The sequence below is a fragment of the Halichoeres trimaculatus genome, unplaced genomic scaffold (genome assembly GCF_033239565.1).
Source record: "Halichoeres trimaculatus isolate MK-OKI-2021-1 unplaced genomic scaffold, fHalTri1.1 fHalTri1_scaffold_2, whole genome shotgun sequence".
In the NCBI taxonomy this organism is placed as follows: Eukaryota; Metazoa; Chordata; class Actinopteri; order Labriformes; family Labridae; genus Halichoeres; species Halichoeres trimaculatus.
Window position 1 is genome coordinate 3,484,805 of NW_027437180.1, and position 125,836 is coordinate 3,610,640.

The 125,836-nt window shown below is 44.5% G+C and overlaps 15 protein-coding genes across 17 annotated transcripts; 9 read left to right on the forward strand and 6 right to left on the reverse strand.

The window, feature by feature from the left end:
- Positions 1–9,079: 9,079 nt before the first annotated feature.
- Positions 9,080–9,782, reverse strand: LOC141806174 (histone H3). Its single transcript, XM_074691481.1, has one exon. The coding sequence runs from the start codon at positions 9,780–9,782 to the stop codon at positions 9,372–9,374; it is 411 nt and encodes a 136-aa protein (XP_074547582.1). The 3' UTR covers positions 9,080–9,371.
- A 357-nt stretch (positions 9,783–10,139) lies between these two features.
- On the forward strand, positions 10,140–10,576 carry LOC141806398 (histone H2A). The gene has a single exon (XM_074691907.1). The coding sequence runs from the start codon at positions 10,147–10,149 to the stop codon at positions 10,528–10,530; it is 384 nt and encodes a 127-aa protein (XP_074548008.1). The 5' UTR covers positions 10,140–10,146; the 3' UTR covers positions 10,531–10,576.
- Positions 10,577–30,330: 19,754 nt separating this feature from the next.
- LOC141806746 (histone H2B 1/2-like) lies at positions 30,331–30,699 on the forward strand. The gene has a single exon (XM_074692417.1). The coding sequence runs from the start codon at positions 30,331–30,333 to the stop codon at positions 30,697–30,699; it is 369 nt and encodes a 122-aa protein (XP_074548518.1).
- A 671-nt stretch (positions 30,700–31,370) lies between these two features.
- LOC141806103 (histone H1-like) lies at positions 31,371–32,174 on the reverse strand. Its single transcript, XM_074691342.1, has one exon. The coding sequence runs from the start codon at positions 32,165–32,167 to the stop codon at positions 31,553–31,555; it is 615 nt and encodes a 204-aa protein (XP_074547443.1). The 5' UTR covers positions 32,168–32,174; the 3' UTR covers positions 31,371–31,552.
- An 8,653-nt stretch (positions 32,175–40,827) lies between these two features.
- LOC141809881 (histone H4-like) lies at positions 40,828–45,870 on the forward strand. The gene is made up of 2 exons (XM_074697117.1): positions 40,828–40,850; positions 45,573–45,870. The coding sequence occupies exons 1-2, from the start codon at positions 40,828–40,830 to the stop codon at positions 45,868–45,870; spliced, it is 321 nt and encodes a 106-aa protein (XP_074553218.1).
- An 813-nt stretch (positions 45,871–46,683) lies between these two features.
- On the reverse strand, positions 46,684–47,067 carry LOC141806945 (histone H2B 1/2-like). The gene has a single exon (XM_074692680.1). The coding sequence runs from the start codon at positions 47,050–47,052 to the stop codon at positions 46,684–46,686; it is 369 nt and encodes a 122-aa protein (XP_074548781.1). The 5' UTR covers positions 47,053–47,067.
- Positions 47,068–49,726: 2,659 nt separating this feature from the next.
- Positions 49,727–50,119, reverse strand: LOC141806336 (histone H2A). The gene has a single exon (XM_074691792.1). The coding sequence runs from the start codon at positions 50,108–50,110 to the stop codon at positions 49,727–49,729; it is 384 nt and encodes a 127-aa protein (XP_074547893.1). The 5' UTR covers positions 50,111–50,119.
- Positions 50,120–50,474: 355 nt separating this feature from the next.
- LOC141806253 (histone H3) lies at positions 50,475–50,885 on the forward strand. The gene has a single exon (XM_074691655.1). It carries the CDS (start codon positions 50,475–50,477, stop codon positions 50,883–50,885), a length of 411 nt encoding a protein of 136 aa, XP_074547756.1.
- A 4,181-nt stretch (positions 50,886–55,066) lies between these two features.
- LOC141805768 (protein NLRC3-like) lies at positions 55,067–76,493 on the forward strand. 3 transcript variants are annotated; one of them, XM_074690960.1, is made up of 10 exons: positions 55,067–55,114; positions 55,838–55,941; positions 58,371–58,793; positions 62,763–62,998; positions 63,790–65,662; positions 67,728–67,901; positions 70,166–70,339; positions 72,551–72,724; positions 74,089–74,262; positions 75,337–76,493. In XM_074690960.1, the coding sequence occupies exons 3-10, from the start codon at positions 58,390–58,392 to the stop codon at positions 75,344–75,346; spliced, it is 3,219 nt and encodes a 1,072-aa protein (XP_074547061.1). In that variant the 5' UTR covers positions 55,067–55,114; positions 55,838–55,941; positions 58,371–58,389; the 3' UTR covers positions 75,347–76,493. The 3 variants fall into 3 exon arrangements, with proteins under 3 accessions (XP_074547061.1, XP_074547067.1, XP_074547075.1); XM_074690966.1 differs by having other exon boundaries at positions 72,629–72,724; XM_074690974.1 differs by lacking the exons at positions 72,551–72,724; positions 74,089–74,262; positions 75,337–76,493 and adding an exon at positions 71,117–71,346.
- Positions 76,494–85,608: 9,115 nt separating this feature from the next.
- On the forward strand, positions 85,609–87,177 carry LOC141805898 (microfibril-associated glycoprotein 4-like). The gene is made up of 6 exons (XM_074691127.1): positions 85,609–85,650; positions 85,839–85,988; positions 86,178–86,216; positions 86,289–86,385; positions 86,604–86,771; positions 86,921–87,177. The coding sequence occupies exons 1-6, from the start codon at positions 85,639–85,641 to the stop codon at positions 87,175–87,177; spliced, it is 723 nt and encodes a 240-aa protein (XP_074547228.1). The 5' UTR covers positions 85,609–85,638.
- An 11,576-nt stretch (positions 87,178–98,753) lies between these two features.
- LOC141806094 (histone H1-like) lies at positions 98,754–99,458 on the forward strand. The gene has a single exon (XM_074691329.1). The coding sequence runs from the start codon at positions 98,794–98,796 to the stop codon at positions 99,406–99,408; it is 615 nt and encodes a 204-aa protein (XP_074547430.1). The 5' UTR covers positions 98,754–98,793; the 3' UTR covers positions 99,409–99,458.
- Positions 99,459–100,422: 964 nt separating this feature from the next.
- On the reverse strand, positions 100,423–100,791 carry LOC141806659 (histone H2B 1/2-like). The gene has a single exon (XM_074692288.1). It carries the CDS (start codon positions 100,789–100,791, stop codon positions 100,423–100,425), a length of 369 nt encoding a protein of 122 aa, XP_074548389.1.
- An 11,825-nt stretch (positions 100,792–112,616) lies between these two features.
- Positions 112,617–113,027, forward strand: LOC141806225 (histone H3). The gene has a single exon (XM_074691588.1). It carries the CDS (start codon positions 112,617–112,619, stop codon positions 113,025–113,027), a length of 411 nt encoding a protein of 136 aa, XP_074547689.1.
- A 5,386-nt stretch (positions 113,028–118,413) lies between these two features.
- On the forward strand, positions 118,414–118,782 carry LOC141806667 (histone H2B 1/2-like). Its single transcript, XM_074692299.1, has one exon. The coding sequence runs from the start codon at positions 118,414–118,416 to the stop codon at positions 118,780–118,782; it is 369 nt and encodes a 122-aa protein (XP_074548400.1).
- A 1,218-nt stretch (positions 118,783–120,000) lies between these two features.
- LOC141806811 (histone H4) lies at positions 120,001–120,343 on the reverse strand. Its single transcript, XM_074692494.1, has one exon. The coding sequence runs from the start codon at positions 120,332–120,334 to the stop codon at positions 120,023–120,025; it is 312 nt and encodes a 103-aa protein (XP_074548595.1). The 5' UTR covers positions 120,335–120,343; the 3' UTR covers positions 120,001–120,022.
- Between the last annotated feature and the right edge of the window lie 5,493 nt (positions 120,344–125,836).

Sequence of the window (125,836 nt, forward strand, 5' to 3'; positions counted from 1 at the left end):
GGTCTATGAAGCGGGTTCTGCCAGCAAAGCAGACGAGAATGAAGATTTGGTGTGAGCAGCTGACCCTGTCAGCTCTGATATAACCACAGGTACAAGGGTACAGCCCCGACTGTAAACTGTGCTGTTAAACTGACAAAGTGATGGTCCGTTCAGAGGAGGGGTCACTGCTGCTGTGAGTTAATGCACAGTATGAAGTCAGTGCTGTTGGTTATGAACTGAATCCTGTGATCCAGGTGAGTTTCACGTTGTAGTTTTTGCACACAGCACTGAGTTATGATCAAGCTTCAGCAGAGACCAGCGATCAAATCACATCATCACTCTGCTGTGTCGGTGTGTGACCACCTATAAAACCTCTCAAACTCACACCGCCTGCGTGTTCAGTCTAACACGCAGCCCAGACAGCTGGAGTCATGAGACCGAGGAGTCCCCCTCCCTCCCTCCCTCCCCCACTGATCATCCTTTCTTTGTTCAGGCTGGCTTTGGCTCACTCTGTCCGCTTGTTTTTATCCTACAGTAAAATACAATCTCTGTAGCAGGGTATTTTATTTTGAAAGTTAACTGGATGTTTTAAGGCGGTTTCAGTGCAGTTCAAACATGGAACGACAGAGAGATTTTGAAATGTGGAAAACAAACTGTCACTGATTTCATTGTTTCTTTTGCAGGAGTTCAAGGCCCCGTTTACACGATGCCGAAAACGGTCGATTCAGCAAACATTTCGTTTGCGTTTTGAAGAGACCACGTTGCGTTTTCAGTGAAAACGCAAACTTTTGAAAACGCTCCCCAGAGTGGAAAGATCTGAATCCGCTCCTCCATCCAGCTTCGTGTAAACACAGAGCGGAGCGTCTCAGGGTGAAACGATGACGTCACCGCATGCGCACTCGCAGTTTCAGGTGAAGGCTCCGCGCTCAGCCACATTTCCAGTTGAGCCAGTAGGTGGCGGTAATGCACGTCATGGTTGGATTGCCGACCGTCTCACACAACAAAACGGCAGAAAAAGAAAGAACAGAAGAGGAGACTTCTCCTCCTGGAGTCGTATGAACGCGGATCGTTTTCACGCCGTCCTCATGTAAACGCGGGTGGCTTTTGAAAACGCAAAGGAAGAATCGTTGCGGGAGTCTCCGTGTAAACGGGGCCTAAGTCAGGCTCCTCACACGTTCTGGTCAGATTTGCTTAGGCTGTTCATTTTTAATGTGTAGACTCTGCTTGTTATCCTTTTCCTCTTAGATAACTGTCTCATAAAAACAGGATTCATGTCATAAAAATGCACGCACAACAAAAGTGGTGTTTGGCGAGTAATGTAACGCGTTACTATTACCAAACCAGTAATCAGATTCAAGTTACTTCTTCAACTCACTGTGCGTTACTTTCTTTTCATTTTTCATGTAAAAAAATCTAAATGCTTTTTTCTTGTGTCTCGGGGATTGATGGGAGTCGCATGTTCATCACGTTTTCACCATGAGGACAACTCACAAGTAATAGCAGCCAGCGACACAAAGGTAAACAGAGGGGGAGAGGAGAGATGTTGGTTTTCTAGCTGGAAACACAGTCACTGTTTGGAGTTTGTGTCAGCTAAAGATGATAATATTATGGATCGTTGTTCACTCTGCACTGGCAGTTTGCTTAAAGGCAAAGTTCAGTTTTTTTGGAGTGGGGTTGTATGAGCTCTATGTGACCACTAAGGACATAGATACAGTAGAAAGTTGTCTCCTCTCCCTCAGTAAGACACAAACTGTAATCGATGGTGACGAGGAAATAGACGCTAACAGGGACAGACGGTACCAAATTCAAAGGCTATTTTCTCAGCCTACAAGAACTAAAATCAAAAAGTAATACCACAGTTTAAGAGTACCATACATAAAACATTTTTTAAGTGCATTAAGTCTTCGGAAATATAAACATTTATCTGGACCTAACTAACTGGTCATGTATCCTTTCGCGCAGCACTAGTGCGCTCCGTCCCCCCTCCTCCTTTCAGCTGTAGGGAATGTAAACAAGCTATGCTTCAGGCGCCGGTTGTAGCTTTGTGTAAGTTTGACCAAGTATCGTAATTCTTTTGTTTGTACTCTAAGGATTGTGAGGCAGCGTAGGAAATTCAAAATGAGTGACTATGACAGCGACGATGAAGTTTCATTCACTTTGGAACCAAAAGGATACCTGTATGAACCGGAGTACACAGAAGAAGAGCTGCTACAGATGGCGACTGAAAGGAATACAGAGGAAACATCCGCAGACACTGGACATCAAAATGTTTTTTGTAGTGTACTCTTAAACTGTGGTATTACTTTTTGATTTGAGTTCTTGTAGGCAGAGAAAATAGCCTTTGAATTTGGTACTGTCTGTCCCTGTTAGCGCCTATTTCCTCATCACCAGCGATTACAGTCTGTGTCTTACTGAGGGAGAGGAGACAGCTTTCTACTGTATCTAATGTCCTTAGTGATCACATAGAGCTCATACAACCCCACTTCAAAAAAACTGAATTATCCCTTTGAGATATTTGACTCAAACATTTAGGAATCAGTCAGAGAGAGATTCGAGCACTGTGACCATAAACGCTTGAGAAGTTGTTTGATTTTTACCTGAGGAAAGGTGAGTCCCGTCTTTCATTGTAACTCCTTCTATTCCAAGAGCTGAACCCTCTGTTTAGCACAAATCCATCTGCTGAGGAGCAGAGCAACATAACGTAGGCTACAACGGGGCACCCGGTGGCAAGCAGGGGCGTGCCTAGACTTTTTAGACTGGGGTGCTCCGAGCAGGGTACTGAGGATTATGTGAGCCCACACTCCAGCAACATTTATTTTTGCTTGTTGTATTACAAATACAGGTTCAGTAGACTACAGATTTAAGAAAAATGAAACTGATAAACACCAAACCAGACCAAAACAAAAAAAATTAAAAAGAAAATAATTTAAATAAAAAATGGTGCAGTGCACCAAAAATGGTACTGTAAAAGCATTCGTTAGTTGTATTTCGAAATTAAAAATGTATAAAATGAATATTTTTGTTTTTAATTGTAAAGTACACGTTTTACAACTACCAATGTCTACATGTTACTTTAAAACCAAACATGTGGGCTCATATTAAAATTCATTTTAATTGCATTGTACAACTTTTGCCAAATTATGCAGCTGCTGCCGGCAGCTGCTGAAAGTAACTGACAAAGTAACTTGTAATCTGATTGAGTTACTTTTAAAACCAAGTAGTCAGTAAAGTAACTAAGTTACTTTTTAAAGGAGTAATAAGTAACTAGTAATCAGATTACTTTTTCAAAGTAACTGTGGCAACACTGGGGATCAGAAAGGTTTCCATTCATGTCAATGTGTCTGTGATGGTTCCGTCTTCAGTTTGCTATTTGCTGAATTATTTTTTTTTAAGTTTCCTCATGTTTCAGTCTACCGGTGTTTTTTCTGGTTATGCTTTATATTTCTTGTCTTGCATTTTCTGTGTTAATCTCAGTTATTCTTGTGTCTTCCCTTGCATTTCAATTTCACTTTGTTGCTCCCCGTTTGGTTTAAGGAGGGTACACACTACAGGATAATGGGGATGATTTTTGTCCCTATCTCCCCCTCAAGATCAAAGCAAGCAAAGGTCTGATTGTCTGATGACATCATGTGTGATTTTCCTGTGGTGTGGGGTGTGTTTAGAGTGATTTCTTCTGGTAGGAGCTGCTCAGAAGGCTGCCGATTCAAAACAACTTAACTCAACTCCAACTCATATTGATATTCATACAGCTCGTACCCCTGTCTCCACAACCTTTTCCATAATCCCTTTTCTTTTGTGCGTTTTTTCTGAAACTCTAGAGTCCGAAAACAAACACATTTGCTTTTTCCCGTTCGTCTGTCATTTTTGTTTACACCGAAGTCACAGTTTTACTACGCGAGATTTGGAATGTTGCGCGTGAAGAAGCTGAAGCTCTGCTGAAGAATCTGTTAGCGTGTGGTCAGACCCCACATTGTAAGATCATGAGAGAGAAATCTTGTGCAATCTGTCTTTTGTTATCATCAATTGTGTGCTCTCTAAATATGTGAAGGTTTGGAGAATCCTGTAATGTGTACCAGCCTTTAGTTCTCCTTGTGTTTTCCTCCTGTTCAATCACCCCTCATGTGTTTCACCTGTGTCTTGTTCCACACCTGTTTGCTCCTCTTTCTATGTCTCTTTTTTTTTTAGTTCAGTGTCAGCTTGTTGTAGCCTGTTGCTGTGTGTTTGGTGTGTTTGGTGTCTCAGGTCTCCAGGGGCCTGCACTAAGAAGCTGGATTAGCTCTTAGAGAGATAACTTCCAGGATAAGTTTCGGGTTTTCCGTACTATGAATGTGGATCTCTTTTTAACCAGACACGTTGCCCCGGTAACTGATGCTGAACGCCAAACCTGGTCTGGAGCAGGTTAAGTTCCAGGAAAAGAGCTCACGGGGTGTGACAGACCGCCCGCTGACCAATCGGTTCTCTCGGACGGGCATGAAAGACCGCTCAGTCACCAATTTGCTCAGCTGGAGTGAAGTCCTCCGGCGTGGGACCACCCCCTGTCTTTTTGGACCAACATTTTTTCTTATGGGCTGTGAACCAACAATATCTTACTGATCATCATAACTGAGACACTGTCAGGGAAAAGTAGAAATGTGTGTAAATGGAATCTTTCATACTGACCACATTGAAGGATGTTTTTATATTTATTTTTATTTGCTCGCACGTCCCTTTCCCCCCACTGCTATTGCATCTGCAATACAAACTGCCTATAATGAGCGTTTTCCTTGGGATTTGTAGGAAAGTGGACTCTTTCTAATTATGAGGTGGGATATGATGCTGATCACACACACACACTGACTGACAACATGAATGAATAAGAACCTGACTGGCCGTGTCGTCACATGATGAGATAGGTCTATTAATATCAGCATTTAGGAAATTTATGTATTCACAGAGTTAGTGATTTTTTGCGAGCAATCCCTCCTGCTTCTCGCGGCCGCAGTCGTACTCCTCATATTTTTGCAGGATTATTTGCTGCTCCTCCCTGGGAAAGTAGCCTGCTATCTTCTCTATTGTGGAAAATGCTCCAGGGCCGCTAACTACGCCCATTTTATGTGTGCGCGCACAGATCCCAACCGGATTCACTTATCAAGTTGATAACGAGCTTTGTAGTACAGCAGATCGGGATAGAATAGAATAGAAATAGAATAGAAAATACTTTATTTATCCTCAAGGGGAAATTCAGGAGTCACAGCAGCAATCAAGGAAACAAAAGTAAGAAAGTGTATTCCAAGTGCAAAAAGGTCCATAAGAAAATAGATGACGATATCCCATCCACCACTCGTCCACCACTCGTCCACCACTCTCCAGCCCAGCCAGTCTCCACCTCCACAGGGTCCAGAACTGAGCCTCCCCAGAAGTCTGTTCAGTCTCTGTCTCCTGGATCCTGTCTGCTCACAGCAGATGAAGCTCCTCCAATGGGGCGCCGGCGTCCGATGTCAGCTCCGTCAGCCACGTCCGTGAACAGCACGATGCCGCTGGGCTAGCATGGCTAGCTCGTCCATCCCACCGGAGTTAGATCCCACGCTCCCAACAACGATGGATGGATGGACAGGACATGGACATGGACCTCCTAGATCGCACCCAAGAACCAGCACGTCATCCTCCTCCTCCCCCTCAGCTTGAGGGAAATCATCAAGCCCTATACTAGTTAGCATTGACATGCTACAGGCTGCTAACAGCTAATTTCACATGTAAACAATGCAGCCATGGTTACATGTAGGACCTCCAGACAAACACAGGAGAAAAGTAGTAAAAATATCGCTGAAGCCACAAAAAGTTTGGTGTCCGTGACCGACAATGAACCATACAAAGTGATGATCCACTCCAAATACAAAGATGACAAAAAAGAGACGAAAAAAAATAACAAGAAACGGACAAAGACGAGAGAGCTACTGCAACAGGCAGCTACTTGGGCAGCGCCTAGCGGATGACGGAGATCCGGTGAAGTTCAGCGAGTTGTTGCAGTTATCCTTGATGACTTAATCCAGCTTCGTAGTACAGGCCCCTGGTTCCATCTGTGTTCCTTGTGAGAAGTATGCTAGTGTATTTGGTTTCTGTTTCTTTTGTGAGTTTTTGGATTTTTAGTTTAGTTAAGTAAACATTTTGGTTTAACTCTGCTTTTGGGTCCTCCACCTCTCGTTTCCTGCTCCTGTGGACTCTTGACAGTGACAGCTCACACTGAATCTGTTCTGTTGCGGTCTGTCTGTGTGGCTGCTCCGTCATGTTGCAGGTAATACCCAGCCATCCTGTTTTTGACGGATGTGGAGCTGTGACGCATGAATTCAGCATAGGGAAGATACAAGGGGACAGGAAGCTGTGACCAGGAACTACTTTCAAAATAGCTTGACTACGATGATAAACAGACATAATGAGTGGAGCCAGACCAGGAGTCAACAGGTTTGAGGTTTTACAGCCCAACATGGATGAAGAGAGACTTATCTTACTAGAGACTTACATTCCGTTGCTAGGCGCTACCCAAGTAGCTGCCTGTTGCAGCAGCTCTCTCGTCTTTGTCCGTTTCTTGTAATTTTTTTGTCTCTTTTTCGTCATCTTTGTATTTGGAGTGGATCATTACTTTGTATGGTTCATTGTTGGTTACGGACACCAAACTTTTTGTAGCTTCGGCGATGTTTTTTACTACTTTTCTCCTGTGTTTGTCTGGAGATCCTACATGTAACCATGGCTACATTGTTTACATGCAAAATTAGCAGTTAGCAGCCTGTAGCATGTCAATGCTAACTAGTGTAGGGCTTGATGATTTCCCTCGAGCTGAGGAGGAGGAGGTGAGGACAACGTGCTGGTTCTCGGATGTGAGCTGGGAGGTGACGACGTGGACCTGTCCTTCCATCCATCGTTGTTGGGAGCGTGGGATCTATCTCCGGGGGATGGACGAGCTAGCTGTGCTAACCCAGCGGCATCGTGCTGTTCACGGACGTGGCTGACGGAGCTGACATCGGATGCCGGCGCCACATTGGAGGAGCTTCGCCTGCTGTGGGCAGACAGGATCCAGGAGACAGACTGAACAGACTGCTGGGGAGGCTCAGTCCTGGACCCTGTGGAGGTGGAGACTGGCTGGGCTGGAGAGTGGTGGACGAGTGGTGGACGGGATGTCGTCATCTAATTTCTTATGGACATTTTTGCACTTTCTATACTCATTCTTACTTTTGTTTTCTTAAATGCTGCGGTGACTCCTGAATTTCCCCTCGGGGATAAATAAAGTATTTTCTATTCTATTCTTTTCTATTATCAATGGAGTGGGAAGAGCAGGAACTCCTCGGTCTGTGACTCCAGCTGTCCATCAGTTATACAGCTTGTTGGACTGAACACACAGCCGGTGATTTGACAAACGCAGTCAATACATATGCAGTGTATTTCAGGCGTCACACTTTACATTCACACTTAAAATTCTTCAATAGGTCTCGATTGGCAAACGTGAAAAGTAATGAAATGATTCAGAGATCTTTACATCACTTGTGGTGATCAAAAAATCAGGAAAGGTGAGATGATTTGACACGCTTCTGTGAACTCATGCTCAAACTTCTATTCTCATTCTTTTCAGGCCTGCTGAGAAAGAATGAGAACACACCTCAGCAGACATGACTATTTTTGCTAATTATTTTTATTGTTTGTATTTTGTTATTTTTTATTTCATTAATGTAATTGTTATTTTCATTTTGCTATTTGTAATTTTAAGCAGAAAGTTTGACTATCAATAACATGACTTTTTTTAAAGGTTGAGGGGGAATGTCAATACAGCCTTAAGATAATCAAAAAATAACATTCCTCAAAAATTAGGTAAGGGGAATGTTGAGGGAACCAAAAACGCAACCAACACATGACAGTAAGGAAATGAAACAAAAACTTTCCTCAACCAAAAGTAACAGTCAGGGAACACAGCTGTAACAAAGAGCTAACGCCATCACAATGTTCAGGGGCCCAACCCTGGTTAGTAGGGATGAAGCTGTTATAGCTTTGATTGCGCCAGGCCCTCTTCCAGAAAACACCGAAGCACAGAGTCATTGGTTTTTCTAAGTTCAGGGTTAAAAATACATCAGAGTGTAGTCTTGAGTCAGTGCAGAGAGCTGGAAAGCTGGTATCAAGACATCTGAAGAGGATAGCTGCTATCTGAAAGATTATTTTAAATAAAGATTCTGTCAGATATTATTGTTTCCCTTTTTTTAATTCAGCTTAAACAGCATGGGCTCTGCTGCAGATCTTAACAGTTTAGAGGGACTGCTGCAGGAGCTCCAAGCCACCACTGAGTGGCAGCATTGTGCTGTTTTAGAGCTGCAGAGCTGAAGATGAAAGCACTGATATATCTCAGGCCAAAGCACACAAGTGTTGTGTCATCAATGCTCTTTACTGAACTCCAAACTGTCAGAGGCTGTGAGCTTCTGTCTCATTCACATATATCTTTTTAATTAGTAATTTTTTAACAGAATTTTATTAATTTTTATATTTCTACAAAGAAACAAAGGACCTAAAGCCCATCATCATGCCATTGAATCCCATACATGACTAGTACAGAAACAAAACAGAAGAAATAAATAAATAAATTTAAAAAGAAAGGTTTGTTGACAGTGAAAAATATAGAAAAATTCACATTTTAAACAAAATGGGGAAAAGAGGCACATGAAATAAAATGCCACCACTATGCCATTTTTTTTTACATTGAAAACAAAAAAAATTATTCATCATGCTTATTTTCAGGCACGCACAAATGACTTATTTTTTTAAACCCAAAGCTTTCAAAGTTTGTGACTTGGTAGAGCACAGAAAAGCTTAACTACTCAACAATGTGAGAAAGAATTTGCTGCCAAAAACATTCAGAAAATAGGAGGTATTGTACTTTCTTTTCTTCTCTATTGCTACATTAGAACATGAAAAATAGACATCTTCTTGCACCTGCAGCCAAATAACTTGTTGCATATTGTCACATTAACTTTGTTTTTCCGTTGTCTAGATTCTTGCTCGTGTTGTACGTCGCTCTGAAAAGAAGCGTATGCTAAATGAACCCGTAATATTTTCGGGTTGAGTTGGAAACTGTTGGAAACTCCGAACCACCACTGTGTGGAAGCGTTGAGTTGTGTCTGTAAACGGAGCTGAGGAGCAGAAACAAGCACCGGTGAATCTCCGACAGAAGAGGCTGTGATCTTCAGCGGCATTGATATCTATTACATGATGAAATGTTCACCCATTAGACTTTGTTATTCATAGAACATATGAAATTAGGTATGTTCAACTTTAAATGATTAACATGTTAAACTATAGAGTAGCGGATATCAACTCTTTTGTTGGTGTGGTGGCTCTTAAAAGAGCCTTTGTGTTGTTGTTATTGAGCTGCAGACAGTCTAAGCTCTCTCTCCACGGATGCGGCGGGCCAGCTGGATGTCTTTGGGCATGATGGTGACTCTCTTGGCGTGGATGGCGCACAGGTTGGTGTCCTCGAACAGCCCCACCAGGTAAGCCTCGCTGGCCTCCTGCAGAGCCATGACAGCAGAGCTCTGGAAGCGCAGGTCGGTCTTGAAGTCCTGAGCGATTTCTCGGACCAGGCGCTGGAAGGGCAGCTTGCGGATGAGCAGCTCGGTGGATTTCTGGTAGCGGCGGATCTCCCGGAGAGCCACGGTCCCGGGCCTGTAACGGTGAGGCTTCTTGACGCCGCCGGTGGCCGGGGCGCTCTTCCGGGCAGCCTTGGTGGCCAGCTGCTTCCTGGGAGCTTTGCCTCCAGTGGATTTACGAGCGGTCTGCTTGGTTCTTGCCATGCTGTCTTCTTTCTCTGACTTGGAGTAAAAATGTGGACCAGACAGGAGCCTTGCTGCTCTTAAAGCGGAGGAGCGGCTGTAAAACGGTGACACTGCTTGAGAGCTCCGGCTGCTGATTGGTGAGAGGCCGCTCCTGGAGCTCAGCCCCGCAGAGGAGGGGGACAGAGCCCCCGCTAAGGCTCTGCTGCTCATTGGAGAGCGTGCTGGAGCGGAGCTGAGCCCGGGCCGCCCCCTGCTGCCCTGCTCCAAGCCTCTTTACTGGTTGGTGCGCCGGGGAAATGCGCGCGCTCTCAGCCTATATCAGGGGGGCTTTGGGCCAAAGGGGGCATCATATCTCTGAATCCCGACTCACGAAAGATTAATCATGAGTGGAAGAGGCAAAACCGGCGGCAAAGCCAGAGCTAAGGCCAAGACCCGTTCATCCCGTGCCGGGCTCCAGTTCCCCGTGGGTCGTGTCCACAGGCTGCTGCGTAAAGGAAACTATGCTCAACGAGTTGGAGCCGGTGCCCCCGTCTACCTGGCGGCTGTGCTGGAGTACCTGACCGCTGAGATCCTGGAGTTGGCCGGAAACGCCGCTCGTGACAACAAGAAGACCCGTATCATCCCCCGTCACCTGCAGCTGGCTGTGCGCAACGACGAGGAGCTCAACAAGCTGCTGGGCGGAGTGACCATCGCTCAGGGCGGCGTGCTGCCCAACATCCAGGCTGTCCTGCTGCCCAAGAAGACCGAGAAGGCCGCCAAGAAGTAAAGTCTCATACCTGACTGCTAACAACACAAAGGCTCTTTTAAGAGCCACACACCTCCACCAGAGAGACGATGTCCTACCAGAGGCTCAGGTCTACACTGAAGAATGCAGTCAGAAAATCTCAAATAATCGATTCAAATTAATCCAACAATGCTCCTAAAAACAAACATAAACTTGAAAGATCCCACTAAATTCCATTGTAAATTCATTTGGGTTGTTATTGACCCATGGACAAAATCTATGCAGCTCATAGAAATAAGAAAGGAAAAAGAATATGACCAGTGCCAGGCAAAAAAAGAAAAAGAAAAATAAGAATAAAATAATAAATACATGGCATAGCAAATAATAAAAAAAAATGCATTCACTTTAAAGAAATAGTTCAGAAACACTCGGGTCATTTTGGACCAATGTTGTGCAAGAAAAGGGTAGTGGTTCAAAAAGTGTTTTCTATTCAAGAAGTAATTACAGAAAAACTAAAATAAGTAAGAATTGTGTTTAAAATAAATAAATTAAGACTTCACTGGGAAATTCCTGATCCCTGAATGATAAAAAATAGGTAAATGCAAAGATATTGCACATAAAGAACAGTGCATTCACTTTGAACCCATGAGAAGCATCAAAGGGCTACTTAAAGACTAACTAGTAAACAAATAATCTTATAATGATGCATTTTACTGGTGAAGTCATCCCTGTGCTTCTTCAGGTCACAAAATTAACAGAGAGCAGGTTTTCTTCAGGTGAAAGGTTTTTTTTAAGCAGGTTAAAAACACAGACAAAGCTCTGTTACTGTTGTTAATGTTTGGGTTATTACAGTGCACATGTTCAGACACACAGACAGCTGTTAGAGCTGACTGACAGATGATCCAGAGGTGATCAGCTGACGCCATCATCATTAAAAGATGTTGCTTCATATGACCTTTTTTTAGCACTGGATTTTTTAAGATGATTTTTAATGCTGTATTTTTTGGAGTTTGAAGTTTCATAAAACTTTTAAAAACTGAATATTTTGAGACATGATTTTCTTTTACACTGACTCTAGTAACACAGAACCTAAGGAGAACGTCAGCCTGTGGTTATCTAAAGGTCAGAACCAAATCAGGATCTAACCTTTAGAGACGTTCCTCTTGTTTACACTGAAACCTAACAAAGCCTGATGTTCCCTAAACATTAAGGAACCTTAAAGTTTTTGTTTGATCTGAGAACAATGAGTAACTGTAGTGCCACAGTGTAATAATCCTGAGTGTGGCTTTGGAAACTAGAGGATGGATAAACATTTTCTTCTTCATCATCATTCATCTGAAAATGATTATCTACACATTACCATGGATGCTCAGAGTTTGGTCCAATGTTGCTTTTAGTTTTTATTTTGTTTGTTCGTTTATTTCTATATAGCTTTAACATTAAATTTGAAATGCACTCTGTCATATGAAAATACAATATGAAAAAACTTTTATAATTGTTGTAAGCCCAGTGTCCTTTAACACTGTGTCACACTGTTGCAGAAAGTCCAATGAAGACGGGCTTTAAAATAAAGTTCATACCTGGGGGAAAAAAAAAGAAAAGATATTCAGTTTTATAACAGAACACACTGATTTAGGATTTAAAACAACAATTCTAAGTTTTTCAAGATTGAAACCGAATCAAAGGAAGAAAAAATAATAGGTGCTAGAAATATGAAGTTTTTTTTATACAAAGTCTGATTTTGACGCTGAAAAAAAAAACAGTGTTAGAAATTCACATTCAAACTCTGATGACACAGAAATACTCCCATAATTTGGGATGTTTGAGTGCTTGTGTTTTTGAGAGAACGTGCGCAAAGTTCGTGGATGGCAAACCATGATTATCAGAAATAGTTTGGAGATACGATCAAGAGAGAAATCTTATAAAATAAGATCAGGCATCTGAGAAACGCCATTAAGAATCAGTCAACGACAGAAATATCTCCCTAAGCTTTTGTGTTTATTCTAACAACCCGAAAAAGCTGCTGTGGCGAGGATTTCCTCTTTTTCCAGTCTTTAAACTGCAGATCGTGTCTCTGATCATTCTCTGTCCTGCTTTTACTCATAATCAGGACACCAAGACAAATCACTTTGTCAGGACGCACAAAAACGTTAGTTACGTATTGTAACTCCAGATTCTATGAGTATAGGCGCAGCCCTTTAAGGCTATCACTAGTGGGTTCACCCTCGCGCGTCAGCGCAGCACTGAAAAAAAACTTAGTCCACGCCCACCCACGTGATGGGCCTCCCGCGCTACCTGCCCATAAATAGCCGCGGGTTCATGCAATCTGCTCCCGATAACAGCCTTTTTCTTCAGCTGATAAGGGGAACCAGTGAGGCCCATAGCTTAAAGGGCTGCGCCTATACTCATAGAATCTGGAGTTACAATACGTAACTAACGTTCTATTTCGTATAGGCTTCGCCCTTTAAGGCTATCGCTAGTGGGTTAAAGGCGAAGCAGGATGTAGTCAATGCCTCACTGGGTCCTCATCCAAAAAACCCAGCAACAAAGCTTCCAATAAACTCAGGCACGCACACAATCTCATTCACAGAATCCTGTATCATGTGAACTCCTGTGCCCTGTATGCGCAGAACGTGCGCACACAACTGCCTGATGATGTGATCCCTAACAGCCACCAGATAATGACTATTCATAATCATAAGGGCTGGCACTGCTGGTCTGTTGCTGAGAAGCAGAGAAGACGACCGTTACGCATTGTAACAGTCAAAAAATGAACAGAACAGACCCAGTAACACATCTGTCTCAGCCCCAGATAAGGAATACTCCTGATCCATGAAGCTGACTCCGCTGGTCTGTTGCTGAAAGCAGAGAAGACGATTGTTACGCACTGTAACAATCAACAATGAACAGAACAGACCTAAAACACATCTGTCTGTTGCTGAAAAGCAGAGAAGACGATCGTTACGCATTGTAACAGTCAAACAATGAACAGAACAGACCCAATAACACGCCTGTCTCATCCAGAAGCAGAATGAATCCATTCATGTCACAACCATCACTCTGATAGGATTCCTAACACAGAGTGGGACATAGAGAAGAGAGAGACATCTCTCAGATAAAACCGCACAAACGAGCATGGGGAAGACCAAGATTCTGCAGCGCAGATATCTTCCACTGACATCCCACTGTGCAAAGCCACACAAGAGGAAATTCCTCTTGTAAAATGTGCTCTGATGTGCTCAGAAGGAACACAGCCAGCTGAAACATAAGCCTGTGAAATAGCCTCACACAACCAATGTGACAGGCGCTGAGCAGAGAGAGGGCGCCCCTGCGAGTGCTCTCTATGATGCACAAATAAACGCTGAGAGTGACGCAGCGTGGCCGTGCGCTCCACGTAACAAGACAGAGCGCGCACAGGGCAAAGAAGGTGTGATGCAGCCTCCTCCTCGGAGTCATGCGGAGGAGGGAAAAAACCCTCCAACTTAACAACTCTTGATGTAAAAGAGCTATTAATGTTCTTAGGCATGTAGGAAGGATTCGGGCGTAAAACAGCCGAGCTGCAATCTCCCTGAATGCGCAGGCAAGATGGAGCAATTGAGAGGGCTGACAGATCACTCACTCTCTTAGCTGAAGTAAGAGCTAAAAGCAGAGCTGTTTTGAGTGATAAAAACTTTGGTGAGATTTGAGACAGGGGTTCAAACGGAGCCTTGCTCAACGCCCGTAAAACCAGAGATAAATCCCACTGAGGAGCAAAGGGGCGAGAAATCGGTCTGTCTCTCCTCACGCCTTTGAGGAAGCGTTTCATCAGTGGGTGACTAAACACAGTTCTGTCACCAAAACCTTCATGACAAGCTGAAAACGCAGCTGCATAAGTCTTAACCGTGCTAAAAGCCAAACCTCTGTCCATTAGGAGCCGGAGGAAAGACAGCACGCGAGGCAGGGGACAAGACACTGGATCCAAGCCTGACTCCATGCACCAGCGCTGAAAAACTGCCCATTTCCCCGAGTATGCTGCTCTCGTGGATGCAGCTCTTGCGCTCTGGATTGTGCGCACGACCTCGGGAGAGAGTCCGAGCCTCTCTAAGCGCTCCCTTTCAGCGGCCAGGCCCACAGACGCTGACCTATCACAGGGAAACTCCTGATCGTTCCCCCCTGCTTGGGAGAGAGCATCCCCCGCCACGGAATCATCCATGGCAGGCCCACTAGCAGGCGCTGTAACCATGGAAACCATGACGCTCCCGTGCGCTCCGGAGCTATGAGGACAGCTGACAGCTGCTCCTCCTGAATCCTCCTCAGAACCGAGGAATCAGGGGGACGGGCGGAAGGCATTAAGAAGCTTTTTGGGCCAGGGGTGGTGAGAGAACGCATCCACCCCCAGAGGAGGGTTGTCTCGTGCGCTCAGAGAAAACCACAGGGCACACTGAGTGTTTTCTCACGCCGCGAACACGTCCACCTCTGCCTGCCCGAACATTGACCAAATCTGAGACACCAGCTCGGGATGCAGGCTCCAGTCTCTCGCCTGAGGACCTCCCCTTGACATGATGTCCGCCCCCTGTTTAACACACCGGGGATGTACACCGCTCTGATAGAGAGGAGATGTCTGTGCGCCCAACATAACAGCTTTCTGGCTATGTCCAGCAGCTGCGCCGAGCGCACGCCGCCCTGACGGTTTATATAAGCCGCTGTTACTTGGTTGTCTGTGTGGATCAGAACATGCTGCTTCTGTAGAAAAGGAGTGAAATGCTGAACCACTTCCCACACTGTCAGAAGCTTCAACGCATTTATGTGGAGAGACATGTGAGCTGACCACTGTCCCCCCACAACCTGAGAGAGACACGTGCCCCCCCACCCCGAGAGAGAAGCATCCGTGAACACAGAAACGTGACATGATGCCTTCCCTAACGGTAACCCCGACTTCAGGACTCGGGTCGTTCCAGTGATCCAAAACGGGAGACACTGAGGGGGAAGCTAACACCATGCGTCTCCGCTGACGCACCGGGTCGATGCGCAGACGGATGAACCATCTCTGCAGCCGTCTCATGTGAAGTAATCCCAACGGTACTACCACATGAGCGTTAGTTACGTATTGTAACTCCAGAGTCTATGAGTATAGGCGCAGCCCTTTAAGGCTATCGCTAGTGGGTTCACCCTCGCGCGTCAGCGCAGCACTGAAAAAACTTAGTCCACGCCCACCCACGTGATGGGCCTCCCGCGCTACTTGCCTATAAATGGCCGCGGGTTCATACAATCTGCTCCCGATAACAGCCTTTTTCTTCAGCTGATAAGGGGAACCAGTGAGGCCCATAGCTTAAAGGGCTGCGCCTATACTCATAGAATCTGGAGTTACAATACGTAACTAACGTTCTATTTCGTATAGGCTTCGCCCTTTAAGGCTATCGCTAGTGGGTTAAAGGCGAAGCAGGATGTAGTCAATGCCTCACTGGGTCCTCATCCGAAAAACCCAGCAACAAAGCTTCCAATAAACTCAGGTCTGCACACAAGCTCATTCACAGAATCCTGTATCATGTGAACTCCTGTGCCCTGTATGCGCAAAACGTGCGCACCCAACTGCCTGATGATGTGTTCCTTATCAGCCTCCAGATAATGAATATTCATAATCATAAGGGCTGACTCTGCTGGTCTGTTGCTGAAAAGCAGAGAAGACGACCGTTACGCATTGTAACAGTCAAACAATGAACAGAACAGACCCAGTAACACATCCGTCTCAGCCTCCAGATAAGGAATACTCCTGATCCATGAAGCTGACTCTGCTGGTCTGTTGCTGAAAAGCAGAGAAGACGACCGTTACGCATTGTAACAGTCAAACAATGAACAGAACAGACCTAAAACACATATGTCTGTTGCTGAAAAGCAGAGAAGACGACCGTTACGCATTGTAACAGTCAAACAATGAACAGAACAGACCCAACAACACGCCTGTCTCATCCAGAAAACAGAATGAATCCATTCATGTCACAACCATCACTCTGATAGGATCCCTACCAGAGTGGGACATAGAGAAGAGAGAGACATCTCTCAGATAAAACCGCACACATGAGTATGGGGAAGACCAAGATTCTGCAGCGCAGATATCTTCCACTGACATCCCACTGTGCAAAGCCACACAAGAGGAAATTCCTCTTGTAAAATGTGCCCTGATGTGCTCAGAAGGAACACAGCCAGCTGACACATAAGCCTGTGAAATAGCCTCACACAACTAATGTGACAGGTGCTGAGCAGAGAGAGGGCGCCCCTGCGAGTGCTCTCTATGATGCACAAATAAACGCTGAGAGTGACGCAGCGTGGCCGTGCGCTCCACGTAACAAGACAGAGCGCGCACAGGGCAAAGAAGGTGTGATGCAGCCTCCTCCTCGGAGTCATGCGGAGGAGGGAAAAAACCCTCCAACTTAATAACTCTTGATCTAAAAGAGCTATTAATGTTCTTAGGCATGTAGGAAGGATTCGGGCGTAAAACAGCCGAGCTGCAATCTCCCTGAATGTGCAGGCAAGATGGAGCAACTGAGAGGGCTGAGAAATCACTCACTCTCTTAGCTGAAGTAAGAGCTAAAAGTAGAGCTGTTTTGAGTGATAAAAACTTTGGTAAGATTTGAGACAGGGGTTCAAACGGAGCCTTGCTCAACGCCCGTAAAACCAGAGATAAATCCCACTGAGGAGCAAAGGAGCGAGAATCGGTCTGTCTCTCCTCACGCCTTTGAGGAAGCGTTTCATCAGTGGGTGACTAAACACAGTTCTGTCACCAAACCCTTCATGACAAGCTGAAAACGCAGCTGCATAAGTCTTAACCGTGCTAAAAGCCAAACCTCTGTCCATTAGGAGCTGGAGGAAAGACAGCACGCGAGGCAGAGGACAAGACACTGGATCCAAGCCTGACTCCATGCACCAGCGCTGTAAACCTGCCCATTTCCCCGAGTATGCTGCTCTCGTGGATGCAGCTCTTGCACTCTGGATTGTGCGCACGACCTCGGGAGAGAGTCCGAGCCTCTCTAAGCGCTCCCTTTCAGCGGCCAGGTCCACAGACGCTGACTTATCACAGGGAAACTCCTGATCGTTCCCCCTGCTTGGGAGAGAGCATCCCCCGCCACGGAATCATCCATGGCAGGCCCACTAGCAGGCGCTGTAACCATGGAAACCATGACGCTCCCGTGCGCTCCGGAGCTATGAGGACAGCTGACAGCTGCTCCTCCTGAATCCTCCTCAGAACCGAGGAATCAGAGGGACGGGCGGAAGGCATTAAGAAGCTTTTCGGGCCAGGGGTGGTGTGAGAACGCATCCACCCCCAGAGGAGGGTTGTCTCGTGCGCTCAGAGAAAAGCACACTGAGTGTTTTCTCGCGCCGCGAACACGTCCACCTCTGCCTGCCCGAACATTGACCAAATCTGAGACACCAGCTCGGGATGCAGGCTCCAGTCTCTCGCCTGAGGACCTCCCCTCGACATGATGTCCGCCCCCTGTTTAGCACACCGGGGATGTACACCGCTCTGATAGAGAGGAGATGTCTGTGCGCCCAACATAACAGCTTTCTGGCTATGTCCAGCAGCTGCGCCGAGCGCACGCCGCCCTGACGGTTTATATAAGCCGCTGTTACTTGGTTGTCTGTGTGGATCAGAACATGCTGCTTCTGTAGAAAAGGAGTGAAATGCTGAACCACTTTCCACACTGTCAGAAGCTACAACGCATTTATGTGGAGAGACATGAGAGCTGACCACTGTCCCCCCACAACCTGAGAGAGACACGTGCCCCCCCCACCCCGAGAGAGAAGCATCCGTGAACACAGAAACGTGACATGATGCCTTCCCTAACGGTAACCCCGACTTCAGGACTCGGGTCGTTCCAGTGATCCAAAACGGGAGACACTGAGGGGGAAACTAAAACCATGCGTCTCCGCTGACGCACCGGGTCGATGCGCACACGGATGAACAATGTCTGCAGCCGCCTCATGTGAAGTAATCCCAACGGTACTACCACATGAGCCGCTGACATCATGCCGAGCAGCCGCATAATAAAAATGCTGTCACCACCCTGCTGGGGACAACTCGTCTGAGGAGGGCTGTCAGAGTCTGCGACCTCTCCTGAGATAGCCGCGCGCTCATTGTGGCTGAGTTCAGCTCCACTCCCAGATAAATAATCTGCTGAGACGGAAAAAGCGAGCTCTTTTCCAAATTGATAGCGAAGCAGCTTCAACAGGTGAAAAACCAACACCTGAGTCTGAGCTGCCGCCTCCTCCCTGGATCGAGCCAGTAAAAACAGGTCGTCCAGGTAAAAGGGAACTCTCATCCCACTCCTGTGTAGTGGCTGCAGAGCTGCCTCCACACACTTGGAGAACGTGCGGGGAGCAAGAGAATAACCGAAGGAGAGACGATTGTACTGGTATTGGACCTTTGAAAACGAGAAACACAGGAATTTCCTGTGTTTCAGAATAATAAAGACGTGAAAGTATGCGCCCTTCAGGTCCATTGTTCTCCTGGACGCATTCCAGTACTAGTTTTATCGTCAGCGTGTGAAACGGACGCTGCATTATCACTGTGTTGAACAGTGACAGGTCCAGAATGGGTCTCATCCCTCCCGTTTTCTTGGGGACCAGGAAATAACGGGAGTAAAAACCCTGATTCTCCTCTCCCTGTGGGACTCTGGAGATGACATTTTTTGGCAAACTCCTGCACCTCCTTCTGTAGGAACACACACTGATCCTGTGAGGACAGGTGTGTCTCCAGAATCCCGCTGAACGGTGGGGGAGACGAAGCAAACTGCAGAGTATAACCCCTGGCGATCAGCCTGTCCATCTACCTGTGCAGCGAACATACGCGCCTCCACTCTGAGCAGCGCTCTGAGAGCGGCGAGCATGTTGGTGTGGCGCCTCGTCCGAGAGAGAGGTGAGCCAGCTTAAAACCCTCGCCGCCGCTGCCTGTGTCAGAGAAATCTGAGCTGCAGCACATGGGGGGCTCTGATTGAAAAGGCTGGTAGGGCTCTTTTTCCACTGACTGTAAGAGAGGGAAAAAGGCGAAGCCAACCTGTCCACACAGGAGAGAATCTCTGTCCGTGGGCTCATGAATATTCAAAATGGCATCAGCCAGGATCCCGCTGAACGGTGGAGGAGACGAAGCGAACTGCAGAGTATAACCCCTGGCGATCAGCCTGTCCATCTACCTGTCCAGCGAACATACCCGTCGCTACTCCGAGCAGCGCTCTGAGAGCGGCGAGCATGTTGCTGTGGCGCCTCCTCCGAGAGAGAGGTGAGCCAACTTAAGCCGCCGCTGCCTGCGCCAGAGAAACCTGAGCTGCAGCACATGGGGGGCTCTGATTGAAGGGGCTGATAGGGCTCTTTTTCCACTGACTGAGAAGAGAGGGAAAAAGGCGAAGCCAACCTGTCCACACGGAGCAGAGAATCTCTGTCCGTGGGCTCATGAATATTTCATTTGGCATCAGCCGGAGCAAACAGGGAGCGCTCCGTGTGTGAAGGAGCGGTGTGCTGCTTCGATGACTCGCGGCCGTGCTGCTCGTTAACCGAAGAGTTAACGGCAGCAGGCTCGCTCTGTGTGGGGGCTGTGTGATCACCGTCCGCCGCCATGTCAGCGGGTCGGACTTGGAAGGAGGGAAAAAGGAGAGCTCAACAGATGAGATCTGTGAGTGGCTCTTACAAGAGCTGTTGGTGTTGTTGGTGTCGCCACGCCAACTCCCTTCCCTTTTCCGCTGCACACAAACCCCGGAGGAGGTGGAGGAGGAGCTGGAGCAGGGGGGGGGCGAGAGACAGATGCCGCAGGACGCTGCGGTCGCCTCTGGGGCTGGTCCCGGTGGTCCCACCGGATCAGCCCGTGACCCGCTGGGCGCTGAAAGCCGGCCTCACGCCTCCAGATTCTCTCCTCTCCCTCTGCCGTCTTGTGCATGTGCTCCATGCGAGAGTGCAGCTGCTGGCCGCACAGCGCGTCCGCGGAGATGGGGCCATCCAGCAGCTCTTCTTGACTGGCTCTGGGATGAAAGAGGACAGACAGAGCCACATGTTGCGGTATATCTGATGCTGCCAGGCCATGACGCGAGCTGTAGCCACCGCAGAGCGGGATGATCGTGCTCGCTGCCTTGCTCAGCTCCTCTGCTCTTTCAGCCAGCTTCTCAACTCCAAGACGGCCGCTTGGCCTGGATTCAATGGAGGACGGGCAGGAAGCCTTCATCTGTGAGCTGTATGCTGTCGCCCTCTCGATGATGCCGGGAAGCTACTGGACGAGCGCTCCGATGACCTGCAGAGAGGTGATCGACCACAGGGGGACCCCAGCTATAACTGAGCGAGCCCCCACGTGCTCATCCTCGAAGTTGGTCTCCTCCGGCTGGAGTGATACTGACAGTGCCTCCTCGGGGCCGACTTCATTCGAACCCGGTCCTGCGAGTAGGTTGAGGGCTTCCTCCAGACTGCAAGCGTCGGCGACGGAGAAAAATCCTCAGCAGCGTCGGTGAAAAAAATCCACTCGACGCCGCTTCTTTGCTGGGGATGACAGCTTGCAGTACGGAGACTTCTCCTGCAGAGTTGGCACTTGTCCGGTGTCCTCCGGGTCGGGTCGGGTCAGGGCAGGACTCCGACGGTCTGCGACGGTCTGCGACGGTCTGCGACGGTCTCCGACGGTCTCCGACGGTCTGCGGCGGTCTCCGTTGGTCTCTGACGGTCTCTGACGGTTTCTGACGGTCTCTGACGGTCTCCCACGACGCTATACCTGCTGCTACTGTTGTTCTTCTAGTGCTACTTCATGACTGCTGAAGAAAAAGAGGGAGCAGATTGTATGAACCCGCGGCCATTTATAGGCAAGTAGCGCGGGAGGCCCATCACGTGGGTGGGCGTGGACTAAGTTTTTTCAGTGCTGCGCTGACGCGCGAGGGTGAACCCACTAGCGATAGCCTTAAAGGGCGAAGCCTATACGAAATAGAACCGCTGACATCATGCCGAGCAGCCGCATAATAAAAATGCTGTCACCACCCTGCTGGGGACAACTCGTCTGAGGAGGGCTGTCAGAGTCTGCGACCTCTCCTGAGATAGCCGCGCGCTCATTGTGGCTGAGTTCAGCTCCACTCCCAGATAAATAATCTGCTGAGACGGAAAAAGCGAGCTCTTTTCCAAATTGATAGCGAAGCAGCTTCAACAGGTGAAAAACCAGCACCTGAGTCTGAGCTGCCGCCTCCTCCCTGGATCGAGCCAGTAAAAACAGGTCGTCCAGGTAAAAGGGAACTCTCATCCCTCTCCTGTGTAGTGGCTGCAGAGCTGCCTCAACACACTTGGATAACGTGCGGGGAGCGAGAGAATAACCGAAGGAGAGACGATTGTACTGGTATTGGACCTTTGAAAACGAGAAACGCAGGAATTTCCTGTGTTTCTGAATAATGAAGACGTGAAAGTATGCGCCCTTCAGGTCCATTGTTCTCCTGGACGCATTCCAGTTCTAGTTTTATCGTCAGCGTGTGAAACGGACGCTGCATTATCACTGTGTTGAACAGTGACAGGTCCAGAATGGGTCTCATCCCTCCCGTTTTCTTGGGAACCAGGAAATAACGGGAGTAAAAACCCTGATTCTCCTCTCCCTGTGGGACTCTGGAGATGACATTATTTTGGCAAACTCCTGCACCTCCTTCTGTAGGAACACACACTGATCCTGTGAGGACAGGTGTGTCTCCAGAATCCCGCTGAACGGTGGGGGAGACGAAGCAAACTGCAAAGTATAACCCCTGGCGATCAGCCCGTCCATCCACCTGTCCAGCGAACATACGCGCCTCCACTCTGAGCAGCGCTCTGAGAGCGGCGAGCATGTTGCTGTGGCGCCTCCTCCGAGAGAGAGGTGAGCCAGCTTAAAGCCCTCGCCGCCGCTGCCTGCGTCAGAGAAATCTGAGCTGCAGCCCATGCGGGGCTCTGATTGAAAGGGCTGATCAGGCTCTTTTTCCACTGACTAAGAAGAGAGGGAAAAAGGCGAAGCCAACGTGTCCACACAGGAGAGAATCTCTGTCCGTGGGCTCATGAATATTCAAAATGGCATCAACCAGGATCCCGCTGAACGGTGGAGGAGACGAAGCGAACTGCAGAGTATAACCCCTGGCGATCAGCCTGTCCATCTACCTGTCCAGCGAACATACCCGTCGCTACTCCGAGCAGCGCTCTGAGAGCGGCGAGCATGGTGCTGTGGCGCCTCCTCCGAGAGAGAGGTGAGCCAACTTAAGCCGCCGCTGCCTGCGCCAGAGAAATCTGAGCTGCAGCACATGGGGGGCTCTGATTGAAGGGCTGATAGGGCTCTTTTTCCACTGACTGAGAAGAGAGGGAAAAAGGCGAAGCCAACCTGTCCACATGGAGCAGAGAATCTCTGTCCGTGGGCTCATGAATATTTAATTTGGCATCAGCCGGAGCAAACAGGGAGCGCTCCGTGTGTGAAGGAGCGGTGTGCTGCTTCGATGACTCGCGGCCGTGCTGCTCGTTAACCGAAGAGTTAACGGCAGCAGGCTCGCTCTGTGTGGGGGCTGTGTGATCACCGTCCGCCGCCATGTCAGCGGGCCGGACTTGGAAGGGACAAAGGAGAGCTCAACAGATGAGATCTGTGAGTGGCTCTTACAAGAGCTGTTGGTGTTGTTGGTGTCGCCACGCCAACTCCTTTCCCTTTTCCGCTGCACACAAACCCCGGAGGAGGTGGAAGAGGAGCTGGAGCAGGGGGGGCGAGAGACAGATGCCGCAGGACGCTGCGGTCGCCTCTGGGGCTGGTCCCGGTGGTCCCACCGGATCAGCCCGTGACCCGCTGGGCGCTGAAAGCCGGCCTCACGCCTCCAGATTCTCTCCTCTTCCTCTGCCGTCTTGTGCATGTGCTCCATGAGAGAGTGCAGCTGCTGGCCGCACAGCGCGTCCGCGGAGATGGGGCCATCCAGCAGCTCTTCTTGACTGGCTCTGGGATGAAAGAGAACAGACAGAGCCACATGTTGCGGTATATCTGGTGCTGCCAGGCCATGACGCGAGCTGTAGCCACCGCAGAGCGGGATGATCGTGCTCGCTGCCTTGCTCAGCTCCTCTGCTCTTTCAGCCAGCTTCTCAACTCCAAGACGGCCGCTTGGTCTGGATTCAATGGAGGACGGGCAGGAAGCCTTCTTCTGCGGGCTGTATGTTGTCGCCCTCTCGATGATGCCGGGAAGCTCCTGGACGAGTGCTCCGATGACCTGCAGAGAGGTGATCGACCACAGGGGGACCCCAGCTAAACCTGAGCGAGCCCCCACGTGCTCATCCTCGAAGTCGGTCTCCTCCGTCTGGAGTGATACTGACAGTGCCTCCTCGGGGCCGACTTCATTCGAACCCGGTCCTGCGAGTAGGTTGAGGGCTTCCTCCAGACTGCAAGCGTCGACGACGGAGAAACATCCTCAGCAGCGTCGGTGAAAAAATCCACTCGACGCCGCTTCTCTGCTGGGGATAACAGCTTGCAGTACGGGGACTTCTCCTGCAGAGTTGGCACTTGTCCGGTGTCCTCCGGGTCGGGTCAGGGCAGGACTCCGACGGTCTGCGACGGTCTCCGTTGGTCTCCGTTGGTCTCTGACGGTTTCCCACGACGCTATACCTGCTGCTACTGTTGTTCTTCTAGTGCTACTTCATGACTGCTGAAGAAAAAGAGGGACCAGATTGCATGAACCCGCGGCTATTTATGGGCAGGTAGCGCGGGAGGCCCATCACGTGGGTGGGCGTGGACTAAGTTTTTTTTCAGTGCTGCGCTGACGCGCGAGGGTGAACCCACTAGCGATAGCCTTAAAGGGCGAAGCCTATACGAAATAGAACATTTTGCGCACGGCGCTCGGATGAAGCGGGAACCGCGCAAGAATTTGAGACAAAGCCAAAACCGTTAGTTACGTATTGTAACTCCAGATTCTATGAGTATAGGCGCAGCCCTTTAAGGCTATCGCTAGTGGGTTCACCCTCGCGCGTCAGCGCAGCACTGAAAAAAAACTTAGTCCACGCCCACCCACGTGATGGGCCTCCCGCGCTACCTGCCCATAAATAGCCGCGGGTTCATGCAATCTGCTCCCGATAACAGCCTTTTTCTTCAGCTGATAAGGGGAACCAGTGAGGCCCATAGCTTAAAGGGCTGCGCCTATACTCATAGAATCTGGAGTTACAATACGTAACTAACGTTCTATTTCGTATAGGCTTCGCCCTTTAAGGCTATCGCTAGTGGGTTAAAGGCGAAGCAGGATGTAGTCAATGCCTCACTGGGTCCTCATCCGAAAAACCCCAGCAACAAAGCTTCCAATAAACTCAGGCACGCACACAATCTCATTCACAGAAACCTGTATCATGTGAACTCCTGTGCCCTGTATGCGCAGAACGTGCGCACACAACTGCCTGATGATGTGTTCCTGATCAGCCACCAGATAATGACTATTCATAATCATAAGGGCTGGCACTGCTGGTCTGTTGCTGAGAAGCAGAGAAGACGACCGTTACGCATTGTAACAGTCAAACAATGAACAGAACAGACCCAGTAACACATCCGTCTCAGCCCCAGATAAGGAATACTCCTGATCCATGAAGCTGACTCTGCTGGTCTGTTGCTGAAAAGCAGAGAAGACGATTGTTACGCACTGTAACAATCAACAATGAACAGAACAGACCTAAAACACATCTGTCTGTTGCTGAAAAGCAGAGAAGACGATCGTTACGCATTGTAACAGTCAAACAATGAACAGAACAGACCCAATAACACGCCTGTCTCATCCAGAAAACAGAATGAATCCATTCATGTCACAACCATCACTCTGATAGGATCCCTAACAGAGTGGGACATAGAGAAGAGAGAGACATCTCTCAGATAAAACCGCACACATGAGCATGGGGAAGACCAAGATGCTGCAGCGCAGATATCTTCCACTGACATCCCACTGTGCAAAGCCACAGAAGAGGAAATTCCTCTTGTAAAATGTGCCCTGATGTGCTCAGAAGGCACACAGCCAGCTGAAACATAAGCCTGTGAAATAGCCTCACACAACCAATGTGACAGGCGCTGAGCAGAGAGAGGGCGCCCCTGCGAGTGCTCTCTATGATGCACAAACAAACGCTGAGAGTGACGCAGCGTGGCCGTGCGCTCCATGTAACAAGACAGAGCGCGCACAGGGCAAAGAAGGTGTGATGCAGCCTCCTCCTCGGAGTCATGCGGAGGAGGGAAAAATCCCTCCAACTTAATAACTCTTGATCTAAAAGAGCTATTAATGTTCTTAGGCATGTAGGAAGGATTCGGGCGTAAAACAGCCGAGCTGCAATCTCCCTGAATGTGCAGGCAAGATGGAGCAACTGAGAGGGCTGACAGATCACTCACTCTCTTAGCTGAAGTAAGAGCTAAAAGCAGAGCTGTTTTGAGTGATAAAAACTTTGGTGAGATTTGAGACAGGGGTTCAAACGGAGCCTTGCTCAACGCCCGTAAAACCAGAGATAAATCCCACTGAGGAGCAAAGGAGCGAGAAATCGGTCTGTCTCTCCTCACGCCTTTGAGGAAGCGTTTCATCAGTGAGTGACTAAACACAGTTCTGTCACCAAACCCTTCGTGACAAGCTGAAAACGCAGCTGCATAAGTTTTAACCGTGCGAAAAGCCAAACCTCTGTCCATTAGGAGCTGGAGGAAAGACAGCACGCGAGGCAGAGGACAAGACACTGGATCCAAGCCTGACTCCATGCACCAGCGCTGAAAAGCTGCCCATTTCCCCGAGTATGCTGCTCTCGTGGATGCAGCTCTTGCGCTCTGGATTGTGCGCACGACCTCGGGAGAGAGTCCGAGCCTCTCTAAGCGCTCCCTTTCAGCGGCCAGGCCCACAGACGCTGACTTATCACAGGGAAAACTCCTGATCGTTCCCCCCTGCTTGGGAGAGAGCATCCCCCCGCCACGGAATCATCCATGGCAGTCCCACTAGCAGGCGCTGTAACCATGGAAACCATGACGCTCCCGTGCGCTCCGGAACTATGAGGACAGCTGACAGCTGCTCCTCCTGAATCCTCCTCAGAAACCGAGGAATCAGAGGGACGGGCGGAAAAGCATAAAGAAGCTTTTTGGGCCAGGGGTGGTGTGAGAACGCATCCACCCCCAGAGGGGGGTTGTCTCGTGCGCTCAGAGAAAACCACAGGGCACACTGAGTGTTTTCTCGCGCCGCGAACACGTCCACCTCTGCCTGCCCGAACATTGACCAAATCTGAGACACCAGCTCGGGATGCAGGCTCCAGTCTCTCGCCTGAGGACCTCCCCTCGACATGATGTCCGCCCCCTGTTTAACACACCGGGGATGTACACCGCTCTGATAGAGAGGAGATGTCTGTGCGCCCAACATAACAGCTTTCTGGCTATGTCCAGCAGCTGCGCCGAGCGCACGCCGCCCTGACGGTTTATATAAGCCGCTGTTACTTGGTTGCCTGTGTGGATCAGAACATGCTGCTTCTGTAGAAAAGGAGTGAAATGCTGAACCACTTTCCACACTGTCAGAAGCTTCAACGCATTTATGTGGAGACATGTGAGCTGGCCACTGTCCCCCCACAACCTGAGAGAGACACGTGCCCCCCCACCCCGAGAGAGAAGCATCCGTGAACACAGAAACGTGACATGATGTCTTCCCTAACGGTAACCCCGACTTCAGGACTCGGGTCGTTCCAGTGATCCAAAACGGGAGACACTGAGGGGGAAACTAAAACCATGCGTCTCCGCTGACGCACCGGGTCGATGCGCACACGGATGAACAATGTCTGTAGCCGTCTCATGTGAAGTAATCCCAACGGTACTACCACATGAGCCGCTGACATCATGCCGAGCAGCCGCATAATAAAAATGCTGTCACCACCCTGCTGGGGACAACTCGTCTGAGGAGGGCTGTCAGAGTCTGCGACCTCTCCTGAGATAGCCGCGCGCTCATTGTGGCTGAGTTCAGCTCCACTCCCAGATAAATAATCTGCTGAGACGGAAAAAGCGAGCTCTTTTCCAAATTGATAGCGAAGCAGCTTCAACAGGTGAAAAACCAGCACCTGAGTCTGAGCTGCCGCCTCCTCCCTGGATCGAGCCAGTAAAAACAGGTCATCCAGGTAAAAGGGAACTCTCATCCCTCTCCTGTGTAGTGGCTGCAGAGCTGCCTCCACACACTTGGAGAACGTGCGGGGAGCGAGAGAATAACCGAAGGAGAGACGATTGTACTGGTATTGGACCTTTGAAAACGAGAAACGCAGGAATTTCCTGTGTTTCAGAATAATAAAGACGTGAAAGTATGCGCCCTTCAGGTCCATTGTTCTCCTGGCCGCATTCCAGTACTAGTTTTATCGTCAGCGTGTGAAACGGACGCTGCATTATCACTGTGTTGAACAGTGACAGGTCCAGAATGGGTCTCATCCCTCCCGTTTTCTTGGGAACCAGGAAATAACGGGAGTAAAAACCCTGATTCTCCTCTCCCTGTGGGACTCTGGAGATGACATTTTTTGGCAAACTCCTGCACCTCCTTCTGTAGAAACACACACTGATCCTGTGAGGACAGGTGTGTCTCAAGAATCCCGCTGAACGGTGGGGGAGACGAAGCAAACTGCAGAGTATAACCCCTGACGATCAGCCTGTTCATCCACCTGTCCAGCGAACATACGCGCCTCCACTCTGAGCAGCGCTCTGAGAGCGGGCGAGCATGTTGCTGTGGCGCCTCGTCCGAGAGAGAGGTGAGCCGGCTTAAAGCCCTCGCCGCCGCTGCCTGCGTCAAAGAAATCTGAGCTGCAGCACATGGGGGGCTCTGATTGAAGGGGCTGATAGGGCTCTTTTTCCACTGACTAAGAAGAGAGGGAAAAAGGCGAAGCCAACGTGTCCACACAGGAGAGAATCTCTGTCCGTGGGCTCATGAATATTCAAAATGGCATCAGCCAGGATCCCGCTGAACGGTGGAGGAGACGAAGCGAACTGCAGAGTATAACCCCTGGCGATCAGCCTGTCCATCTACCTGTCCAGCGAACATACCCGTCGCCACTCTGAGCAGCGCTCTGAGAGCGGCGAGCATGGTGCTGTGGCGCCTCCTCCGAGAGAGAGGTGAGCCAACTTAAGCCGCCGCTGCCTGCGCCAGAGAAATCTGAGCTGCAGCACATGGGGGGCTCTGATTGAAGGGCTGATAGGGCTCTTTTTCCACTGACTGAGAAGAGAGGGAAAAAGGCGAAGCCAACCTGTCCACACGGAGCAGAGAATCTCTGTCCGTGGGCTCATGAATATTTAATTTGGCATCAGCCGGAGCAAACAGGGAGCGCTCCGTGTGTGAAGGAGCGGTGTGCTGCTTCGATGACTCGCGGCCGTGCTGCTCGTTAACCGAAGAGTTAACGGCAGCAGGCTCGCTCTGTGTGGGGGCTGTGTGAACACCGTCCGCCGCCATGTCAGCGGGTCGGACTTTGAAGGAGGGAAAAGGGAGAGCTCAACAGATGAGATCTGTGAGTGGCTCTTAAAAGAGCTGTTGGTGTTGTTGGTGTCGCCACGCCAACTCCTTTCCCTTTTCCGCTGCACACAAACCCCGGAGGAGGTGGAGGAGGAGCTGGAGCAGGGGGGGGCGAGAGACAGATGCCGCAGGACGCTGCGGTCGCCTCTGGGGCTGGTCCCGGTGGTCCCACCGGATCAGCCCGTGACCCGCTGGGCGCTGAAAGCCGGCCTCATGCCTCCAGATTCTCTCCTCTCCCTCTGCCGTCTTGTGCATGTGCTCCATGAGAGAGTGCAGCTGCTGGCCGCACAGCGCGTCCGCGGAGATGGGGCCATCCAGCAGCTCTTCTTGACTGGCTCTTGGATGAAAGAGGACAGACAGAGCCACATGTTGCGGTATATCTGATGCTGCCAGGCCATGACGCGAGCTGTAGCCACCGCAGAGCGGGATGATCGTGCTCGCTGCCTTGCTCAGCTCCTCTGCTCTTTCAGCCAGCTTCTCAACTCCAAGACGGCCGCTTGGTCTGGATCCAATGGAGGACCGGCAGGAAGCCTTCTTCTGCGGGCTGTATGCTGCCGCCCTCTCGATGATGCCGGGAAGCTCCTGGACGAGCGCTCCGACGACCGGCAGAGAGGTGGACGACCACAGGGGGACCCCAGCTAAACCTGAGCGAGCCCCTACGTGCTCATCCTCGAAGTTGGTCTCCTCCGGCTGGAGTGAGACTGACAGTGCCTCCTCGGGGCCGACTTCATTCGAACCCAGTCCTGCGAGTAGGTTGATGGCTTCCTCCAGACTGCAAGCGTCGACGACGGAGAAACATCCTCAGCAGCGTCGGTGAAAAAATCCACTCGACGCCACTTCTCTGCTGGGGATAACAGCTTGCAGTACGGGGACTTCTCCTGCAGAGTTGGCACTTGTCCGGTGTCCTCCGGGTCGGGTCAGGGCAGGACTCCGACGGTCTGCGACGGTCTGCGACGGTCTACGGCGGTCTGCGGCGGTCTGCGGCGGTCTGCGGCGGTCTGCGGCGGTTTCCGACGGTCTCTGACGGTCTCCCACGACGCTATACCTGCTGCTACTGTTGTTCTTCTAGTGCTACTTCATGACTGCTGAAGAAAAAGAGGGAGCAGATTGCATGAACCCGCGGCTATTTATGGGCAGGTAGCGCGGGAGGCCCATCACGTGGGTGGGCGTGGACTAAGTTTTTTTTCAGTGCTGCGCTGACGCGCGAGGGTGAACCCACTAGCGATAGCCTTAAAGGGCGAAGCCTATACGAAATAGAACTCCCCCCTCAGTTCGGACCCCAGTCCAAACTCCAGTCCCAGCCAATCCTGCATGAGCTGCAGCACGGCTTTATCTGCATGGAAGAGCCTTTAAATAAGCGCCCCTGGCTACTGCTCCTCATAGTCTGAGTGAACAGCCAGCAACTATGCCTGAGACAGTGAAAGCGCCCAAGAAGGGCTCCAAGAAAGCCGTGTCTAAAGCCACCAAGAGCGGCAAGAAGAGGAGGAGGACCAGGAAGGAGAGCTACGCCATCTACGTCTACAAGGTGCTGAAACAGGTTCACCCCGACACCGGGATCTCGTCCAAAGCTATGGGCATCATGAACTCGTTCGTTAGCGACATCTTCGAGCGCATCGCCGGTGAGGCCTCTCGTCTGGCTCACTACAACAAGCGCTCCACCATCACGTCGCGGGAGATCCAGACCGCCGTCCGCCTGCTGCTGCCCGGTGAGCTGGCCAAGCACGCCGTGTCCGAGGGCACCAAGGCTGTGACCAAGTTCACCAGCTCCAAGTAAACAGCTCTGCTGACAACACCACCCAACGGCTCTTTTAAGAGCCACCCACTCACCTCTAAAGAGATCCTTTCACCATTAGCATTAAGAAGTATGAGTCAAATGTTCGTACATGTACCCATAGTATTGATCGAGTGTAGAAGTAGAGTCATCTCATCGTACTTTCACCTATAACGTTAATCGAGTTACAATGCTTCAAATTTTCCACGACCCCTTGTGGGTAAGCGCTCATTCAGATTTGCGTGGATTTGGTGCCTGCGCCCGGGTTCGTATCAGTACAGATTATAACCACTACCCGATAAAGTGACATCCCGTAAATGAATCCCACGTTAACATAGCACAGTTTGATTCTTGGGACTGAACTGTTCTCTATCACACCTTCAATGGGGACCTAGTCCGCTGAGTTAACTATGTCACACATATCTGCAGTACAGTCTTCACTGCTTACATGTCTTACATATACAAGTCTAAATAAAGGTGTAGAACAGATGTGGTCTCTTCTGCGTATCCAAATGAATCCCTTTAATTTTACTTTGACACAAAAAAACTTAAACACTTATTATTATTATTATTATTATTATTATTATTTACATTTATACTATCGTACCTTATAATGGATTCATCAAGTTGATGGTTTTAAAATAAATAAATAATAAAAGAAAATCGATGTTGACATTATAATAATAATAATAATAATAGAAGAATAAAAAAAAACACATCAAATGAGCTGCATTCAGCGGGAAAAGCGCGGACATTGCAACCTTTGCTGAGTAGGAAATTGTCATTTAGTGTGAGAGGTGTGTGGCTCTTAAAAGAGCCGTTTTGTTTCTTAATTAGATGCTAAGATGATAACAGCTCACTTCTTCTTGGCTGCTGTCTTCTTGGCTTTGGGCTTGGCCACCTTCTTAGCGGGGGCTTTCTTGGCTGCAGGGGCCTTCTTCACGGCCTTCTTGGGGCTCTTAGCGGGCTTGGTCTTCTTGGGACTCTTAGCGGCCTTCTTGGGGCTCTTTGTTGCAGCTTTCTTGGCCGCTGCGGGTTTCTTGGCCTTCTTCGGGGTCGCTGCCTTCTTAGCGGCCTTGGGCTTCTTGGCAGCAGCTGCTTTCTTGGCTGCTGGCTTCTTGGCTTTAGGAGCGGCTTTCTTTGCAGGCTTCTTGACCTTCTTCTCTGCCACCTTCTTGTTCATCTTGAAGGATCCGGAGGCCCCGGTTCCCTTGGTCTGGACCAGAGTTCCCTTTGCCACAAGGCTCTTGACAGCGGTCTTGACGCGGGCCTTGTTCTTGTCCACATCGTATCCTCCGGCAGCCAGAGCCTTCTTGAGAGCAGCCAGCGACACGCCGCTCCGCTCCTTGGAGGCAGCCACGGCTTTGAGGATGAGCTCGCCCACGCTGGGGCCGCTCTTGGCCGGCTTGCTGCTCTTCTTCTTGGCCGCTTTGGCCGGAGCAGCGGCGGGAGCTGGAGCTACTTCTGCCATAGTTTACTCAGTTCAGTGAACGCAACAGGAGACGCGAGGAGGATTCTCTGGGTGTAGAGTTGATAAATCCTGAGCGGGAGGCTGTCCTTAAAGCACACATGAGAACCGTAGAGACTCAAGCAAGCAGCAGCTCGTCCACTCAGTCTGAAAGTCGGACAACTTGTGTTTTCTCTTTCCCTAAAAATGCTCCAAACGAAGTGTTGTTGGAGAGATCGAGGCTGATTGTAAAAGTAGGAGATACTGGAGCTTTTCCTCTTCACACTGAACTCATGTTTGTCTCTCAGGTTGTTGAGCTTTTGTTCAGGGAGACTCCAAACATCACAGATTGATCATGGTGATAGCAGCTGCTCATCGACTTGTCCTTCTCTTTTCTTTCATGAATCCATGTAAAACGCATCAATACACTAAAACACCTTTCCTTTCTGTTGTTTACAAGTTTATGTAGAGACACTAAAGCAGAAAAGTCATGTACAGGTTGAGGTTTATTTAGAATATGGTGTTTTTGAGGAAGCAGCAAACACACTGATGCAGGCTGAGGACTGTACAGTTTCTCACTGTGACAGAAGGTGACTCTTGTGATGTCCAGTGTTAGAAATAATTGATTTTGTTACATAGTTTATACTGATTAATTAAGTCATCAAATATCCATCTGTTTATATTTGTGTTTATTTTATGAATTAGATCTTTTTTTTTAATGCTAAACACCATGGACTTAATAAGAGACATTGTGTGTAATTGCTTTAGTGAAACTCTTTTCTGCTCTATAAATGTTTCCACAATTTAAGTGCAGAAACGGGAAACTGATTTTTAAATATAGCATTTAATAAAAGTATTAAAAAAACAGAGGTGTAAAATCTGGGTAGCAACTCTGTGGGTTGTTGTTATTTTTATTCTTTTTCATTCTTAAAATTTCTCTTCAACTACCGGTTTACAATTTAATTGCAGAAACTTGAAACATTTTTACTTTTATACTATTAAAAAAAATAGAAACAGCAGAGGTGTTAAACTCTTGTATTAATTTGTTGGCCAATAGTTTGTTTCCAGCCTTTAAAATTGTTCCTTTACCACCTCAAAAAAGAAAAAAATCCTTGAGCTCTCTGATAACTGTTGTACAGTTTCTTGAACTTGGAACTGAAGTGAAGAAATTTAATTTTAAACCATGTTTTGTCTCTTTTTTTACTTTTTTTTTCTGAAGAGTTTTGTCACAACCTTTTTCTTAGCTTTTTATTTGTTTCCTCACACTGACCATCTGCTCTGTTATTTCAGGTTATTGGAAACAAAGAGAGTCATGCTTAAACTATTTGTTTATATTTACAACCTCTCATCAACCCATCCATATTGATGGTGATGATTTGATTTATTTCGGTCATGTCAGCACACTTATACAATATCACACATTTTCAATAGATGATCACATTGTACATGTCCGAAAGGGAAGACGGGAGAAGCAGAGCTTAATTAGTCCTGTCCCCATTTCCTCAATATTTAGTCTCCTCTTTTTCACATATCATCAGATTTTTATGAATTTGATTCCATTTACAGATGTATTTGATCGTGAATGTCCATCACTTGTCTTACAACATCACTTCATTCACTATCATTGTTTTGGCATATTTTGTCCTTCCTGCTGTCTTACAGACCAAACAAACCCACATATTTACGTTTCAGCATTCTTCAGTCTTGACAATTTTGGATAATACACACTAAGCTATTATCATTTTCATATCCGTTAAAGGTCATTTTGACTTTTTTTTTTTCTTTTTCTGCTGCACCTGGTTTCTCCTTGTAGCTAGTGTTTATTTGGGTTTAGTAAGTCAATGTTAGTAATACCACAGACTAAACCTTTTTTCTGCCCAATTTCTGAGAAAAGATCTCCAGCATATGTGATGAAGCTGTTCAGGGTCGACCTTGGTGCTCTGTAAATACAAAAAATAATAATATTACAAATTTTCTTTGTATGGATTTCAACCGTAATAATAATAACATGCATTCTAATATGTTGTCAATTACTGCAGATATTTCCGTCAACACTCTGAATTTGATATTTTCAGCTATGAACAGTGCGCCCCCCCCCCCCCCCCCCCCCCCAACCTTGTTTTCTCTGTTCATACAAACAAGGTTATAGCCTATCCTTCTTGAATCAATAATCTGTATAATTTTGTCCCTACAGTCATTAACTGTACTCTGTGCTTGCAATTCTGGTGAGATTCCAAATCTCCTTTTATTACTTTTTACTTTAGATGTGCAATGACAAGTTGAGTCCCATCTCTCAACTCATCACATGGCGCTGATGAATATGGTACTATCGGTGGGCAACAAGACAAAATGCACCCCCTCAAAACAATTTCAACAATAAAAATAAAAAAAATCCACTAGTTATAATAATAATGATAAAATAATAATAATAATAATAATAACTGGCATAGACAACGTTTGCGAAGAAACTTGTATTATTGTTGATAATGAATTACATTGAGATCAGGGGTTCAAATTACTCGAAGTCACTGCAGTTCATGTTCCTTGTTGATCAATTCACCGAAGGTGTTAAGTCGTTAGTAGGACTATTTGGCGTTACAACGGTCGATTATCCTGGTCCACAAGAAGTCTGTCAAGGAAATTGGCTCTTTAAAGGATAAAAATGGGTGGTCCTGAAAAGGACCTTTGGGTACTGAAGCAGTATGATGTCGATGGTTTAACCTCCGAATCCGTACAGAGTGCGTCCCTGTCTCTTCAGAGCGTAAACCACGTCCATGGCGGTCACGGTCTTTCTCTTGGCGTGCTCGGTGTAGGTGACGGCGTCACGGATCACGTTCTCCAGGAAAACCTTGAGCACCCCGCGGGTCTCCTCGTAGATCAGACCGGAGATCCGCTTGACTCCGCCACGGCGAGCCAGACGGCGGATAGCGGGCTTGGTGATGCCCTGGATGTTATCACGGAGGACTTTACGGTGACGCTTAGCGCCTCCTTTACCGAGTCCTTTTCCTCCCTTTCTTTTTTTTTTTTTTTTTTTTTTTTTTTTTTTTTTTTAATAATCTTTATTTAATACTCAAAGGCGAAATACAAAAGAGAAACATCGAAAATTGCATCAGTACAAGGAATAAAAAAAAAAAAAAACAAACAATAAGTGAAGCACAAAGTCAAAGGTTTAGGATGTCCCAGGGTAAGGGACTTCCCCTCTTCAAATCTATAGATTTCCTCTTCCTCAGATCAGTTTTAATGTTCTTAAAAACTGCATCACTTGTGATGACAGATTGGTGAATGACAGTTTTAGCACGGGTTTTCCAGATGTGAGTGTTTGTGATGGACATGATGAGCCAGAACAGTCTTCGGGTGTTGTCTGTAAGTGTTTCCTGAAAGAGTCCGTACATGACTGACTGTTCGTTGATGCAGATGTTGAATCCAATCCCGGTCATTTTTTGTCTGATCTCTTTGGTTCTGAAACAGTCCAGGAGCAGGTGTTGAATAGTTTCATCCTCGTTACATGAGGGCATCGGACACTTTTTTGTTGTTACAAAACAACTCCACTGAACCACTGCTCTAACAGGAAGTCTGTTGACACTGATCAGCCACACTACATCTTTCAGTTTTTCAGTTAACACTTTATCATTGACATTTTTGATTATTTGTGGAAACTCAGTTTCTCTTGTATGTTTGTAGGGCACCAGTCCTCCGTTTTTATGCTCATTAACAGCGTTATAAATTTGTTTAGATGAAGTAGTTGTCCAGTTTAATTGTAAACGGTTGTAAGATGTAGTGAAGTCACCAAACAGGAGTTTGTAGTATGGGACACGTGACCTCGCTCCTCCTTTCAGTTTGGTCCAGAGAGTTTTATTTGTTACTGCCCAGCTGGCTCCCCTGCTGAGAGCGTTAAAAACATTTTTAATGAAGGGGATCATGAGGACCGTGCTGAGGTCAGGAGCCCCCAGGCCTCCGTTTGTTTTGCTTTTGAACAAGATATTTCTTTTGGTGACTTCTCTATTAGTGCCCCAAACGTGTTTCACACATAATTTGTTCAGAGTTATAATAGTTTTTGATGTTGGAGGGAAAACGGTGGATAAAAAGAGAAGCTTTGATATAATGTGAGTTTTTATGATATTAATACGGGAATTATAAAAGGTGTTTTTATTTTCCCATTTCTGAACCTCTTCTTTAATTTCATTTATCTTTTTAGACCAGTTAAGTTGACAGCAGTCCTTACCATTTAACCAAACACCAAGCACTTTAATTTCATCTTTTACCTGTGTATTTATATGTGTTTAGTTCTGAGTCTTACCTATCCACACTGCTTCAGATTTATTTTGATTTAATTTTGCACCTGATGCCTCTTCATAAAGAGCAAGGTGAGAATTTAAAATGTCCATCTCTGTCTGGTTTCTGATGACGACAGTGACATCATCAGCGTAGGCCAAAGCAGCCACTCTGAAAGAGTCTCCAATCTGAGCACCTTTAATGCCATCGTCACTGTTTATTCTTTTAATGAGAGGACTTATGGCGATCACATAGAGCGCAGCGCTGAGAGGACAGCCCTGCTTCACTCCACGAAGTACTTGAAAAGGTTCAGTTAAAACACCGTTTATATTTACCTGTACAGTACATTTTTTATACAACAATTGAATCATTTTAACAAACTCACAGGGAAAACCGTATGCTCTCAAAACAGACCATAAATATTCATGTGATAAATAATCAAAGGCTTTTTTCTGGTCTAACCCCAGCACATAAAAATCAGTTTTACTACCATAAATAATTTCTCTTAGACAGCTGAGGTTGTCCCACATTAGACGGCCTTTGATTGCACATGTTTGTTCTTGTTCTATTATAATATCTAAGACATCATTTAGTCTATTCATTATTATTTTAGCTAATATTTTATAATCACTGTTCATTATTGTAATTGGTCTGTAGTTATCTATATCACAATCATCACCTTTTTTATATAATAAAGACATAACACCATGATAAAAGGTATCACCCAGGAAACCATCCTTAAAACCAAAGTTAAAGACTGAAACTAAGAGGTCAATGACATCATCACCGACCAGTTTATAAAACTCAGGGGGCAGGCCGTCGGGACCCGGACATTTACCCAGATTTAACTGGTTAATTGCTGTGATGACTTCATCTTTCCTAACGTCACCTAATAGTGAGGAAAAGAAGGAGGGGTCATACGGTTTGATGACATCAACAAAGGAGCTGATGACGTCAGCGTCAGAAGCTAAACACCCGTACATAAGAGAGCAGCTTTCTACTACAGCACGTCTTTTCTCCTCTTCATCAAAACATAATCTACCTGTGAGATCTGTAACACATTTGATAAAGTTACTTTTCCTCCTCTTCTGACCGGCAGAGATAGATTAAGACACATTTCCTCTGTGGTCATTGCCGCTCACCTTCTGTATATTAAATAATAATTCGTTATTAATCTCATCAATCTGACTTTTCAGTTCATTCATTTCATTTTCTTCTATTTCACTTCTATGTTTATTACACTTTAATTCAACATACCTTTTCACTTTATCATTATACTCAATGTTTCTTATTCTATTTAATTCACGGCATTTAAATTTAAAGAAGTTCATCACCCTGTTTTTCAACAGCTCCCACAGTTCAACATCAGACTTTACAAACACTTTTAAATCTAAAACTTTTCTTATCTCGTCCTTTAATTCATTAACTAGTTCGACATTTTTTAAACAATTAATATTAAGTTTCCAAAATCCCTTCACATCTTTATCACAGCACATGACAGAAGCTTTCACTATGAGATGATCTGAGTGATTGTTGAGAAGAGTTTCATATTTCAATGCTTTCATCTGTGTAGATAAATAAATCCGGTCAATTCTAGTTTTTGTTTTCCCATCAAAACGGGTAAAGCTGATTTCTTGTGATTTTAAGACTCTATAAATATCATTCAGAGAAGCATCATTACAAATATCAGACAACAATTTGCCTTCCCTTGACATGGTAAAAGGAGTGGAGGCAATTCTATCATTTTTCTCTGTAATAGTGTTGAAATCTCCACATAAGATAATTTTAAACCCAACATGAATGATTTCTCTTAGTTTTTTAAATAACTGCATCTTGCTTGCTCTGTCAGGCGCAGTGTAAACATTAATGATGCGGAATTTTTGATTCCTATAGAAGCAGTCAATCATTAAAAGTCTGCCAGGGATAATATCTCTACGTTTGGTTATATTGATATTATGATCTTTAAAGAAAATACCAACACCATCAGCACTACTTTCTCCTATGGATATTATACTGGTCCCTTTAGACCAACGACTACACACATCAACTACATCGGTGTTACTTTTAAGTCGGAGCTCTTGTAAGCACAGCACATCAAAGTCCGTGTCTAACAGATAGTTCAGCTTTTCATTCCGAAACTGAGAGGATTGTATTCCTCTCAGATTCCAAGAGCCGACATGGATGAGACTCATAGAGAAGAAGAAACAAGGGGAAGTTATTTAGGACTTAACTTTTGATCAGATCGTTTCTCTCTCCCATGATCTGCAGCAGAGGCCGGGCGCTTCTTTCTTCTAACTGGGACAGGATCCGGGGGAGAGGACGAAGCTGAGCTGGAGGACGACGGGAGGCTCAACACCTCCAGTTCTCCCAGGGAGGTCAGGGGGGAGCTGGACTGTGGTCCTCCATGGGCAGGAGAACAACAGGAAGTTTCGCTCTCGCTGGCGCTCTCGTAGTGCTCCGGGGATTCTCCGTCGCTGTCAGAAACCTCTTCACCGCTATCACTGATATCCTCAGCCTCACTGTCTCCATCTCCGATGTTATCGACCACCACACCAGCTCCATCAGCTTCTCCTTCCTCGTGCCTGATGTTTTCCACGGGGGGAGCTGGAGGAGGAGTGGGGACTCCGTGTGGTTCAGAAACCTCATCCTCCGCCAGCAGCTCAGTAGCTGGGAGCTCCTCTGCACCCCGCTGGCTGTCTTGCTGCTGGAGAGGGGGGACCTGGTCTGGAGGCTGATCTGAAACCTGCTCAGGATCCAGATGGGGCTGCAGGTCTTCCGAGGGTTGGACGGACAGGGGAGGAGCAGCTTCTTCCTCTGGAGCAGGCTGGGGGGTTGGAGGAGGCTGGGGATTTGGAGGTGGAGGCTGTGAGGGGACAGGAGTCGTGTTTGGGACTCGTGAACTGTTGGCTCTCCTAGCTTTGTTTGCGTATGACAGGGGACAGGAAAAGAAAGTGTGTCCTCTCTGTCCACAGAGGGAACACTCGCTTTCTCCCCAGCAGGATTTGGCCTTGTGGCCCAGCTGACCACAGCGCCAACACTTCACAGTGGGACAGTCTTTGACTTGATGGTCTGAGGACTGGCAGATGAAACACTTGGCCACTTGGCCGCTGTAGATCACTCGGCCGTTGTAGGGACCCAGTGAAATGGAGTTGGGGATCTGCACAGGATGTCCGCTGCTGTCTTTGTGGAACTTCACTTTGTACTTCCTTACTCCGTACCAAATCCCATATTTATCAACGGGTTTGGACGGGGGCTGAAGGATTTCACAATACCTTTTCAGGTAGATCTCAATGTCAGGGTCGGGGATTTTGCCAGTCCAGAATTTGACCACGATATGTGTGACATCCAACTCTAGAGCTGACTCGATCTCCCACTTCTTCCACAGAGGATCATTCCTTTTGGTGGAAACTATTTCCAGGAAGCGCCGAAGAGGAGCCTCTTCACAGAAAATGAGCTCAAAATCTCTTTTGTTCGGCAGAACGATGAAAGAATAAATATCTTGAGCACTGATCCATGTTGTTTTGAATAAAAGTTCTTCAGCGACATAGTCTCTGGTGGGAACTTCTCCATCACCAACATATTTCAGTCTCACCCATAAACTTCCAAATCTGGAAGCATAAGGAGCAGGACGTGAAGGTGCCATAGAAGAAAATAGTAGAAAGAGGAGAGAGGAATTAATGATATTAAACACTTTTTCCTCCCTTTCCTCTTCCACTCATGGTTGATACAGCTTGTTTCCGAGTCAGATAGTTTCAGTTTCACAAGTCCCAGTGATTTAAATGTTAGCTGAGAACTTGAGAGAAGACAGGGTGCATGTTTTCTTCTTCCTTGGTTTCGATGGCGCCTGAAAACTCCTCCGCGGATCAGCGCCATCTACTGAGCTCTCTGCAGAGCCGGAGATTAGCAGGACTGAGCAGGACTTCATGTCTGGGACCAGAATTAGCTGCATGTTGGTTTCCAGCCTAACCTGCAGTGGACTGATTTCCAATCGACCCGACTGTCCTGTTTAAATCTCAGCTGATGTTTCCTGAAGACTTTTTTTGTTTCCAAACAGAGCAGGTCTGAAGCGTGTGTCATATGAATCATTTCTTGAAACCACCTAATTCATGATCAGAAAATGTTCAGGATTTGACACTTTCAGTCAAGTCTGGAAGAGAGAACTCTAAAGTTGACACAAAGAAATAAGGCAGAGCGGGTTTCTGTGGGATGAACTGACAGTTTACAGGCTTTATGCCATCAAGGATGCTCAAGTGGTGAGAAGGTTTGATAAAATCCTGCATTAAAGGGATAGTTCAGTTTTTTTGAATTGGGGTTGTATGAGCTCTGTGTGACCACTAAGGACATTGGATACAGTTGAAAGTTGTCTCCTCTCCCTCAGTAAGATACAAACTGTAACCGATGGTGGCGAGAAAATGGACGCTAACAGGGACAGACGGTACCAAATTCAAAGGCTATTTTCTCAGCCTACAAGAACTAAAATCAAAAAGTAATACCACAGTTTAAGAGTACGATACATAAAATATTTTTAAGTGCATTAAGTCTTCGGAAATATAAACATTTATGTGGACCTAACCAACTGGTCATGTGTCCTTCCGCGCAGCGCTAGTGCGCTCCGTCCCCCCTCCTCCTTTCAGCTGTAGGGAATGTAAACAAGATATGCTTCAGGCGCTGGTTTTAGCGTCGTGTAAGTTTGATCAAGTATCGTAATTCTTTTGTTTGTACTCTAAGGATTGTGAGGCAGCGTAGGAAATTCAAAATGAGTGACTATGACAGCGATGATGAAGTTCCATTCACTTTGGAACCAAAAGGATACCTGTTTGAACCGGAGTACACAGAAGAAGAGCTGCTACAGATGGCGACTGAAAGAAATACAGAGGAAACATCCACGGACTAAGAGAAATTGATTTAAAAAGCTAAGAGAAATCATTCATGTTGGGTTTAATATAATCTTATGTGGAGATTTCAACACTGTTAGGGGAAAATGATAGAATTGCCTTCACTCCTTTTACCATGTCAAGGGAAGGTAAATTATTGTCTGATATTTGTAATGATGCTTCTCTAAATGATATTTATAGAGTCTTAAATCCACAAGAAATCAGCTTCACCCGTTTTGATGGGAAAACGAAAACTAGAAATGATCGGATTTATTTATCTACACAGATGAAAGCATTGAAATATGAAACTCTTCTCAACAATCACTCAGATCATCTCATAGTTAAAGCTTCTGTCATGTGCTGTGATAAAGATGTGAAGGGATTTTGGAAACTTAATATTAATTGTTTAAAAAATGTCGAACTAGTTAATGAATTAAAGGATGAGATAAGAAAAGTTTTAGATTTAAAAGTGTTTGTAAAGTCTGATGTTGAACTGTGGGGGCTGTTGAAAAACAGGGTGATGAACTTCTTTAAATTTAAATGCCGTGAATTAAATAGAATAAGAAACTTAGAGTATAATGATAAAGTGAAAAGGTATGTTGAATTAAAGTGTAATAAAAAAAAGAAGTGAAATAGAAGAAAATGAAATGAATGATCTGAAAAGTCAGATTGATGAGATTAATAACGTAAGGAAGCGCGTTGCATTCACTGGATAAAAAGTAAATGGACACCTTATCTCGTAATTATGAGATCCTGATCTCGTGATTATGAGAAAAGATCTCGTAATTACAACATCAGGATCTCATAATTACGAGAAAAGATCTCGTAATTACGACATCAGGATCTCATAATTACGAGATCTTTTCTCATAATTACGACATCAGGATCTCATAATTTCAAGAAAAGCAAAGTGGAAGTTTCTTCTTCGTGGAATATAGTGTGGAAGTACAGAAGCGTAAATCCTACTGCAGTGATGGAGCTGTCCCAGTTGCTATGTTTTAACCATCTTCTCGGTTTGAGACACTGGGAAATGTTTCTGAAAAACGTGAACGAAAAACAGAAAAACCACGATTTTCTGTCCTGGTTTTAAAAATGGAAAAACGAAAAACAATTAAAGATTGTGTCAAAATTGTTTGTGTGATATTTTGATATTAAATGTTAACATCTCTATATAAAATTATACAAATAACTCACATTGAAGGTTTATACAGACATGTTTCTGAGCCTTTTTTTTTTTTTATATAAGTAACAGATCGCTGACGATTCATTCCATCTTATCCGCACACATCTGCGCACTCCCATGCGTTTCAATGAGACAGTCAGTGCAGTCTGCAGCTGTCGTTTTTCCATTTTTAAAACCAGGACAAAAAAATCGTGTTTTTTCTGTTTTTCCCTTGGTGAAACAAAAAAAAAAAAAAAAAAAAAAAAGATTAACCAATCAGATGAGGCCGCAGTCATGACACTGCTCGTCTGTGATTGGCCAAGACTGTGTCAAGGGAAGCCACCCTGTCTTTGGCCTCAAACCAATCAAATCACAATATCGTCATCCTCGAGCCACTGAATGAAATCAGGGAGATTAGCACATTAGCAGTGTGCATGAAGCGGTCGGTTCTGTGTTTTGGGCGGTTGAATGAATTAATAAGATGTTTAAGCTAAGTCAAGAGGACAATGTAAGTGTGTGAATGAATGAGTGAGAGTGGGAGAGTGAAGAGTGTGTGTCGGTGTTCAAAGTAAGTAAAACAAGCGCTCTAACAGGTCGTTCCGTTACATGAAATAGCGATATACAAACTGCAACATAGTCTTTTATGTACCACATTCCCTAAAAATCATACAGATTAGAGGCTTTGTCTCACTTGGCTTCCTCAAAAAAAAAAAAATCCCTACGCCACGCCACTAATAGCACAGGGACAGCTCCATCACTAGTAGGATTTATGCTTCTGTACTTCCACACCATATTCCACGAAGAAGAAACTTCCACTTCCTGATCTCGTAATTATGAGAAAAGATCTCGTAATTATGAAATCCTGATGTCGTAATTATGAGATCTTTTCTCGTAGTTACGAGATCTTTTCTCATAATTACGAGATCAGGATCTCGTAATTACAAGATAAGGTGTCTAATTATTTTTATCCAGTGAATGCAATGCGCTTCCGTAATAACGAATTATTATTTGATATACAGAAGGTGAGCGGCAATGACCACAGAGGAAATGTGTCTTTTTCTATCTCTGCCGGTCAGAAGAGGAGGAAAAGTAACTTTATCAAATGTGTTAAAGATCTCACAGGTAGATTATGTTTTGATGAAGAGGAGAAAAGACGTGCTGTAGTAGAAAGCTGCTCTCTTATGTACGGGTGTTTAGCTTCTGACACTGACGTCATCAGCTCCTTTGTTGATGTCATCAAACCGTATGACCCCTCCTTCTTTTCCTCACTGTTAGGTGACGTTAGGAAAGATGAAGTCATCACAGCAATAAATCAGTTAAATTCGGGTCCTGACGGCCTGCCCCCTGAGTTTTATAAACTGGTCGGTGATGATGTCATTAACCTCTTAGTTTCAGTCTTTAACTCTGGTTTTAAGGATGGTTTCCTGGGTGATACCTTTTATCATGGTGTTATGTCTTTATTATATAAAAAAGGTGATGATTGTGATATAGATAACTAGCGACCAATTACAATAATGAACAGTGATTATAAAATATTAGCTAAAATAATAATGAATAGACTAAATGATGTCTTAGATATTATAATAGAACAAGAACAAACATGTGCAATCAAAGGCCATGTGGGACAACCTCAGCTGTCTAAGAGAAATTATTTATGGTAGTGAAACTGATTTTTATGTGCTGGGGTTAGACCAGAAACAAGCCTTTGATTATTTATCACATGAATATTTATGGTCTGTTTTGAGAGCATACGGTTTTCCCTGTGAGTTTGTTAAAATGATTCAATTGTTGTATAAAAAAATGTACTGTACAGGTAAATATAAACGGTGTTTTAACTGAACCTTTTCAAGTACTTCGTGGAGTGAAGCCAGTTTGGAATGAATATCCTATCTTATATCAAGAGCATTTTTAATTGACTTGAGAGCAGTATTATATTGATTTCACGCTCAGATTGTGTGATATTGTCTCTCAAAACTCTGCTCTTGCGCTCAAATTTGCTCTGTGCGTGCTCAAACTGTCTCCTCGTGCTCGGTTATAATGCTGCGCTGCTCAAACTGTGTCCTCGTGCTCGGTTATAATGCTGCGCGTGCTCAAACTGTGTCCTTGCGCTCGGATATAATGCTGCTCGCGCAGATTTCCTGCGCTCACACTCCGGTTCTTCCTCTGGCGCTGAGGGAATTTTTGCTCACAGATCTCTGTGTGCGCTCGAATTTTTTTGTGGATCAACCAATAGGAGGCTGCCTAGTATTGACCAATCAGATTATCCCTGTTTGTTTATGGATGTGTTTGCTGTTGTTCACGGAGCGTCACATACGGGCGGGCACTCTTTTAACCTGGTTTATCAGCCCCTGACCTCCAGGGCAGTAATTAATGTGATTTCTTTAATTTTTTTGTCTAGTGTTAAAATCAAATATCATTCAATAAATACACGAGCACCCGTGTTTTTAACTGAAATGTATACCCATAGCTGCATGACATAGTGCTCTTTGCGGTGTGCTGGTGGAGAAAACAGTGTCACCATCATGAAGCTAGCGAGACAACAGCTCTCATAAAAATGGACCGACAGAGTCAAGAAAATCAGGCAAGTTGTTTTGAATTCATTTTAATGAAAACTATATTGGGCTGTGCACTGAATATTTGATCACTACAAACTCCTGTTTGGTGACTTCACTTCATCTTACAACCATTTACAAATAAACTGGACAACTACTTCATCTAAACAAATCTATAACGCTGTTAATGAGCATAAAAACGGAGGACTGGTGCCCTACAAACATACAAGAGAAACTGAGTTTCCACAAATAATCAAAAATGTCAATGATAAAGTGTTAACTGAAAAACTGAAAGATGTAGTGTGGCTGATCAGTGTCAACAGACTTCCTGTCACAAGTGATGCAGTTTTTAAGAACATTAAAACTGATCTGAGGAAGAGGAAATCTATAGATTTGAAGAGGGGAAGTCCCTTACCCTGGGACATCCTAAACCTTTGACTTTGTATTTTTCTCTTGTGCTTCACTTATTGTTTTTTATTTCATTCTTTGTACTGATGCAATTTTCAATGTTTCTCTTTTGTATTTCGCCTTTGAGTATTAAATACAGATTATTTAAAATAAAAAAAAAGAAAGGGAGGAAAAGGACTCGGTAAAGGAGGCGCTAAGCGTCACCGTAAAGTCCTCCGTGATAACATCCAGGGCATCACCAAGCCCGCTATCCGCCGTCTGGCTCGCCGTGGCGGAGTCAAGCGGATCTCCGGTCTGATCTACGAGGAGACCCGCGGGGTGCTCAAGGTCTTCCTGGAGAACGTGATCCGTGACGCCGTCACCTACACCGAGCACGCCAAGAGAAAGACCGTGACCGCCATGGACGTGGTTTACGCTCTGAAGAGACAGGGACGCACTCTGTACGGATTCGGAGGTTAAACCATTTATTTGACTGCTGCAAGAACGAAACAAAGGTCCTTTTCAGGACCACCCACTGTCCTCATGTGAAGAGCACAACTCCCAACAGTCAGACTTTGTCTGATAGAGTGTACGATCAGGAGCAGAAAAATCATTTATGGAGTGTGGGGCGTATGGCGAACTACTTACAGAAATAACCCCCTTGTGCACGAAAGGTTTCATGTCTTGTAATGCGGGGAACTATCTGCTGCTACTTTCACAAAGTTTTTAGATCTGAATCTAAACACAGGGTCAATTTCTAGAACCTGCTGGACGTGCTCAGTGAAGTGGTTAATGAATGGATTTAATCTTTATGTTGGCAACAGCAGAGAGCAGACATTTATCTCCTGAACTTATTGTGTTGATGCCTTGATATGTCTGCCTGCTTATCTCAGGGAGCCAGCTCTTCAATCGTCCTGTTCGTTATTTACTATCATTTCCTTCAGTTTTTAGTCACACAAACCGTCAATCTGTAGATCCATGATTCCGTGATTCTATCAGCGAGACAATGTGGATGTACTGTAGCGCAGGGTGAGTGGATTGTTACCCTCAGTACTATCGTAAAAGAGGCAAAATCATCTCTGAAATACCTGCTGCGTGACACATGGCTAAAGAATGTACGGAAAAAAACGTAGAGCCTGCATTACCCACCATGGTCAAAAGTGTGGGGATATAAGATTATTCTCAGGTCACTGCAAACATTTGTATCGCATACCTAAACGAGGAATATACTCGTTAAACTGTGAGTGGGTGGCTCTTAAAAGAGCCGTTGGTTTGTATTAACAGCAGAGCTGTTTACTTGGAGCTGGTGTACTTGGTCACAGCCTTGGTGCCCTCGGACACGGCGTGCTTGGCCAGCTCACCGGGCAGCAGCAGGCGGACGGCGGTCTGGATCTCCCGCGACGTGATGGTGGAGCGCTTGTTGTAGTGAGCCAGACGAGAGGCCTCACCGGCGATGCGCTCGAAGATGTCGCTCACGAACGAGTTCATGATGCCCATAGCTTTAGACGAGATCCCGGTGTCGGGGTGGACCTGCTTCAGGACCTTGTAGACGTAGATGGCGTAGCTCTCCTTCCTGGTCCTCCTCCTCTTCTTGCCGCTCTTGGTGGCTTTAGACACGGCTTTCTTGGAGCCCTTCTTGGGCGCTTTCACTGTCTCAGGCATGTTTGCTGGTCGATCACTCAGACTGTGAGGAGCCGCAGCCGGGGGCGCTATTTTAAGGGCTCCTCCATGCAGATAAAGCCGTGCTGCAGCTCATGCAGGATTGGCTGGGACTGGAGTTTGGACTGGGGTCCGAACTGAGGGGGGAGGTTTCGGCTTTGTCTCAAATTCTTGCGCGGTTCCCGCTTCATCCGTGCGCCGGGCGCCAAATTTCTTTGTGCATCCTGACAAAGTGATTTGTCTTCGTGTCCTGATTCTGAGTAAAAGCAGGACAGAGAATGATAAGAAGAGTTTGGAAAAAAGGAAAAGCAAGTTTTCAGCAGCTGCATCAGACTTTTAGAAAGCACAGAAGGCTTTGGAGATCATTTTCCTCCTGTGATAAAAGCTTTGTGCAGTTTGTCAGATTATTATTTAGTCTGATTTATTTGAGATTTATCACTCGAACAAACAGCTCCAAATTCTTACTAATAATTAGGGTTTACTTCTCCCTAGCGTTGAGCACACATTCTCATAAACACAAGCACTTAAACATCCGAAATTATGTAAGTATTTCTGTGCCATCAGAGTTTGAATGTGAATTTCTAACAGTTTTTTGTTTTATTTTCAGCATCAAAATCCGGCTTTGTATTTAAAAAGAAACTTCATACTTCTAGACCATTTTTTTTGTTATTTCTTTTCGCTTTCAATCTTGAAAAACTTGAATTGATTAAGCAGTTGTTTAAAATCCTAAATCAGTGTGTTCTGTTATAAAACTGAGTATCTGCTTTATTATTATTATTATTATTATTATTATTATTATTATTATTATTATTATTATTATTATTATTGTTATTATTATTATTATTATTATTATTATTATTATTATTATTGCAGTTTTCCCCCAGGTATGAACTTTATATTAAAGCCTGTCTTTAGTGGATTTTCTGCATCAGTATGACACAGTGTTTAAGGGACACTGAGCTTACAACAGTTATTAAAGTTTTTCATATTGTAGTTTCATATGACAGAGTGCATTTCAAATTGAATATTAAAGCTATATAGAAATAAAATAAAAACTAAAAGCAACATTGGTTCAAACTCTGAGCATCCATGGTAATGTGTAGATAATCATTTTCAGATGAATGATGATGAAGAGGAAAATGTTTGTCCATCCTCTGGTTTCTAAAGCCACACTCAGGATTATTACACTATGGCACTACAGTTACTCATTGTTCTCAGATCAAACAAAAACTTTAAGGTTCCTTAATGTTTAGGGAACAGTGTAAACAGAGTGTAAACAAGAGGAACGTCTCTAAAGGTTAGATCCCGATTTGGTTCTAACCTTTAGATCACCACAGGTTGACGTTCTCCTTAGGTTCTGTGTTACTAGAGTCAGAGTAAAAGAAAATCATGTCTCTAAATACTCATGTAACTTCAAAACTCCAAAAAATACAGCATTAAAATCATCTGAATTAATAAGTGTTTAAAAAAGGGGTCATATGAAGCAACATCTTTTAATGATGATGGCGTCAGCTGATCACCTCTGGATCATCTGTCAGTCAGCTCTAACAGCTGTTTGTGTGTCTGAACATGTGCGCTGTCATAACCCAAACATAAAGAGTAACAGAGCTTTATCTGTGTTTTTAACCTGCTTAAAAAAAAACTTTCACCTGAAGAAAACCTGCTCTCTTTTTGTTTTGTGACCTGAAGAAGCACAGGGATGACTTCACCAGTAAAATGCATCATTATAAGATTATTTGTTTACTAGTTAGTCTTTAAGTAGCCCTTTGATGCACCTCGGGGTCCAAAGTGAATGAACTGTACTTTATGTGCAATATCTTTGCAATTACTATTTTTTTTTATTTAATTATTTTTCAATAAATTATTTTTTTTAAAACATAATTCTTTTTTTTTAATGTAATTCCTTTTTGAATAGAAAACACTTTTTGAACCACTACCCTTTTCTTGCACAACATGGGTCCAAAATGACCCGAGTGTTTCTGTGCTATTTCTTTGAAGTAAATGTATTTTTTATTTGCTATGCCATGTATTTAGTAAATATTCTTCCTTTTTTTGCCTGGCACCAATCAACATTATGTTTCTTTCTTATTTCTATGAGGTGCATAGATTTTGTCCATGGGTTAGAAACGACCCAAATGAATTTACAATGGAATTTAGTGGGAACCTTTGAAATTTGTATATTTGTTATAAGGAGCATGTTTACTGCTGGCAACTAATTCCCTGATACTATTAGCTTATCATTACAAAACCCCAATGCTCTGAACTGGCCCTCAGTGGCATCATGACCACAGTGATCTATGAGCAGAAGAAGGTAAAGCCTGTTGTCCTCCTGTGAGTACCATGCATGATGAGACAACAGTTGATGACAGCAGTCACAACCAGAAAACCAGAAGAGATCCAGTTCAACAACAAAACAATGGACACAAAGGATCTTTGTGGCTTCTTTTCATGTAAGCAGGGAACTATAGATACGAGTAGATTAATTTGAAATATGAAACCAAATCAGCCGCAGATCAGTGTATTTAAATCGATTATTTATGAGATTTTCTGACTGCATTCTTCAGAGTAGCTCCAACTCTCTGGTACTCGTGGTACTCGTAGTAGGAAATGGTCTCTCTGGTGGAGGTGGGTGGCTCTTAAAAGAGCCTTTGTGTTGTTAGCAGTCAGGTATGAGACTTTACTTCTTGGCGGCCTTCTCGGTCTTCTTGGGCAGCAGGACAGCCTGGATGTTGGGCAGCACGCCGCCCTGAGCGATGGTCACTCCGCCCAGCAGCTTGTTGAGCTCCTCGTCGTTACGCACAGCCAGCTGCAGGTGACGGGGGATGATACGGGTCTTCTTGTTATCACGAGCGGCGTTTCCGGCCAACTCCAGGATCTCAGCGGTCAGGTACTCCAGCACAGCCGCCAGGTAGACGGGGGCACCGGCTCCAACTCGCTGGGCATAGTTTCCTTTACGCAGCAGCCTGTGGACACGACCCACGGGGAACTGGAGCCCGGCACGGGATGAACGGGTCTTGGCCTTAGCTCTGGCTTTTCCGCCGGTTTTGCCTCTTCCACTCATGGTTAATTTTTCGTGAGTCTGGACTCAGAGAAGTGAAGTCCCCTTCGGCTCACAGTCCCCCTGATATAGGCTGGGAGCGCGCGCTTTTCCCCGGCGCACCAACCAGTAAAGAGGCTTGGAGCAGAGCAGCAGGGGGCGGCCCGAGCTCAGCTCCGCTCCAGCACGCTCTCCAATGCGCAGCGGAGCCTGAAGCGGGGGCTCTGTCCCCCTCCTCTGCGGGGCTGAGCTCCAGGAGCGGCCTCTCACCAATCAGCAGCCGGAGCTCTCAAGCAGCGTCACCGTTTCACAGCCGCTCCTCTGCTTTAAGAGCAGCAAGGCTCCTTTCCTCTGCACAATTTTCTCCGAGTCAGAGAAAGAAGACAGCATGGCAAGAACCAAGCAGACCGCTCGTAAATCCACCGGAGGCAAAGCCCCCAGGAAGCAGCTGGCCACCAAGGCTGCCCGGAAGAGCGCCCCGGCCACCGGCGGCGTCAAGAAGCCTCACCGTTACAGGCCCGGGACCGTGGCTCTCCGGGAGATCCGCCGCTACCAGAAATCCACCGAGCTGCTCATCCGCAAGCTGCCCTTCCAGCGCCTGGTCCGAGAAATCGCTCAGGACTTCAAGACCGACCTGCGCTTCCAGAGCTCTGCTGTCATGGCTCTGCAGGAGGCCAGCGAGGCTTACCTGGTGGGGCTGTTCGAGGACACCAACCTGTGCGCCATCCACGCCAAGAGAGTCACCATCATGCCCAAAGACATCCAGCTGGCCCGCCGCATCCGTGGAGAGAGAGCTTAGACTGTCTGCAGCTCTGAACAACAACACAAAGGCTCTTTTAAGAGCCACCACACCAACAAAAGAGCTGAAATCTCAACGATTTTGGCCCCGACCTTCTAATGAAGTGTCATCGATCTAGAGTAAATACTGATACAATATGATAAAAGCTATCCAGATATTACCTAATTAATTAATTACAGGTCTTTGTTCAGCTCGTCCTTAGTCCCGGTGTCAAACTCGTTTAAGCCAAATAAGTATTACAAACAGAGATGATCGAGGAAATGACATAAACACGGATTGACTAAGTATCTAAATAAACAGAGAGGAGTATCACCCCGAGGTTTACAGTCTCTCAGTGAACCAACGCTCTCAGCAGTTCCACGGTTCTGTTCATTGGTTGAAGCACAGTGCTGCCTACCTATGTAGTCATCAGTTTAGACTGCATCATCAAACCATTTACGTCCGTAGGAGAATCACTTTTTTTTTCTCAGACTGATGATGTGGCGTCTGCTGTCTGAGAGACAATATTTAGATTGTGAAACAAAGATAAAGCCCGTGGTGTCTGGTGTCCGAGTTGTTCCTGAACTCTCATGTGATCATCTTCAATTGTACCAACACCTGCCTTTAAGCTCACTCCACTGCCTGAAGGCCTAGCTTTTCACCCAGGACTCAGTCAAACCATCGACTAATGATCTTCAGTTTTCTGTTTGTTCGAGCAGGGATTCCTGTTCAATCACAGCTCCAAAAGCTTCATGATGTAAACATCTTCCCCTTCAATTTTTTTGTCATACACTCACTCAGTAATTCACACATGGTGAGGAGCACACAGTAGCATCTCGTTTTATTTTTTTATTTTTTTTACCTTCATCCACAGAGTCCATCACTCCCTCTGTGTCCTCCTCCTCTGGGAGTGTAGCGCTGCCTATGCTGTCCAAGGTGCTGAACCACATCAGGTAAAACCTGTTCTGTGAGTCAAATTAAAGCTCTTTAAAGAGACACCTCAGGCCATAGAGATGATTTCCACTCTGTAATGATGTTTTCATTAAGTGTTTCATACTGCAGGAATGTCCTCACAGAATAAATCTTTGGTGGTTTTTGTTTATTTAGCCACAACACCCAACAAAAGAGCTTAGGCCTACATACCTAGAGAATGTGAATCAGACAGAAGTCTTAGGGTTAGGGGTTAGGGTTAGGGTTAGGGGTTAGGGGTTAGGGTTAGGTTAGGGTTAGGGTTAGGGTTAGGGTTAGGGTTAGGTTAGGGTTACGGTTAGCGGTTAGGGGTTAGGGTTAGGGTTAAGGTAAGGTTAAGGTTAAGGTAAGGTTAGGGTTAGGTTAGGGTTAGGGTTAGGGGGGTAGGGGTTAAGGTTAGGGTTAGGGTTAGTTAGGGTTAGGGTTTTATTTAGCCACAACACCCAACAAAAGAGCTTAGGCCTACAAACCTAGAGAACGTGAATCAGACAGAAGTCTTAATGATTCTTTCTTTCTTTTAAGGTTGAACATAATTTTATCTGAAACCATTTACAGGGAAAGTTTTTAGGAGATGGGGGTTGGGGGGTGGGATTTCCCATGATAAACATATTTACAGTCGGGTACAGAAACAGTCTGGGTACAAATAGCTCATTTCTCTATTGGTGCTTACTTTGCAAGACATGACCCCCTTATTATTTACAAAGTTATAAAACTGAAGAGTTTTGTCCATATAAGGACATAGCGAACAGACCTGGGGCTATCTGCAAAGAATAGGCTTCATTTCTTATAGCTGGAGGTTGCTGCTTGATCCAAAGTGGAGCAAAGCTAGGTTAAGTTCAGCATTAGGGACTGTACAGAGAAGGACTTCTCAAGGAATCACATTGAGGAATAACACGCTAACTTTAGTGACCAGAAGAAAAATAGATAAAAAGAAAAGTCTGTTAATGAAATGAGGTTGATACATTACTTTAACCACTAGATGTCAGTCTTGCATCAGATATCAACAGACATAACCCTGCATTCACTGAACACAACCGTTGTTATAAAAGAGACTCAATACCAAGTTTATATAAATGATAAGGTCAGATTCATCATCCAGTGAAATAATTCATGTAGTTTAATACAATATATAGAATTTTTAAAAAAATCATAAATGATGATGTTATTTCTCTCATTCCTTTTCCTCTTGATTCTCCTTTTCTTTATGAGGAAGATTTAAGTCTGGGAGAAAAGCTGCTGATGCTCCTACAAAGGACAGCAGAGCTGAGTTTGTGGGTAGCATCAATAAAAATATATATAATAACGGCTTACTCTGCTGTTACTATTTACTCCAGCTGTAAACAGTGTTGTGAAACAATTGAAAAATCCTTTATTATATTAAACTCTAAGTAAAGGTCTTGTTTTTCAAGCAATTCAACGCCTTCAGACCCGCATTTTTTCTGCTGGTCAAAAAAAAAAAATTGTCCAACTGATTTTAAGTCCTCTCTAACATAGAAACAAAGTGATTTTTTTTTCTTTTTTGACAACTCATATTTTTACTGTTTTTTTTTTTATTAATCAGGTATGACCTAAAAAATTGGATGTCTGACTATATACTACTACTTAAGGATTTTAGAGAAGGGTCTTGCACCATTTTTGTACTTTACTGCACAATTTTTTGCACTTTATTAGGCTATAGCTATCTCCTGCTATGCAGTGTATGAAAGCGCTGAACACAATTTCATTTTTATACTTATGAAAATGATAACAAAAGATTGATTGATTGTTATTTTTGAGACTGTCTGCATCTCTGAACATGCAAATAATCTTGGGAGATGTATTCCAGCATTGGTAGTGAACATCTGTGAGCTAACCACCAGGAAAACCAGGACCTGCGGGAAGAGAGGTAGATGCCACGACCTGATCTGAACATGAATTTGATGTATGATTGTAGATAAGATAATCTAAGAACTCAGTTCTGCCTCCAGTAAACTATCACTTCCACTACATTACCATATTTTTTGTAGGTTATATGAACTGATCAAGCATTTACTTTAAATGGAACTGGAGCGTTCCCTGGAGAAGACATCAAGCTTGTGGATGTTTTCATATATTCTCATTTTTGATGAACAGCCTTGAAGCAGTTGCGGTGTGGCACAAAGCACAGGTGGATGGTGCACTTATCACAAAAGACGTGTGTTTCTCCTGTGCAGTCTGGCATCTTTCATCTGGTGGCCTCTTTCTTGTCATCATAATTTGGCTTGTGGTCAACAATGTCATACTGCACTTCAGGTAGAGGCCTTTAATCCTGAACCTGTCGTTGAGGTGGTCTGTGGACATGCTATGGCCCTGGAGACATACTGGGTCTACCACTCATACTTTGAATTAGAAAGACTTCATTTCTAAACTCACCATGTATTTCACTGGTCTCATCTGCCTCATGTCCTGAATTCAAGGAGTGGAGTTCAGATAACTCCATTTACGAGATGTTCAAGGAAGTCTTCGACTTTATACTCTATAAGAGCATTATGTACAAAAATATTTGCATTTAACATTTTGTAAACAAGATTAACAACACTGTGATAAGAAACTTTACCTTTGAAAAGCTTGCAGGTATATTGTTTCTTTGCATACTGACACATCAACTAAGTCCTGTTGTCCATTGCAATGGACACCAAACTTTGAAAAAATCCCTGTTAAATAATCAAGAGTTGCAGTCAGAACAACTTGAAATACTGTCACTTTTAACAGTTAGTCTCAGAGCAATTTTGTTTCACTTGCATGAACATAAATTTATATTTTTAATTGAAAATGGGGACGTACTCTTCCCTCTCTTAAGTCCTCAGCCATGCTTGTCTTGTCAGATGTGTGTTACTTTTTTGGAGCATGTTCAAAGTCATAATTTGATTCTGATTGGACAATCGGGATCCAATTAGCAACCAGAAATACTGACATGACTCAATCAGTGTTTTTAATGGTTTAGAGCAACAAATATGTCATGTCCATTCAAATGGACGCAGGGTCTGAAGGGGTTTAAAATGCTGTTTCAAACTCCTAAATCCCCGTACAAATGATCGGGTATCAGTCATTTTGGTATTTGAAGGTGCTTAGATGTTTTGGGTTCGTGGTGTTTTCTATTCCTTGGTGTTTGTGTTTCCGTATTGATAAAACACTGAGGTGCTTTTATTTTGAAGGCCGAGTTCTGTGTGGGCAGGAACTGTGATTAAATCGGTCAGGTGTTGCTGGCAATGTTTGAAGTGATTAGATCGCCAGGATAGCGTCCCGCAAAACTGGGAGCAAAGGTAGTAACGGTACATTGCTTTTGTGGTTTTAAAAGCTCATTTTGCCAGCAGTGTGTGGCCTTTCATTAGCTTTGTGTCTGGTGACGGCGGAACTAGTTTAGTTTGTTGTTTTAAATTTGTCGTTTTACAGTTAATTAAGTGCACACTTTACTTAGATATTTGTAATTCTTAACTTGTCTTGTGTTCGTATTGTGCGTTTTCGTTTTGCTTTGGTTACTGCTGATGGTTAATTTTGTTTTGTCTTGTCCTGTAGCTCTTTGTGTGTGAGAGTCGACACTGTGGAAATGAAGGACTTCAGCCTGTAAATAACACCTGTTTAGAGTTAAAAAAAAATGCACCAGTTGTTCTGCGTCAACAGAACAAAACTAGTGTGGCATCAATGGAATGAATAAATAGGCCTACATGAATGATAGCACAATAACATAAGAAATAGTGATGTTTCTAGTTCACCAAATATTTATTCAGAAAAACTGTTGGATCATAACCTCAGCACCTCACGGACCGAGAGACGTTACAGAGAAGAATTGCGAACTCAGCGACCCTAAGTTTAATGTTTAACCTAGAGAGACCGTAGAGATCCGATAATATATTAACTGACCTTTAACCTTTAACACCCCCATCTCACTCTCTCTCTCTCTCTCTCTCTCACACACACACACACACACACACACACACACACACACACACACACACACACACACACACACACACACACACACACAGGGAGACGAGGAGGGAGGAGGAAGTCATGTGATTTCTGAGAAAGGAAAGCACCGAAAGTGAAAGTGTTTTCTTCAGTCTCCATACTGAGAGGAAGGTGGAGCGTGGTGAGTGTTTCTCCTACATTTGTATCATTTCGAAAGGTTCAGGTTTTCTCTCTGTAAAGAAACTGTAAAGAAAGCTTCACTCAGCGGCACGAGTTATGCCAGCTTTTTGCTGTGTGTGTGTGTGTGTGAGTGTGTGTGTGTGTGAGAGAGAGAGAGTTAGGCTGTTTTTCAAACCGCCCCCTACACCAGCAGTGCCTACTATTTTGGCCATGAGTACCCATCTACATCTGCATAGACATTATATACGTAGACGCCTCATTGACTGGCGCTGCCTATTGGAGCTGACGTAGCTGCCGGCCGCCATCTTGGATGGGTCTCACACGCCGCCCCAGTGCGTTTATTATACTGAGAAAGGTGTAGAATGCACAACTATTATGAGCATAACTCAGCGTTTTTTTTGCCCTATTTCACACGGATACGTTTGTTACAAACAAAAGAGATGTACTAATAATACAGGGCGCGGTCACACATTTTAATACATTCTTTAAAATTAAAATACTTGTTTTTGTGCTATTTTTTGTCGTGCAATGAGACAGGACAGTGAGACGGACAGACAAAACGTATGAGCAACAACATTTTTGTGGTCATACATATATACTTATATTTACATATATATTCACAATGCCAACTTCACACATATTTTCTAATATAATAATAATAATAAGTATTTCTTTTAATTACTACTTAATCATAGTAAAATTAATAATAACGATGGCAACATCACAATAATAATGACATTAAATGTAACTGTAGTATGGATGCTTATGAGAACAAAGATAAAAAAAAAATAGATAATACTTAACATTAATAATTTGTTATAAAAGGGAGAAAAGTCATTAAACACTAGCAGCTGCAGTTTAATTATAGTGACTGCAAATGTAAATATATCATAGTAAATAAAACAAAAAAGAACGTTTTAAAGAGTAATAAAAATACACATAGGGTGGAGTATTGACAAGCTGAGGAGGAAGAACAACATCATTAGCGGCAGGTGATATGATGGTAGGGGCAGGGAGGGGTTGTCATGGTGTGGCAGCGGTTGTATGGAGAGACGCTGTAAAGGGAACCTCCTCAAGCCAGAGTCACTTGGAAATCTTAAAAATGTGAAGAAGAAGAAAAATGCTTGAGATAAAGTGAGAGAGTACCAGCTCCTACTGTTGGCATTTTGTCGATAGTCCAATACCGTAAGTTATAATGACATAAAATGATAAATGGTCAATAAAACAAAATTATTGTGAAGTCTTACTTGTGAAAGGTAATCCCACATGATCTGCTCTCAATATTGCGCAGGTTACAGCAACCGTAGGCGGCACAAAATACGGGTATAATTAATCACTCTGCGCTCAATCTGTTTGTGTCTGCTGCTGGAATGCAGAGAGGAGACCCATCCAATATGGCGGCGACGCCCTACACGGTTCAGTATGTAATGAGGCGTCTATGTATATATGTCCATGTCTGCAAGGACTGGGCTCTGCCATATCTGCAGCACATTGTGGAAAAAGCAAACCGAAAGTTGGTCTTCTTCGTGTTCTTTTTTATTTTTTTGGCACTACGACGCCCTTACCAAACCTGAAGTTGGACTTAAACAAGATTTTGTTTCGCTGCTCCATAACAAAGTATCCATTTTTTATATAACTATGGTTAATAATGGATTCCTTGACTGGCACTTTACCCCTGGTTGTGTGTCTTAACTAATAATCTGTTGTTGTATTTCTGGTTTAAATTTATGTTTCCTGGTTCGTTCCTTACATAAATAACCGTTTGTTGTTTGCAATATATCAAACTGTAATCAGTATGTGTGTAAAAAAAAAAAATATATATATATATAAATATATATATATATATATATATATATATATATATATATATATATATATATATATATATATATATATATATATATATATATATATACATACATACATTTCATTCTTACTGTAAAATTTACTTTATTGAATTATTTCTGCTGCATATTTTTTATATTTCTTTAAGCAGATATAATTATTTAAAAAAAATTGTGCATAGTAGAAAAAAAATCCTTAATATTTGAACTTCTTACATCTATTTGGACAATTGGGAGTACTGTATGTGTACAATTGGTTTTTGCTAATTATGTCAGCAAGTGATTGTTTATGATACCAATTTTAAAGATATGTTATTAATGATGTGAATACATGTGTGTGCTGTCTGTGTGCAGGGTGCCTGCCTAACAGAAGATTTCTATATAAAACAGTACAGACTCTTCACATTTTTTGTGTCCAAAAAGCATAGTACAGAAGCTCAACCAAAAGACTTCAATCCTGCTGTTTTTGCCACACTCTTCTGGGATGTATCTTCTGCCTACATGTATCTTAATAGTCTGTTCTCAGTGTGACTTAGCTCCCAGTCCGATTTCTTAATCTGCATGTAAATGTACTGAATCTTCTCAGACTGACTTCTGACCAGAAGATGAGTGTGAGTTCTGAGGAAGAGGACAGAGGAGTGTCTCCTGGACCCAGCTGGGTGTCCCTGAAGAGTGACCTGTCCAAAGAGTTACCTTTAAACTTCAGAACTGAACCTGGACCCAGCTGTGTGTCCCTGAAGAGTGACCTGTCCAAAGAGTTACCTTTAAACTTCAAAACTGAACCAGGACCCAGCTGTGTGTCCCTGGAGAGTGACCTGTCCAAAGAGTTACCTTTAAACTTCAGAACTGAACCTGGACCCAGCTGTGTGTCTCTGAAGAGTGACCTGTCCAAAGAGTTACCTTTAAACTTCAGAACTGAACCTGGACCCAGCTGTGTGTCCCTGAAGAGTGACCTGTCCAAAGAGTTACCTTTAAACTTCAGAACTGAACCTGGATCTTCACACCCAAGGTAAGAGTCTTACAAAGAGCTGCATGTTTCTGTGTCTTGACCATAGATTGTATACAACAGGGACATATTTTCCAGGACGTCATCGTCTGTTCCTGATACTGTGAAATGAAGCCAGTCTGCCGATGCAGACAAACTGGATCAGACACAGGCTGTGAGCTTCCTTTCTAACAGCTACATGGCACCCATCAGTCAGGGGAGCTGATTGGACAATCAAACAATCCTAATAATGTTTAAACCGCTGAGTCAGAAAAAAAACTTCACCCCCTTACAGCGTGTGCTGATAGACCCAAGTTGTTTTTTGAAACCAGGCTGTAAATGTGTTTTTTAATGTTGTAAAGGTCTCTTTTTTTGGTGGCGGGATGTCTATGACTTCTGGTCTTTCTGCAGCCTGCCTCAAGTGGATCTTTGATGAACTGCAGCTTTTAGCTCTTCCTCATAGCAGTCCCCCCTTGGGAAGTTGCGATTTTGTGATCGCAACAATTAAAAAATTCAACCAGTCCCCATGGACTCAGGGCGATCTTGCATTTTTTTCCAATCACTGCAACATCTTCACAAATGTGACCAATCATAAGAGTTTCACCCACCTCTCAAGTTTCACCAGTCATTCCCCCGCTGCACTCACTTCCAAGTTTACAAACATTGTAGCAGCTGGCTATATGTAGCGCTATCAGCAGCTCAGTGCTCCGACATATCAGTCACCTAACGTGACAACAAGTAAACACTGTCAGATTGTATGTAGTTTAGCAGCTGTCCATATTTAGCGCAGCTGGCAGCCACTGAGACATGTCTGTAATGTGTAACGTTAGTGAATCCTGGTTATGGCCTGCCAGTCATCTACCAAGCAGAGCTAACCTCACTCTACATTTTATTGATAGACTCTCAAGTTTGAACAGACCACTGCAGAAGAACTGCTGACTGTGGGTTGGAATCAACTTTAGCACAAACAGTTTAGCTCATGTTTTAGCCTTTAGCTTGTGCTCTATCTCTCTCCTGTTATTCTTTGTTCTGCTCTTCTGTCCTTTTTCTGTCTGACAGTTAGGCTCCAGTGTCCACCATCACTACAAAATTAATCACAGAATCATTTTCAGCAGAGAAAAACACAGACCTTCTGTGTTTTATCTCTGCCAAACTTTGTCTCTAGTGTTGTCACAGAGACCTAGACCTGCCGTAAATCAATCCAATCCTGGTCAACCCGTCCTGGAACTAAGAAGTAGCAATTTAACATAACCTGTAACCAGCTATTGTAACACTGATAATCTCATTTTAAAGTGTGGATTATGATCAAGCATATATCTAGAAGGGAATCTTTTTCAAGATCACTTTCAAACTCCTCACTGCCCCTTTAAAGGATGCTTTTAAAGTGAAGCCTGAACTTAAAAGGTTACTGTCTGTATTGGACATATTTTTTATGGCTTTAGCCCCTGGTAAATGGTTGACAAGGGCAAACAACAGAGGAGAAAACTTGTGAAACAGTTTTTGAACTTTGGATGTGCTGATTATCATGACACACCTGTACAAACCACAGTTTACCCTGTGGTTCAGAAAAATATATGAATTTTCCTTTGCTTGGGTCTTAAAAGACTTTAATCTGGTTTCAAAAAGTCTGAAGGAACCCTGAGAAAACCTTTGTCCCATCTTCCTCTGAGTGAAGAGGTCTCTCGTTGTGACGACCCCATCCACTGGCTGTTTTGCTGGCTGTCCCTTTCTGCTTTCAGGTGCAGGTGGGTGTGGCTAGAGGGGTTGGAGGGGATCCGGAACACCTGGGCCCGGTGTTCCTATTTCCTATAGAGCACGCTGGAGTCATTTAACCACGGGGGAGAAGTTCTGTTGGCAGGCTGCTTCCCCCCACCTAGAGCCGTTTTTATTTTGTTAGACAACATCTCACTCGTGCATGCACGGATTACACCACTGACTTACTGATTAACATATGAATCTTTTTTTGTAAATAAACATTGAATTTCAACGTGTGCTCCGTGTCTCCTCACAGTTTTTGTCTCTGGCTTTGAGCCGGCCAAGACACTCGTCTTTTAGTCAGAGAGCTGTGATCACATCTCAAGGAGAGATACCTAAAACTAGAGCCGCACGATTAATCAAATCGCAGTGCAATTTGAGAAAGTGCACACTTGTAAGTGCACAAAAGGCTGTGATTTGTGATATAAATGGCTAAATGTGCACCTGTGTGTACATGATCGTTCAAAACTCTCTGTCACCTGTCTGCTGCACTGACTCTGTGTGTGTGTGAGAGAGAGTGTGTGTGTGTGCAGTGTGATTACGACAGTAATAGTAAACTAACAAAACAACTAAAACTAGAAAGTCATAAAGATAGTTTTTGTGCCTCTTTGACAGAAGCACCCTGACAGAGACCTGTTCCTTATGGTCTGAATCAACACCAAAAATAGTTTGATATAAACTAGACCTCTTATCACTGTAGATGGTGAAGAAATATCATCATCAGTTTTTTTTTTCTCATAACACCTGACTGTAGTGCAAAAACTTCCTCTTTTACCTATAGATCATGATGTGAATATTCACTTTGGGAAGGGTGACGGGACACCAATGGGCGACTGACCATGTCTTTCACTGTAACTCCCTCTATTCCACCAACTGTTGAGTGTCAATCCATCCATTGATGAGCAAAGCAACACTTTATACTTGCAACAAGGTATGCACTGACAAGCAGGGCCGTGTCAAGATTTTATACTCTGGTGCCCTCGACCAGGGTACTAACTTATGTAAGTAGACATGCCCACATGCTCACACTCCAATAAATAGCATTCATTCTGACTCATTCGTTTGTGTTAAAAATACAGGATTAACAGGCGACAGCCTTGACAAAAAAAAAAAAAAAAAAAACTGAACTGAAACAAAACCGTTTAAAAAAATCGTTTGAAGTAATATTTAACTAAACTGTGTTAACTCACTGTGTTGCACTGAAAACATTATCGTGCATCTTTTTTAGCTGTATCTTCAAATTCAAAATATATAAGTTATTACTTTTTGTTTTCAATTAAAAAAGCGGATATTTTGTAGCTGACAATCTCTGCATTTTCCTCTAAAACAAAGCATGTGGACTTATTATTATTCATTACGATCTCAATTTCAACATTAACTAAGATAGTCACAAAATTTTGGGCAAGTCATGCAGCTCTACCGAAAACCCTTGAAATCTTTCTGAAGATGAGAAGAGAATCGGATTTCTGGCCAAAACATCTCACTCCACTTCGATAGGTGGCGCTGTGTTCTTTTGTGACAAGTGAAGCTGTGGGTGTATTGAACCAGTCTCAGTTCAGCCAAAGAGGAAACAGCATTTGTACGATGATGGTAGAGATGGGCGCAGCTGTAGCTCTTGATGTTTTTACATGTGGATGTGCCATAGTGTTTGTTTGTTAGAGCCATGTACTGAATAAGCTCAGCAAACCTATTTATCATGGACATCTACTTCCTCTTCCAGCCAAACACTGAGGTGTACCAAGACCTGCTGAGTCCTGTTGAATCCAGCTACAGTCTGATTGCAAATACATTATTCAGGTGTGTCATTCAAGCTATGCTCCGTCCGGTCTGGATCTGACTAAACTGTATATATGCATTTAAATAGTCTGAATGTGCTGACTAAGCTCATAGTCTGATTTCTGAAGCTGCATTAACGTATTGAGAGAGTTCAGCTCTGTGAAAATGAAGACTTTGACTGTGAAGCTGCTGCGGACACTTAATGTGATGTTTATGTTAATAACAAATGACAGGATGTCCTGTCCCTGAACAGTCAAGCAGGAAAAGCAGGATTTGGTTCATAAAACTAGGAGGCTTCAAATCAAACAGACATCATAGACTGAAGGCTGAATTCATCAGAGTAAGAACCAAACTTCAGCTTCTCTCTCTGACCCTCCCATCATCTGGATCCTGTTTGTTTAATCTTGATGTTTTCTTACTTTAGTCAACAAATCCTGAAAATATCAGGACCTGTGTTCACAGGGGGAGGAAGAGGAGCCGTGTTTCTGTGGAGGAGCAGCCGTCCTACTGGGCTGTGTGTCAGGACGTCCTGAAGGATCCAGTCTCTCCCAGCAGTGGACACTGGTTCTGCAGACGGTGCCTCACCTCACACTGGGACCAGTCTGGTTCACCAGGACACTCCTTCTGTCCCCAGTCTAGAAGCAGATCCAGAAAAGGAGCTGGACCTCAGACAGTCTGTCAGAGCAGCTCTGGACTAAGTAAGCCAGCACACCTGTCTGTGCATTTTTCAAGCTCTGTATTCCTGTTCATTGTCAGGGTTTGGACTGCTGGGACATCACTGTGTTCATAGTCACACATCATCATCATCATCTTCATCATCATCATCATACTAAAAGGATCACCTTTATTGAACTGTTCTCTCACAAAGCAATCGATGATGTGTTTTACAGAAGATTTATATGAGTTATGAAATATTTGTACCAGGGCCAATCACACTGTACGCCTGATCGGGTGTTGATAAATGTAGTGGTGGGAAACAATCCCAATTTAAATAACACGCCCCTACATGTTTTCCGTTTAGCTGGCCAAATCCACATAGCTTACGACATGCAGGGGTGCATCAGGGGAAAAAAGGACTTATTTGATCTGGAGATCAACCCCATAGGAACAGAGGTAGAGAGAAATGAAGCCGGTTAGTAAGTGTAGTTTGAGAGCTAGAATAGAGCGTTTATATATATATATATATATATATATATATATATATATATATATATATATAATTAATCCATGCAGTTCTTAAGCAATATTTTATGATTCTACAGTACTATTTCTGGGCCAGGGGCTTCAGTGTTGGGCCAGTGGTCTTGAAAATCTTCTGGCTCTGAGGGACAGCTGTGGTAAATTGAGCTTCATGTAGTTTAGTTTGCACACATGAACGAGAACAGCTGTGAGAACTCTGTGCACATCTTTTCATATCGATGAGCTTAGTGAAATGACTGAATCTTTTTTACATTCTCTTTGTTTGTCTCACTCTGGTTTGTCTTTTTAGAGCCAGCTGCTCTGCAGCAGCTTTTCAGGGAACACAAGATCAGTCTGAGGAGGAGATGTGAATGTGTGACAGAAGGAAGTGATGAAACAGGAAGTGGAACCCTCCTTAACAGGATCTACACTGAGCTCTACATCACAGAGGGACCAGGTGAAGAGGTGAATACTCATCATGAGGTGATCCAGCTGGAGACAGCCTCCAAGACGAAGATCCTCCAGGACACTCCCATCAAGGTCCAGGACATCTTTAAAGCCTTACCTGAGCAGCAGAAAGTCCTCAGAGTGGTCCTGACTAATGGCGTGGCTGGGATTGGAAAAACTTTCTCGGTGCTGAAGTTCACTCTGGACTGGGCAGAGGGCTTGGGGAACCAGGACCTCAGTCTGGTGGTCCTGCTTTCATTCAGGGAGCTGAACCTGATCAAAGAGGAGCACTACAGTCTCCTCAAGCTGCTCCATGTTTTCCATCCAACATTAGAGAAGCTGAGAGCAGAGACGCTGGTCGTCTGTAAACTGTTGTTCATCTTTGATGGCCTGGATGAAAGCAGACTGTCTCTGGATTTTCACAGCACTCAGCGTGTGTCTGACGTCACACAGGAGTGCTCTGTAAACGTGCTGTTAACAAACCTGATCCAGGGGAACCTGCTTCCCTCAGCTCTGGTGTGGATCACTTCTCGACCTGCAGCAGCCAATCAGATCCCTCCTTCATGTGTGGACAGGCTGACAGAAGTACGGGGCTTCACTGACACCCAGAAGGAGGAGTACTTCAGGAGGAGGTTCAGGGATGAAGATGTGTCCAGCAGAATCATCTCACACATCAAGACCTCCAGGAGCCTCCACATCATGTGTCTGATCCCGGTCTTCTGCTGGATCACTGCTACAGTTCTGGAGCACATGATGAGCACAGAGCAGAGAGGAGAGCTGCCTAAAACCCTGACTGACATGTACTCACACTTCCTGCTGGTTCAGACTCACAGGAAGAAGAAGAAGTACGCTGAGACTCATCAGACCAGTCCTCAGGAGCTGATGGAGGCTGACGGAGAAGTTCTCCTGAAGCTGGGCAGGCTGGCGTTTGAACAGCTGGAGGAAGGAAACATCCTGTTCTACCAAGAAGACCTGGAGCGCTGTGGTCTGGATGTCCCAGAGGCCTCAGTGTACTCAGGAGTTTGTACCGAGATCTTCAAAAGAGAGAGTGTGATCTTCCAGAAAACAGTCTACTGCTTCGTTCATCTGAGCGTCCAGGAGTTTCTGGCTGCAGTCTACATGTTCCACTGTTTCACACACAGAGACACAGCAGCACTGGACGACTTTCTGGGAGAACGACACCGTTATCATGAAGACACAGAAGAAGAAGGAGAAGAAGAAGAAGAAGAAGAAGAAGAAGAAGAAGAAGAAGAAGAAGAAGATGGTGACTTTTGTCTGAACGTCTTCCTGAAAAAAGCCATGAAAAAGTCCCTGAGCAGTAAAAACGGTCACCTGGACCTGTTTGTTCGCTTCCTTCATGGACTGTCTCTGGAGTCAAACCAGAGACTTTTAGGAGGTCTGCTGGGTAACACAGACAACAGTCCAAAGATGATCCACAGTGTCAGTAAAAACCTGAAGAAGATGAACAGTTATCAGATCTGTCCCGACAGAAACATCAACATCTTCCACTGTCTGACGGAGATGAAGGACCTCTCAGTCTATCAGGAGATCCTAGAGTTCCTGAAGTCTGAGACCAGATCAGAGAAGGAACTCTCTGAGATCCAGTGCTCTGCTCTGGCCTACATGCTGCAGATGTCAGGAGAGGTTCTGGATGAGTTAGATCTGAAAAAGTACAACACGTCACTTCAGGGACGACAGAGACTGATTCCAGCGGTGAGGAACTGCAGGAAGGCTCAGTAAGTTTATCTCTGATCCACATTATAAATCAGTGCATCTGTAAAACAACAGCGCTTCACTTTTTCCACATGTTGTGTCACAGCCTTATCCTACAATGGAATAAAGTCCTCTTTTATCATCATGACTCTAACCACAACACTCCATAATGACAACGTGTTGAGAGTTGTTTTGTTGTTGTAGTTTTGTTTTGTTTTTTGTTAATTTTTGCAAGTTTATGAAAAATCAAAAACTACAACATCACATGTATGTTAGTATTCACAGCCTTTGCTCAGTACTTAATTGATGCGCCTTTGGAAGCAGTGACGAGTGAAGCTTGGCTCACCTCTCTTTTGGTAGTTTGGACTGTTATTCTTTGCAGCACCTCTCAGCGGGCTAGATGAGGAGTGTTGGTGCACAACAATTTTCAGATTGCTCCAGAGGTGTTGGATCAGATTCAGGTCTGGGCTTTAGCTGGGCCCCTCAAGGACCTTTACAAAGCCGTCCTGAAGCCTCTCCTTTGATATCTTGGCTGTGGTCTCAGGGTTGTTGTCCTGCTGAAAGAGGAAAGTGCTCTGGAGCAGGTTTTTATCCACAATGTCTCTGTACATTGCTGCGTTCATCTTTCCCTCAATCCTGACTGGTCTCCAAGTTCCTGCTGCTGAAAAACATCCCCACAGCATGATGCTGACACCACCATGCTTCACTGTAGGGATTGTATTGTCCAGGTGATGAACGGTGCTTGGTTCCCTCCGAAAATGCGCCTGGCATTCACCCCAAAGAGTTCAATCTTTTTTATCAGAGCAGAGAAGTTATTTTCTCATAGTCTGAGAGTGCTTCAGGGGCCTTTTGGCAGACTCAAGGTGGGCTGGCTTGAGCCTTTTACCAAGGAGTGGCACCCGTGTTACAGCCTGGCAGTTGATAAAGCTCGGACCAAAAAGCAGACTGTGGCAGGGAAGCAGTTGAAGGGTTTTTATCAACACATATGAAAGTAGGATGTGCTGATCCAGATCCAGAGGGTGACCGAGATCTGTGAGGGCAGGACTGAGGGCATTGTGAGGTAAGAGTAGGTGAGAGAGCGTGGCAGAAGTGGGGCAGAGGTGCAGGAGGCTCAAGGAGGCACAGGAGTAATTAGTCAAGAGGATGCTAAGAACCTGCAAATACTCAGAGCACATGTGAATCGTCTGTTGTGGGAATACTCTGCTGCCAAACTCCTCATTCTGCAGAGCTCTAATACTGCCTCCTGATGAGCTTCATGAGTGACAAGTGCACAGGTGAAGTGGCGGCTGGTGCATGGGAGAGAGTGAAAGACGGAGTGCTGCCACAGCTCTGTAGAGGAGACCCGGGCGCCAGGGTATTCCTGCACTGTGTAAACACCAGTGGACTCACTTGTGCTCTGAGTATTTGCAAGTTTCTCATGTTTCCTGGAACGTCTCTCGACTAACTCCACAAAACGCAGTTCACCACCTTCCGTGTGGCCACTCTACCATGCAGGCCTGTTTGATGGACTTCTGCAGAGATGGTTGTCCACCTGGAAGGTTGTCCTCTCTCCACAGACGACCACTGGAGCTCTGACAGAGTGACCATCAGGTTCTTGGCCACCCCCCGACTGAGGCCCAGGCTCAGTTTAGTCAGTGGGCAGCTCATTAAGGCTTTAATGAATTTGTAGAAGTAAACACCTCTTTTACAACTAGAAGTGACAAGGTTTAGCAGTGTTTATATCACATCACTTCATTTCTACCTCACAGACCGTCTGACGTTAGTGTTGTATTGTAGTTGTAATGACAGCTCATTCCAGTAGATGGCAGTAATTGACCAAAACCTGCCACCCGCAGGGTGCATTAGCACCAAGCATTGTGGGAAATAGTGTGCCAGGTAGACTGGTCCGTTGCATACTGAGGCATACGGCAGATTTTGCAAGTTTTTGCATACTGACTACAACAGACTGAAGTTCAGCCAAACTAGTCGGCCCTGCTAGTGTAGAGGGTGGTTTAGAAAACAGCCCACGACTGTCTCTTTCCAAAACCCCATCCTCTTTACAGAACATAAACATGTGAGCATTTCTCCTTCAAACAAACTTTCTTACAGACTTTCAGACTGCTGGCTCGCAGCGACTCACTGTGAAGTTGTGGCCTCTGCTCTGAAGTCCAACCCTTCTCATCTCAGAGAGCTGGACATGAGTGGCAATGATCTGAAGGATTCAGGAGTGGAGCTTGTGTCGGCCGGCCTGGAGAGTCCACACTGCAGACTGGAGACTCTGAGGTCAGTTCTTTGACTGAAGCTTTTGATGCACATTTGAAGCTGTTTTTTGACATTTTGGGAGTTTTTCTGAAGATGAAAGTCAAAAAGTCTCTCTGCTCATTACTTTCCAGGAGTGCTAAATTGTTGGAGTAAGGAAAGTGGAGGATTAAAGAGTTGGACTGGGCAGGTTCTAGGCTGCCTCAGACTCACATTCAGTTCAGAGTAGATGAAGTCAGAACTAACATCCACTTGATGAGAAGAACTCAGACTGCTGAAGCTTCTTATTTGTTTCAGAGAAACTGATGAAGTCACCAGATTTTCTGCCTCCACTCTTCCTCAGAAAGGCTTCTGCAGGTCTTTGGTTCTTACTTTCCCACAATTCCTCTTGACATGTTCAGCATCTCTTTAAACTTTGTGATGTTGAATCTTGAATCAGTTTCAGGAACTTTTTCTTTGCTTGGCTGCACAAAATGCAATAATGTAAAGCTGTCTCAAAAGATATGTTCATGTTTTTAGAGTTGGTTATACTGGGTCCATATGAGCATTCAGAGAGTTTGTGGTGTGTGTCATCATTCCTTTAGTCTGTACAGTCTGTGAGCAGCCCCTTTATAACCTACACACCACACAGTGTCACCCTGAAGCATGTGGGCTCCTTATAGAGGGTCCTGTTATTGGCATGAGACCAACACACACCTGAGTAATAATCATAGCATTCAACCAGTGTCATGATACATTACACCTGTAAGGTGAGGGGAATTATTCCTTCTTAGAAAACAGGCTTACTAAAACAGATTAAAACACGTCTGTGAAGGAGATCTCCGTAAAAACAACAAAAACAAACAAAAAGACATATTCTGTCTGTAGATCAACATGCCATGTGTTTATATTTATGTTCACTGTAGATCCTAATAGGAAATTATGTTAAAATCCCCAAATTGGTCCAGAGGAGGAGAGAAAATAAAGAGTCGTGTTGATCAGCAGTTTAATCTTTAACTGATAAAGAGCCAATCTGAGCTCATCGAAGCAGCATCGAAGTGTCACTGCTGTTCAGTTTTCATTTGTAAGAGGAAGAAGGAAGAACTCATTTTGTGTGTGTGTGTGTTCTCTGTAGCCCTTGGTCAGTCCCATAGACTGCATAATTAACAGACATCACCCGTCTGTTTCTGAAACAGATTTTTTGAAGCAAATTGGGAATTGCGGCCATATTGGAAGTGCTATGGGATTCAAGTACAGCTATAGGGCACCCATCAGTCATCTGAGCTGAGCTGTGCCTCTGATTGTGCAAGCTCACTATCTTTATATCCTCTAAACTGTCAAGTTAGAAAAAAACACCCCCCATACAGTGTGTGCTGACAGTGAAGTTGGTGATTCAGACAGGAGGTGTTTTTTGAACCAGGCTGTAAATACTTCTGGAGCCAGCCTCAAGCGGACACTTGAGAAACAGCAGATTTTAGCACTTCAGCATTGTCTCATATCTTTAAAACCGGACGTTGCCGCTTGGCCAGTCTCTAAGTCATGTTCTTTCCACAAGTTTGCTGAAAAAGGAGGAAGAAACAAAAAGGTGGATAGAAATAAAAGAAATTAAAGGCTGTTAAGTTGTTTCAAGAGCAACTCACTACACTTGTAGAGAGGGAGGCAGTACTTCCCTATGTTAGGAATCATGATCTGAAGAGTACTAGGCTGCCACAGTGAGGCCGATCAAATCTCAGCACAGCTCAAGTTTAAAAAAAAGGGATTTAATGTGTGTAACCCAAGGAGATAATATACTCTCATTCAACTCTTCTGATGACGTCCGAAAGCTTTATGAACAGAGGTTTGGAAAGGAGTAGGTATACATATGCTGTAGTATGCTGTTGCTCCGTGCTTCTTGTTTGTTACAAAAAAAAAAAAAAAAATTTAAAAAACAACAACAACTTTGGCCTAGTCTCAGCTCTTAAATGACCTTGTTATTAGGGTCTTTAAAAATGTGTCTGTGTCATCCTTTTCAGGTTTGAAATCTAAATCATTCAGGGTAGACAACACCTCCTTTTAGATTTAGGGTTAGGGTTAACCTCTCCAGAAAAGCAGGCCACACAGGTGAAGCAACATCAGGCAGAAACAATAGTGTGAAGAGCACAATCACACGCTTATCTCTGTAGAAATGTAAGAAGACTCAGGCATAAATGTTAACAAGTGCTCTTTTTCACATGTCGTATTTCACAGTTTTTAACCTGATGAATGTTGGCTTCTGCTGTTTGGATTCTCATATAGGATTTCTGACGGTACGTCATTTACTTTTGATTCAGATTAAGGTCCTGCAATTTGTCAGAGATCAGCTGTGCTTCTCTGGCCTCTGCTCTGAAGTCCAACCCCTCCCATCTCAGAGATCTGGACCTGAGCCTCAACCAGCTGCAGGATTCAGGAGTGGATCTGCTGTGTGGGTTTCTGGAGAGTCCTCTCTGCAGGCTGCAGACTCTGAGGTCAGTTCACTGACTCTCTGTTCCTCCTGTTGCTCTGACATGTTGAACAAGAAGTTGACTTTGTTCAGACATTCCTCACTTTGATGAAGTTGAATTGGAGGTTTTCTTGAGTTCATCTTTTGATGTTTAATGTACTAAATGTAGTTTGCATTCAAAGGAGATTGTGTAACTCTTAAGCCAGTGAGAAAAAAGATCCAGTGTTTGTAGATCAATCAAATGAATGTGGAGAGTTTCCTCTTATAGTCCCATCTGGATCCAGAAGATTCTATTGATGCACTCATGAAACAGGCACGTGTTGAGTTGTCAAGTGTAACAAATTTATTTACCAAAGTGTTCTAAACCCAAAAATCTAGATAAACCAGATAAAGGTGACCTCTGCTGTTGCAAAGTCCTCCTGCTGCACATGGACTTGCCCACATGTACTCTGTAAGTGGTTGGAGCACCAAGAAGATCAGGGCTTATTTGCATGTGCATGTGTGAACTGATTGAATAAAAATATCTTGCTGATAATTTTTATTTTCTATTTCAACCAAACCCAGAAAAAAATATGTTTTTTTTAATTATTCTATTTTACTTAAAGGATAAGTTCGGTTTATACAGTTTTTACACTGTTTGTAGAATAAAGTAGAACAAAATACTCACCCAGAAGGCTTTCCTGATCCAAGCAGTGCTTCGGGACATATTTAAGCTGCGTTTCCACCAAGCAGTCTGGGTCGGTTCAGTACGGTTTGGGACGGTTTGGGACAGTTAAGTCTGATCCCGTTTGTGTTTCCACAGCAAACTGTGCCCTCTCGTGGTGGGCAGCGTGTAAGCCGGATGCCGAAAGCCGCAGCTGGTAAACAATAGCGCGACGCCGTAGCAGCTTACCCCGCTATCAAATCCAGCAAAGAAGAAAACCCGACACAGTAAACAAAGAGCACGGATGGAAGACATGCAGCATTTCGTCCTCTCTGTGATTGTCATGTAACTCTCTGTTACAAAGTGCAATCAAGCTTCATTTCAGAGAAGTCTGTGAGCCGCCAGGAGAAATGCAGCCGCTGTCGGGGTAAGTGACGATTCTTTTGACCAATCAACAGTCTGCAGTGTGTTGCTCCACCTCCCGAGAGCGGATCAGTTCAGTCTGGCACCCATACGAAAGGGTCCCAAAAAAGTGGGACGGCTCGTCTCGGTTTTTAGGGATCCGTCCTGGGATGAGTCAGTGGAAACGCCGCTAAAAGCGCACCATACCGGGACGAACCGACCCGGACTGCTTGGTGGAAACACGGCTTTAGATCCAAAATCATGCAGCGGACGTCCGTATAATGGGATCCATCGGGGCATGGACAGCGCTGCTCCTAAAACTGCATTAAACGTCCAAAACTCGTGTTTTTCACCAATATTCCATCATGGTCCGCTACGGGTTAGAAATCGATGATCTGCTGAAGTCTGTGTCACTCCAGACAGCGCTGTGTGATTGTAATGACCTCTGAGCTCCAGAGAGCTCTCTGGAGAGCTGACTCCTTTCTTTGAGGGGCAAGCTTAAACAAAGGCTTCGTCAGTTCAGAGGTCATTACAGCCACACAGCGCTGTCTGACTGCAGCAGAGGACTAACTTGGAGCGGACTTTGATGGAATATTGGTGAAAAACACGAGTTTTTGGACGATTAATACAGTTTTAGGAGCAGCGCTGTCTATGCCCTGATGGATCCCATTTTACGGACGTCCGCTGCACGATTTTGGATCTAAATATCTCCCAAAGCACTGCTTGGATCAGGAAAGCCTTCTGGGTGAGTATTTTGTTCTACTTCATTCTATAAACAATGTAAAAACTGTATAAACTGAACTTAACCTTTAAGCAACATCAAATTACAAGTTACTCGTACAAAATGAGTGTAAATAACACACTGGTGAAAAGTGAGTTAAGTTCACTTGGTATTTCTTATTAACATCAATGTTGTGCTACAGTGTAGACAGCTGGCTGACAGCTGGTGTGTATGGATAGTCCTGCATTAAGGCAGTAAAATTTCCATGACAGCACCATTTATAAGACTACTCTGTGTACTGACCAATCACCTACCAGCAAAGATCCATCTCCCATGAAGAGGAGGAAATGTTCTCTGCTCAAAGAAAGGCCTGAGACTGAGATGTCTTTGGAGACACAGACATCTATAGGAGTGCTATATTTCTGTGACCTCAGCAAATGAATATTTATCTTCATTTATTTTTAATTCAGATTAAGGTCCTGCAGGTTGTCTGAAATCAGCTGTGCTTCTTTGGCCTCTGCCCTGAAGTCCAACCCCTCCCATCTCAGAGATCTGGAGCTGAGTGTGAACTTGCTGCAGGATTCAGGAGTGGATCTGCTGTGTGGGTTTCTGGAGAGTCCTCTCTGCAGGCTGCAGACTCTGAGGTCAGTTCACTGACTCTCTGTTCCTCCTGTTGCTCTGACATGTTGAAAAAGAAGTTGACTTTGTTCAGACAGTCCTCACAGTCCTTCGTTTGTTTTTCTTACCATACTTTTAACCAAGAATGAACAATGATGAACACCTCACCAAACAAAGCAAACGTCCAATTCAACATTTGAAAAAGAGCAGTGGATTGCACTCTGAGAAACAGAGGAACAGTTTTTCTGTCTGTGCAGAAAGGACCTAGATTTGGAGCACATGGAGTGATAGACCCAAAGCCCCTGACCACACCATGTAACACTCCCAAATCACCAACCCTCATCGATAATAGTAGTTAACAGAGCGCTCTACATTCAGGCCTCTATTAGACTGAGATGATTCCTTCAAGGAGTGTCAGCTCTACCTTTGAGTTAACACTCAGTCAACAGTTTAACCAGTTTAACGGTGTACTCAACACCACTCAAATACAACAAAACGCCTTCATACATGAGACAGGCACAATTTTCACACCAGGAAAGGAATCACTGGCATTCAGGCTCAACAAGTCTGTTACAAAGAGCAGTCATCTCAGAGTGAGTGGTCACTGGTTCAGTTACCTGTCCCTCAAACAAGAGACCAGACCAGCAGCTTTGGTCATGTGAGGCCACACCTTCATAACTGACTCTTTGAGCAGTCAGACCAAAGAGTCACAGTTTTTAGTTGTGTCTTCATGGAACAAACCCTATATTTTAAACAGTCCTTTATAAACACAGTAAAGATCATTGCAACAAGAATGGCCTGTAGAAAAACAACAACATGGTGGCTTGAGTTGGAAAGATGTAGACTGTAACAGCCGCCAGCAAATTTAACGTCACTGGGTAGCCATGGTGATCAGAAGCTTATCTCTGCTTTGTCCCTTCAACTGGGCCAACTACCTGCCAGGGACGTCAGTCAGCAATAACAAACCACAATAAATCAAAATAACAGTAAGTCTTAAATCAAACGAGCGTAACCCATCATATTACCTAGCTTTCACTAAAAAGATAGTTACTAGTTTATAATATTTCAATAAAAAAAGCACATAAATTCTGCTTATATATTTAAGTTTGTACCTTCTCTCACCAACACACCTGAGCTGCTCTCCTCCCCCATCAATAAAAGGACACTTCACCCTCAGCTCTGGTTTTAACCAGAGCTGAGGGAGCTGAGGACCAAAGAAGAATTTCTAATAAATGTGATTCAATAAACAGTTTGTTTTAAACGCAAGTTTATGAGACTGCAAATTAGACTTTTGATCAGGAATGTTTAATGTTAAGCTACACATTTATTGAAACATCAACACATCTGATGGATAAGAAATGAATGTTTATCTTCATTTCATTTGATTCAGACTGAGTTCCTGCAGTTTGTCAGAGGTCAGCTGTGCTTCTCTGGCCTCTGCTCTGAAGTCCAACTCATCCCATTTGAGAGATCTGGACCTGAGAGTGAACAACCTGAGGGATTCAGGAGTGGAGCTGCTGTGTGGGTTTCTGGAGAGTCCTCTCTGCAGGCTGCAGACTCTGAGGTCAGTTCAGTGTTGTGCTCAGTTTTTGCTGCTTTCAGCTGTAATGGAACAAACTCATTTTGTATCACAGCAAAGACATTATGATTCTGTTAACCTCCAAACTTGTCAGCAGCTGCTTTTCTCAGTGGAGCTGCGAGAGAAGGTTGATAGGCTGCAGGGAACATTGTTGAGACGGCTTCTCTGAGTCGACTGTTGCTTGAGTTTTTCTGCTGCTTACTGTCAGAGTCTCTGTTGGAGCCACAGTTTTTCATCTTTTCTCTTCTCTAGCCTCATCTCTTCTCTGGCCTCACCTCTTTCTTCTTTTTCCAATAAATGTTGAACTGACTGGACTTCTTTGTGTGACTGATGTGATGTGAGCTGGTCCTCAGAGCTGAGTCCTGAGCCACAGTCTGTTTCTCAGAGGAACAGTCTGCTGTAAAAAGTTTGATTCTGTCTTCAGGTGTCAGATTGTTGCTTGTAAGAGCTCTGAAGCCTAACAGAAGTGAACCCATCCTCACACACGCTCACAGTGAGCAGTGATTCTCTCTGTTTCTGCAGTCTGAGTCAACACTTGATGCCCAAAGTCTCTGCGGGTCTGTGAGCTTCCACCTCAGTGTGTTCACCCCAACACGTAAACATGAGAGCTGAACGGAGCTGAAGTCCCTGCTGCTATTTAGACTGGACTTCAAACATGAAGACACTTCCTCACCTGTCCACTAGAGGCTGTAAAAGACAAACTGCACATGAAGCTGTGGATTAAAATGTCCATTTTTACATGAAATACAAACATGTTGAGCCTTTGTCTTCTCTGAAGCAGCAGGGGAAATGGCTGAAAACCAGATGTTGGATTAAGCAGCAGGTCTTGACTTTAGCTTTGAGAAGTTAGCCTCTGTAAAGCCCTCACTCCCAGCTCCACCCTCTGTCCACATGCCCCCCCTCAGGCTCCAAAAAACATCATGGCAGTGGTCAGATGCTGAACTTGAGAGTCCATGTTGACAGTGGAGAATAGTTCACGTTGGCTTGGTCCAGTTTCCTCCAGTCTGTGGTGTAAACACTCAATTATGATCACTGCTCTCTGTCTCTTTCTCTCCTCAGGTGGAGGTGATCTTTATGAGATGATGATGATCCAGAGTGGGTGAAGCAGCAGCTTGTGTGTGACTGCAGCATGTGACTGAGAGGAGGATAAGGAAGAGGAGGAGGAGGAGGAGGAGGGGGGAAAGGAAAGGAAAGGAAAGGAAAGGAAAGGAAAGGAAAGGAAAGGAAAGGAAGAGGAAGAGAGCTTCATCCAGTAGTGACTGACTGAGGAATCACAGCAGGTGGAGCCGACTCAGAGCTGCAGTCTCTGAGATCCATTCTACTCTCAGAGGCCCTGTTTACTCGACAACGTTTCACCCCAAAATGCAAAAACGCAGCAAAAAAAATCTGCATTTACTCGGACAACTGAGGGACTAAAAACGCTGTAGTGGGCATGCCAGGCCTGGAAGTGGCGCTATGCCTGTCTTGACCAGAAGCAACAGATGCTCATATTATTAAAGACAGTCAGCAGATGCAGCAGATTGAGCAGCACAAGAACAACGTGTTAGACCACGACGATCGCAACCACCGTACTGTTGTACTGTTGTATGCGCTCGCGCAAAGCAAACCGAGAAGTCAGCATTTCCACTGAGAATGCCAGCTTGTTGTTTACATGGCAACAGTGGATGCATCGTTTCAGAAAAAATCTACTCTGGAGGCTGTTTTCAAAACTTTGCTTTTAATGCCGCGGCCACACCAAACGCGAACACGCGAATTTACTCGCGCGAATGGCCTGTCACGCGCCGCGTGAACGCCCGAGTCTCGCCGCTGGACTTTTTTGACAAGCTGAGGCGCGAACACGCGAATGCGCGGTACTGCGCATGCGGAGTAGAGAGCTCGTTCATTTAAAGACCGAAAGTCCAAAAGAGCATCTGAAAAACAATGAGCTGTGGTTTCCAAAGCATGACAGGAGAGTGTGTGAAAGCTTTGGAGATCACAATCAATGCCTCTGCCTCTCCCTGGTAATCCACCAGCCCTGCTTGGCTGTTCCCTGCGATCTCATCCCCGATCCCCCGAACCTCCGACCCCCCGTAGCCTACCCCCGACTACCCCAACCCCCGACCCATGGTCCCGGAGGTCTCCCTGGGGATAATGAAGGGGTGGAGGAAAGAGAGGAGCACAGAGAACTTCCATCTTTTCCCTGGCTCTGCCCCTGCCCCGCTCCTTCCTCCTCTCTATCAGGCTTAAAACTCCGCTGAGGAAAACACAGTCGGACTCAGTGATAGCCCGTGCAGGCAGATCCAGCTGGAAAAGAATGTTTACAGAACTTACATTCAAAACCTGCCTCCTCAGAGACTTTCAACCAAGCCTGCTCCTTTTTTTCTGGTCTCTGTAGAGTACACACGTCGTATCGTATAACTCTCGATGATGACACACCGCACAGATTGTTTTCTCCTCCATCCTCCGGCGGAGTTGGAGCCGGAGCAGGCGGCAGTTGCCCCCCAACGTCATCAAAACAATGACGTCGTGGGGGAATATTTTGAACTCGAGCGAATTCGCGTCTACCGCCCAAACGCGTGAACGCTCCAAACTCGCCGCGCCAAACGCGCGAATCGGCGGCTAAACGCGTCTTTGCATAGACTTTGTATGTAATCGCGCCGCAAATTCGCGTTTGGTGTGGCCGCACCATTAGGTCGGCTAAAACGCTGTTTCCATGTAAACGCAAGGCTAAAACGCAACAATACTTTTATGCTTCATACTAAAACTGTTGTTGTGTAAACAGCCCCTCAGACAGAGTCAGGTCCAGCATCATCAGTGTGTGTGAGGCTCATCCTGCATTTCTTGTCTCTTTTTTTTGCACAGATCTCAAATGTTCTGATTCTTGTTTGATGATCCTCTCTGAATCTCGTCTCTGACGATGTTTTAATCAGGTTTTCAGTTTGGAGCTAACTGCAGACTTCATGAACAGGCTCTAAAGTTGTTGATGGCTCATTTTTAAGGCTGACATTTTTTAAGGAGGGGGGGTCAGTTTATGAGGGGGCGTGGTCCTGGAGGGAAAGGGTTTAAGTTTTCTTTTACTTGTAGACCTCCATTGCTTTAATATAGTCCCCAAAGTGCAGTTCCTTGGCAGTACCCTCCTTGACGCTGAGTGATCCCAAAAAAACTGTTTCAGGGCTTTTATCGAAACACCACTGTCATGTGACCGATGGCGTACGCAGCTTGGAACGTCATATCTGCTTCGTTTCATGCTTCACTGTTTCAGCGGGTCCCTGATGGACTGTACAAGTTTCCAGAGCCAACCCAAGGCATAAGCCAACTAAGCACCTACTTAGCCCCCCCCCCACAACACACACACACACACACACACACACACACACACACACACACACACACACACAAAAGCAGTTAAGAAAACAAAAATTATATAGAAAACGTATATTTTAATTGTTTATGTTTTACATAAAAACATTAATGATGTGATGAAAATGATATATTATTGTTCAAAAATGCAATTTGATGTCAGCAGAGTGCTGCTGCTGTTGTACGCCTCGTGATTCTGACAGTCTCTGAAATGTCAAAGCTCCACTGCACCGGTAATGTGTGCCTCTTGTTGTGCAGTATGCACTGCACATGCAAAGTGCAGGTAAAGCCATTTAAAGTCGCAAAAAAGGACTTATCCTTAAGGGGCAGAGAAAAGAATAAGGAAGAGGAGAAAATGAAACAAGATACGGGATGTTTGCATGTCTTGGTAATGGATTTTTTTATGAAATAGGTTTGTGTAGCCATTAACAGCAAATTAGCTAGCTAGTTAAAAAGAAGAGAAACTTATCTTTCAGCTGGCTGGTTAAAAACATAATATTCATGCTAACCTGTTTCTATTTCTGTAATACTATTAATAGAAACAGAGGGCCCCAAATCAGATTTAGCTCAGGGCCCCATGGAGGCTTTGGTTAGCTCTGCAAGTCTCCACATGTCTGATAAATCAATAAATCATTGTAGGGGTGTTCTGTAAGACCATTGGAATCAAACACTAAACAACATGCTTCTGTGTTGGACCGTATGACACTGCTGGTTATGTCCCTACCAATGTCAAAATCCAACCTATCACTGACTGTCAACACTTACTTATCTTTAGTCCAATTTTCAAATTTACCTGAAGCATCATGTCACCTTCATTGTGTCATTTATATTAACTCCTTGGTTTAATCAGGGGTGAGTGTGAGTGCCTTTAAGTTTCGTTTTTCTTTTCTTTTTTTAAATTACAAATAACTTCTTGCTTTCAACAAAGAACTGATATGTATTCTGATTGTATGTTATACATTTTAATGTGAAAAGATAATATACTCTAATAAAAAGTCTTGACTGTATGTGTTGTGCTTTGAAGGGGCTGATATTTCTTGAATTGACCACTAGATGTCACTGTTTTATTTAAATCAAGGCTGATTTCACTGATCACCTCACCTTCAAGCAGAGAGCAGGGACTAATCAGTGAAAACACCTCGTGGGGTTTCGGTTGAAAAGAAAACCTGCAGCCTCTTGGCCCTCCATGCCACGGGTTTGAGTTCCCTACCTTAAAGCTTTGAATATGCTTGAAACACAGAAAGCCTCAGAGCTTCACACGGCTTCACTTGCTTTACTGGAGTTTTGGGACTCAAAAAAAATAAAAAATATATAAAAAACATGATTTGACCCAGGAAAGATATTAAAATGTATGAATCATATTGATAACAACAAGGCCTATAAAAGAGGTCATGTCATGGTTTGGGTTTTTGGTTTGGGTTTTTTAGGTTTTCATGTGTTTTTGTCTTGTTGTGTTTCTTTGTAAGTCTGTTCTTGTCCTGTGTCTCTGTGCTAATCTTAGTTATTCTTGTTGAATGTTCAGTGTCTCTTGTTTTTGTCTTTAGTTCGTGCTTCTTGTGGTTTTGATTTGGTTCTTCTCTTGTGTGTGACTTTTTGGAATTATTGGAGTGTTTCTGTGTTATGGATGGATATATAGAAGATACTTTATTTATTCCCGAGGGGAAATTCAGGAGTTCCAGCAGCATTTAAGAAAACAAAAGTAAGAAAGTGTAAAGAAAGTGCAAAAAGGTCCACAAGAAAATAGATGACGACATCCCGTCCACCACTCTCCAGCCCAGCCAGCCTCCACCTCCACAGGGTCCAGGAATGAGCCTCCCCAGCAGTCTGTTCAGTCTCTGTCTCCTGGATCCTGTCTGCTCACAGCAGGTGAAACTCCTCCAATGTGGCACCGGCATCCGATGTCAGCTCCGTCAGCCACGTCCGTGAACAGCACGATGCCGCTGGGTTAGCACGGCTAGCTCGTCCATCCCACCCGAGATAGATCCCACGTTCCCAACAACGATGGATGGAAGGACAGGTCCACATCGTCACCTCCCAGCTCACACCCGAGAACTAGCACTTCGTCCTCACCTCCTCCTCCTCACCTTGAGGGAAATCATCAAGCCTTACACCAGTTAGCATTGACATGCTACAGGCTGCTAACAGCTAATTTCACATGTAAACAATGCAGCCATGGTTAGATGTAGGATCTCCAGAAAAACATAGGAGAAAAAGTAGTAAAAATATCGCTGAAGCCACAAAAAGTTTGGTGTCCAAGACCAACAATGAACCATACAAAGTGATGACCCACTCCAGATACAAAGATGATGAAAAAGAGACGAAAAAAATTACGAGAAAAGGACAAGGAAGAGAGAGCTGCTGCAACAGGCAGCTACTTGGGCAGCGCCTAGCAACGAAGAATCTGTTTCTATGTATCTAGTCTACTCTATCTATCTAGTATTTATGTATCTAGTTTCTATTTCAAGTTTCCCTGTGTTTGGTTTGGTTCTCCTTGTGTTTCCCTTGTGGTTGATTGCCCCTCGTGTGTTTCACCTGTGTCTTGTTCTGCACCTGTGCTTGATTACCTTTCAGTCTATATCAGTGTTTCTCAATTCCAGTCCTGGGGCCCCCCTGCCCTGCATGTTTTTGATGTTACCTGAATCCAACACACCTGATTCAAATGATCAGCTCGTCATCAAGCTGCTCCAGCCTGATAACGAGCCATTCATTTGAATCAGGTGTGCTGGAGTGGGGTAACATCTTAAACATGCAGGGCAGGGGGGCCCCAGGACTGGAATTGAGAAACACTGGTCTATATAGGGTGCTTCTCAAAGCTCCAAAGTTCCATCCACGCCTCCTCCACTCGCCTCCTCCACTTGCGTCTTAGTCCCGCCCACCAGAGATGCATGCCAGAGACACGAGGAAACGAAGAGAGGAGAGAGGAGACGAGGAGGTTCATTTTATGAGCATTGAGATGTCCTCTCCTCCGGAGCGTCACATGACGTCAGTCTTGGAGTGATGGCGGCGTCACAGCTGGATAAACCGGTCTGAATGCACGGGAGAAACTAAATTAAAGAAAATAATGTAAACAACAGGGCGCTCGACCACAGAAAATTCATATTCACTTTTAGATCAGTTTAACATGAATATGTTCATGAATGAAAAAGAAAACGTCCCCAGAGTGATAGTTTTTACTTCTTATGTTGGGGCCACTTTGTGTTAATAAATAATGTGTTTATTCTGCTATAAGCACTGCTAAGCGCACTGGTGGGACAGGAGGAGAGAGAAGCAGAGCTGTCTGCAGCGGTGCCTTTCATCCATTACGCGCACGCAGAGGGACAGAGGTGAAACTGTTGCTGTATCAGCCAAAAATTGCATGATCTCACACCGATCACTGATAAAACAATAGTTTGCTACTGTATGAAAATTGCGTGGTTATGTGTTATTTTTAAAGGCATTATTGAACTGGCTGGAGTGAGCCAGTGGAGCGCGCAGTCAGCTGACCCGGAGCCTTTCAGTTTCACTTTAAGCCTTGTTGTCTGTTGTCCGGTCTCTGGGGCTCTTTCTAATTGTCTGTTGTCATCCTCAGTGAGAATGAATGTTGTAATCATCCAGATAAATATCAAACATGTTTGAAAATTATCGGGGCGGCTCTGACGAGTCTGTGAGACGATCGTGGGGCCAAAGATTCATCTGTCAACAGCTCACACTAGAAGATAATCTTTGCCGAATGTCGGGGTGGATTTTAGTCCCCGACCAGATTTCCTCTCTGATTGTGGGGAGGACCGAATCTGGGTTAAATCGGGCGAGAATGCTGAAGTGCGAGCCAGGCTTTACACTTAAACAGCGTATCTTGCTCCATGGTGCTCACGTTTCACACATGTGGACAGCTGACGCTTTGTGGCCGGCTCTGATACGTCACAAGGGGGCGTGTCTGTCAGTGAAAAGACTTCCGCGAAGCCTGCACTTGTGTTTCCTCGATTATGCCTCCTCCAGCTCAGTCTCCTCTCTCCTCTCTCCTCTCTCCTCCGAGCACATTTGGCGCTTTGGAATGTCCTCCAATATGGCTGCTCACAAAGTACTTCCGGTGTCGTGGAGGAGAGAGGAGATAGGAGACTGCATTTTGGCACATTGGGAAGCACCCATAGTCTCTGTGTTCCTTGTGCTTTCTGTCGGTCCATTGTTTGCTGTATCCTGTTCGCTGTATGCTGTTTCCTCACGTCTCCTGTGTTTCCAGTGCCTCTTGTTTCTCTGAAGAGTTTTTGAGTGTTTTTGGTTTTGTTTCTTTTGTTAGCCTTTTTGAGTTTTTTGAATTTTAAGTTAGTTAAAATAAAAGTTTTTGTCTTATCTGCATCTGGGCCCTCCTTGCTTGTTTTCCCTGGGGAATTCCTGACAGGTCAACTCCATATAACTGATCTTAAACTGAAAAGAACTTCTGACAACACACAGAGAGCCCTGTTGTTGGCACACATAAATATCATCTGGCCTGTATATTTTCAGTAAGCTGTGAGAAAAGCTTCATATTCATCAGGGGAGAATAAATTCATCAGAGGTTCCCACAGAAACCTTCCTGAAGTAGTCTCCAGCAGTTGAGTCTCTCTCTGTCTGTGGTTACATAAACACACTGAGCCTGTTTCTCTGAAATGTTCAGACTCTTTGTTTAACTGTTTTTTAACATGACTGTAACAAATTAAACTCACACAAATGTTTACCATGACCATTATTTTACACAAAATGAAACTTTATCATATTAGTTCTCAAAGAAAGAAAATGTGTGAACTGTATGATCAGAAGATACAAAAAATACACACAGCAAACTGCGCTGTGAAAAGTTCAGGGGTTAATGAATAAAAATGAATCTAGTCAGTGTGACTTGGAGCCAAACACAGATAAACATCTACATCCCCCAAGTCTCTACACGTTGGGTCGAAATGCTACAATAAGCACATTTTCATGGTTTGAAAATCATTTAAAGCATAAATTTGATTAATATAAATCTACAAAACACACATTTCCTCTCTTTTTGCGCTAAGCTTAGTTCAGCCTGCTGGTCAGTTAGCATGTTAACATGTGGCTGTTAAACACAGATCAGTGACAGAATCAGAAACAGAGGCAGTGAATCTCTCAGTGGGACATGCACAGTGATTTATGATCAGAGCAGATTATTGGTCAAACATAAGTTTAAAAGACTCACTGGAAGCTGCTTATTCTTGTAATGATGATGACGATAGCGTTAATTAATGAACCATTGACTTCCAGTACATTCCTTAATCTCATATTTTATCTGTGGTTTGTCATAAGCACACAGAAACTCTCAGTCACCTCATGTTTAGATTCTTATACCTCAGTACACACCTAGTAAAAGAACTGACGTACCTGTTTAACAGGTGGCCATTATTTGAGGATGAAGGCAACTGACGCTACATATGTTGACGGTGCTTTGTCCTTGAAAAACAGAGTAAAAATGATTTGTTCAAGACACAGTTTGGAAAGAGAGTGTTCTCTGATGAAGAAATTAAAAATAGAGGTGAAAAATTACAAGAAGTGCATAAAATGATAGGCTGTTCATCTAAAATGATACCTAATGCTTTAAAATGGCAGCCAACACCAGAAAGGGGATGGTGGTGCACACATCATGATATGGAGATGTTTCTGGTACTGTGGTGTTGCTCCTATTTATCGTATACCAGGGTCATGGATCAGTTTGAGTACATCACAAGTCATGTTGCCGTATACTGAAGAGGAAATGCCTTTGAAATGGGGTTTTCAACAAGACAATGACCCCAAACACACCAGCAAGCGAGCAAAATCCCTTAATCCCAGAGAAAACTTGTGGGCTGACATAAAAATTACCCAGAAAAACCTAGAAATACAGAGGAATTGGGCTGCAATGCCTGTTGACCGGTACCAGAAGTTGGTCGACTCCATGCACCACAGATGTGAAGCAGTTATCAGAAATCATGGTTATGCAACTAAATATTAGTTTATGATTTTCAGGAAAGTTAAATCTTCAAGCATTTCTTAGTTTATACTGTACATTTTTGAGTTTGTAAAAACAGATGTCAACACTGCAATTTTTTTTTTACGTAATATTTCTTGACTTTCTGTAAGATACCAAATTCAGTTACTTTTTCAATGCATCCAATCCAATGCATCTGTGTTCATTAAAATACTATTTATTTGAAGAATTTTGACATTTACCTACCTTTATAGACACACTGCTAGTATTCTGAACACAACTGTGTATGAAGAATATATAATTACATTTCTAGAGCATTCACAGATACCTTCAGTTTCCTGACCACAAAATCATACATTAACTTTGTACACATTGGGAACCACTCCGTGGTCCTGAAAAGAGTCTTTGGTTTTTTATGAGAAACCTTGAACAGTTTAACTTCTGAACCCGTACAGAGCGCATCCCTGTCTGTTCAGCCAGAGCTGGAGATCAGGAATTCATTTTTCAGAGACAGACACTATCAGGCAGAAGGCAACACGGCCTCTCTTTCAAAACTCCAGTTTGTAAAAGAACAGGTCACCTTCCTGAGCTGTGTCATTTTCTGTGGTTGCAAAATGACAACTCCAGTTTGAATCCAATCTATTGTATATATGCCTATGACAAAGAAGCAGACCATGTTATTTAGTTTTTAGTACAAGCTCTTAATTTCATTCTGGACTATTTAGTAGTTAAGGAGCCTCCCAGTGGAGCTGTACGAGCTCCTGGTCTGAGACCCCTGACTCCATTCAGTGATCTCCAGGGACAGGGGACTCATTCCTGCAGCTTAAACAGGCCCCAAATGGCCTCTGCATTGGATATCCCAGATCCATCAAAAACCCTTGGTCAGTGTGTGGACCAAATGTGGCTGCATGACCTCTGTACTGTTACAAAACATGGTGTCGACTCAAACCTGTGGGTTAATTTTCACGTAAACTGGACCCTGTGACTCAGGCTCCTCCTTCCTGTCTCAGAGGCATTGCTGCTGAAAAAGCTGTTTTAGCTTCCAGAGACTTAGGGCCTGATCTACTAAAGGTTTGGGTGTATGAAAACGTGAAAACTTGACAGCAGACACAAAACTAATTTTCTAACCAGGTGCACAGAGAATTGCATAAACACTCCATGATCTTCTGTTTGTTCCACAGAGTTCAGATATCAGAGGCTCCCATTGGTCAGTCTGCCCAGCAGCATCACACACAGCTGGACTCCATATTGATGGTGTGTAAATGTCCAAACGCAGCTCCTCCTGAGCCTCAGAGCACACACTCATTGTGTTTGGAGCTTTCTGAATAGTTTCATCTCTGCTTGAATTCTCTTCACACTCAGTGTTTGACTGATTGAATGAAGCCGCACATTTCTGAGCTGCTCACACTCACAGGTCAGAGGTCATGCTGGATACTGCTCTCACACAGACTCCTGCTGTATCCCAAATCCAGCACCTCTGTAACGCATACACGAAATGCAGTGCACTGTGTACATTCTGCACTTACTGAAACAGTGCAAAAAATCTTTTATGTGGTACGCAGTAAATCCCCCAGTGTTAAAATTAACTCTGTCAGTGTTGAATTGACACTGACAGACTATGTAGCGTTGACCCAAATCAAACACTGCAGCTTTGCACTTACCAGAAACTCCAATGGCATTTCACAACTGTTTACAGGTGTCCATCTGCTTTCCATCGATTACAGAAGCAGGACATGGACTTTATGAATCCAGAGATCAACAGGCAGTCTTTGCATTTTGACTCTTTGTGTAAGGAAAAATTTGTAAGGAAAAATAATAATGTATTGTGTGGGTGGAGTGGTAGAACTCTGCCTCATGACACTGGTTCGGCAAAGGGAAGTAAACTTTGTACTTGTGAAATTTGTTTTTCTCTTGACCTTTCATTGGACTTCGTGACGTCCTCTTGTTTGTCTTACTGTTTATAAGCAGGCGAGGGACTGGCCCTTGTTGAGCTTCTCTGCAGACTGTGCTACACTCTGATTCGATTGCTTTACCACAATAAAAATTTCCAACACATTTTCTTCAGCTCGTCTGACCTCAGGATCATGACCATGAAGGTACGTAACTCAGTTCTTCTCTCCTTCATGAATTCAGTTTGATAACTGTGCCTGACAAAGTGTTGTACGATGAATCAGTTCAACCTGTTTGTGAGGGGGATTAGCCCCACCCCCCACCCCCACCCCAGAGCTCAGGTGGTCAGTAGGTTTACCTGCTGAATGATTCAGAGCCTGTACCTGTGTTCCAGCTGCTGTCAGTCTTCATCCTGCTGGCTCCTCAGCTGATCAGCGCCCAGCCCCTCCTGCCAGTCGACTGCAGTGACATCTACAGCAATGACAACACTCGGCCCAGTGGAGTGTACACCATCTATCCTATAGGAGCCACGTCTGAGGTCCAGGTAGGTCTCTGTCTCTGGTTCACCTAGAGATGATGAAGGTGTTAGCGAGGATGACATCATCCCTGATAGAAACATTTAAAGTTTAGTCCAGCAGCAGACTGCACCACAGAGTCATGTGTTCAGGGTTTCTGAACAGATCAAGTCTCTTAATCAGTGTGTGTGTGTTTGTGTGTGTGTGTGTGTGTGTAGGTGTTCTGTGACATGGTCTCCCTGGGAGGACGCTGGACGGTGAGTGTTTTAACCCATAAGTGATGCCAGATCTGGTTTGTCAGCTGACCAGTCCTCTCTCTGATCCTCCAGGTCTTCCAGAGGAGGATGGATGGCTCGGTGAACTTCTACAGACCCTGGGACCACTACAAGAGAGGTTTTGGGACTGCTGCTGGGGAGTACTGGCTGGGTGAGTGATGAGCCAGGACTCTGTGGACTCTGTTAGAACTTTCCTTCTTGATAAAGCTCAGTGTTAGAGCTGGATCAGCTCATGTTGGCTCTCTGATTAAAGTTTCTCTCCTGGTTTAGATCCTCAAGTGTCCTCATCAAAGGGTTTGGTTGCAGATGTTTGAGTATGTCAGACTGCTGACAGTAAGAGGACCTGTCTCTCTGTGTGGTTACTCTCAGGTCTTGAGAATCTCTTTTACATGACTCACCGAAAGAAGTACGAGCTGCTGGTGAACATGGAGGACTTTGATGGGAACAAAGTGTACGCTCGCTACTCCTCCTTCTCCATCGACTCAGAGGCCAACGGATACAGACTGAATGTTTCTGGGTTCACTAATGGAGGGGCAGGTGAGTCCGTCAGAGACTCTGACTCTGTGTTTGTTTGATATCATGGTCCTGACCAATGAGACAACGCGTGACCTTATGGTGCCTCTGCTGGTCCCCTCAGCTGTCTGGGTCTAAACTTATAATGACATCACTGTTCACCGTCTCTACAGGAGACTCCATGGCAGTTCACAACGGACAGAAATTTACCACCTTTGACAAAGACCAAGACGCTGCAACAAATACCAACTGTGCCAAATTATACTCGGGAGCGTTCTGGTACAATAGGTGCTACTCTGCAAATCCAAACGGGGTTTATCGCTGGGGTGCTGATGGTACGCTCAAGGGTGTTGGGGTGGCGTGGCATGATTGGAAAGGCATCAACTACTCCCTGAAGAGCATCAGCATGAAGATCCGCCCTGTGCAGTAGGCCTCCAGGCGTGAAGGCCTCCAGGTGTGAAGGCCTCCAGGTGTGAAGGCCTGATGAGTCCTCTTCTGTCTGATAATAAAAGAGCCATTGAGCAGAAGTCTGAGGTGTGTCTTTGTGTCATTCTGTCCTCACTCTCATACAGAAAGATGATCTCCTTATAAACCAAATCTGTAGCAGGGTGGATGTACCACTGAGAGACTTTCTGAGTTTGAAGAATTCTGGGAAAAAACAAGGGGGGTTATCCAGAATTATTTTTTCTTAAATATTGTGTTTTCAGTACTTGTGAAGCTCAGGTAAAACCCATTTCGTCGACTCATTATTTGTTAACTGTGGTACAAAAATAAAAAATAAAAAAAAATGTTAAGTTTAACTTTGGATAAATGGAACTGGAGAAATCCTTGTTCTTGGAAGAATATGTATGTGTACTTACCTAAATATTAAATTACAATCCCCACTTAATAAAGAATATAGTGGGGCTTTTTGTTTTATTTATTTATTTATTTATTTATTTTATTTATTTTACATTAGAACCCCTCATGTAACAGAATGAAGTTGACGGTCTGGAGGTTTTTTTTAAATACTCCTGAAATTTGTGGTAATGTCTGATTAGATCATACTGAGCTACATATTTCACATCAGGTTCCTAAAATTTTTACTAAGAGATTAGGCAACAAACTATTGTTTTAACAAACATAGTCGACAGTAGATTTCATGGTTGACAGAGGTAACATAGTTGACTGGACATGAAAAAAAACAATTAATTTATCAAACGACACACTCATGAACTATATGAATAATTATTTCATGTTAGCAAACAGCATTTTGCATCTCTTGGTGGGCTTAGTTAAGACCTTTTGATATCATGGTGGCATAAGAAATGACAGACTCAGACTAGTTTACATGGATCACTTGCAAGTTGTTATGCATTAAAGGGCCTGATCTAATAAGATCCGAAATAACAGGCACTTAATTGCTTGTAAAAACCAAAAAAAAGGGACACGTTATTTGTGGGCGTGTTGCAGGTGATCTTTTGAGACTGCATGTGCAACTGATAACAGGTGCAAACTGCTCTAATTAAAGGTAGAGTCTGCAGAAGTTCTGGTCACTTGTCAGTAAACACAACATTCAAACTGGGCTCCTCCTCTTTGGTTCAGTGCCAGCAGCAGCGCACACCTAATGCCTCCAACCGTGACTAAGTGAACACACTCACGAGCCGAGGAACCACCTGCAGCATTGCGTTTCCACGTGAGGGAGACTCTAGAGCCGTGGACCTGACTCGGCATGTCAGCACAAGCTAATCCCGGGTTTTTGATGCATACCTGGTTAGCAGACAGCTAACCTGCATTGCTCTTCTTGCCGTGCTGCACTCCAAGCTCCTGAAAGTTGAGCCAAGCTTCACCCTCATTTAGGAAGAAGCTTTATCTGTTTGGAGTTTCATTTCACATGGATGTGTTTTTCTTGTTCTGTGCTACATCCACTATTGTAGCTGCTCTGAAGTCACTTGCACACTGGATTGGCTGAGGTAACCACATTTACTCTCCATCCAGGAAGGTCCCCATACAACCAAAACATCAACTTCCAGGCAGAGGAGGGGTTGAGACAGACACAGACACACATGTATAGAGACCCAGAGAAGATAATTGAGCAGGATTCTTCCTGTAAAAGTTTACATTTTAATTTTTTTTTTTTTTTTTTTTTTTTTTTTTAAGAAAATCCTGCAGACCCTACCTCTAAATGAGGATTTAGCGCGTACTGCCTGCTGTCACCATGGAGTTGGAGAACTCAGATGGATGGGTCACAGGCTACTGCACAGGAGGTGAGAGCTGTGTCCAATGTGGCTCGCTGTGACACTCAGGCCATCGTTGTGCACACAAAGCAGCTGGTCAGTGCTGTGTCTGGGACAATGACCGTCAATGCCCTGGCAACAGTTGGGAGGTCATTCAGTGGCAGTGGTCCAGCTCTCTGGAGAGCATAAAAGACGGGCGTTCAATATGCACAGGTGGAGACCAGTGCAACCGCAGAAAACACAAACCCACATTTACAAAATGTAAAGCTCAAAAATGGCGTTGTTGGATACACGATACATCCCCATCATTTTTATTTATGTCAGTCCAAACACATTGATACAAGCACAGGAGATTCTCTCTCCTTCCTCTCCTTCATTGTACCTCTGCCTCCTTCTCACCACAATTCAGTTAATTCAATTTAATTTATTTATAAAGGGACCATGTACAATATTCAACATGAATGTCACCGTTTGATGCATTGTACCGGAATTAGCTTAAAGCTAGTTTACATCTGCAGTCCCTTGGCAGGTCACAATTAAAACATCACATTGTAGTAAAAACTCACACACTTACACACCCCCACACACACACACACACACCTGCACAGGCATCTAAGTGAGGACAGACAATTCACGTTGGGACTGAGGACCACCTTTTCTGCTATACTTGGAGACAAATGGATCTTGCACTTCAACACAAGGTGGCCCTCTAACTCCAGTTTCCTCCTCAGCTTTTTGAAAAATACAAAGGAAGAATACCACGAGAAAAAGTTCTGTACTATTTCATTGAGGACCTTTTCATTGAAGATTTACTGGGTCCATTTCGGGTTAGATCGTTTTTAATAGCTTTTATTTATTCTTTTCTCCCTTTTTATGCTTTACTGTGGACTCATAATGTAATAACAAATCATTTTAGGTGTGTTTTATGGGAATTGGAGAATTTTAGGTCAATAAATAAGCAGAATATGCATAATGTTTTGTCCCTTAAAAATATTGCATCAAAGTACAGTTGTACTTTTATTGTAAAATTACAGTATGGCATAATACTAACCGCACAAGATGTTCTATTTTTTACCCTGGTGGATCTGTTTGTTTATTCTGGGTGTTTTGTCACTGGGAATTTAGAGCTCATTGCAGTCTTTTTTTGACTCATTTTTACAACATTTACTTTTTTTTCTAAAGGCTGGTCTGTGTGATAGGGTTCTACATTAACTTTTTATATATGAATCTTTACTAACTTTAATTCCTGTGGACTGTGGATGAAATGGATGTGTGCCAGTAGACAAGCTGCTCCCAGTCACTTCCTGTTGCCCACAGATACTTTACAAGACAATTCAGGCTGTATTCAGACCAGAAAAGTCCTTTGGTCCACTTGTTTGGTCCGGACCAAAAGCAGACTTTATTTTATTTTTTTGTTTGGTGCGGTTCGTATTCAGATTGTAGTTTTTGCACTATGGACTATATTCTGTAAACACATTCACGTGTGTGACGATCAGTGCTCTCATTAGACAGCACTGACAAAGACGGCACACAGAATACAGACCCGGAAATGGAGGTAAACATGTGTGTTTGTGCTCTTATTAGAGCTGCAAAATCATTTTCAGTTTCAAGAGCAGCTCCTTCAAAGAAGGCTTAACAACACCTTTTCAAATTTTGGAACAGCGAAGACGAATGGAGCCACTATGCTCTGCGTGTCCTGACCCACTAGCAGCAGGGCTAAACAGAAGACGTAGGATCAGGTATGAACTAAAGACGGTTAGGTTACGGTGGCTTTATAGGCCCAAAAGGCACATGTATCCTGTAGTTAGTTCGGATGGACCTTGGTTTGTATTCTGACCTGCACCGGAGAACCACGAACCGCACCAGAGTTCATTTGGAAGCGGACCAAGACCACCTCAACAAAAGAGTCTCGGTCCGGTTGTTTGGTCCACACAAGGGTTCGTATGTGTCTTTTCACACCTGCATGAAAAATCCGCACCAGCATGGGAAACGAACCCTGGTCCGTTTAAAGTAGACCAAACAGTCCAGGTCTGGATACGCCCTAAAACATGTTTATTGTGGCTCTTCTGTGGAGGAATTGTCTGCATTGTCAAAGACAATGAATCAACATCTTTGGAAAGATTTGTCAGAGGGAACAAACTAAAATACTGAGGATGCGGTTAGATTCTCAGTCAAACTGTGCACCAAATTCAGTTTATTGGACATTAGAGAGAATTCCCAAACAGAGTGAGATGAAAATTGACACAATGTTAACAGCAAGCCTTTTGGACAGCTCAGGGCCCAGGACCCTGAAGAGGTGTATACCAGTGTTACCCAACCCTGGTCCTGGAGGACCCCTACCCTGCATGTTTTTGATGTTACCCCACTCCAACACACCTGGTTCAAATGAATGGCTCGTTATCAGGCTCTAGTAGAGCTTGTCAACATTCCTATCAAACTAATATATTTAAATAAATAAAGTTTAATCAGAGCTTAAACTTGTGTTTTACTTATGAATAACAGAAACTATTTCTTTTAATCTTTAGAAATCCTGAGTTGGAAACTAAATTAGGTTTTTCTTTGCCTTAACTAAAGAAATAATTTCAACAAGATCAAATTTGTACTCATTTATGATTCTTTTCAAAAATGTTAGTATTTTATCACGTAGTTTATTGTTAAGGAGACAAACAACGAGAACAGAGAACAAAGGGACGCAGGCACGTGCAGAGCGCAGGCCCTGCGCGCACCCCTGCAAGCATCATCAGGATTTTACCAAACTACGATTGCTTGAAGAGTTAAGATTCTCACCGGCTGCCTCTTTGGGTTTTGCCAGCTCCGCTTTTTCCCTTTAGTTCTGAATTTCTCAGGGAGCACAGCAGCAGACGCGCATCCTTCACCTGCTGCTTGGGAGCGTAATTTGAAAGTCAAACCGGAAGGAGATGTGCGCTTTTAAGCGGTCAAATGTGATGATTATTTAACGATTTATCATCTACAATATTCCCCTTTCCCCTGGTAAGCAGCATTTGGTGACCATTCATGTGTAAAGTTCTCATTTATTTGTTAATCTTCAGAACTGCACGTGAGTATTTTTATTTGATCGAAACTTAACGAAATAAAACGCATAAATAACCTAGTCTCTCTTTAATTCTTTTCTTCCTCAGATTAGTCCAGATTTAAAGGCTGTTTTTCCTAAGCTGTTTTCAACCTTTTACTAAACTTAAAGTTTGACTCGACACACACTAAGAAAAAAGAAAATTGAGAATAAACAGAATTAAAAGACTGAGGAACAGCTATCATTACACATGAGTAAACAAGGAGTTTAAACTAAAATTATAATTAAATTCACAAGAAATTAGATAAAAAAATACTATAAGAATGGGAAGGTAAATAAATGAAATAATATAATAAAATTTGAATAAATAATTTGGTAGAATTAGATGACCTTAAACCAGATGTTTCTTAAAAGCAGCAAAGAGTAGGACGATAAAAAGAAAAGCAGTTGACATAGAATAAATTCTGAATAATAAATCTGATGTGAATATAGAGGAAAAACAAATTGAGAGAATTAAAAATATACAAAATAATTAATATAATAATAATAATAATAATAATTATAATAATGATAATAATAATAATAATAATAATATTAATCATAATAATACAAAATTAAATAAAAAAGAACATACCAACAACCACTCTGCCTCTTTTCGTTTTTAATGTGTGACACTCTCAGAAGTTAACAAGGGATTTTCATCTGTGAAAGATAAACACCAGTATGAGTACCTAAATCCTCATATTTTAAGGCTCTTGTTAGTTGAAATAAAAGTGATTTTTTATTTTGAAAATTGATTTCAAAATAATTTTCAAATTTCAAATATTTTGAACAGAATAGAAGAGAAGAGATTTCAAGCACCTCAAAAATACTGCAGTTCAACAAAACAGTTACCTCAATAGATAACTTTATGGATCTAAGCATCTAAGATGTCGTACCCAATTCTAGAAATTGTACAGGTAGATTTAAGAAAGCGAGTCACTAAAAACAGATGAGGGCTGCAAGTATCATTCACTTCACATTTGATGTTACTTTCCATTGTTGTCTCAGTAAATATATTTGTCTATGAAATGGCTATAAGGCGTGATTTTTTTGTTTTGTTTTATACAACAAAAATGTTTACTTATAAAATTGTATAAATCAGAGTGAGGAACCCTCACATTTTAGAAGCTAAAACTAGAAAATATGTTAAAAGAAAAATCAATGCAATCAAAAAAGCTGCAGATAATGTTCTTTTCCACAATGGCCTTTTATTTCATTACGTCATTTTTCATCAGAATGACTTGGTCTGTCAATCAAAGCTAGAGGGTGGGACCTCTGTTTGATCCTTTAAGATCATTTAGTTTAAGAGGGGTCCAGCTGCAGACCTCTGCTCTCAGCTGCTTGAGGAGAAACTCTGAAACTGACTTCTCTCCTTCAGCCATTCTGTCTCAAACGTGTCATGTCCTCCTGTCTTCAGCTCTTCAGTCTTCTCAGCATTAGTGATAGGTCTCCAGGTTTGAATCCATGCTGCTGCTGCAATGTCTGTGTAAAGGATCAGCCAATCACATTACTGGCTCCACTGTGCTTTGATTGACAGACCAAGACATTATGATGAAAATTATGATATAAAAAGGCCATGGTGGAAAAGGACATCATGAAATAAAATTTAACTTTGTAGAAAACTTTTCTTTTCTTTTATCAAAGCTTTGATAATAGATAAAAGTCTTTATTTTAGTTAAGTTTGAACTTGTTTAAAAAATCATTATATATTTTATTATAGTAATTTGATATTACAGAAAAATAAAACTTATTTTATAATAATAATGCCATATTTCACAATCTTATGGTCATTTTACATATTTTTCTGTTATTTATCAAAATGGTTTCTATTCAAAAATGTTGTTTTTATTTATTTGATTCTGAACCTTTTTGGGTCCCATTAAAAACTGAATGAAGAACTGATAAACTAACAATGTTGCATTTGACCAGTAAAGTGATCTGTGTGTTTCTAAACAGGACACAGAATAAACAGAGAGCAGGTTTTCTCCATGTGAAAGTCTTTAACAGGTTAAAAACACAGATAAAGATCCATTATTATTTATATTTTATACCCTCCAAACATGGTTCTGCTCAGTTTTGACTCATACCAAGAAATCACTCGTGGTAATTGTTTGATTTTGCAGGTTCAGATCATATTTCTATGTCAAGGCACCGTCTGACCTCTGGGTGATGTCTGTTCTCTTTCTGCACCGTGTATGATCACTCCAAGGCTGTTTTACTGTCGAGAAAGTTTCAGGACTGTTGTCCACATCCGGGATAGGGAGTTTGACTGTTTTCAGAGAGCTTGGACTTGGCTCGACTCCCAGAACAGTCGACCCCTTCAGCTCCCGAGTGGCTCCCAATTCACTTCCCAGTAGCCTCATATTTTTACCTAACCTGGAAAACACCACTTGTGTTCTGATGTCTGCTTTAGCGTTCTTGAAGAAGTCTCTTTGCCTCTTTGAAATAGAACATTCGTTATCGACCCCCCTTGGGAGATTTTATTTGTCACATCAGCTCACAAAAAGTGCAGTAATGCAATAACTAAAAATAGAATGATGATAACAGAATATGAAATGAGAAATTTGAAGTCATATAAAGAAATACAAGAAAAAATAATGTAGAAAAAAAGTACTATTTACATATTTAGCGATTCTTTTTGTTAATACCATACCATACCAGCTTTATTTATAGAGCACTTTTAAAAACAACCACAGCTGTAGACAAAGTGCTACAGGTAGATCAAATGAAATGATAAAAACAGATAATTAAAAACAGACAAATAAAAGAAAAACATTTTAAAAACAATAAAAAGCAAATAAAAAGCAAGTAAAAGGGAATAAAAGAAAATAAAAGAGAATAAGACCAGGCAAAGAAACTCAGTCTCGCTGGAGTTAAAAGCCAAAGAATAAAAATGGGTTTTAAGACGTGTTTTAAAAGTGGACAGTGAAGGGGCCTCTCTAATGTGCAGGGGAAGACAGTTCCACAATCGGGGAGCAACATTAGAGAAGGCCCTGTCCCCTCTGAGCTTCTTCCTGACCCTTGGTACCTGCAGGAGCAGCTGGTCAGCCGACCTGAAGGACCGAGAGGGTGAGTAGGGCTGAAGAAGCTCAGAGAGGTAAGGCGGGGCAAGGCCATTTAAACATTTAAAAACAAACATAAGAATTTTAAAATCAACTCTAAAAGTCACAGGCAGCCAGTGGAGTGAAGCCAGTACTGGGCTGATGTGCTCTCTTTTTCTTGTACCGGTTAAAAGTCGTGCAGCGGCGTTCTGGACCAGCTGCAGACGGGAGAGCAGGGACTGACTCACTCCAACATTAAGTGCGTTGCAATAATCCAAACGTGATGAGATAAAAGCATGGATCACTGTTTCAAAGTGCTGCCTGGACATAAAAGATTTGACCTTTGCCAACCGCCTTAAGTGATAAAAACAAGACTTCACAACATTTTTAATTTGGCTGTCTAGTTTAAAATCACTGTCCAGCTTAAAACCCAGATTGGTAACAGTTGATTTAAAATAAACTGTCAGGGGTCCAAGATCAACAGAGGTGGACTCACAGGGCCCACTTGGTCCAAACACCATAACCTCTGTTTTCTTTTCGTTACAGTTTAAAAAGTTCAGGGCCAACCAAGATTTAATGTCTTCAAGACAAGCAAGGGGGGGTTTGACTGAGAAGCCATCTTTTGCTTTTAAGGGCACATAAATCTGACAGTTGTCAGCATAGAAATGGAAGGCTATTCCATGCTTTGTAAGTATAGACCCCAGAGGCAGTATATACAAAGAAAAGAGTAATGGCCCCAAGACTGAGCCCTGTGGGACCCCACATGACAGAGGAGCAGAAGATGACTCTGAGCCTAAAATATTAACACTGAAGGACCTATCAGTCAGATAGGATTTAAACCAATCAAGTGCAGTGTCACATAGGCCCACTTGGTTTTTTAAACGAGATATAAAAATACTGTGGTCCACTGTGTCAAAAGCAGCAGTTAAATCAAGTAAAACCAGCACAGCATAATCACCAGAATCACAGATGGAGTATATATCATTAAAAACTCTTACTAAAGCAGACTCTGTGCTATGAAGGGCTTTAAAACCTGATTGAAACATTTCCAGTGTCCCATTTCTGTCTGTAAAAGTTTTTAGCTGACAGAACACAACCTTCTCTAAAATCTTTGAAAGGAATGGCAGCTTAGAAATGGGCCTAAAATTAGCCAACACAGACTGGTCAAGACCAGGTTTCTTGAGTAGGGGCTGCACAACAGCATGTTTAAGTTTAGCGGGGACCACACCAGATGCCAAACTAAGATTAACAATGGAAAGGATATACAAGGCAATGCTTGGGAACACCTCTTTAAAGAATCGTGGCGGCACAGGATCATGGGGGGAGCCTGAGGGCTTGAGACCACGCACCACATCCTCTAAGAAAGACAGACTCACAGGCTCAAACTTATTAAAAGCAGCAGAGCAAGGTGCAGAGACAGAGGGGTCAGAGTCTGGAGATGTAATGGAAGCTCTTGTCGAGGCAACCTTTCCAATAAAAAACATTAAGAACTCCTCACACACTTCAGGAGAAGCTTCAAGGCAAGTAGTTGGTGGAGGATTAAGAACAAAGTTGATGGAGCTGGTGTCTTCTCCTCACTGAGTGGGGACCAGTCTCCTGACAGAGTGTCTCCTCTGCTGTCCATAGCAGAGATGCTCTCACTTATTGGGAGTATCCTACATCCTCACATGCATCTCTGCCATGCTATCAATCAAAATAAAGTCCTGCCATGAGCAGAGCTGAGTGACTGAGGAGCTGAGCAATGAAAGGAAAGAAGTTTGGCTCCAGCTCTCAGGAGGGGATTCAGCTCTTCTGAATCATGATGAAGCGTCGGCTCTGAGAGCTGCAGCTTTTGAGCACCACACATCACTGGTGTCAATAACTGGCCTTTGGTGGACAACAATAAGGTTAGAACAATGATTTAAAACTTAAAAATATCACATTTATTAGTATTATTATTATTATTATTATTATTATTATTATTAAACTTGTGGTCAACACTTATTGAATTTTGACTTTTTTTTCTTGGGGTCAAATTTGACCTTTTACGTGTCCATGGCGCTCTGACACCTGAGAGCTGGCTACAAAAGCCAGAGCTGAGTTTCCATTGATGGTAAATAACATTTCATCTCTTCTTGAATTAAAACCAGTGGATTCTTTTATATTAACTATAGATAATTCATCAATGTTTTCTGGTAAACATGTCTTCAGTTCAGTATGGATACAGTGACTCCATCAGGCTGATCCTTCAAAGAGACGAGCACTCAGTGAAGAAACTGTGGAGAATTCCTTCAATTGATATTTAATTATGAAAAAAACAGGACATGAAATAACAGTTTGCTCTGTGTTTTTTTCCTCTTTGAAATGATTACATGTGAATGGAACAAAGTTAGTTTTCGATATGTATTGCTTTAGATTAAATAACGAGCAGTTGATTTACGGGCCACGGACTATTTAGATTTTTCATTTGATTTGTCAGATCATCCTGACCCAGAAGTTGTGTCACTTGTTGAGTTTGTTGTAATGAAACACAGCTGACCATCCACACGCATGGAACTACCATAAAAGCAGCTTCATCTTTGCTCTCCTGACAGAGAAGCTCCTCCTCAACAACTTCCTGCTCACAATGATCAGACAAATTGAATAATCAAATAAAAAAAGTCATGTGGCATGTAATTCAACTTACCTTTATTGTAAATGACAATAAAAAAATAAACAGGAAACTGAAAAACAAAGATTATTTTTTCTTTATTTGTTTTCATTTTAAATAGGATTAACTGAACAAAGAGGAATCAGGGAGATTAAAATGATGGAAATGTTGATAACAATGTTTGCACAAGTGCCTAAAGAGAGAATTTTGGGGTGAAATAAAAATATAAAAAACATAAAGTTGATACTTTCCAGTAACATCTCTGCCATTTTAACACTTTTATTAAATGCTATTAAAAATACAAATTTTGTGCTAAAAAGATTGTGAGAATATTTCCAGACCAGATCACTTTCAATAAAACAATCGTTAAAAAGTCTCTCATTATAACCTTGATGTTTTCTCTAAACAAAGATCCAATTACTAAGTGAACACAAACATACATATGGTGATGTAACTTCTCAAAAGTAAAGATTTTTTCATTTAAATCAATTTTTTCTAACACTGGACATCACAAGAGTCACCTTCTGTCACAGTGAGAAACTGTACAGTCCTCAGCCTACATCAGTGTGTTTGCTGCTTCCTCAAAAACACCATATTCTAAATAAACCTTAACCTGTGGATAACTTTTCTTCTTTGGTGTCTCTACAGAAACGTGTAAACAACAGAAAGGAAAGGTGTTTTAGTGTATTGATGCGTTTTACATGGATTTATTAAAGAAAAGAGAAGGACAAGTCGATGAGCAGCTGCTATCACCATGATCAATCTGTGATGTTTGGAGTCTCCCTGAACAAAAGCTCAACAACCTGAGAGACAAACATGAGTTCAGTGTGAAGAGGAAAAGCTCCAGTTTCTCCTACTTTTACAATCAGCCTCGATCTCTCCAACAACACTTCGTTTGGAGCATTTTTAGGGAAAGATAAAACACAAGTTGTCCGACTTTCAGACTGAGTGGACGAGCTGCTGCTTGCTTGAGTCTCTACGGTTCTCATGTGTGCTTTAAGGACAGCCTCCCGCCCAGGATTTATCAACTCTACACCCAGAGAATCCTCCTCACGTCTCCTGTTGCGTTCACTGAACTGAGTAAACTATGGCAGAAGTAGCTCCAGCTCCCGCCGCTGCTCCGGCCAAAGCGGCCAAGAAGAAGAGCAGCAAGCCGGCCAAGAGCGGCCCCAGCGTGGGCGAGCTCATCCTCAAAGCCGTGGCTGCCTCCAAGGAGCGGAGCGGCGTGTCGCTGGCTGCTCTCAAGAAGGCTCTGGCTGCCGGAGGATACGATGTGGACAAGAACAAGGCCCGCGTCAAGACCGCTGTCAAGAGCCTTGTGGCAAAGGGAACTCTGGTCCAGACCAAGGGAACCGGGGCCTCCGGATCCTTCAAGATGAACAAGAAGGTGGCAGAGAAGAAGGTCAAGAAGCCCGTAAAGAAAGCCGCTCCCAAAGCCAAGAAGCCAGCAGCCAAGAAAGCAGCAGCTGCCAAGAAGCCCAAGGCCGCTAAGAAGGCAGCGACCCCGAAGAAGGCCAAGAAACCCGCAGCGGCCAAGAAAGCTGCAACAAAGAGCCCAAAGAAGGCCGCTAAGAGTCCCAAGAAGACCAAGGCCGCTAAGAGCCCCAAGAAGGCCGTGAAGAAGGCCCCTGCAGCCAAGAAAGCCCCCGCTAAGAAGGTGGCCAAGCCCAAAGCCAAGAAGACAGCAGCCAAGAAGAAGTGAGCTGTTATCATCTTAGCATCTAATTAAGAAACAAAACGGCTCTTTTAAGAGCCACACACCTCTCACACTAAATGACAATTTCCTGCTCAGCAAAGGTTGCCATGTCTGCGCTTTTCCTGCAGAATGCAGCTCATTTGATGCTTTCTTCATTTTTTTTATTTTTTTTATTTTTTTTTGTTTTGCATTAGTCTGTGGGAGAAGTGAGTCTCAATGGGTGTGGATTATAAATGAGCGATAATGTATAAAGCGATCGTACTGCAGATAGAGAGTAAGTGATACTGGAAATGTCATCATCAGACCCTTGGTGTCAGCGTCCACTGATTATTTTAGAACAGAGCAGCAACAAGTATTTATCTAAATGATTGAATCATGAGTTCACTACAAGTCAGCGAGGTTGCCATGTCAGCGCATTTTCCGCCCAATCCAGCGCCTTTCTTAACATGTGTAACACGTGTGTGCTGAGTGGATATCTGTGGACTTGGATTCACTTTTAATTAGCTAATAACAATAATAAACGTCAACATCGAGTTTCCTTTTTCATTATTATTTCTTTCTTTTAAAACCATCAACTTGATGGATCCATTATCAGGTAGGACGACGTAAATGTAGAGAGTGATTAAGTGTGTGTCAAAGTAATATTAGAGGGATTGATCTGGCTCATGCAGAAATAGATCACATCTGTTCTACACCTTTATTTGAACTGTGTATTTTTCAGGAATTAGGAGCAAAGTGTTCTATGCTAACGTGGGATTCATTAACGGGACATCCCCATAACGGGTAGTTATAATTAACTGATATGAACCAGGATGTAGGCGCCAGATCCACGCACATCTGAATGAGCCCACTGAGCGTTTACTTATAAGAGGTCGTGGGAAATTAAAAGCGTCGTCACTCGATCAACATTATGGGCACAAGCACGAACAGATGTCACATACTCAATGGTACGAGGATCTCTTTAGAGGCGAGTGGGTGGCTCTTAAAAGAGCCGTTGGGTGGTGTTGTCAGCAGAGCTGTTTACTTGGAGCTGGTGTACTTGGTCACAGCCTTGGTGCCCTCGGACACGGCGTGCTTGGCCAGCTCACCGGGCAGCAGCAGGCGGACGGCGGTCTGGATCTCCCGCGACGTGATGGTGGAGCGCTTGTTGTAGTGAGCCAGACGAGAGGCCTCACCGGCGATGCGCTCGAAGATGTCGCTGACGAACGAGTTCATGATGCCCATAGCTTTGGACGAGATCCCGGTGTCGGGGTGGACCTGCTTCAGGACCTTGTACACGTAGATGGCGTAACTCTCCTTCCTGGTCCTCCTCCTCTTCTTGCCGCTCTTGGTGGCTTTAGACACGGCTTTCTTGGAGCCCTTCTTGGGCGCTTTCACTGTCTCAGGCATATTTGCTGGCTGTTCAGTCAGACTATGAGGAGTTCGAGCGGGGGACGCTTTATTAAAGGCTCCTCCATGCAGATAAAGCCGTGCTGCAGCTCATGCAGGATTGGCTGGGACTGGAGTTTGGACTGGGGTCCGAACTGGGGGGGGAGGTTTCGGCTTTGTCTCAAATTCTTGCGCGGTTCCCGCTTCATAAATGCGCCGTGCGCCAAATTTCTTTGTGCGTCCTGACAAAGTGATTTGTCTTCGTGTCCTGACTCTGAGTAAAAGCAGGACAGAGAATGATAAGAAGAGTTTGGAAGAAAAGGAAAAGCAAGTTTTCAGCAGCTGCAGCAGACTTTTAGAAAGCACAGAAGGCTTTGGAGATCATTTTCCTCCTGTGATAAAAGCTTTGTGCAGTTTGTCAGATTATTATCTGGTCTGATTTATTTGAGATTTATCACTCGAACATACAGCTCCACATTCTTACTAATAATCAGGGTTTACTTTTCCCCAGCGTTGAGCACACATTCTCAAAAATGAATGTGAATTTCTAACACTGTTTTTTTTTATTTTAGCATCAAAATCAGACTTTGTATTTTAAAAAAAACTTCATATTTCCAACACCTATTATTTTTCCTTCCTTTGATTCGGTTTCAATGTTGAAAAACTTCGAACTGATTAAGCAGTTGTTTTAAATCCTAAATAAGATGTGTTCTGTTATAAAACGGAGTATCTGTTTGTTTGTTTGATTGTTTGCTTTTTTAGCAGTTTTCCCCCAGGTATGAACTTTATTTTAAAGCCTGTCTTTAGTGGATTTTCTGCAACAGTATGACACAGTGTTTAAGGGACACTGAGCTTACAACAAATATTAAAGTTTTTTCAAATTTTAGTTTCATATGACAGAGGGCATTTCAAACTGAATATTAAAGCTATATAGAAATAAAATTAAAAAACTAAAAGCAACATTGGTCCAAACTCTGGAAGCATCCATGGTAATATGTAGATAATCATTTTCAGATGAATGATGATGAAGAAGAAAATGTTTATCCATCCTCTTTCCAAAGCCACACTCAGGATTATTACACTGTGGCACTACAGTTACTCATTGTTCTCAGATCAAAGAGAAACTTTAAGGTTCCTTAATGTTTAGGGAACATCAGGCTTTGTTAGGTTTCAGTGTAAACAAGAGGAACATCTCTAAAGGTTAGATCCTGATTTGGTTCTTACCTTTAGATAACCACAGGCTGACGTTCTCCTTAGGTTCTGTGTTACTAGAGTCAGTGTAAAAGAAAATCATGTCTCAAAATATTCAGTTTTTAAAAGTTTTATGAAACTTCAAACTCCAAAAAATACAGCATTAAAAATCATCTTAACCTTCCTCCTGTGTTAGTTTTCTGTTACCATCTCTGGTGTTAACAGGTCGGTTTCCACCCGTGTCTTAAATCAGCTTTAAAATACAAAACAAAAACTTATCATCAGTTCTTTCCTCATCTCTTGGTTACCTTGTTAGGCTTCCATATCCATGAACATGTTGTGTTTAATATTTTTGTTGTGGGCCTCTGGGCTCATTTTTTACAAGTATACCTCCTGATTTCAATTGAAAAAAAAAAAGAAAAAGAAAAATTAACCTCAAGAGAATCATAGAAATGAATGAAAGGATGTTGTGTTCCCTGAATATTACTAAGGGGTATAGAACACATCTCTGTAATCAATTTGCCTGATTTATTTTTTCATTTTAAAATAATTAACTATTGTTATGGGTTGAAAATGAGCCATAACACCATAGATGTTACATCTATGGTGTTATGGCTCATTTTCAACCCATAACAACATAGATGTTGAAAAAACAACAAAAAACGTCAGCAATAGGACTTTAATATGAACATGTTGAAACACAGAACAGGTCACAACACAAAATATTAATTTAGAAGTTGAAACAAATAAGAACCAATAAAACCATTAGAAATCATTTATTACTTTCCAAACTATCAGAATGTGTGTGTGTGTGTGTGTGTGTGTGTGTGTGTGTGTGTGTGTGTGTGTGTGTGTGTGTGTGTGTGTGTGTGTGTGTGTTTAGATACATTTGTGGCAAAAGTAGCTGAAAACATGTTTTCTTCTGTCAATGATTCTGACACAGTAAAAATTGAGATACCAGGGGTCATTTTCATGACATTTTCAGCAGCTGCCCTGACTCTGTTCACCCTGCATGTTGAGGTACCAAACTCCAAAAGATCCTACAATTTTTTACTTGAATCCTTCAACAGGAGCAGCCTCAGCACAAGTGACCTCATCAGACTCAGATGTGTCTGTGTCTTCTGGCTGCTACTCTTTATGCTCCTCTTCCTCAGAAACTTGCTCCTCTGCATCGCTATGCTGATCTGTGTCTTCTTCCTCATTTTCTCCAAAAATAGAATCTGAAGTTTCACGCACCATGACCCTTCTTTTCATTTTTCTATGCTGCAAATTGGGGATGTGCCCTCTGCAAGTCAAATGACTGAAGTGACCTGACATGGTGGACATGCCATCTTTCTTTGTTTTGTTTTTTTCTTGCATCAATACTGGACAAATGAGCATTGCCTGAAGCTCACATGATTGGGAGAGGAGGTGGCTCTAAGTGTGTTAGCTGACAGTACACTTAGGATTTCTATTTTGGCTCTAAAATTTGCTTTTTAATCTTAATTTTATAACCGGGTCAAAATCGACCCTAACACTACAAAGGATATCATTTCAACCAGAGCATTTTATAATGTGAAAGAAAAAGTTTTTTTTGTTGAATTTTGTTGAAATCAAGGTTCCTGACAAAGTCAAAAAGCCCTGATGCAAGAAACATATTTTAAGTCATTCTTTAATGCATTTGAAAACTAAAACGGGTCAGCGGCGACCCTAACACAAGAGGAAGGGTAAAAGATTCAGTGTTAAAAAAGGTCATATGAGGCAACATCTTTTAGTGATGATGACGTCAGCTGATCACCTCTGGATCATCTGTCAGTCAGCTCTAACAGCTGTTTTTGTGTCTGAACATGTGCACTGTAATAATCCAAACATAAACAGTAACAGAGCTTTGTCTGTGTTTTTAACCTGCTTAAAAAAACTTTCACCTGGGGGGTATTCCACGAAGCTGGCTTAGCTCAAAGCCTGGCTTATTTGGGTTAGCCGCGCTAACTTTAGCGAGAGTTGGGTTCCACAAACGAGGCTTAGGGCTAGCGTGGCTTGGTAACCATGGTAAATTAGCCAGTGCGACAAGCCTGGTCCCGGTCAGGCTAAACGTCAGGCTTACCTTAGCTGCTTCTCAGAGAAGGTCTGACAAGCTTCTAAAAGACGCCTTGTGAACTGCAGGTGTCACATTAAATTAATCTATACCTGTAATAGATGATGTTTTTGTTCAGAACCATAAGCTGAGACCTTTTGGTAACTTTTCTGACACCTGCTTCAAACCCAAAAAGTCAGAAGGATCGTGAGGCTCCGCTTCCACGGTCCGTACTCATACTGGAAATCAAGATCAAGCGAGCTTTTGTCCTTCAGCTCCACGGGAGGTTTCCGTCCTCCCTGAGCTCGCTTTAGGACACCTGCGTGATCCTTTGACAGGTGAACCGCCCCAGTTATACTAGACTGGAATAACCGTGAGTCAAGACATGTCAGATACTAGACTGTCTTTGCTTAAGGTGGGAAAGTTGGTGGCTGAGAGGTTAGAGAGTAGGGCACAGACGTACGGTGATCCATGCTTTATTCGCGGCGTGGGTTCGATCCCACTTGTGGTAAATATTTGAAAATAACTGATTTTCTTTCTTCTGTCACCCTCAAAGTACAGTCAACATATAACAGAATAAAGGCACAAATTGTCTTATGATATAAAAGGTGACAACAGCCACAATTTCCATAGAAATACCCTCCTTTACCGGCGGTCCGTTCTGATCATGATGATAATGTAAAGGTGATTCCACATGGTGAGATAACTTTGTGTCTTCCTCCTTATTTAAATATAGGGCACTGTATCACTGACACATCTCATCTGACTGCTGAATCATCTCTAGTAAAAAAAAAAGACATCTCATCTACATGTCTTTTTCTGCTGTTTTAGTCAGAGTTGATGTATAAAGTGAAGTATAAAGGCCTATATATATGAACAGCTTTAATTTAATCAAGATCAATCTCCTCTGGGCCACAGCAGTGTGAGGAGCTTTAGGGTGAGAAGAAAAAGGTCATCAAACTCAGCAGAAACAGTCAGTGTTGATTTGACACATAAGCATGATATTCTTGAACCAGCAGCGTCTCTGGCTTTATTAATTGCCACCGTGTCACCCTTTTATGTGATTTTCATTTTGTAGTCATCATACGACTCCATGAAGAGTTTTTTTTTCCGCTGGGGGAAACGTCTCCGCTCTCGGTTTTGACATGATTTGGTCATTTCGACAATCGACACGTCGGGGCTTTTTATCTACCGCGGACGCGCGCTTAGCCACAGCTTAGATCAGCCTGGCCTGAATAAGCGTCTCTGAAAATCAGCTGAGCCTCGTTAGTGGAACGAGTTGCAGCTAAGATTGAAGTGGCAGCTTATTCAAGCCACGCTTACCGGCCATAGCCCAGCCTTCTTTAGCCAGCTTCGTGGAATACCCCCCTGAAGAAAACCTGCTCTCTGTTTATTTTGTGACCTGAAGAAGCACAGGGATGACTTCAGCAGTAAAATGCATCATTATAAGATTATTTGTTTACCAGTTAGTCTTTAAGTAGCCATTTGATGCACCTCGGGGTCCAAAGTGAATGAACTGTACTTTATGTGCAATATCTTTGCAATTACTAATTTCTTTTTTAATCAGGGTTTGAGGAATTTCTCTGTGAAGTTATTGTTTTATAAATTTATTTAACTATTTATTTATTTTTGAAAACATAATTCTTACTTCTTTTACTCTTTCTATTCAAACTTTTTGAATAAAAAATACTTTTTCAACCACTTCCCTTTTATTGCACAACATGGGTCCAAAATGACCCGAGTGTTTCTGTGCTATTTCTTGTGTAGCCCTGACTCTCTGGTACTGTAGGAAATTGGTAGGAAATTGTCTCTCTGGTGGAGGTGTGTGGCTCTTAAAAGAGCCTTTGGGTTGTTAGCAGTCAGGTATGAGACTTTACTTCTTGGCGGCCTTCTCGGTCTTCTTGGGCAGCAGGACAGCCTGGATGTTGGGCAGCACGCCGCCCTGAGCGATGGTCACTCCGCCCAGCAGCTTGTTGAGCTCCTCGTCGTTGCGCACAGCCAGCTGCAGGTGACGGGGGATGATACGGGTCTTCTTGTTGTCACGAGCGGCGTTTCCAGCCAACTCCAGGTTCTATTTCGTATAGGCTTCGCCCTTTAAGGCTATCGCTAGTGGGTTTACCCTCGCGCGTCAGCGCAGCACTGAAAAAAACTTAGTCCACGCCCACCCACGTGATGGGCCTCCCGCGCTACCTGCCCATAAATAGCCGCGGGTTCATACAATCTGCTCCCTCTTTTTCTTCAGCCGTTATGAGCAGCACGAGGAGAACTTCAGTTCCAGTACACATGGCGTCTACGGAGACCGTCCGACTCTGCCCGGAATGCCAGACCGGCTACATAATGAGCAACGACATGCATTCTCGCTGTGAGTCCTGCCTTGGCCCGGAGCATGCCGGGCAAGCGCTGACTCTACCGGATAGATGTCCTTACTGCAAGCACTTGTCCCTGGAGGAGAAGCGGCGCCGGGTGGATTTTTTCACCGACGCCGCTGAAGATGATTTCGTCGTCGCCGACGCTTGCAGTTTGGAGGATGCCATCAACCTCCTCGCAGGGCCGGGTTCGGATGAAGCCGCCCTCGAGGAGGCATCGTCAGTTTCCCTCCAGCTGGAGGATACTGATTATGAAGACGAGCACGTGGGAGGTCGCTCAGGCTTTGCTGGGGTCCCCCTGTCCTCGACCACCTCTCTGCCGGTGATAGGAGCACTCGTCCAGGAGCTCCCCGGCATCATCGAGAGGGCGGCGGCTTATAAAGGGCTCTCCGTTCCGGCAGCACCCACGCCGGCTGAACCAGATGAGATGGCGGGCTGTTTTGCAGCTGCACACACAGCACGCCGCGAGCCCACCTGGCCACGCTTCCCCGCTATCATTCCATACCAAACCGCAGCTATGGCTGAGCCAGGGAAGCTTCGAGCACCGGTGGCAACGTATGCTCCCATCACCAGGGTCGAGGGTCTCACAGTTGAGGGCTTCCCGCCCGTCCCTCCTTTGGACCCGGGTCTGGCGGCTGTCTTCGGGGTTCGACCGAACCTGATTGGTGGCCGCCGACAGGCTCTTTCCTCCCCGCGGGACCAGATGACAGGCCGCTTCGCGGACAGGTCCCACCAGTGTGCCAGCCAGGCGTCAGCAGCAGCTAACAACATTACCCTGCTGGCGTATTCCATCACGCAGATGGCAGCGGAGCCCGAGAAGCTGGCGGAGAGAGCTGAGGAGCTCAGCAAGGCAGCGAGCGCGATCATCCCGCTCTGCGCCTCGGTAGCGGTGGCTTCTTCCCGTGTCATGGCCTGGCAGCACCAGATCCACCGGAACATGTGGCTCGGCCTGTCCACCTCAATTCCCGAGCCAGTGAAGAAGGAGCTGCTGGAAGGCCCCATCTCCTCTGACGCGCTGTTCGGACAACAACTGCATTCACTTGTTGAGCACATGCAGAAGACGTCAGAGGAAGAGGAGAAGATCCGGAGGCATGTGACCGGCGCTCAGCGCCCAGCAGGTCGCTGGCGGGACCGCCGGGACCAGCTTCAGAGACCTCTAAGACGTCCGCAGTTTTCTACGGCTTCAGTCTCCCGTCCTCCTGCCCCACCTCCTCCCCGGCCTCCTCCTCCAGATCCGTCGTTTGCCACGGCACAGCCAGCTCGTCAGCGTGGTGCCAAACATCGACGGGTGGCATGCTCCTGGTCCAATCCCCCTGCGGAGCCGCCACGGAAGCAGAGCAGGCGACAATGACTCCTTGCGGGGGTTGTGTGTAGCAAAGAAGGGAAAAGAGATGGCGTGGATACGCCTCCAAAACCAACGGCTCTTTTCAGAGCCACCCACGATTCTCATATATTGAGCTGTTTCCCTTCCCTCCCGCCGGTCCGGCCCGCTGATGCGGCAGCGGACGGTGATCACACAGCCCCCACACAGAGCGAGCCTGCTGCTGTTAACTCTTCGGTTAACGAGCAGCACGGCCGCGAGTCATCAAAGCAGCACACCGCTCCTTCACACACGGAGCGCTCCCTGTTTGCTCCGGCTGATGCCAAATTAAATATTCATGAGCCCACGGACAGAGATTCTCTGCTCCGTGTGGACAGGTTGGCTTCGCCTTTTTCCCTCTCTTCTCAGTCAGTGGAAAAAGAGCCCTATCAGCCCTTCAATCAGAGCCCCCCATGTGCTGCAGCTCAGATTTCTCTGACGCAGGCAGCGGCGGCGAGGGCTTTAAGCTGGCTCACCTCTCTCTCGGAGAAGGCGCCACAGCACCATGCTCGCCCGCTCTCAGAGCGCTGCTCAGAGTGGCGGCGCGTATGTTCGCTGGACAGGTGGATGGACAGGCTGATCGCCAGGGGTTACACTCTGCAGTTCGCTTCGTCTCCCCCACCGTTCAGCGGGATTCTGGAGACACACCTGTCCTCACAGGATCAGTGTGTGTTTCTACAGAAGGAGGTGCAGGAGCTCTTGCTGAAAGATGTAATCTCCAGAGTCCCACGAGGGGAGGAGAATCAGGGTTTTTACTCCCGTTATTTCCTGGTCCCCAAGAAAACGGGAGGGATGAGACCCATTCTGGACCTGTCACTGTTCAACACAGTGATAATGCAGCGTCCTTTTCACATGCTGACGATAAAACAGGTACTGGAATGCGTTCACGGGAACGATTGGTTCACCTCGGTGGACCTGAAGGATGCATACTTCCACGTCCCTATTATTCAGAAACACAGGAAATTCCTTCGTTTCTCTTTTCAGGGGATCCAATACCAGTACAATCGTCTTCCCTTCGGTTATTCTCTCGCTCCCCGCACGTTCTCCAAGTGTGTGGAAGCAGCTCTGCAGCCACTACACAGGAGGGGGATGAGAGTTCTCTTTTACCTGGACGACCTGCTTTTGCTGGCTCGTTCCAGAGAGGAGGCGGCAGCTCAGACTCAGGTGTTGGTGTCTCACCTGTCGAACCTGGGTTTCGCTATCAATTTGGAAAAGAGCTCGCTTTTTCCGTCTCAGCAGATAATTTATCTGGGAGTGGAGCTGAACTCAGCCACAATGAGCGCGCGGCTATCTCAGGAGAGGTCGGAGACTCTGACAGCCCTCCTCAGACGAGTTGTCCCCGGCAGAGTGGTGACAGCAGTCTCCATTATGCGCCTGCTCGGCATGATGTCAGCGGCCCATGTGGTAGTACCGCTGGGACTACTTCACATGAGGCGGCTGCAGAGATGGTTCATCCGTCTGCGCATCGACCCGGTGCGTCAGCGGAGACGCATGGTGTTAGTTTCCCCCTCAGTGTTTCCCGATTTGGATCACTGGAACGACCCCGGAGTCCTGAGATCGGGGGTCCCGTTAGGGAAGGCATCGTGTCACGTTTCGGTGTTCACGGATGCTTCTCTCTCGGGATGGGGGGGCACGTGTCTTTCTCAGGTTGTGGGAGGACAGTGGCCAGCTCACATGTCTCTCCACATAAATGCGTTGGAGCTTCTGACAGTGTGGAAAGTGGTTCAGCATTTCACTCCTGTTTTACAGAAGCAGCATGTTCTGGTACACACAGACAACCAAGTAACAGCGGCTTATATAAACCGTCAGGGCGGCGTGCGCTCGGCGCAGCTGCTGGACATAGCCAGAAAGCTGTTATGTTGGGCGCACAGACATCTCCTCTCTATCAGAGCGGTGTACATCCCCGGTGTGTTAAACAGGGGGGCGGACATCATGTCGAGGGGAGGTCCTCAGGCGAGAGACTGGAGCCTGCATCCCGAGCTGGTGTCTCAGATTTGGTCGAGGTTCGGGCAGGCAGAGGTGGACGTGTTCGCGGCGCGAGAAAACGCTCAGTGTGCCCTGTGGTTTTCTCTGAGCACACGAGACAACCCTCCTCTGGGGGTGGATGCGTTCTCACACCACCCCTGGCCCAAGAAGTTTCTTTATGCTTTTCCGCCCGTCCCTCTGATTCCTCGGTTTCTGAGGAGGATTCAGGAGGAGCAGCTGTCAGCTGTCCTCATAGCTCCGGAGCGCACAGGAGCGTCATGGTTTCCATGGTTACAGCGCCTGCTTGCGGGCCTGCCATGGATGATTCCGTGGCGGGGGGATGCTCTCTCCCAAGCAGGAGGAACGATCAGGAGTTTCCCTGTGATAGGTCAGCGTCTGTGGGCCTGGCCGCTGAAAGGGAGCGCTTAGAGAGGCTCGGACTCTCTCCCGAGGTCGTGCGCACAATCCAGAGCGCAAGAGCTGCATCCACGAGAGCTTCGTACTCGGGGAAATGGGCAGCTTTTCAGCGCTGGTGCATGGAGTCAGGCTTGGATCCAGTGTCTTGTCCTCTGCCTCGCGTGCTGTCTTTCCTCCAGCTCCTAATGGACAGAGGTTTGGCTTTTAGCACGGTTAAAACTTATGCAGCTGCGATTTCAGCTTGTCACGAAGGTTTTGGTGACAGAACTGTGTTTAGTCACCCACTGATGAAACGCTTCCTCAAAGGCGTGAGGAGAGACAGACCGATTTCTCGCTCCTTTGCTCCTCAGTGGGATTTATCTCTGGTTTTACGGGCGTTGAGCAAGGCTCCGTTTGAACCCCTGTCTCAAATCTCTCTAAAGTTTTTATCACTCAAAACAGCTCTGCTTTTAGCTCTTACTTCAGCTAAGAGAGTGAGTGATCTGTCAGCCCTCTCAGTTGCTCCATCTTGCCTGCACATTCAGGGAGATTGCAGCTCGGCTGTTTTACGCCCGAACCCTTCCTACATGCCTAAGAACATTAATAGCTCTTTTAGATCAAGAGTTATTAAGTTGGAGGGTTTTTTCCCTCCTCCACATGACTCCGAGGAGGAGGCTGCATCACACCTTCTTTGCCCTGTGCGCGCTCTGTCAGGTTACGTGGAGCGCACGGCCACGCTGCGTCACTCTCAGCGTTTATTTGTGCATTACAGAGAGCACTCGCAGGGGCGCCCTCTCTCTGCTCAGCGCCTGTCACATTGGCTGTGTGAGGCTATTTCACAGGCTTATGTGTCAGCTGGCTGTGTTCCTCCTGAACATATCAGAGCACATTCTACGAGAGGAATTTCCTCTTCTGTGGCTTTGCACAGTGGGATGTCAGTGGAAGATATCTGCGCTGCAGCATCTTGGTCTTCCCCATGCTCGTTTGTGCGGTTTTATCTGAGAGATGTCTCTCTCTTCTCTATGTCCCACTCTGTGTTAGGAATCCTATCAGAGTGAGGTGTTGTGACATGAATGGATTCATTCTGCTTCTGGATGAGACAGGCGTGTTATTGGGTCTGTTCTGTTCATTGTTTGACTGTTACAATGCGTAACGATCGTCTTCTCTGCTTTTCAGCAACAGACTGATGTGTTTTAGGTCTGTTCTGTTCATTGTTGATTGTTACAGTGCGTAACAATAGTCTTCTCTGCTTTTCAGCAACAGACCAGCGGAGTCAGCTTATGGATCAGGAGTATTCCTTATCTGGGGCTGAGACGGATGTGTTATTGGGTCTGTTCTGTTCATTGCTTGACTGTTACAATGCGTAACGGTCGTCTTCTCTGCTTTTCAGCAACAGACCAGCAGTGCCAGCCCTTATGATTATGAATAGTCATTATCTGGTGGCTGGTAGGGATCACATCATCAGGCAGTTGTGTGCGCACGTTCTGCGCATACAGGGCACAGGAGTTCACATGATTCAGGGTTCTGTGAATGAGATTGTGTGCGTGCCTGAGTTTATTGGAAGCTTTGATGCTGGGTTTTCGGATGAGGACCCAGTGAGGCATTGACTACATCCTGCTTCGCCTTTAACCCACTAGCGATAGCCTTAAAGGGCGAAGCCTATACGAAATAGAACGTTAGTTACGTATTGTAACTCCAGATTCTATGAGTATAGGCGCAGCCCTTTAAGCTATGGGCCTCACTGGTTCCCCTTATCAGCTGAAGAAAAAGGCTGTTATCGGGAGCAGATTGTATGAACCCGCGGCTATTTATGGGCAGGTAGCGCGGGAGGCCCATCACGTGGGTGGGCGTGGACTAAGTTTTTTTCAGTGCTGCGCTGACGCGCGAGGGTAAACCCACTAGCGATAGCCTTAAAGGGCTGCGCCTATACTCATAGAATCTGGAGTTACAATACGTAACTAACGATCTCAGCGGTCAGGTACTCCAGCACAGCCGCCAGGTAGACGGGGGCACCGGCTCCAACACGCTGGGCATAGTTTCCTTTGCGCAGCAGCCTGTGGACACGACCCACGGGGAACTGGAGCCCGGCACGGGATGAACGGGTCTTGGCCTTAGCTCTGGCTTTGCCGCCGGTTTTGCCTCTTCCACTCATGCTTAGTCTTTCGTAAGTCTGGACTCAGAGAAGTTATGTCCCCTCCGGCTCAAAGTCTCCCTGATATAGGCTGAGAGCGCGCGCATTTCCCCGGCGCACCAACCAGTAAAGAGGCTTGGAGCAGAGCAGCAGAGGGCGGCCCGAGCTCAGCTCCGCTCCAGCACGCTCTCTAATGAGCAGCGGAGCCTTAGCGGGGGCTCTGTCCCCCTCCTCTGCGGGGCTGAGCTCCAGGAGCGGCCTCTCACCAATCAGCAGCCGGAGCTCTCAAGCAGCGTCACCGTTTCACAGCCGCTCCTCCGCTTTAAGAGCAGCAAGGCTCCGCTCTGCTTCATATATTTCTCCAAGTCAGAGAAAGAAGACAGCATGGCAAGAACCAAGCAGACCGCTCGGAAATCCACCGGGGGCAAAGCTCCCAGGAAGCAGCTGGCCACCAAGGCTGCCCGGAAGAGCGCCCCGGCCACCGGCGGCGTCAAGAAGCCTCACCGTTACAGGCCCGGGACCGTGGCTCTCCGGGAGATCCGCCGCTACCAGAAATCCACCGAGCTGCTCATCCGCAAGCTGCCCTTCCAGCGCCTGGTCCGAGAAATCGCTCAGGACTTCAAGACCGACCTGCGCTTCCAGAGCTCTGCTGTCATGGCTCTGCAGGAGGCCAGCGAGGCTTACCTGGTGGGGCTGTTCGAGGACACCAACCTGTGCGCCATCCACGCCAAGAGAGTCACCATCATGCCCAAAGACATCCAGCTGGCCCGCCGCATCCGTGGAGAGAGAGCTTAGACTGTCTGCAGCTCAATAACAACAACACAAAGGCTCTTTTAAGAGCCACCACACCAACAAAAGAGCCGAATCCCGCTCTAAATATCAATCAAACGGAAGTCTCAAAAAGACATACAAAATGCAATGCATCTTTCTCCCATGAATCACTCATTTAATCAATTCACAAAATATTTGTTTTATTAACTCATGATCCCCCCCACGCAGCACATCATGAATTAATTTTTATCCGTCACTCTCACCAATCTAGCTCAGTGGATGGGACCTATGATAGTTGAGTCACGGTTGCCAGACTCAGCAGTCCCCTGTCAAACAAACTAACAGCAGCTATCACTGAGGGTCTGCATGAGCTCTACACTGAGTTAATAACATATCTTTTAGACCTTAGAGTGTTTGCTAACTTAGAAGAAGTTCTCCATTGCTTCTCCCGTACTGGGCTGCCAAATACACGTGGACCAGAGCCCTGTTCCTCCAGGCTAACTCAGTTAGCTGAATGACTTCAGGATCATCATCACACAAGCTTTCTCTGTGCATCGAAGCAGGTTAAGCTACATTACTGGAGCAAAAGGTCACTTAAACCTGCTCTGGGAAACGTTTATTTCACAAAACTGGACATCCGTCTCCAATCCCCCTCTGCATGCTGAGCTGCAGCTCCCTTCCAGGGACAGTTTGCTCAGGAGCCGTGATCTGTGCTGCTTTTCATATGAGCGGTTGGGCCGGTGTTGTGCCAAGGTAGCTACCCATGCCAGGATTCCTACCCCCTCCACGGAGGAGAGCGCCTGCGCTGGGTGACGACTGTAGCCGATACAACAACAAGTTGCAACTCTTCTACGCTCGCAAACCACGGCAGGTATAGCAACAAGATAATACTTATAAAATAGATACTTAAGTAAGTAAATTTGTTTTTTTACATCAGACAAGTAAACATTGTAAATAATTAATGACACATTTAATTAATTATTAAAGTATTTCACGACACTTTTATCTAGTTAAAGAAATATTATATATTCATTCAATTATTTCGTGATTTATTTGCAATTTGTAATAATTATTGACACATTTATTGATTTATTCAATTATGTATTTAATTCAGTTTTCTTTTTTAATTAATGATGTATTTAAATATTTCATTTTGGCACGTTTAGTCCTCCATACTGATGATGGGGAAATGAAAACTTATCGACCCAGTGTTTATGATTAACCTCCACCCTGTGGTGGCATCAGTCTAACCTGCATCATCAAACCATTTACGTCAGTAGAAGAATCACTATTTCCTCAAACCGACGTGACGTTTTACGTCTGAGAGAAAAAGTTAAGATTGTGATACATAGACTAACCCCGTGTTGGCTGGAGGAGTTGTTCCTCACATCTCATGTGATCAGCTTCAATTGTCCCAACTCCTGTTTTCAAGTTCACCTACCTGACTGAAGGCTTTTCACTCAGATGGGTTTTTAACTCAGGACTCAGTCGAACCATCGACTAATGATGCTTCAGTTTGTTGGAGGAGGAATTCCTGTCCAGTCACAGCTCCATCAGCTTCATGATGTTTGTGTTTCTCTCTTTGCTTCTCTTCAAGTTTATTTTTCACCATATGCTCACACAGTTAGGCCACTCACACATAGTGAGGAGAGCACAGAAACATTTCAGATTCAATGCTTCTTCAATTGTGTCTTTTACCTTCATCCACAGAGTCCATCACTCCCTCTGTGTCCTCCTCCTCTGGGAGTGTAGCGCTGCTCCTGCTGTCCAGGGTGCTGAACCACATCAGGTAAAACCTGTTCTGTGAGTTAAATCAAAGCTCTTTAAAGAACCACCTCAGTCCACACAGATGATGTCCCCTCTGTGATGATGTGTTCACAAAGCGTTTCATACACACTGACCTGCAGCAGGACATCCATCACAACAGGAATGTCCTCACAAAATAAAACTTTGGTGGCTTGTGTGTAATAAGCCACAACACCCAACTAAAGAGCTGACATACCTAGAAAATGTGAGTCAGACAGAAGTCTTGATAAGACATCACAAATACAATCACTAAATCATTATCCAATGGTCGACATTGTGAATATATGCCTATGATTACCTACAATAATGATTTCACTTCACGTCAAACAAAAAATAGACACTCCAACGATGGAGTAAAAGTTTGGACAGATTAATGAGCCAGTCAAGAGGTCAACAATCACCTCAGCAGATCACTGCTCCATTGAACAACCCAATGCTGCCACACAGTGGTGGTTTGGAGCTCCTGCGTCGAACCTTCAACCTGGAATTGAAAGCGATAACCACAGCAGGAATTGTGCTTTAAGTGCTGAATCGTTTTAGATTCTAATGATAAATTGTCTAAGAGGAAATAAGTTGATGAAAGACCCAAACAAATCCTGTGTTTGCTTGAGGAAGAGTTATTCAGAAACCATGTGATCCTCTATGAGGGTCTCAAACACACCTGCTTTAGCTTCCCAGACTGTCGACTTTGAACTAACACAAAACTCCAAGTAAGGACTTAGACCATGACTCACACCACGAAAAACTGCTTCAGTCTTGACTGGAGGAGGGATTCCTGTTTAATCTAGGCTGTTCAAACAGCTTCATCATGTTTTGCTCATGTTTACATCATAGGATGACACTGCAGCTTACACATGATGTGGAGTCTACAGAAACATCTTTTGATGTTGAACTTTTAATGACTCTTTGTTTTTGTTACTTCTTGCTACAGAAACCGAAAGTTTTCTCATAATTCACTCCCTCTGTGTCTTCCTCCTCCTCTGGGAGTGTCGTATTCTTGTAGCTGTCCGAGGTGCTGAACAACATCAGGTAAAAAAAGGAGGATGATGTCCTTCCTCATGGAAAATGAGCTGTCAAGGCAATAAAACTTTGTTGGTCACTGTGGTAAGCATGAATTCAAGGTATTACAGTTATTTGAAGTTGTGTACAGTATGTTTACTGTCATGGGAAAATTCAATCATCTGTCAGCTCATCTTCTGTTTGCAAATAAAAAAAAAGCCTGATGGCTGTAGGTATGCTGAGTCTTCTTTGTGGCAGTCTAACAGAGAGATAGGAGATATAAAGCAGAGAAGGATGAAGACTAACAGAGAGAGGAAGAGGAGACGCAAAGCCTCTTCACCCCTCTCAGCTTTAGTCCTTCTCTCTATGTAAGTCTTTATTAGGGGGTGCACACAAGCCAAATTATTAGTTATTAATCAAGTTACACATCCTGATTCTTCTATTTCTCCTGAAGAGATTTTGATAAAAACAGTAAATTTGGGGACAAAATATTAAGAGGATACTTTGGGGGCCCGCAAGGTCCACCTGACAAATCTTCCTTGACAAAGTGCCTTGAATTAGACGATAAGAGCCACACTCTTATGCTCTTTCTGGATGTCACAGGAAGTTTGAAAAAAAAATCTCTCTCAGTGATTTCTGGACATATTCAGTTTTAAAAAGTTTGACATAAAATAAATCAAACTTGTAAAAAATATATACAGCAAGACAATTCATCATCTCAGAATACACCCCACTGCTCACGTGACACACACATTTCCACCTGTTACATTTCCTCAGGAGTTTATAAAGTTTTGTTCATGAGCATGGGATTTGTAAAGCAAAACACAGTTTGTGTTCTCCTGAGATTTATAACTGATGTCCAGTGTTCCCGAGTTAAATTAATTCGTTTCTGGGTTACAATCAGATGTGTACTAGTTAAAGGTAAATGAATAATAAATAATTTTATAATGAAACCTTTTTACTGGTGAAGTGATCTGTGTGCTTGTTGACAGGTCACAATAAAACAGAGAGCAGGTTTTCTTTGTGTGAAAGTGTTTTTAAGCAGGTTGATGAAGCTCTGTTACTGTTTATGTTTGGGTGATGACAGCGCACATGTGCAGACACACAAACAGCTGTTAGAGCTGACTGACAGATGATCCATCGGCTGATGCCATCGTCACTACAAGACATTGCTTCATCTGACACTTGTTTTTTTGAACAGTCAATATTTTGAGGATGATGATTTTGTTTAATGTTAAAATTTTTTGAGAATGTGAAGTTTTTAATATCATTTTCTTTTACACTACACTCTTTTACTCTAGTAACACAGAACCTAAGGAGAACGTAACCCGATGGTTTTCCAAAGGTTAGTTAGACCCAAATCAAGATCTAACGTTTGGAGAACGTTCCCTCTTGTTTACACTGAAACCTAACAAAGCCTGATGTTCCCTAAACATTAAAGGGAACAAGTCATAATCTCCTCCTGTGGTTGCACTGCCACCTTCACCAAACATTGAATGTTTGTTTTTTGTTTGATCTGAGAGCGATGAGTAACTGTAGTGCCAAAGTGTAATAAGCCTGAGTGTGGCTTTAGAAACAAGAGGATGGATAAACATTTTCCTCTAGATCATCATCAATCTAAAAATGATTATCTACACATTGCCATGGATGCTTCCAGAGTTTGGACTAATATTGCTTACAGTTATTTTTAATTCATAAATCATAAAAATAAATAATAAAAATTTAAAAAAATATACTCAAATTTCTTTACAGAGCACTTCTAATTAAGGATTTAAAACCAACTGCTTAATGAATTCGAATTTTTGTCAACATTGAAACCAAACTTAAGGAAGAAAAAACAATTGGTGCTAGAAATTTGATGTTTTTTGAAATACAAAGTCTGATTTTGATGCTGAAAAAAAAAGAAAAAAAAACAGTGGTCGAATTTATAGTCAAACTCTGATGTCACAGAAAAACTTAATGCAATGATATTTAGTGTAATTATTCAATAATAATTTGATTATTTTCATTTGATTATAATAGTTGTTTGAGTGCTTGTGTTTTGGAGCATGCATGCTCAACGCTGGGGAAAAGTAAACTCTGATTGTTCGTTATTATTAGTAAGAGTTTGGAGCTGTATGTTGGAGTGAGAACTCTTGATTAATTCAGATCAGACATAAATCTGACAAACTGCACAAAGCCTTTGTCACAGACAGAAAATTATCTCCAAACCCTCCCGTGCTTTCAGAAAGTCTGATGGAGCGGCTGACACTTGATTTCCTTTTTTCCAAACTCTTTTTAAACTGCAGAAAGTGTCTCTTCTCATTCTCTGTGCTGTTTTCTGTGAGACTCTGGACATTCAATTCATGCTCAAACGAAAAAAAAAAAAGACACAACTGATGACTGGATCAAGACGCACAAAGAAATTTGGCGCACGGATGAAGCGGGAACCGCTCGAGGATTTGAGACAAAGCCAAAACCTCCCCCCTCAGTTCGGACCCCAGTCCAAACCCCAGTCCCAGCCAATCCTGCATGAGCTGCAGCACGGCTTTATCTGCATGGAGGAGCCTTTAAAAAAGCGCCCCCGGCTAAAGTCCGTCATCGTCTGAGTGAACAGCCAGCAAATATGCCTGAGACAGTGAAAGCGCCCAAGAAGGGCTCCAAGAAAGCCGTGTCTAAAGCCACCAAGAGCGGCAAGAAGAGGAGGAGGACCAGGAAGGAGAGTTATGCCATCTACGTCTACAAGGTCCTGAAGCAGGTCCACCCCGACACCGGGATCTCGTCCAAAGCTATGGGCATCATGAACTCGTTCGTCAGCGACATCTTCGAGCGCATCGCCGGTGAGGCCTCTCGTCTGGCTCACTACAACAAGCGCTCCACCATCACGTCGCGGGAGATCCAGACCGCCGTCCGCCTGCTGCTGCCCGGTGAGCTGGCCAAGCACGCCGTGTCCGAGGGCACCAAGGCTGTGACCAAGTACACCAGCTCCAAGTAAACAGCTCTGCTGACAACACCACCCAACGGCTCTTTTAAGAGCCACCCACTCACATCTGTAACGAGTATTTTCCTCACTCTAGATAATACATTACTGCTGTGCATTAATATTTATCTATAATAATCTCCCCTGAACCATTAATATCAGTACTGATATGTTTACCAGCTCTGCCATCAAGACAAACCAACAGCTCTCTTTAGAGTTATCCACTTCCAGCTAAAGCGAGTCATTTCATCACTTCTTCATTACTGGTGGCAATGAGTCAAGCAGTTTCTCTCGCAGGTTTTCAGGGCTGTTTGAATGTCTCTGATACTTGATACAGCGGGTTACTTCCAGGTGCTTTCACGATAAGCCTGAAGGAAAAAAATTGCAACTTCGTCGCACTTGTTGCAATGACAAAGTTCTATTCCCTGAATTTCTCCTCCGGGATAAATAAAGCATATCATATTCTATTCTGTTCTATTCTGTTCTATTCTATTCTATTCTATTCTATTCTATTCTATTCTATTCTATTCTATTCTATTCTACTCTATTTTATTCTAATCCATTCTGTTCTACTTAAAGGAGACAATTCACCGAAAAGCATCAAAGTCAAAGGAAGTATTTGTCACTCAAAAAGGCCAATGCACTGAAGGAATTTTTTCTACAGGTTGATGATCTACGTAGCTTGAATTAAAAAAAAAAAAAACACAGGAAGGACTGAAACACTGGATTCCACAGAAAACGGGTGCATAAATGATGACAGAGGCGAAATGTTGCTGGAAGATAAAAAAGAAGGGGAAGCTGGGCTCCACAAACGTCAATATGTTCAAGACTCCGCGGCAAGAATTTTCTTTCTATGTGCACATCTAGAAAGTAATGTCCGCTCTGCATACCACAATGTTAAAAATTATAATTAACAAGATTTGAACTGTAAAGACGATTTCCCTCCATTACCACCTTGATTTTCTCTCTTCCACAATAGGCTTGAAACGGTTTCTGAACACAGCCCTCACCTTTACATATCAGAGATCACATCCAGCAGGTTCCAGACACTGTACAGAGTGAACATCACAGGCTTTGAGTGGGTGAACCTGACAGGTCGGAGTCTGCTCTGTGTAATCCGAGTTAAATGAGAATGCTATATTGTAATGTTCCTAATAATAGTAACATTCACTGAGGGATTATGTGCTCTTCACATGAGGACAGTGGGTGGTCCTGAAAAGGACCTTTGTTTGTCATAAGCAGTCAGAGAAATGGTTTAACCTCCGAATCCGTACAGAGTGCGTCCCTGTCTCTTCAGAGCGTAAACCACGTCCATGGCGGTCACGGTCTTTCTCTTGGCGTGCTCGGTGTAGGTGACGGCGTCACGGATCACGTTCTCCAGGAAGACCTTGAGCACCCCGCGGGTCTCCTCGTAGATCAGACCGGAGATCCGCTTGACTCCGCCACGGCGAGCCAGACGGCGGATAGCGGGCTTGGTGATGCCCTGGATGTTATCACGGAGGACTTTACGGTGACGCTTAGCGCCTCCTTTACCGAGTCCTTTTCCTCCCTTTCCTCTTCCACTCATGGTTGTTGCAGCTTGTTTCAAAGTCGAATAGTTTCAGTACTTCGCACTTTTCCTCTTGGGCCTGGTGGGACAGCTCAGAGCTTCTCTGCCCTTTTCTGTCCATCTGTTTGGTTGAGAGGAGGGAGGGGCGGGGGGACTCAAGGCACAAGACACATGGAGACACATGGAGACCAAGGCGATCACTTGTCTATTGTAATCCATAAGACATGGAAGAATACACATGCATATATACACATACATCTGTTTACATACATATAGACATACATACACACACACACACACACACACACACACACACACACACACACACACACACACACACACACACACACACACACACATATCTCTACATATATACACATATACATGTTCACACTGACATACACACCCTTTTTAATTTTTTTTTTTTTTTTTTTTTTTTTTTTTTAATGATTTTGTGTGTGCGTGCATGCGTGTGTGGTCATTTCCTCAGGCAGCTGCATGTTGAGCTTATTGGGTTGATGGGAATTTAAGAGGGATCATGTTTGTTTGTCATCAGAGTTTATGATGATAGAGAGGGGTGTATTAATCAGGTCCTTTGCTTCCATGATTGTTTTGCTGAGGGCTGGGTTGTTTGTGGCTGATTGGATGTATTGTCTGGTCAGTCTTATATGTCGGTCTTTAATAGTCTGGAGTCCTGAGAGTGTGTGTATGTAGTCCGTATTTATGAAAGATGGTAGTCTGTAGGCCAGTTTTATTGCTTTGTTTTGTATTCTCTGCAATCGTTGGGTTTGGTAGTTGGAGGCGGTGATCCATGCTGGTACTGAGAATTCGAGGAGTGGTCTGATGTATGCAAGGTATACTTTTATTATTGTTGTGGGTGAGGCGCCATGCTTGCCGCAGAGGGCTTTGAGATGGTTTAGTCTATTGTTGGCTTTGTGCTCGACTGTAGTGATGTGGGTGGTCCAGGACATGTTTGTTTGGAATGTGGTGCCAAGGAAGGTGGCACTGTGGCTGATCGGAAGTTGAGTGTTATGAAGAGTGACTGTGATATTTGGTGACCTGAGTCTTGGGTTGCGGGTGAAGATGACCAGTTGAGTTTTATTTGGGTTGAGGGTGATCCTCCAGAGGTTTGTCCAGTTCTCTATTTCTGTGATGCAATATTGGAGTTTTTTGGCAGCAAGCTGAGGTGATTTGGATGATGTCCAGTAGCAGAGGTCGTCGGCAAACTGGGACACTTGTGCAACGGTGGCTGGGGGGTAATATATATCAGAAACGTACAAGGTGAAAAGAAGTGGGCTGAGAACTGAACCTTGGGGGACTCCTGCTTGGGGGGTGAAAGGGGTGGATATTGCAGATGAGACCTTGACCTTTATCTGGCGTTGATGAAGAAAGCTGGTAATGAGTGACTGGATGGAGGGTGGGAGTTGGAGGTTGGTGTCGAGAAGTCTGTAGATGAGTCCATTGTGCCAAAGTCTGTCGAATGCTTTGTCGATGTCGAAGAATATGGCCAGAGAGAGTTGTTTTTTATTAAAGTGTCGGTGGATATGTTCTGATAGTCGGAGAGTGTTATCAGTAGTGGTCCGTCCTTTTCTGAATCCAGCTTGATGAAGTGAGATCAGTCCAAGTCCTTCTATATGAGTTGTAAGTCTACTGGTAATGATGCGTTCGAATAGTTTTCCAAGGTGGCTGAGTAGGCTGATCGGTCGGTAGCTTGAGGGGTTGTGTGGGTCTTTTCCGGGTTTGAGAATCATTCTGACCATTGCTGTTTTCCAGGGGGAGGGGAAGTGTCCATGAATGAGGCAGGCAGTGAACAGGTGGCTGAGGTGAAGGAAGTAGATGGTGGGGGCTTGTTTGATTAATATGGTGTGTATTTGGTCTTCTCCTGGGGCTTTATTTTTCATTTTCTTGAGTTGTTGTTGAATTTCCTTTATTGCGACAGGGTTAGTAAGTGGGTGTGGACTTGAGGGGAGCATCGGGAGGTTGGTGCGGTTTGCTATGTAATGAGATACTTCAGTGTCAACTTGGGTTTTCCAGCTGGAGTCAAAGAAGGGGTTGTCAGGGCATATGTGGATGGTTTTGAGATGTTGGCAGAAAATGGTAGCTTTGTCAATATTTTCTGTGTAGGTCTGTCCATTCTGTCTGATCGGTGCTATATTAGTTGTTTTGGTGTTTCCGTTGATGGATTTAATTTTTTGCCAGAATGTTTGTGGGTTGGTGTCTTGTTCCAGGGATTTGTAGAAATCTGTCCATTTGTTTTGTCGGTGAATGTGGAGCTGGGTTTTAATTGTATTTTTTATCCTGTTGAGTTCAGTTTTGTATTGTGGTGTCCTTGTCCGGATGTATTGCCTTCGTATTTTTCTTTTCTGGCTGATGAGATGGAGGAGGTGCATGGGCAAAGGTGAGGATGGGGTATTAGTTGTTTTTTGGAGGATAGTTTCTTGGCGGGCTTGGGTGAGAATGTTTCCTAAATTATCTGCAGTGGAGTCCAAGTTTTCTGGGTGGAGAGATGGATTAAAAGCAGCGAGTCTGTCCATTATGTTTTTTCTGTACGTGTCCCAGTTTGCTTTCCTGTAATTGTATGTAGTCCTTGTTGTTGTCTGAGGGTTGAAGCTGAAGGCAGTGATGACAGGTAGGTGGTCGCTGGAGAGATGATGGGTGGTTGTGAAGCTGTTGAGTTTTGTTGCCAGATCTGGAGTGGAGATGATGAGGTCCAGGATGTCCGTATTTCCAGTTTGTGGTGAGACATATGTGGGTTCATTGGTGTTGAGGATAGTGAGGTTGGTATCTTGTAGTATTTGTTTGAGTATTGTACCGTTGGTGTTGGTTTTGTTGCAGTTGAAGTCTATGTGTTTTGAATTCAAGTCGCCCATAATGAGGGATAGCTGCGGTTTGGATGTATGGTGGAGGAGGGAAGCTGAAGGTTTTTTGTTGGGGGGGCAATAGATACTAGTAAATGTAATAGTGTGATGGGTTTGGAGTTGAATTTTTATTGCAATATATTCGTTGTCACTCAGCTGTTCAGTCGTTAGTCTATAGTCCAGTTCAGTAAAGTCTATGTTGTTCCTAATGAGTATGGCAACCCCCCCTCCTTGTCTTGTTATCCTGTCTTTGCGAATGATTGTGTAGCCAGGGATAGAGATGTGGGAGGTGGGTGAGAGGAAGGTTTCATTTATTGATGCAAGGGAGATGTTTCGTTGGTGGAGTAGTTGGGTGAGCTCTTCTTTGCTTGTTCGCAGTCCTCGGATATTGATGTGTAGTATGTTTGTGGGAGTCATTTTGATGATGGTGGTAGGTGGATCTGGGGTGGGATGTCAGCAATCAGAGAGGTGTGTTTTTGAATACTTTTGATGACGAGGTCAATGTTATTGTCATCCATTTGAAGTTTTTTGAGGTCATCTCGGAGATGGGGGAGCTGGCTTGAGAAGTTTTGAAGGGGAGCTTGGGGTTTGGGGGTGGTTGTGTTTGCTGGTGGATGTTTCTTTGTTGTAGAGCTCATATGGGAGAGATAGACAGGGCAGGATTTTGAAGCTGCTGAGTGGGGTCCAGAGCAGTTGGGGCATTTGGGGTTCCTTTTATCAACAGTACAGTTCTTGTGGTGATGGTTTTCTCCACAACGGAGGCAGGTAACCGGGTTATTGCAGTTTATGGAGATATGATTGAATTTTTGACACTTGAAACATTGTCTGATGATGGGTGGGGGCCGGGCCTTCTCCACTTTATACTGGAACAGATCCATGTAGAAGCCTTCGTGGAGAAGGGCGTTGGCTTGGCTGGGGTTGGAGAGGATGATTTTTATGAAGGTGGTTGGCTGTTGTGTGGTCCGGCTAGTTATCCTGTGTATTTTAGTGATGAAGATTCCTTGTCTTTCCAGTTCATGTTGGATTTGTTCTTCCGTGATATCTGTATTTATGCCTTTTATAACCAGTGCTTTTATGGGGATATCTGTTGTGGGGGATTGTCCAGGTTTTCGTGCAAGTCTATAGATGAAGCTTGTTCTGTTGAAGGCTTCAGGGGGCCAGGGTGAGAGAAGGGTGTTCAGGGAGGGGATGTCCTTAGGGAAAATGAGAATGCTTCCATTTTTCATGTGAACCAGTTTTTGTATTTGCGCCTGTGGTTTATGTTTTCTGATTTCCTGGGAAATGGCTTGATTTGTGGAAAAGGGGCCGCTGGTTGTGGCAATGCCTTGAAGTACGACAGGTGTAGGTTGTGGTTGTTCAGTTGACTCTCTCCTTGCTCTTTTTCTTGTTGCGGTGTTGAATGATGGGGGGTAGCTGTCGAGGTTGGTGCTGACTATAGCAGAGTATGTATTTGGAAGTTGGGGTAGGGGGGTCTGGGGGTCTTGGCCATTCAGAAGTATTTCTTTTATAGTGGAGAGGGTGGACTGGATCTGCATGACATCATTATGGAGGGGGGTGGGTTGTGTATATTTGCCGAGCTCTGATAGGAGGTGGCTGAGTTGATGGAAAATGTTCTTCATGATGAGGTTGTCAATGGTGGCTGTGGTGGCTGAAGTTGGGGGGACGGAGGGTGGGGGCAGCTCTTGAGTGGTAGGCTCAGTCAGATTTAAGGGGGCATTGGGTTTTTCTTTTTGATCTGTAGTGGATGGTTTTGGAGGTACTTTGTTTAGTTCCTGTAATGTTGTAGAGATAAAAGTAGTTACAGGAGTGGCAGGTGCTGCTTTTTTCTTGATGGTGCTTGATTTCTGCTTGGCTGTATCCTGGGTGGGTTTGTGACTGTCTGAGAATGCTGTTCTCCATATCTGTTTCCGCTCTTGTGGGGTGATAATGGGATTTGAGGGGGTTGCCATACTTTTCAGGGTGGAGGTTGTGGTGGGACGTTTGCTGCGGCACTGTGGTGAAAATGTTATCGGCTGTGTTTATTGGTGTTGATTGTGTGCGCACAGAAGAAGAGGAGGATGTGAAAAGTGGTGGGATTTTTGGAAGAAAGACTAAGGGGTTGTAGTTTAAGTGCTTAAACAATGTGCCTTGGTCTCACATGTGTCGTACCTCTCGACCCCCCCTCTGGAGGGGCCCCGTGGTGAGTGGCGAGGAGACGTCTCCTGTTGCCGGTGGAGCGGTGAGGGTATGTGGCTGGAGGCTCAATTCACTCTTCTCTCTTTCCGCAGGTGACGGGACGTGGGCGCCCCGAAGTGCTGACGGATGGCGATGAGTCTGCTGGCAGGCAGGCAAGGACGCGCCGATGGGAGGAAACAGGCTGGGAGGCAGCGGGCAGCGGTCGACTTCTTCACTCTGGGAGTGTAGCCGCATGTATCAAGGATATCCGGCTTTTAAAACGATTAAAACCAGGTAAAACGTATGTTAAAACCAGGTTAGGGTGATGCTAAAACGAGGCAGAGAGCTCTGCAGTGTGCGTCTGCTCTCGTCTCAGTGTATCTGTATATAATAGTTTCAGTTTCACAAGTCACAGTGATGTAAATGTTAGCTGAGAACTTGAAAGAAGACAGGGTGCATGTTTTCTTCTTCTTTGAACTTGGATGGCGTCTGAAAACTCCTCCGCGGA

Coding starts and splice junctions, on each gene's coding strand:
- LOC141806174 (XM_074691481.1), bottom strand. CDS start 9,782: ATGGCAAGAACCAAGCAGACCGCTCGTAAATCCACTGGAGGCAAAGCT.
- LOC141806398 (XM_074691907.1), top strand. CDS start 10,147: ATGAGTGGAAGAGGCAAAACCGGCGGCAAAGCCAGAGCTAAGGCCAAG.
- LOC141806746 (XM_074692417.1), top strand. CDS start 30,331: ATGCCTGAGACAGTGAAAGCGCCCAAGAAGGGCTCCAAGAAAGCCGTG.
- LOC141806103 (XM_074691342.1), bottom strand. CDS start 32,167: ATGGCAGAAGTAGCTCCAGCTCCCGCCGCTGCTCCGGCCAAAGCGGCC.
- LOC141809881 (XM_074697117.1), top strand. CDS start 40,828: ATGGACGCTAACAGGGACAGACG. Junction 40,851..45,572: donor GACGCTAACAGGGACAGACG/GTACCAAATTCA, acceptor ATAAAAAAAAAG/AAAGGGAGGAAAAGGACTCG.
- LOC141806945 (XM_074692680.1), bottom strand. CDS start 47,052: ATGCCTGAGACAGTGAAAGCGCCCAAGAAGGGCTCCAAGAAAGCCGTG.
- LOC141806336 (XM_074691792.1), bottom strand. CDS start 50,110: ATGAGTGGAAGAGGCAAAACCGGCGGAAAAGCCAGAGCTAAGGCCAAG.
- LOC141806253 (XM_074691655.1), top strand. CDS start 50,475: ATGGCAAGAACCAAGCAGACCGCTCGTAAATCCACCGGAGGCAAAGCC.
- LOC141805768 (XM_074690960.1), top strand. CDS start 58,390: ATGAGTGTGAGTTCTGAGGAAGAGGACAGAGGAGTGTCTCCTGGACCC. Junction 65,663..67,727: donor AGGAACTGCAGGAAGGCTCA/GTAAGTTTATCT, acceptor ACTTTCTTACAG/ACTTTCAGACTGCTGGCTCG. Junction 67,902..70,165: donor TGCAGACTGGAGACTCTGAG/GTCAGTTCTTTG, acceptor CTTTTGATTCAG/ATTAAGGTCCTGCAATTTGT.
- LOC141805898 (XM_074691127.1), top strand. Junction 86,386..86,603: donor TGCTGGGGAGTACTGGCTGG/GTGAGTGATGAG, acceptor GGTTACTCTCAG/GTCTTGAGAATCTCTTTTAC. Junction 86,772..86,920: donor GTTCACTAATGGAGGGGCAG/GTGAGTCCGTCA, acceptor CCGTCTCTACAG/GAGACTCCATGGCAGTTCAC.
- LOC141806094 (XM_074691329.1), top strand. CDS start 98,794: ATGGCAGAAGTAGCTCCAGCTCCCGCCGCTGCTCCGGCCAAAGCGGCC.
- LOC141806659 (XM_074692288.1), bottom strand. CDS start 100,791: ATGCCTGAGACAGTGAAAGCGCCCAAGAAGGGCTCCAAGAAAGCCGTG.
- LOC141806225 (XM_074691588.1), top strand. CDS start 112,617: ATGGCAAGAACCAAGCAGACCGCTCGGAAATCCACCGGGGGCAAAGCT.
- LOC141806667 (XM_074692299.1), top strand. CDS start 118,414: ATGCCTGAGACAGTGAAAGCGCCCAAGAAGGGCTCCAAGAAAGCCGTG.
- LOC141806811 (XM_074692494.1), bottom strand. CDS start 120,334: ATGAGTGGAAGAGGAAAGGGAGGAAAAGGACTCGGTAAAGGAGGCGCT.